The sequence below is a fragment of the Myxocyprinus asiaticus genome, chromosome 36, assembly GCF_019703515.2.
Source record: "Myxocyprinus asiaticus isolate MX2 ecotype Aquarium Trade chromosome 36, UBuf_Myxa_2, whole genome shotgun sequence".
In the NCBI taxonomy this organism is placed as follows: Eukaryota; Metazoa; Chordata; class Actinopteri; order Cypriniformes; family Catostomidae; genus Myxocyprinus; species Myxocyprinus asiaticus.
In genome coordinates, this window is record NC_059379.1 from 37,556,882 (window position 1) to 37,701,060 (window position 144,179).

At 40.4% G+C, this 144,179-nt stretch overlaps 2 protein-coding genes across 3 annotated transcripts; both read right to left on the reverse strand.

Moving 5' to 3' along the window:
* Positions 1 to 30,402: 30,402 nt before the first annotated feature.
* Positions 30,403 to 98,234, reverse strand: pgap3 (post-GPI attachment to proteins phospholipase 3). Its single transcript, XM_051674545.1, has 8 exons — positions 97,855 to 98,234; positions 83,911 to 84,008; positions 82,019 to 82,171; positions 77,469 to 77,531; positions 77,178 to 77,239; positions 76,912 to 77,048; positions 40,064 to 40,268; positions 30,403 to 35,892 (listed from the first exon to the last, which is right to left on the reverse strand). Exons 1-8 carry the CDS (start codon positions 98,033 to 98,035, stop codon positions 35,829 to 35,831), a joined length of 963 nt encoding a protein of 320 aa, XP_051530505.1. The 5' UTR covers positions 98,036 to 98,234; the 3' UTR covers positions 30,403 to 35,828.
* A 10,194-nt stretch (positions 98,235 to 108,428) lies between these two features.
* On the reverse strand, positions 108,429 to 119,090 carry si:ch211-207i20.2 (uncharacterized protein LOC568537 homolog). Of its 2 annotated transcripts, none has more exons than XM_051674500.1 (5): positions 118,783 to 119,090; positions 117,549 to 117,714; positions 117,360 to 117,418; positions 117,109 to 117,208; positions 108,429 to 110,075 (listed from the first exon to the last, which is right to left on the reverse strand). In XM_051674500.1, exons 1-5 carry the CDS (start codon positions 118,972 to 118,974, stop codon positions 109,057 to 109,059), a joined length of 1,536 nt encoding a protein of 511 aa, XP_051530460.1. In that variant the 5' UTR covers positions 118,975 to 119,090; the 3' UTR covers positions 108,429 to 109,056. The 2 variants fall into 2 exon arrangements, with proteins under 2 accessions (XP_051530460.1, XP_051530458.1); XM_051674498.1 differs by having other exon boundaries at positions 117,549 to 117,717.
* Positions 119,091 to 144,179: the final 25,089 nt, after the last annotated feature.

Below are 144,179 nucleotides of genomic sequence, written 5' to 3' on the forward strand. Positions count from 1 at the left end.
ATCCGGGGCGCCATCATGATCATCATATAAAAACTTCCAAAGAAAAACTCCCAAAAATAAGCCTTGTGCAACAGAGGGAATAATATTCTGAGTAATTTGCAGTTGGTTTGACATCTTTAAGTGAAACGGTCTTGGAGTTTAATGGATTTAAAGGGACCAAATATTCTAAATAGAAACTACCAAAGAAAAACTCCCAAAAATAAGGATGCGCAATAGAAGGAATACTATTCTGAGTAATTTGCAGTTGGTTTGACATCTTAAGGTCAAGTGTTCTTGAAGTTTAATGGGTATGAACCCGAATATCCAATGAATGTCAAATGTAAAACTAACTTTACTGCAGTCCCTACCACTCAGTCTTATTTTTGTGAAATCGGCCCACATCCTTCATCGGATCTTTCACAAATTTGTGTCAGAGCACCTTGAGACACTGATGGCCAAAAGTTATTAAAAGCTTTTTGAAAGACCAAATATGTTTCTTTATAACGCATCAACTAATTCAATGACAAAGTCGCCAAACAGGTGAGGCTTAATCTCAGCAACGCTTTGTCCTATCGAAACGAAACTTGGTAGGCTTCATTAGGACTATGATCTGAGATTATATGGCAAATTTGGGGACAGCACCACTGGTCAACACTGACATGGAACAAAGTGGTAGCTCATTCAAATAGTCAACTAATCTGCTTCAAACAGTAGCTATTCTTTAAACTTTTTAAAAATTCAATGCCATAAACTTTGCAAACTTTGGCAATTCTAATAAAGTTTTATCACTATTCTTCTGAGGTGCTCATTGTAGCAGTCCTGCACACTTGTCTCACAAGAGTCTTGAAACTTCCTTTTCTTAATGTTTAGTGTTTTATATGTATAGCAACTACAACATACAGAGTAAAATAAATTATCATTCACCTTTTAATTAAATTTGAGGAGCTTATCCCACTGCGGTGTTTCTCTGAATCTCAGAAAAATGCTGAATAGTGGGTTTTTTTAGCTCACCACTCTTAAAACTCGTCCTCTAGAAGACAAGCATCTAGTTATTAACAGACTTTCAGGGCAAAAAGAATAATTTCTAGCTTTTTACTTGATTGCCTCTCAATTTGTGGTGCTATCTTTTATGTTTTCTTTTTTGTGTGTGCGTGCAGTAGGCATAATTATGGTTTGCAGACTTTGAACACAGCTCAGAGGGAACATTACCTGGACACTGAAAATGTGTTAATGGCCATGCGCTAAAGTTTGAGAGCTTAAGATTTCACAATAGCAAAGTAGCCATAAGACTAATTGTAGGCCTAATACATTGACTCATTGTGCATGTATTTTTTTTATTGCAATGATGTTAATATTCATCATGCTTGTGGATTTTCCAATATTCGATATAATATTTCATATTTAACTGAGGGTGCTCCAAAGTTCTTTAAGGGTGCTTAGCTTCCTCAAGCACAACCGTAGAACCGGACCTTACTGTGCCCTGAACCAGGGGCATCTGGGGGGGGAAGGGGAGCAGGTAACCCCCCACCCCCCCCCCATAATCAAAACAAGCAAGTAAAACACCCCCTCCCCCCTCAATAATCAAAACAAGCAAGTACAACCCACCCCTCCCATTTATACCATGATCGATGGAAACATATAAATGCCTCACGCTGCAACCCCACAATGTTCAAGCCAAATCTATGCCACTGCTCTGAACTGACCTGTGCAGCTTAGGTACAGCATCACCTATTGTTCAAAAAAATCCTATAAAAGTCCATATCTTTAGAAATCCTTGGCATAAATGCATGACTCTGGTCTCTTTAGATTCCTTGCATCACACTAAAAACAAGGATACCCATCTTTCCAAAGTCTGTTATGTTCATGTTTGCCATTTTTACTTTTATTTTATGCTGTTTTGAACTCGTCCTACAGTTTTCATCAGATCTTTGCCAAATTTTGGTCAGATAATCTTGAGACCCAGCTGGCAAAAAGATCAAAAGATTGGTCCGAGGAGGGATAGCCTTTGTTGCGCGAGGGCAACAAAGGCTATCCTGTCTGGTCCAAACCGACAGAAGGCCTAGTGTGGCACAATGATGGGTACGGGAGGAACGTGTCACAACACACAGTGCACTGCACCCTGCTGCATATGGGGCTGCGTAGCCGCAGACCGGTCCGGGTGCCCCGATGACCCATGTCCACCTTCGAATGCACCTACAATGTGCGTGAGCATCGGAACTGGACCTTGGAGCAGTGGAAGAAGGTCGCCTGTTCCGATGAGTCCTGTTTTCTTTTACATCAAGTGGACGGCCATGTCCGTGTGTGCCATTTACCTGGGAAAGTGATGGCACCAGGATGCATTGTGGGAAAACGGAAAGCCAGTGGAGGGAGTGTGATGCTCTGGGCAATGTTCTGCTGGGAAACCCTGGGTCCAAGCATTCATGTGAATGTCAGTTTGACACATGCCACCTACCTAAACATCGTTGCAGTCCAGGTACATCCCTTCATGGCAATGGTATTCCCTAATAGCAGTGGCCTCTTTCAGCAGGATAATGCTCCATGCCACACTGCACACATTCAGGAATGGTTTGAGGAACATGATGAAGAGTTCAAGGTGTTGCCCTGGCCTCCAAATTCTACAGATCTCAATCCGATTGAGCATCTGTGGGATGTGCTGGACCAACAAGTCCAATCCACGGTGGCTCCACCTTGCAACATACAGGACTTGATTGATCTGCTGCTAATGTCTTGGTGCCAAATACTACAGGACACCTTCAGTGGTCTTGTAGAGTCCATGCCTCAGCGGGTCGGCACTGTTTTGGCAGCACATGGAGGACCAACATCATATTAGGCGGGTGGTCATAATGTTTTGGCTCATCAGTGTATATGTTTCGCTATAAAATAATAATGAGTCTGGTGTGGCTCAGAGTGTTAGTTCACTGATTTGAAATCAAAACATTCATGAAAGCAGGGGATCAAATCCAGCCATGAACAAGCTCATAAATACTTCTGTTTCTCTTGACTATGCATCTTGCTGAACACAGTAAAGGGTGATCTCTTGGGCTAAAGTTTTAAAGTAATCAAACGGATGCTTTTAAATCAGTGGTTCTCAATTTTGGTACTGAGGACCCACAGTATTGCATATTTTTGATGGCTCCCTTATGTGACTCTCAGTTCAATTTGCTTCATCTGCCAACAAGCTAATGATCTGAATCAGGTATGTCTTTACATTGTTCTTACTGCAAAATATCAGTTGCTTTATATTAACTTGGCCCCGATAACAGCTATATTATTCAGTTATTAGGCCATGTGTTTATATACAGGTGCATCTCAATAAATTAGAATGTCGTGGAAAAGTTCATTTATTTCAGTAATTCAACTCAAATTGTGAAACTTGTGTATTAAATAAATTCAGTGCACACAGACTGAAGTAGTTTAAGTCTTTGGTTCTTTTAATTGTGATGATTTTGGCTCACATTTAACAAAAACCCACCAATTCACTATCTCAAAAAATTAGAATACATCATAAGACCAATAAAAAAAAAACATTTTTAGTGAATTGTTGGCCTTCTGGAAAGTATGTTCATTTACTGGATATGTACTCAATACTTGGTAGGGGCTCCTTTTGCTTTAATTACTGCCTCAATTCGGCGTGGCATGGAGGTGATCAGTTTGTGGCACTGCTGAGGTGGTATGGAAGCCCAGGTTTCTTTGACAGTGGCCTTCAGCTCATCTGCATTTTTTGGTCTCTTGTTTCTCATTTTCCTCTTGACAATACCCCATAGATTCTCTATGGGGTTCAGGTCTGGTGAGTTTGTTGGCCAGTCAAGCACACCAACACCATGGTCATTTAACCAACTTTTGGTGCTTTTGGCAGTGTGGGCAGGTGCCAAATCCTGCTGGAAAATGAAATCAGCATCTTTAAAAAGCTGGTCAGCAGAAGGAAGCATGAAGTGCTCCAAAATTTCTTGGTAAATGGGTGCAGTGACTTTGGTTTTCAAAAAACACAATGGACCAACACCAGCAGATGACATTGCACCCCAAATCATCACAGACTGTGGAAACTTAACACTGGACTTCAAGCAACTTGGGCTATGAGCTTCTCCACCCTTCCTCCAGACTCTAGGACCTTGGTTTCCAAATGAAATACAAAACTAGCTCTCATCTGAAAAGAGGACTTTGGAACACAGGGCAACAGTCCAGTTCTTCTACTCCTTAGCCCAGGTAAGACGCCTTTGACGTTGTCTGTGGTTCAGGAGTGGCTTAACAAGAGGAATACGACAACTGTAGCCAAATTCCTTGACATGTCTGTGTGTGGTGGCTCTTGATGCCTTGACCCCAGCCTCAGTCCATTCCTTGTGAAGTTCACCCAAATTCTTGAATTGATTTTGCTTGACAATCATAAGGCTGCGGTTCTCTCGGTTGGTTGTGCATCTTTTTCTTCCACACTTTTTCCTTCCACTCAATTTTCTGTTAACATGCTTGGATACAGCACTCTGTGAACAGCCAGCTTCTTTGGCAATGAATGTTTGTGGCTTACCCTCCTTGTGAAGGGTGTCAATGATTGTCTTCTGGACAACTGACAGATCAGCAGTCTTCCCCATGATTGTGTAGCCTAGTGAACCAAACTGAGAGACCATTTTGAAGGCTTTTGAGTTGATTAGCTGATTGGCATGTCACCATATTCTAATTTTTTGAGATGGTGAATTGGTGGGTTTTTGTTAAATGTGAGCCAAAATCATCACAATTAAAAGAACCAAAGACTTAAACTACTTCAGTCTGTGTGCATTGAATTTATTTAATACACGAGTTTCACAATTTGAGTTGAATTACTGAAATAAATGAACTTTTCCACGACATTCTAATTTATTGAGATGCACCTGTATATATATATATATATATTCATTACAAGTTAGTAACTTCTATAGTATCCATTTTAGTTTTGGAAATTGTTCTATTATAAACTAGCACTCATTCATTAGAATTCACTATGGTAACACATTTTTGTAATTTAGTCAACTGGCCACTATCTACAGTCATTTTCAAATATGCTTCTAAGTAATAGGCCTCTCTATTCCACTTTTTCATAGTAACATTTTAATCTTAAATTTTAATCTTTATTTTATACTTTTATCTTACATATCTGAACCTCAAGAACTATTGGAATTACTAGTCTCTAATGTTGGGTAAATTACTCAAAAAGTAGGGATGTCCCGTTAAATTTTTTTTAAGAACTAGTACAAGTAATGATACTTCGTTTTTGGTACTCGTCGATACCGAGACAGAAACCTGTTTTTATTTTTTTTAACTCCATATCAACAGTTTATTTCAGTTTTATCATCAAAAGGGTATTTAAATTAATTAATTCATTAAAACCTTAATCAAATGAAAATATGACAATTAATTTTCAACATGACATTATATCATTTTTTATCAAATGAAGTGCTTATATACAGAACATCACAACACAATCCAAAATACAACACTGGAGTTTTATTTTGTCAAATAAAGTGCTATATAACAGAGCATCCCAGATTACAATTACTACTGATTTATTAATATTAGTAGTAGTATTACAGTGAATAGTACATTACAGTAATGATATATTTCTGTCATACTTTTTCCTATAAATGTACCTTTAATTTTGACTGAGCTTTTTTTTTCTACACCCAATTTGGAATGCCCAATTCCCAGTGCGCTTTTAAGTCCTCATGGTCGCGTAGTGATTCGGGTGGCGGAGGATGAATCCCAGTTGCCTCCGCATCTGAGACCATCAACCCGCATATCTTATCACGTGGCTTGTTGAGCGCGTTGCCACGGAGACATAGAGCGTGTGGAGGCTTCATGCCATCCACCGCGGCATCCGCGCTCAACTCACCACGTGCCCCACCGAGAACTAACCACATTATAGCGACCCATGTGACTCTACCCTCCCTAGCAACCGGGCCAATTTGGTTGCTTAGGAGACCTGGCTGGAGTCACTCAGCACGCCCTGGGATTCAAATTAGCGAGCTAGTGAACTCCAGGGGTGGTAGCCAGCATCTTTTACCACTGAGCTACCCAAGCGGGGGTTTTTTTTCTTTTTTCTTTTTTCCTGTGTTGTTTTGACCAGGGAGCTCTGATGTTATGATGGCAACTTACCCACTCTGGAAAAGCTGGTCACTACATTACACAAAGTGATTATTAAACCGCAAAAGGCTGCTATTTAATTGTACTCTGTATGTGTCTTGCGCTACAACGTGAATTTGCACTCTGTTTACTGTCATCTGCTACAAACAGAGCAAGCAGTGCTCATGATGGTGTTTTCCCTGTATGAGCCTTGGAGAAGCCTTAAAAATTATGAGCAGCTGGCGTCAGCACAACTCTGCCTCCACACATTCACAAGTGCTCACATTTGAATTACATACAAACTATATACAGTATTCATCTCAGCTTTTGCAGTTAAATAATCTCACTAGGACATAACGTGATTTTAATTTGTGGGCTGAATGTTTACATAATAACATTTGTGCATCAGATGGTATGGGAAGTATCTATTAAATCTATTACAGATTACTAATTACTTGCCTAAAATTGTAATCATAACCCTCTACTTACCAAAAAAGTAATCAAATGACTAATTACTCTACTTTTCAGTTACTTTCTACAACACTCTTCACAGAAAAGTCTGTTCTTCCACTCAATGAATTCAAAATGTCTACCTTATAATGTCTATACCTACCTTTCAGCTGTCACAGAAATGCAAACAGTAGGCAAGTAAAGCTTTTATGTAGCACCTTTTAAAACAGTGTTTACAAAGTGTTTTACAAATCTACTAAGATAGACAGGTAAATATCTAAACCTGCTGGGCATTACTGCCTGCTGCACCTCCACTGGTGCCTTCAGTTGTCCAGCAACGGGGTCATCAGCTGGGAGCCACCTATCATGGATGTTTCATCCCATTAATCCCAGAACATCTCCTGGTGGTGGGGCAGTGGTCAGGGATGTCTCCCTGCCACGCCCCACACAGCTGGACACCGGTTTCTCTCGATTGCCTCTTGTTCTTGCTCTTCCATCAAGACATTCCTCCATTCCTGTCAAGACATACCATACAACAAGGGTTCAAACCCCCCCCCCCCCACCAATTAGTAGACCTACCCTATGTCCAAGGCCTCCTTTTCTGTTATAAAAAAACACAAAATATCAAACTCTGCCTACCACACAACCACTGCCTGTCCTTAAACCAATCCTCCAACAGATTAAGTAGGAGAGCGACGTGAGAGGCGAGTCGCAAGACTGTGTCAACTGCCCCTCCAAAGCCTAGCTTGGCCTAGTTTCGCTCCCCCACTCAATCCCTCTCCAGAAACCCCTGGATAAGGACAGAGTTGGTCAGTGGAAATAGTTCCTCCCCATCCATTTCCTCTTCTACTTGCTACCTCCCCACATATAACAATTGTTCCCTATTCCTACTTTCTCACTTCTGCACACCCCACTTTTCATCCTTCCTTCTTAACCACAGCCAGAAGCTCCCTTTTCTGCTTCCTCTGCCATTTCCTTCAGAGATTGATCCAAAGATACCAATGTTTTTCAACAGGTGCTGCATTGATTTTCCAATAAACCCTCGACACCCAACCTCCACAGGGTAAGTGGCAGCCCTCCATCCATTTTCCCAGCACTCGGCAGCCAGATCAGCATATTTAAGCTTCTTCCTCTCACAGACTGCTTCCAGTCCCTCTTCCCATGGGACAGTAAGATCAATCATTATGACTTTCCTAGCTGATACCGACCACAACATTATGTCTGGCCTCAAGGAGGTGATGGCGATCTCAGAAGGAAATTTTAGCTGCTGGTCAAGGTCGACCATCATTGACCAATCACTCTCACGTGGCAGGATTGATCTTACCTCCCTTCGTGCCGTGACTTGTGCGGCACTTCCCTTTATAACAAACTCAATGTACTTCCTCTGAGGAGCATGATGGTCTTTGTTGGCCTTTATTTTACACACCTGAAAGAACTCAGCCAGCTTTCTCAGAACCTGATCATGCCGCTACCTGTACCATCCTTGTGCCAAGGCAGTCTTGCACCAAGCCAACATGTGCTGCAAATCTGCTCTTGGGGCATCGCAGAGGGGATAAATCTCCTCTTTACAATACCACAGAGACAAATTTCCAGGGCTTGGAAGAGTGTCATAGGTGGATCTTATTATAAAACTTAGCCTGGCCCGGGGTATCTTCCACAGGTCAGCCCATCCTAAAACTCTATTAGATGCACCTTCCCATACTGTCCAGTGCCCTTGCTGCTGCTGGCTGACTGCTCGAATCATATGCCTTTCCTTTCCATCTTTTGTCACTACCGTGGCTTTCTTCTGTTTTTTAGAGGCTGCTGACCACAATTTGGGAGCCATTCCCCATCCAAGTCCTGCTCTTCCTGATTGGGTTCTTCCAACCATCCCTTGTTGCTTCAGTCTTGAAACCGCCCTGTTTACAACCTCCTCTGCCTTCCAGGAGCGGCTTGTTCAGACCTGGGCTTGACAAGCCCTCACTGACTGGTCTGTTGATTCCCTTAGTTCTAAGAACAGCTTGGTTGCTTGTAACCCAGGGTGATGGACTTTATTAGCAGTTGTAAGGATTTCTTCCAAACAATGCTTCGTCTGAAAGAAAATGCGACAAGCCCAGCCACTTCCTGATGTAACTGTTGGCCTTGGTGTCCATCCTTGCCACTGCAGTGATCTCGCACATCTTTAGCGGCCACATCAGGTGATGATACAATGTAAATTGGTAACACCAGACCTTTTATTTGCTTGGGAGATGACAATTGTCTATCTTATCCAAACCTTCTTTCAGCTGCTTTACAACCAACCCTGCCATGTGTTTATCTGACAGATCTGCTGTGTATTCTTTCCCTAAACTTCGAATAGGCTGCTCTGCCAGCACCGGGGTTATTTCACCATCCACCTCAAACAATATCTTTTCACTTCTAATCCCCTTCCGAATAGAAAGGCTACGTGACTTTGCTGGCTAGAATAAAATACAGAGTAAAAATAAAAATAAAACAGTAAAATACAATTAAAAGTATAAAAAATGCATAAACACATAGAATATTACTAAAAACCATTTAAAAGAGAAGAGGATTAAATAGCTTGAGGAAAGGCTCTCTGGTGAATAACTGTGCTTTGAGATACTTTTTATGAGTGCTAATTGAGTCAGTTGGTCATAGGATATCAAGGAGAGAGTTCCACTGTAATGAAGCGGAGTTGTCACTAGATTGTGAATCCATGTACTGAGGTTTATTAGAAGATGAAGTCCAACAAACAAATCCAATTGTAGTCCTTAAATCATAGTCAAAGTCCAGGCAAGATCTATATAATCTGTGAAGGCAATGGAACAAGCAGATAAAAATGTAAGAACAGGCAAACAGGTTGAAAACCAAGGAATCAAACTGTAACAGAATGCTCAATAAGGTAGTAGGTAAAGACTGGCAATACTTTGCAGTGAATGAACAAACACACACACTCTTATACACGTGGCACAGGAAGTGGGCACAGTTCAATATTCAGGAGATGGCGCCCTCTGGCATTTGGGAGTGGGTTCAACAGACAGAGATGTGACAGAATCCCCCCTCTAGGAACGCCTCCAGGCATTATTCTCCTTTATGCTTGTCCCCGTGTTTGAGGTGCCAGATGATCAGAATGATACGGTGGAAGTCCATAATGAGTGAAGGGTCAAGAATATCACTGGCTGTAACCCACGATCTCTCCTCAGGTATGTATCCTTCAAAGTCCATGAGGTAATAGATCATATGACCTCGACATCTGGAGTCCAGGATCTCCTTATCTAGGTAAGCAGGTGAGGTGGAGGAGTAGACTCTACTGTCTCCGTGAAGGATGTCTCTTGGGCCGGTTTCAGAAGGGTTACATGGAAGGATGGAGAAATTTTGTAGTTAGCAGCAAGTTCAAGTCTATAGGTAACTGGATTCATTTGTCAAATTATTTTGAAAGGACCCACATACCTTGGACTTAACTTTCTGCTGTGTAGTCGTAGATGTAGGTCTCTTGTAAATAACCACACCATCTGGCCAGGTCGATAGTCAGGATGAGGGCATCTCCTTCAATTGGCTTGTATCCTTTGTCTTCGAATGGCATGTTGCAGCCTAATGTGAGCATTGTTCCACACTCTCTCACTCCTCCTGACACAATCGTCCACAGCAGGAACGTCAGAGGGTTTTCCAGACCATGGGAACAGTGGTGGCTGATTGCCTAGGACACACTTTAATGGCGTCAATCCTGTAGATGAGTGTATGGGGGAATTCTGTGCATACTCAGCCCATGATAAAAACCAACTCCACAGATGTTGATCTCTACTACAGTATGACTGTAGGAAATGTCCAATCTCCTGATTAAAACTTTTGTTGGGCCTCATGTATTCAGATAGAAAACAAAGGCAGGCCTAACAGTCATAAAAACATTCCTCAAGCCCCCTCCTTCTAAGTCGTAAATTTTACTGATAAAAATCGCACCAAAATCAAACAAAGGGAGTCCAAAACAGACTACAAATCCATGAAGCCTTGCTCACTAAAGGATCGAGTGCTCAACTCCTATAGGATGAGGCACACCACAGAACGTCCCTCAAACATGACATCATCAGGACTTCAAATAATTCTGAAATGCTTCCAGAGTTGCTTCCAGCGACTTAGTTCACCGAATACGGATGTAGCTTTTTGCTGCTCTCCGGTGCAGCCTCGTGGCATAAGGAAGTAATGTCCGACTTGAAACTGTAGCCATACAGTCTCCATCTCTCTGGACGAGTTGAGATTACTCTGTGTTCAACCGAACACTCTAACAGATCTGAAGGAGACCGCCGAGCAATTCGCATCTTCATCCGTTGGCCTACAGAAGTGAAGAGATTAAAGATTTCTCTTCCATCTTCAATCAAGTCGACATTTCTGAGTTCTCCGCCAGCCCGCCGAGAATCAACAGCCGTACCGCCCTCTGAGAATCAACAGCCGTACCGCCCGCCGACAGCGCGTGGAAACGGCCTCCCGTCATCACACGAGCCTCAAGGAACCGGGTCAAAGTTAAAGGACGGAGGAAAACACATTCTACCTGTGTCCTCATGTGATTCAAGTAAGAGGTTTACGTCTGGGCAGAGATAGAATATTATAGTGTGTTATTCTTGTGTTTCAAGGTTTTTGCTTGTACAGTTTACGGACCGCCATGTCCGCTAATTATTAATACTCAGGGTATTAATTATCACGAATTTGTTTTGCTGTATTGTGGTCCAACCAAATTGGATTGTTGTGCATTTTCGCCATCGCGGGTAAGACAGCAACTGAGTTCATCCATTAGAGTCAAATAACACAGGACTTTTACGAGCCCCGCTTGATTTTAAAGGATTAAAAAAAAGCTAACATTCTCATGAATGTTCTATTGATTTTAATAATTAATAATTATCTTTGATAATTATTAATTATTGCTAATAACCAAACTTGCTCCTAAACGTAGCACACTACATTTACTGGAGTCCCATATGAGGTTTTAATGAGTTAGATCCAATTAATTAATTTAAATACTGATTAATAACTACAGAAATAACTATTAATTATTTCTGATAGTAACACTGATCTAAACAACCAGTAAAGCCCTACACTTTCCATCTGACCATTCGACTGAGGATGATAACCTGATGTAAGGCTGATATTAATGTTGAGTGCAAAAGGCTCGCTATACCCTGGATGAGAATTGTGGCCCTCTATCTGACACAATGTCCTCCGGAAGTCCATAAATCCTGAACACCTGATTGAAAATTGCTTCTGCAGTCTCCACTGGAGTGGGCAATCCCTTCATGGAGATCAGTCTGCATGACTTGGAGAATCGATATATAGTTATGAGAACAACAGTGAAACTGTTAGATACTGGAAGATCTGTAATAAAGTCGATAGAGATATGAGACCATGGTCTCTGGGGTACCGGTAAAGGTTCCAAGAGTCCAGCAGGAAGTTGTCTCGGAGTTCTACATTGAGCACAAACATAACAGCCATTAACATGGTTAGTTACTGTACATCTTCATGTAAAGTAGGCCAGCAAAATGTGTTTCTTACCAACATAATTGTTCTTTGGATGCCGAGATGACCAGACCTAAGTGAGGTGTGCACCCAATGCATGACTCGATATCAAATATCTTCATGTGTCTTATCTGGAGGGCCGGATGGTGGGGAAGGTTCATGTTGTTGGGCACTCTGTATCTCCTGCATTGTGTCCCAGTGCATGGGTGTGTTTATAATGGACGATGGAAGGATGGGTTCTGGTATTGGGGGACTTTGTGAACCTTCAAACATTCGGGATAGGGCAGCCTTGGAATTTTTAATGCCTAGACTGTATGTGACTGTGAAACATATCTGGTAAAAAACAAGGCCCGTCTTGCTTGTCTGGGATTTAATCTTTTGGTTCCTTTAATACATTCTAGGTTCTTGTGATCGGTAATCACCTGAAATGGGTGAACATTACCCTCAAGCCAGTGTCTCCATTTATCAAATGCTGCCCTCATGGAGAGAAGTTGCTTGTTACCGACGTCATAGTGGCTTTCTGCAGAGCTAAGTTTGCTTGAAAATAAGGCACAGGGATACAATATACAATTCCATGATTCTGTGAGAGAACCACCCCAACTCTGCTGTTAGATGCATCAACTTCAACTATAAATGGAAGGTTAGGGTCAGGGTGTTTCAGAATTGGGGCCATGGGGAATCTTGTCTTGAGCTTGACAAATGCCTGCTGGGCACGATCGAACCGCACAAGTTTCTTAGGTTTACCTTCTAACAAAGAGGTGAGCAGGGCAGCTATGGCACTAAATCCACAAATAAAATGCAGATAGAAATTTGTGAAGCCAAGGAAGTTGAAGTTCCTTTATAATGGTAGGGGTGGGCCAACCCTGAACAGCCTGAACCTTGGACTCATCCATTTCAACACCCTCTTCACTGATTATATACCCCAGGAATGAAATGGTCTTTGCATGGAACTCACATTTTTCAGCTTTGACATGTAGTTGATGATCTATTAAATGTTGAAGTACATTTCTTACATGTTGGACATGTTCCTCCTTAGAATAAGAGTAAATTAAAATGTGATCAATGTTAAAAATTACACAGTGATCAAGTCTTTCAGCACCTTATTGATGAAAAACTGAAATACAGACAGGGCATTAGCTAGGCCGTAGGGCATGACCAAATATTCATAGTGCCCCCTTGTGGTAAGGAAGGATGTTTTTCATTCCTCCCCTTCTCTTATTCATATTAAGTTGTAACCACTGCGCAATTCTAATTTGGTAAAAATTCTGGCTTCAAGCACTTGTTCAAGCGCAGATGGGATCAATGGCAGTGGATAGCGATATTTTACCGTAATTGCATTTAGGCCTCGATAGACAATGCAGGGTCTCAAACCTCCATCTTCTTTACAAAGAAGGAATCTGTTGCAGCTGGGGAAGTGGATGGTCTGATGAATCCTAAAGACAATGCTTCTTCAGTGTATTCCTCCATGGCCTGTTTCAGGAATAGAAAGTGGGTAGACTTTACTTTTGGGAGGGGAAGTGTTCGGAAGCGGGTCAATGGAACAGTCCAAAGGTCTATGTGGGGGTAGTTGTGTGGCTTTTACCTTACTAAATGCATCAGAAAGATCAACATAGGCATCTGGGATTTTTGTCATGGACTGGAGCTCTGGACTTTCAATTCTGGTTGATCTACATGGGAGCTTAGTAGTAGGTAAGTGACAGTTAACATAACAGTGGCGTGACCAATGAATTAGCTTACCTTCCTTCCAAGACATGTGGTGGTCATGTTAAGCCAACCAGGGTTATCAGAGTATCAGAGGGTTGTGTGGAGATGAGATGACATATAACTATATTTCCTCAGTGTGGAAGAGACCAATTTGAATGATCATGGGTATGGTTTGCTCAGTAATATTTCCATCACCAATGGGTTTTTTGTCCACAGCCAATATACATAAAGGTGGTGTACAGGGAACAGTGGGTAGTTGTAGGTTTTTCACAAGTTCCTAGTCAATAAAATTAGCAACTGCTCCAGAATCTAGCAGTGCTGTTGCAATACATTTTTTTTTGCAGTGATAAAACAGGGTTACAAGTACAGTCAGGCTCCTACTGATAATAGAACAAAAGTGTTTTTCACTCACACCAGATTTCTGAGTTCCAGTGGAATTGGGCTTCTGAGGGCATGCAAGGCAGCGATGGCCAGCCTGACCACGAAGCAGATTATCAATGCAAATAGCCAGAGAGATGTATTTAGACAATTCCAGAAAGTCATCCTTACAGGCTAATTCTGATTGTAACATCGGATTTAATCTCTTCCTGAACACCGTTTTTAAAGCAGCTTCATCCCAGCCACTTTGTGCTGCAAGTGTACAAAACTGCGGCATGTACTCTGCCACTGTCTGTTTACCCTGTCTCAGGTAAAGGAGTTGAACTCCGACTTCTCTGCCACCCCCGGGGTACTCAAACACTTCCCGAATTAGCTGATGAAAGTGAGAAAATGATCTCCTAATCTCTGTGTCTCCATCCCATACAGCTGTGGCCCAGTTTAATGCATCACTGGTAAGTAATGACATGATGAACAAGACCTTGGCATCATCATTATTATAAACATGACTTGGTTGAGACAAATAAATCGAACATTGACGTAAGAATCCTCTACATTTGTCAGGGGATCCATCAAATTTGTCAGAGAGAGCAAAATTAGGTTGTTACCAATGTCGATTTGGGTTGTGGCAGCGGGAGTGACTGAATATACCATGTCAGGTATTCATTGGCCATGCATAGGGTCATAAGTTGTCCATGGAATTCCTTAAGCACTTAAATCTGGTGAGCAATAGTGGACCATAAACTTGTTACCTCATCTGGATCCGGGTGCCGCGAAGAATTCTATAATGAAGCAGAGTCGTCACTAGATTGTGAATCCATATGCAGAGGTTTCTTAGAAGATGAAGTCCAACAATCAAATCCAATTGTAGTCCTTAAATCATAGTCAAAGTCCAGGCATATTAACAAAAACATAAGAATAGGAAAACAGGACGAAAACCAAGAAATCAAACCGTAACAAAACGCAGAGTAAGGCAGTAGGTAAAGACTGGCAATACTTTGCAATGAATGAACAAACAAACACACTCTTACACACGTGGCACAGGAAGTGGGCACAGTTCAATATTCGGGAGATGGCACCCTCTGGCATTTGGGAGTGGGTCCAATAGACAGATATGACATCCACAGCTTGGGACCATAGTGACTAAAGGCTGACTCCACACTTTTTAGCTGTGTTTTAGGTACCACCAGCAAGTTGCAGTTGGATGATCTAAGGGATCTAGGTATGAATAATAATACTAAGGTATTTAGGGGCTCCATAAAGACATTTAAAGATGATTAAGAGGATCTTAAAATCAATTCTGTAAAACACAAGTAGCCAGTGTAATTAAATTTAAGTACATTTAAAGTCAGTAACTGTAATCTAATTACATGAATTTAAAATGTAATGGGTTACACTACTTTTGACTAAAGTAATTAGATTACAGCAACTAATTACTTTGTAGTGTTATTAGATTACAGCCAAGACTGCTAATGAATGAAAATTAAAAGTTTCTAATTAAGAGTCACCAGTAAAACTAAAATAGATGTGAATCCCAACCAGGGGTACAAAGCTGGTTCCAGGGGGTACTTGGATTTCAATTTTGCTTTTTTTTTTTACGTAAAAAAGTTAGGGATGTCCAAAGATTAAAATAATTAATAAACAATTAATCTTGTGATTTTTTTTTTTTTTTAATTACCAGCCTAATATTTTCAAGTCAAACTTTATTTATATAGCAAATTTAAAACAAGTTGATCCAAAGTGCTGTACAATTTACAAATAAAACATAAAAACAACCAAACGATATATAGTAAAAAAGGGGGTCATGACAAGCCTATGTAATTATTATTATTATTTTAATATATTCCTTGTGGTTCACTTAAAATATTAGTAAATTTCTTTGCACAAAAAAACAGACATATATTTGTTAAACATTTTCCACCCTCATTTTGATCCTCTTTCAGTAATGGTCTGTTTTGGTGCTGCTTTTCCTTTAAGACTTGACTACAGACCACTGTAATGATTGGCTCTCTGCTCTTGACTGACCAGCCATCTTACTGCTCACCACTGCTAGGCGGGGCTACGGAAGTGATAAGGTAAATTAGGTGTTAATATGTTGTTGTGCAGGCAGTCAGACGCAAATGTCTACCACAGTGTGATCATAATGTGGAAGTAGACGAGAACAAGGCATTTTGGCAGCTTAGTTTCAACTAATGCTCTTTTCATAGTGAGGAGGAAGTCTTACATTCTGAAACTTATAGTATGTTTATACACTACAATGACCTTGTGGGAAAGAAGGCGGCGAGAACCGGCTTGACAATATAAATAAAGGTTTAATGATAAACTTAAACCAAAAGACACAAACACACACAGGTGTCAGACAGCTGTCCGTAACACTCTCTCCGTCGCACAGCCATCTCCGGTTGGCCCTATCCCTCTCGGGCTTAATTAGCCTTATTAGGGGCCAGGTGTGCAGACAAATTAGTGCATAAGAAGACAACACACAAAGACACTTAACTATTTTTGTCCCATTTAATGTCTTAAACTGCATTAGTTTGAGATAAAGCTACTCACTTTTTTTGACAAACAACATCAATTGCTTGTATGACTGAATCATTGTAAAAATTGTCATTTTAATGGTTATGATTTTATATAAAATTTTTGATTTTAAAAGGCAAAATACAATTTTTTATTTTTATTTATTTTTATTTTTTTTCAGCAAATAACTGGTCAATATAGTCCAGACTCCAGAGTGATGGTAAGGTAGTGATAAATAGGAAAGTGATCCACCAGACTGTCTGAACAAAATGAGTTTAAGTGGAAAGATAAAATGTGCAAAGATAAAATGTCCAAAGAAGAGGTCCCTGCTGGAGTAATGAAACAAACCATGACTACCTGCAGCTCTCACGGATAAAGCTCAAAGTATACTTAGATTTTGACATGAATGCTCAGAGTCTGCGTAGTCGAACATGGGCCTGTCCAAGTTTACTCCATTTGATGGTGTGTGCATACACAGATGGTTGCCGCATAAGCGCTGTGACTGCTATGAGACACTGTACAATTTCTCTTCAGGAATTTAGACACATAAAGATGTCTTTATAGTCCTTCAGACTCGAGTTACACATATGCAGTGTACTCTGACCTCCTCACACACACGCTCTTGACGTGCATATCTACTGTTGTTGTTTTTACCTTCGTCTTCTGTTATTAACTAGTGATTACGTCTTCTAGCATTTCTTCGTGACAGCAACAGCTCAAACGTGAGTACTGCCACCTTGTGGATCCACTAATTTGCGCAAATAATTACAGGTGCATGTGCATTCTGCGCGTTCAAAGACGCGCGGTTAGAAAAATTGGACTGCATGCGCTCGGTGCTCAAGCATTCTGCTGATGACGAGATTTGCATCATGTGTCCTGTACGTGAATGCTGAGCGTTTGCGTCTGACCGAAGTGTACTTTGGGCTTAAGCGGTGCGGCCTCAATCGCCAACCGCATGCACAAGGCGGTGTTCAGCCAGGGCAGAGAGCTCGCGAGCTACGGCTTCACAGGCAACAATACACAAAAATTTGTTTGGATTGGATACAAGAATGTCCATTATAGGGATATGTGTATTATGAGATGAATAACAACATAGACTAAAAGTAACAAAACAGGAGATAAACAAACATAGTTGGTGTAAAGCGGCAGAATCTGGTAATCAAAACTTCCAGTATCCTAGACTATGGGTGTCAGAGGTTGAGCAGGAGACTTACCAAACAACAGAAGCTGCTCTTAAGCGCATTTTAAAGGATGGACTGAAAATATCTACACAAGGGTTCACAGAATTGGCAAGAAAGATCCTCAAAAAAACTGTAATTGTGTCAAATTTCCAGCTTTAAGGACCGGCAATACGTGTTTGAGAGGGGCAAGGAACTAAAGGGAACAAGCTTTTCAATGAACAAACAATTTCCATATGAAATATTAGAAAGACGACTGAAATTATATCCTATCATAAAATAAATAAAATATAGCCGCAAGCGGCAAAGCTACTTATTATAGCGCCACCTAGTGTCTGACGGATGGGTGTGTGGGTGCCTGAGTAGTGGGGGCAATTTGGAACCATCCTGCCAAGTTTGGAATCTCTACAACTTACGGTCTCTGACGCCCAGACACTTTAAGGGCAGAAAAAAAAAATATATATATATATATATATATATATATAGCTGCGAGCAGCAATTAACGGGGTTCAAGCGGTTTAAGGCCTTTAAGCATATGCATAAAAAGGTATTGTTTTATTTAGCAAGCATGTAACCACCTAGATCATAGATGGAATAGACCATTTACAGCCAATACAGGCAATTTACTAAGGAAATACATGGTTTTTAAAGCTTTTTAATGCTCATAGCGACACCAATGGTCTGATCTCCATAAAAGTCTGCATGCTTGTTTAGAATATGTTGCATGTGCTCACTTAATTTCGTGAAGTTCTGCGTTTTTGTTTAGGAATTATGGGCTTATTTGTACACTTGACCATGCCCATTTTCTAAATGACACTGTTATAGCTACCCAAAGGGTAAAGTTCAACATTTTTTTTTATAATTATTGACCTAGAGAGTCCAGAGAATTGTACTGCATTGGTTTTATTGAGGTTGAGCGAAAAACCTAGGACTAGTTCACAAAAGTAGGTTTTTTACATAATCGTGAATATTTAATGAACTATTTGATTGACAGCAGTGGTTCTTGAGGAAAAGTTTTTCAGTATGAGGAGATCTAACAAATTATATGAATTATAGCTGTGTCCCAATTCAGAGGCTGCATCCTTCGAAGGTCGCATTCGAAGGCTGATTGCGTCACTGCTGCACAACAATTCATTGCGTGCCAGTGACGACAGGATTTTTTTGAGAGAAATTGCCGAATTACACTTTTAAATGTAAATATTGGGTTTCAACTTACTCAAATATCTAATGATACAAATGTAAAAAAAAAAAATAACCTTTTAAAGTGGTTCAAATGTTAACATATCTTACTAAGATGCGATTACCTTGTGTAATAGCTGCTGAAATTTGATTGGCCGATGGTGGCCATGTTTTTTAACATACGTGAATGTCCATATAGACGATGATGGCAGCTGAGACAAAGACAATGTATGCAAATTTTGAAGTCAATAGGATTAACGGTTTCATAGTTACAGCCAATTTCATGTTTTTTGGTATTATAGCGCCACCATGTGGCAAATCCGCGCCAACTTTTATGGGCAACCAAAGATTAGCCATTTACATAAGCATGCCAAGTTTGGTGAAGATATCTCATTTCCTTCAAGAGTTATAGCCATTTACATAAAATTGGCCACTCCTACTTCCGATGTTTTCGCATACCGTAGCTAGCTCGAGTCGAAAGTTCAAACTTTTTTTTATAAATTTTGATATTGAGACTCCATAGAATCGTTTGACACTGGTTTGGTCCCGATCGGACGAAAAACCTAGGACTAGTTCGCAAAAGTAGGTTTTATGAAAAGTCCAAGATGGCGGAAAATTTTTATAGGTGGAAATGAAATCAGAGATATACGTTTTATTTGGTTTGAGCCAATGATTCCAATGGTATAAAGCACTTGAGTCTACGATAAATGGTCTAGAAGTTATGAGCAGTTTCGCGTTTTTGATCGCTGTAGCGCCCCCTATTGACCGATTTGGCTAAGTCTGAGTTTCTGAGTAGTGAGCAATACTACTACCATCTGACCAAGTTTCAAGTCTCTAGGCCTTACGGTTTGCTCTGTTTTATGGTGGAATAATAATAATAATAAATATAGCTGCAAGCAGCGATACCGGGTTCAAGCAATTATCAGCACAATGAATAGCAAAAGAAGCTTTGTGACATGTTTTTGGTTAGAGTCTGATGTACAGTGTATGAGGAGTTAGAAAAAGTAACCTTTCAATCATAAAAAACCCAATTTATTTTAAAAATAACTAAAAATAGCTAGTTCTTAGAATTTTTGCCCAATATGTGGAGCAGTTCTGAAACTGCTCAGGTAGTATCGCTGCATGATGGTTATCATGCAGGTAAGCATTCAAGAGTTATAACCCAAAATAGCAATTTTTCTATCTCCTGACCAGTACGGGGCAGTGTGCCAAAATGTTGCAGGTAACCTCAGGACCTAATGGTGATGTCACGTACCAAGTTTCGTCCCAATCCCTCAAAGCGTTGAGGAGATACAGCCTCAAGTTCAATTTTGCATGTTCTTTGTCAAATTCGCTGAAGTGCCATTTGAAAATGGTATGGTTTATCAAAATACTGTGAATAACTTTTTGTCGTGAGTGTTTCTAGATGATGCAGGCCCATTTTTGTGCAAATCGGACAAACAGTCTAAGAGTTCGAAAAAGTAGTTTTTCAAAACATTTAAAAATGGCATGACATAACTGGTATCATTGTTCTCAGCATGAACCACAGAATCTATCAAGACCAGTCTCATGACAGTAGGCAAAAAAAGTCAATAGCTATTAGCATTTTTAGAAATAGCATTATAATTTTTCACCACAAGGTGGCATGCCCACAAATTTTGAGTCCCTTCAGAGCATGGTGCCAAAGATACATACCAAGTTTCGTAACAATACACCCAGTTGTTCGTAAAATACAGCATTTTATGAATAAATTCAAAATGGCCGACATACAAAATGCCCGACATAGAAATTTTTCATATCGTTGGACTTGCTATACCCCACTGAATCTAATGAGAATTTGATGATTTTATGACAAACTGTTTAGAAGTTATAAGCAAAAATGTTCTTTTTTCATATCTCGTGACCACTAGGTGGCACCATTCTGAAACTGAGCAGACCCCCTCGAGTCATGGTGCCTATGACAAATAATAAGTTTGGTATGAATACGCTAAAGCGTTACAGAGATATACCCTCACGTCCATTTTGGCGTGCTCTTCGTCGAATTCATTGTAGTGCCATTCGAAAACATTATGGTTTATCAAAATTCTGAGAATAACGTTTTGTCGTAAGTGACTCTAGATGATGCAGGCCAATTTTCATGCAAATCGAACATTTTAAAAATTCAAAATGGCTGAAAGAATTTCAGGACTCAAGGACTCAAGATGGCGCCGAGTATGGCTGCTGCGTTGCGAGCTCCGACACAACATAGCAATGTTTTGTTTGTTTTGTTCACAATTCTTATGTTTTTTGTCTTGGATGTTGTCTGCCTTATTGTCTATGACAGACAAACACTTTTGGACATTGGTTCAGCGATCTCACACCGAAAACCGGACTTCACATTCCTCAATGCCGACCCGCTGTTTACAAACACGCAAGCAGAGCCCTTTGTCTGGGCAGCACGGCCGCGGAAACGCAGGAGGAAAAGGGGAAACAGAGCCGGCGTTCTCATCAGAGTAAGACGCCGCGCAAATCGACCCCCGCTACCCACTATTCTACTGGCAAATGTTCAGTCTCTGGATAACAAGCTCTGCGAGCTGAAAGCGCGGATCTCTTTCCAACGAGAGACGAGGGACTGCTGCATTATCTGCCAGAAACTTGGATGTCTGCGGAGATTCCAGACTCAGCCATTGAACCCGCGGGGTTCTCCGTGCACCGAGCGGACAGAGCGAAAGACCTCTTAGGTAAAACTAGAGGAGGCGGTGTATGTTTTATGATCAACAAATCCTGGTGTGATCAGAGGAACGTCTTTCTGTCTTTCTGTTCTCCTGATCTGGAATTTCTTATGCTTCTGTGTCGACCATTCTGGCTACCGAGGGAATTCACAGCGGTCATTATCACTGCTGTATACATTCCCCCACAAGCCGACACAGACCAGGCACTCAAGGAGCTGTATGGGATTATAAGTGAGCAGGAAACCGCGCACCCTGAGGCCACGTTCATTGTGACCGGGGACTTTAATAAAGCCAGTTTAAAATCAGTCGCACCAAAATATCGCCAGCACATTAGTTTCAACACACGAGGGGACCGGGTTTTGGACCATTGCTACTCTCCGTTCCGGGATGGCTACAAATCCCTCCCCCACCCACCATTTGGCAAATCGGACCACTCTTCCATTCTGCTTCTGCCCGCTTACAGGCAGAAATTGAAACAGGAAGCACCCACCCTCAGAACGATCCAGTGCTGGTCGGACCAATCAGACTCTATGCTACAAGACTGTTTTGATCACACGGACTGGGAGATGTTCCGGTCCGCCTCTGATGACGACATCGAGCTTTACACTGATAGCGTAATGTGTTTCATCAGAACGTGCGTGGAGGAAGTGATTCCGACCAGAACTGTACGAATCTATTCGAATCAGAAGCCATGGATCAATAGCGATGTTTGCGTGGCACTTAATGTGCGGACCTCCGCTTTTAATTCCGGGAAGGCGGAGGAGCATAAACAAGCCAGTTATGCCCTCTGAAAAACTATCAAAACAGCAAAACGCCAGTACAGGAGCAAGATTGAAGGACAGTTTAACACCACCAACTCTAGAAGCATGTGGCAGGGAATTAACATCATCACGGACTTTAAAGGGAATAAAAACTCTGCCATGAACACCGCTGCCTCTCTACCGGATGAGCTAAATACTTTTTATGCTCGTTTCGAGGGAAATAACACCACCCTCGCGGAGAGAGCTCTCACGGCTGAAGCTACAGAGGTTAGTTCACTCTCCGTCTCTGTAGCGGATGTAACCCGATCCTTCCGACGGGTGAATATCCGCAAAGCCGCTGGCCCAGACGGCATTCTGGGCCGCATCATCAGAGCATGCACGAACCAGCTGGCTGGTGTTTTTACGGACATTTTCAACCTTTCCCTCTCTTTGTCTGTAGTCCCCACATGCTTTAAAACATCCACCATTGTGCCTGTACCAAAACAATCAAAAATAACTTGTTTAAATGACTGGCGTCCTGTTGCTCTGACCCCCATCATCAGCAAATGTTTTGAGAGACTAATCAGAGATTACATCTGCTCTGTATTGCCACTCAATCTTGACCCGCTGCAGTTTGCTTACCGCAACAACCGCTCCACTGATGATGCCATTGCATCTACAATACACACTGCTCTCTCCCACCTGGAAAAAAAGAACACTTATGTGAGAATGCTGTTTGTAGACTACAGCTCAGCATTCAACACCATAGTGCCCTCCAAGCTAGATGAGAAACTCTGGGCTCTGGGTTTAAACAGCTCGCTGTGCAGCTGGATCCTGGACTTCCTGTCAAGCAGACGCCAGGTGGTTAGAATAGGCAGCAACATCTCCTCATCACTAAACCTCAACACTGGAGCCCCGCAGGGCTGTGTTCTCAGCCCACTACTGTATTCCTTGTACACACATGACTGTGTGGCAACACATAGCTCCAATGCCATCATTAAATTTGCTGATGACACGACGGTGGTAGGTCTGATCACTGACAATGATGAAACAGCCTACAGAGAGGAGGTGCACACTCTGACACACTGGTGTCAGGAGCACAACCTCTCCCTCAACGTCAGTAAGACAAAGGAGCTTGTGGTGGACTTCAGAAGAAAAGACAAAGAACACAGTCCCATCACCATCAATGGAGCACCAGTGGAGAGAGTCAGCAGCTTCAAGTTCCTGGGTGTCCACATCACTGAGGAACTCACATGGTCCGTCCACACTGAAGTCGTTGTGAAGAAGGCTCATCAGCGCCTCTTCTTCCTGAGACGGCTGAGGAAGTTTGGAATGAACCGCCACATCCTCACACGGTTCTACACCTGCACTGTGGAGAGCATCCTGACTGGCTGTATCTCCGCCTGGTACGGCAATAGCACCGCCCACAACCCACTGCAAAGGGTGGTGCGAACTGCCAGACACATCATCGGAGGTGAGCTTCCCTCCCTCCAGGAAATATATACAAGGCGGTGTGTGAAAAAAGCTCGGAGGATCATCAGAGACTCCAGCCACCCGAGCCATGGGCTGTTCTCACTGCTGACTCCATGATAGCTTCTTCCCCCAAGCAATCAGACTTCTGAACTCTTGATCTCCCACGATCAAAATACATCAGCACTGCACTTTATTACCCTTACTCTTATATCTCACACCGGTCTGTCATAAATTATATTATTATTATTATATTATGTTCTCTCTTAACAACTGACTATCAACCGACAGCCTGAATGTCAATACAGTACAATACTGTACATTCTAAATATATATATATATATATATATATATATATATATATATATATATATATATACACTTTTTTTATATATTTTAATTTTTAATTTTTATTGAATAATGTGTATCTATACACAGTAAAAAAAAAATAATAATAATAATAATAATAAAAACAGCGTATTGTATACTGTACAGTGTATGTTATTATTTGTATATTGTTGAGTGTAATTATGTGTATAACAGATGTTTAAATTGTGTTGTGTTAATTTGATTGTAGAGCCGAGGAGGGCGGGCCGGGCTGGAATGAGACACACCCGGTCCCCAATCAGCCTGATGGGGCGTGCGAGGGATAAAGGCGGCCGAGGACGACAGTTCGAGAGAGAGAGAACTACAGACAGCTGTACTGTGTGTTTTTGGTTGTGTGTTTTGTTTAAATTGTTTATTAAATTATTATTTAAGTTTTCAAGCAAGTTCTCGCCGCCTCCTTTCCACTAAACCCCCTTACACTGGTGCCGAAACCCGGGAAGGAGGAGGGATTCCCGTCGCAGGGTCCTCGACACTGCCGTCCACCCAGGGGAGCGCCGCTGCCGTCTGACGGGGGACGGAGTAGCCCGACCACCCGGACGCGGGGAACGGCCACCGTCCACGAGGCGAGTGGGGACGGGACTCCCCGACCACCTGGAGCGAGGGAGCCACTGCCGGGGGTGGAGGAGTGCCCTGCCGTCCCCCGGGAACACGGAGGGGTCGAGAGGAGACCGCCGTCCGCGGGGGGAGGAGGGAAGCGACTCCCCAACCGCCTGGAGTGGTAGGGCCGCTGCCAGGGGCGGAGGAGAGTCCCCACGGGACGCCGGGAACGCGGAGGGGCGTTCTGTCCGCTGGGGGTCGGAGGTCTGACTCCGGTCCGCCCGGGGAGGAGCGGCTGCAGTCCGCCTGAGAGGGTGGAGTAGTGATCGGGGACCACGCGACAGTGCATCAGAGAACCGGTGAGTTTCTTTTTTCTCTCTCTCCTCTCTCTCTCTGTCGCTCCGTGTTGGCCTTTCCCTCGCCATTTTGTGTTGTTGTTTTTTTCCCTCCTGTCTCCTCCCAGGTCGAGGAAAGCGGGAAGGACCCGAAGGCGGGAAGGATAAGGCACGCCCCCCCCCCCCCCCCCGGAGAGGAAGGGTGGGGGGGATGTACGTCATGCCGGGGGGCTCCCCGGCCTGAGGCAACGCCGGGAGGAGTGTAGAGCCGAGGAGGGCGGGGCCGGGCTGGAATGAGACACACCTGGTCCCCAGTCAGGCTGATTGGGGACCGGGTGTGTCTCATTCCAGCCCGGCCCCACCCTCCTCGGCTCTACACTGATGTTATTGTAAATTGGTATATGTCTCATCACTGTCACGACTGCTATGTTGATCGGAACTGCACCCAAGAATTTCACACACCATTGCACTTGTGTATATGGCTGTGTGACAATAAAGTGATTTGATCTTTTTGATTTTGATCTTTCTAGGACTCATGGTTCAAAAGTTATTAACATGAACGTGAGAGCAAATTTGGGCAGTTGGTGGCGCTAGAGGGTTTGAGGTAGAGATGCCAAATTTGCTGTGGTAACACATCAGACTGTCCTCTACCTGTGTGCCAAATGTTATAACTTTCTCGCAAGCGGTTCTATAGGCAGCCATAGACTCAAGAGCGGAATAATAATAAATATAGCTGCAAGCAGCGATACTGGGGTCAAGCCATTTATCGGCACCATGAGCAGCAAAAGAAGCTTTGTGACGTGTTTTTGGTTAGAGTCCGATGAACAGTGTATGAGGAGTTAGAAAAACGAAACTTTCAATCATAAAAAAACCCATTTATTTTAAAAATAACTAAAAATAGCTAGTTCTTAGAATTTTTGTCCGGTATGTGGCGCTGTTCTAAAACTGCTCAGGTAGCATCTGGGCATGATGGTTATAAAACTCGTTAGCGCCATCCATTGGCCGATTTCTTTCAAATTTCTCACAGACCTCTAGGGCCAGGAGTCGAACAGGTCCACTGAGTTTCGTGCCGATCGGCCTCTGATAACCTTGTCTAATAGGTGCTCAAACTTCATTGGCCAATGGCGGCCATGTTTTTTGAGATACGCCAATGTCCTCATAGACAGTCATGGCACCTTGGACAAAGACACTGCATGCCGATTTTCAACTCAATAAGACTAATGATTGCGTACTACGGTTTGCTCTGCTCGATCAGTTTTATGGCGGAATAATAATAATAATTATAATAAAAATCTTAACAATTACAATAGGGTTTCAGCCCTTCGGGCTTGAACCCCTAATAATAATAATAATAATAAGAAAAGGACCGAAAACAATAGGGGTCTTTCGCCCCTTTGGGGCTTGACCCCTAACAATAATAATAATAAAAATCTTAACAATTACAATAGGGTTTCAGCGCTAAGTGCTTGAACCCCTAATAATAATAATAATAAGAAAAGTAATAAGAAAATCAGAACAAATACAATAGGGTTCCTGCACCTTCGGTGCTTGGACCCCTAATAATAAGAAAATCGGAACAAATACAATAGGGTTCCTGCACCTTCGGTGCTTGGACCCCTAATAAACAGAAAATCAGTACGAATACAATAGGGTTCCTGCACCTTCGGTGCTTGGACACCTAATAACGGAACAATAAAATGTGACTGGTTATGGACATACTTTATATCAACGGCACAATCTTTCGGGACTCTGAAAATACAACGTGGTTGTGAGTAGTGTCTGTTCACTTTCTTTCTATGGACTTATAATTTACTTAATGGATACTTATTATCTCTATTATGTAAAGTGATTATTATTATTATATTATATTTTAGAGATGAGTATGCAATTTAATTATAGTCTACTTGATGTCTGTATTGTTAATAGTTTCTGTTTTTCTTTTTTCTTTTTATATACATACAGTACATACACACAGTGCATTCATCAAGTATTCAGACCCCTTCATTTTTTTGACTGAAATTAAAACTGAAATTTTATGACATAAGTATTCAGACCCTTTGCTATGACATTTGAAATTTTGCTCAGGTGCATCCAATTTCTCTGGATCATCTTTGAGATGTTTCTACACTTTGATTGGAGTCCACCTGTGGCAAATTCAATTGATTGGACATGATTTGGAAAGGCACACACCTGTCTATATAAGGTTTCACAGCTGAAAATGCATATCAGAGCAAAAACCAAGCCATGAGGTCAAAGGAAGTGCCTGTAGAGCTCAGAGACAGGATTGTGTCGATGCAAAGATTTATGAAATTTTGCATGTGACCTCAGAATGTTCCATGTTTTAAGTTTTGTTAAGTTTAAATTTTTCACTCACAAGATACAGGCTAATTAGTAATTACATGCAACATCTAAAAACTTATTCGCTTATATCTTCCAAATGATATAATTCAAAATTCTTTTGATGACTTTTTGTCAGGAGGGTCTGTAGATGGTGTATACTAAATTTTGTGTGAATCGAGGAAACGACTTTGAAAAAGTAGGTTTTAAAAAAAGGGGGTTGAAAAGGTTCATGCGGAAATCGAAATCCACGTGTCTATATGATTGGGGGTAATGAAGGATTTGGAGAAGTTAAGAAAAATTATTCTAGCCGATATGGTTCCAGAGTTATTATCAAAAACACAAATTAGGTTATTATAGTGCCACCTTGTGGCCGATTCTCACAAAAGTTTATATACAGCTTTGTGTAGAGACCCTTCTTAAGTTTCATGCCCATCGGCCTTTCCCAGTTTGAGTTTTTAGGCGCTGAAATTTGATTGGCTGTTGGAGGCCATTTTGTTTTGATTTTTCAAATCGATATGTTAAGTGTATGTTAGCATTTGAACCAAAGAAGATGCATATTTAATTTGAACTTTGTCGATCAAACGACTGTGAAGTTATTACAGATTTTTAGTTGTAGTGCCCCCTATGGGTACAACTGTACTGAAATTTGCATGCATCCTCAGCATGGTCTGCTGTGTACCGGGTTTCGTTAGGTTTGGACTTTGATTAATGAATCAAAGTGCGTTCAACTGAAGGAATTTTATCGCTAATATCTTCGGAATGATTTGACGTATCAAATTTCTTTGGATAACTTTTTGTCAGGAGGGTCTGTAGATGATGTATACCAATTTTCATGCAAATTAGGCAAACAAGCTGGGAGTTTGAAAAAGTTGTTTTTTTCAAAAAATTTAAAATGGCAGAAAATATTTATAGACAAATGAAATCAGAGATAAACATTTTGTAGGGCTTGACTCAAGTAATCAGGGGAAAAATTATTTGGATTCTAGCCCATACGGTTGAGGAGATATAACCAAAAACGTAAAATTACATTTATAGCGCCACATAGGGTCGACAGGTGTGTATGTGCGCCTGAGTAGAAGTCCATGTTTGGGACCATCCTGCCAAGTTTGGAGTGTCTACGATTTACGGTCTCTGACGCCCATACTCTTTTAGGACAGAAAAATAAAGAAGAAAATCAGAACATACACAATAGGGTTCCAGCACCTTCAGTGCTTGGCCCCCTAAAAAAATTGTCTTCCATGTCTTGTGTGACAGATCTCCGAATGAAGAGAGCAAGACATCAAGCACTAAATACCCTCTGCCAAAATAAAGTTGTTATGATCTGGCAAGTAAGATGCCGGCTTTAATATACTGTTATGAGAAAGATATTAGACCTATTTGTTGATTGTCGCAGAAATAGACACCATTCCAAAATAGAATGCTGCGTGTCGTGGCTGATTAGGACAAAAGCTCTGATTAACATGAAAAAGATACCTTTTATAGCGTGTCGTTACATCACTTCTGGTTAGGACACCGTGTTAAACATACATACTGTACAATCCCCCTTCAGCAGATTTAGACATGAGGAGCTGGGTAGGAGGAGGCATTCAATGAGAAACTCTCAAAGCACGCTGCAGTGAAACCAGCTACCTGCAAATGACTGTGCAATTTAAAGGCTACACAAAGAGTGAGTATGCAAATTGATTAGCTAACAGATTACATGCCAAAGGTCATCTCATCTTGCATAATGGATTATGCTAGCCAATTGTTTTATCAGATTACATTTCAAAGAAAATATTAGGTTGGGTCATGGGCGGCTGCAGGATTTCATGTAGACACAGAAATCTGCCTAATACAATCTTATTTCTATGGGGTTCCGGGGGCATGCTCTCCCTGGAGAATTTCTTTGCAAAAACAACACCAAAGCATTCAATTCTGGTGACTTTGAGAGAAGCATTTTTTTTATTTTCTCAAGTATGAGTAGCATTCACGTAACCATTTGCTAAAGCATTTTTTCCAGTAACCGTTCAGAAAAAACACGCTCTGGCACAAAAAATCAAAACGCATCACAATGAATAGAGCAGAATGCAGGTGTCTCGAGATGCGTTTTTACCAGTTGAAGTTCTTTTTAACTTGACATGGCATCTAAAAATGCATTGCTCCCATGAGAGATGCTAAAAACACAGTGAAACATGACACAGTTATCAAAAGAAATCCATTTAGCAAACCTTTACACGGAAAACGATAGAAAAACAACACAAGCGGACACAAAAACACGTTTCGGTTTGAACAGCCCCTTGTTCACATGAAACAGCACTAGCTGAAGTTTCTCAAAGTTACCTCTCGAAAAGACAACCTTTTGTTTCAGTTGATTGTAGGTACATTTCCACTGTATCCAGCACTGTTTGATCTCTGTGTTCATAAATAGCCCAATACTTTATTACTGTGTGAGATGAATTACTGAACTACTGAAATACGAAAAGATTCGGACCGTTTTGCAAGCCCGTTCACTGAAAAGAACAGACACAAAATAATTTTTCATTTGCAAATTTGGCATCGCTAGTTCTTTTAAACAGCCAAAAGAAAGACTGGAGACATGACATTATTGCTGAAATATTGAGAGAGTGACTGTTTCTCAGGAGCGCTCATGGTACACAGTGCGTACAGCAGTACAGCTGCAGGCGCCACTGGGTTGGGCCACAAAGTGTGCGAGCCCATTGGCTAAAAGATTACGTGTTTAAAGGACCTAATATTTTAATGAAAATGTGTCCTTAAATTTTTTTTATAATATATTAACCATTTTATAAAAGAAATATGGCACTCAAGGCAGTGCTGTATTGTAAATATTGTCACTGTTATATTCGCTGTGCATTGTGCCTACCAACACCCTTAAACTGAGATTATATTCATAATATAGCCCTGTAGTGCTTAATTACAGGTACTGTGATAAAGAAAAAACATAAGGGCCAACAAGTAAAATAATTAATAGAGAACAATTTTATTAATTTCCTTAAAGTTTCTTTATACACAACTGAAGCTGTGTACAACTGGTGAAGAAAGGTGCATTACAATACCAAGAATAAGAAATAAAGCCAGAGAGAGGGAAAGACAGAATAAGCAGAGAAAGTGAAAGTAAGGAAGAAATACTGGGCAAGTCCATATTATGGAGCCTTTGGATGGATGCAGTCAAACTGGCCAAAGGAAAGGAGGGAGAGCTTGATGGGTCCTTTGGGACAGTAACAATTAGAATACCCAGAAGTCCTGTCTGATGTTTGGCCAAATGTTACATTATATACAGGCAATAGTATCAATAAAAAATAGTAGTAGTAATAATAATAATACTAAGGAATTCTTTTCAGAATACTACAAATTACCAGAAGATCTCACTCACATTTCCTTTAGTTTCTTTCCATATCATGAGAAAAGGTCAAATTTACATTTAGCATGCAGGTTATTTTACAGCACCAAAATGAAAATGTTTAGTCAATGGATTTTAGACAGAAAACATATGATGACTATTCTGCTTTAGAAACGTTAAAAACAAAATGTGAAGGTTTCAAGGGAAAGTGAAAAGAATTATATAAATGTCAGTATTACATGTGTCAATAACAATTATAATGCTTTAAAGACCCTGTGAAATCAAATTGGGAGCTTTGTGTCCCATAATTAACCATGGTGTTCTACCACTGTTGTAGAGTTGTAGAATCTACATCATTACTTTCTATACATGATACTCTCAAAAGACAAATTAAATGTTTTGTGGAGTCTGATCATTATAGATCCCCTTAGAGGACAAGAAGGGAATTTATTTTCTGAAATAGTTTTGTATTCTCTTACAGAAATGTTTTACATTTCCTCACAGTAATTTGTTTCCTTATGAGAGTTTGCGTTCCCTCGCAATAATTTGCATTCCCTCACAATAAGTTTTGCGTTCCCTAGCAATAGTTTGCATTTCCGCACAGTACGTTTTTTTCCCCCCTCACAATTGTTCGTTTCCTCACAATAGTTTGCGTTCCCTAGTTTGCATTATATAACAATAGCAAAAACTTCTGCGTTTCCTCACAACAGTTTGCATTCCCTCTCAAAATGTTCTGCATTCCATTTCAATAATTTGTGTTCCCACACAAAATGTTTTGCATTCCCTCACAAAATTTTTGTATTTCCTCACTATAATTTGCATTCCTTCACAAAGTTTCGCATTCCCTCACAATAGTTTGTACTCCCCCATAAAATGTTGCGCTCCCTGGTAATATATTGCGTTCCCTCAAAAAAAGTTATGTTTCTTCACAACAGCTTGCATTCCCTCATAAGTTTTGCATTCCCTTGCAGTAGCTTTATCCAGCCCTTTCAAAAATTTACCTTGATTGTACTACTGTAACCATAGTTCAACTATGGTATTTGTAGTAAAACCATGGTAACCATAAAATAAACTATGGCTTTACTACAGTAACCATATTTTAACCATGAAATTCAGTGTCCAAAACATGTTCTTCAGTAAAACTATCCAAAAATCATGTAAAACAATGTACATTTACTTGAGGAGCTACACTGCACAAAATTTTAAGATTTGTTTTCAGAGAGAATTTTTCACTTAAGTACAAAAGTAAAAAAAACAAGTGAAAATAAAAAAATAAATCAGCCAGTGCAGTAAAATAAAACACTTATATTTAAGATACATTCTATCACACATCACACACTAAAACAAGTATAAAGAGCTTTTGTAATTTTATGTTATGTTCTTATTTGAATGAATTTAGATATCTCACTGGAAAATAAGACAAAACACTCATTAAGAATGCAGTGTATTTTTTTCTGAATTTAACTTCATAACTTATGAAGAATTTTACCTGTAATTCAGTGAAGTTCATTTAAAGGTATTTTTAAAAGATGCTTTCATCCCCATATCTTTATTGTTAGTAAGCACATGTTTAATACAACTAACTCAAGCTGAATAGATGGTTTAGAGATGTTTATAAATCATTGCAATAATCGCCCAAATAGCCAATGAAACATTCTAAAATCGTTAGATTAGTCGATAATCGTTATTTGCAGCCCTAGTGGACACTTTCCTGCATGGATACATGTCCAAAGATCAGTAATTCCACAAACTCTGGAAAGTGTGCGTCAGCTCCTGCTGCTGTCTCATTGGCAGGGACAGTAGTAAATAGATGTATTTCCTAAATATTGTGCAGTTCATTTGTTCAAATGACACAGGGTTTGTATGAAGCACTAGGCTTCCCTTCATTACAAGATGGATACTTTGAAAAGTGATATACACAATACTGACGGCCTGAGAGTATTGATAAATTGTAACCAATAATATTTCTATTAAGCTTAATGAAAAAGTTATGTTCACACATTAAATATCATGTTCGATATGTTATCTAAAAGGCCTTCATTATGCCATGTATGATGAAACATGAATTTGACAGGTGCTTGATATTAAATTAAAGGTGTTTAAAAAAGTCCTTGAATCTGGTGTTCATAAAAGAGTGGGAACCCTGTTTAAAAACATACTTGTACCACACATTTACTATGGTTTTACTATAGTACAACTGTAGAAACCATGTTTTTTTTTTTTTCTTTTGCAGAATGATTACGAAATTGTATTACCATAATTTTGGTTTTCCAGTATTATTATTATGTTTTTACTTCAAATGTCATGGTTAACATATAGCTACTGTAGTAAAACCATTTAAAATCTTCGTAAGGGATGAATAAAACTATTGTGAGGGAACCCAACATAAATGAGATGGAATGCAAAAATATTTCAGAAAATAAATTGGCAGCCCAACACTGCTCTGGCTACCCTTTCTGTCCCCTCCCCCAAATTCTCCCTCTCTACCACTTTTAGCATTTCTAAATGGCTATATTTAACCTCCAGGCTGGTCATGCTTACACTCTTGTTCTGCAACACACACACAGACATACATAAAGTGCACAAGTAGCAATATGGAACAAAGACATATCAGGCAGTCAAACGGCATGGTTTTGGCTCAAGTGGTAATAACTCTAGAATCTGTGAAGGTGCGTTTTCACTTTAAAGTGATTAAAAAAAAAAAGGCAGAGAAATATTCTGGCACTAGAAAGTGGGAGTTTGTGTGGATGTGAATGGTAAGAGAGATAGAAGTTGCTATGTTTCATATTAATTTGAATTCACGTCCCTGACATACTCACGTAAATACAAACAATGAACTTAAATGAGTAATAAGAAGGTTAAAAATGCAAGGCATAGAATGTAACAACTGTAGCATACAGAGAAGGCTCACCAGCATTAGAATCACTGCTAAGGATATAAGCTGTATTAGGGTATCAGGTTAATATAGTTAAGTGTATGGAGCAGGCATGGAAAAGTGTGTAAACGTATTGCACTGATGCACAACAAGCTCAAATTGCGCACACACAAACACACACACACACACACTCTCTCTCTCTCTTCTTAAGTCCTTCTTTATCCTTTTTCCATTACCTTCAATGCAAAATTATTCTGATCTTTTCATAGCAAAGGCATTCTTGGTGAAAAAACTCCCCAACAATCAAATAATCTGAAAATCTCAATTACATTTTCACCAAAATAAACAATTGATCTCATGAAAATGATGTGACTGTGGTGACATTTTTGCAGAATTATATTATGTGGTTCGTGCGGTTAGACATATTACGGCAGTTCCGAGGTGAAATGTCCACTGCTGGGTGCTAAAAGCAAGTAATATTTTCTCCCAAACAGATGAAAAACCTAACTACCTCCCTACCCTAAACCTAAACCTAACAGATAGTGTCAGAAAAAGCAAATGTAAGTGGAAAAAACTGGGTTAAGTTGAATGCTCTATTGGAGTTTAAACCAACGAAACTCTCCCCAAAATCTAACAAAAAGTGTCATAAAAAGCAAATGTAAGATGAAAATCGCAATTGCTGAAGCTTACTTTCTCTTCAGACTTGTACCCTGGACCTTTGCATTGCAATTGCAACACTCTATCAGTTGAGCTACTGCCCAATTTTAATTTTAGCGCACTCAAACAAGCTTGTAAATGTAGTAGGTTATGTAATGCAAATGCTAACATTTATTTAGATTTCATAAGATAGCACTGTGTAAGGAACAGGGCAAAACGAAGATGTTTTTTAATTTATAATCTGCCATTTTACTCATGATTTGTGTGAGGCTATAAAAGTCATTGCTGTTGTAGCATCTCTAGTGTTCATTTCACCAGAAAACCACCGTGATACAAACAAGGCACATAAAAATGATTTTGCTAAGTGTAGTAACATGATTCTAGACATGGTTGAAAATAAAGCACAAAGTGATATATGCATTAAGTCTCAGGAAATGAAACACATGCAAATTAAAGCAGCAGCAGAAAAAGAAACTATGCTACATCATCCCAGTCAAAAGGAAAAGTTAATGCTGTCTTATATCTTGTCACTCTTCCGGTCATAAATAAGGATCAAGCTAGCTTTGTATATTCAGAGGGCAACAACTTGCTCTAAAGTGAATGTATAGTATCGCCCACCACAAAGTGATTAGCAATAAATTCTGTAAAATTTCTCCTTTTGAGTTCCACAGAAGAAAGAAAGTCATATGGGTTTGGAACAGCATGAGTGTGAGTAAATGATGACAATTTTCATGTTTGCCTGAACAATGATTACATTTTTGTATTTAACTATAGAAATAGATGCAGTTTAAAGCATCTCATAAAAATGGGTCAGCTTGATATGCACTATGCTATAACAACAAAACATCCAATTTCACAAAGGTCTACTGGGGAAATCTCAAACTCATCAACACTGCTCTCTGCTGGTAGCTGCTGGTATTGCAACCTGGTGAGGTACCTGTCACTAGTCTCAGAAACGGAGCTGACAGCTTACTCATAACCCCTCCTGAGTACTGAATCAGCACCCTTATGGTGAAAGTTTAAAAGCTAACACTCCAACTACCTCTATCTTTCAAATATATACACACTTCAGGGCATTTCAATCTTTCACTTCACTTCTATATAAGGATATGAATGGAGATACTGATTACTTCTATGCAGATTTTAATCAGCACACATGGTGTTTTCATTGGACCAATTTTAGAGAGAACTATGTTGATAAAGTCCTGAAGAAAGGCTCATGTATTCTAATTAACTGATTCTATCGAAGGCAATGCTCAGTGAATGCAAACATTAATCAAGTTTCAACTACAGTATGGTGGCATTTCCTTAGAATTGGACCAAATGACAACCCTTTGTGTACAATAAAAAATAAAGTAAAAAGAATAGGTAAACACAACAAAATTGCAAACTTCAGGCCCAGGACACATGCGGAAAGCCACTGTGGTTGAGTTCTGGCTCAGTTCAGCTCTCTCGTGCCCTTAAGGGAAGAATATCAGAGGAGGGGTTGGGGTTCTGAGACTGGTTCCTCCTAGTCAAGTTTCACTCCAGGCTTCTCTGTATTGAGGAGGTGAAGGCTGTCATCTATGAGAAAACTATATAAAAAAAAAATAAAATAAATGTAGGGCAACATGGTTTACAAGCATTCCCCTTCCAGTTAAAATATAAACAAATACAGTAGGGTTCTAAAAATAATCATATTAAATATGTTGAATGTATACATTTAAAGAGATAGTTTGCCCAAAAATGAAAATTATTTGATCATTTACTCACCCTCATGCCATCCCAGATGTGTATGATTTCTTTTTTTCAGCAGAACACAAACAAAGATTTTTAGAAGAATATCTTAGCTCTGTAGGCACATACAATGCAAGTGAATGGTGATCAGACATTTGTAGCTCCAAAAATCACATAAAGGAAACATAAAAGTAATCCATGAGACTCCAGTGGTTAAATTCATATCTTTAGAAACAAGAAGGTGTGGTTGAGAAACAGAACAATATTTAAGTCCTTTTTACTCTAAATCTCCACTTTAACTTTCACTTTCAGATGTGAAAGTGAAACTAAACAGGAACCACGTGTGACTTTCAGATGTAAAAGTGAAAGTGAAAGTGGAGATTGAGTAATCTGTTTTCTGTTTCTGACCCACACTTATTATATCGCTTCTGAAGATATGGATTTAACCACTGGAGTCCTATGGATTACTTCCATATTTCCTTTATGTGATTTTTAGTGCTACAAAGGTCTGATCACCATTCACTTAAATTGTATGGACCTACAGAGCTGAGATATTCTTCTAAAAATCTTTGTTTGTGTTCTACTGAAGAAAGAAAGTCATACACATCTGGGATGTTATGAGGGCAAGTAAATGATTAGAGAATTTTAAGAAGTGTTTTAGCTTTAATTCCCTGCCTGGTTGAACTTGCCAGAAAAAAGTTCAGAACACTTCAAATTTCTAAAATAAAAAGGATCTACCAATGGCTAGTCTGTGTACTAAGGTTGCAACATTGTGGTGGAAAGGTTCTCTGAATTAGGAAGTTAAGGAAATGTTAGTGGAACAATCTTGTACAACCTAAAACAAAAATTCTGTTTTCATAAAAAAAATAAAATAAATAATAATAATAAAAAAAAAACTTTCCTGTAAAACCAAAAATGTTCCACAAAACTCTGTTCTGGAATCCAAACGTAACATTCCCAGAACATTCTGGGAACTAAAATTGTTAGTTGGGAGGCAGCGAATTATAGAAAAAAAATAAAATAAAAAATTGGTGAGCACTAAGCACTGGCCAAAAGAGCTGCAAAATTACATGATGTGTGAATGCTGCTTTTGGATTCGTTCAACTCAATGCCAAAGCAACAGGTTGACAGCAGCGTCTACCTGCTCTTAAAGTCACAGTTTTAAGTAACAAGCTATATTTTTTTCCTTTGCACTGCATTTAAGCAAGACCTAAGCAAGAGCAAAACCTCTTTAAAATACAACGATTAGCTCCCAAAAGCCAGAAAAGGTCTAATTAAGTATTTTCTAAAAAAGTTATAGTTTCTGTACCTCTGCCTTAAAAATAAAGTACTCTAAAGAACAAACAGCAGTGGTGGAAAAATATTAAGGCTGTTTCACACACCTTGAGTCTATGGCATCGAGTGTAGGAGCAGCGTAAACACATGTTGAGCTTACACAATGACAACATTTCTACTGTGCGGAACTGTGACTCTATATAGAAAAAAAAGTGATTACTGGGTTACTAGAGCCTTAAATTATAAAAAGAAAAAAAATGGGAATGGACCATTGAGAACTATTACAAAATCATTAAGTCTAATTTACAACAATTCCATGCTGCTTATGCATGCAGTGTGAATACTGTAACCTGTGAATATGGGCACTGAAATGAAAATGCATTACTCACTTGCTGCAAATGCACGATGTGTGAAACAGGCCTTACAGGGTGGACAACATTTTTGGGGAAGCTACTTTAAACTGAAGCTTGTCAGGCTACAAGCTACTCATAATTAAAGTAGTTCAACAACAATTAAGTTACCATTTCAAAAAAGTAGTTTAAAGGTGCACTCGGTAACTTTTTGCTTGTGTCATCTTGGACTTACAAGACACCTAGTGGTATGGATGCAGCATCATTCAAAAATCAATAGTTTTTAGTTACAGATGCCATTGTAGAAATTCACTATTCACAATCAGCCATGATTAATTTAATCCAAGGGTGAAAGTGTCCAATAACAAGACAGTTACTGAGATAAAGTGAGTAGTATTCAACTGATCATGTGATTCTAAAATGGCAACCCCCATGACGGGACCCTCTCCATGTAGAATAAAACATCTTTTATGAGGTTACTGATATGACTGGAGTCCTCATTTCATGCGAGTTGTCATGTTTTTATACATATGTTTCAAAATTACAATTCATTTCTTTAGGAGTAAAACTTTTTTAACGGGGAAAAAATTACTTTGTGCACCTTTAAATTACAAGCTCCTGACAAAGCTAACTGCACTGAATGTATTAAAGAGGGCAAGGTGACCTGTATAAACATTTAATTATCAGATGATTTGGTATAATTTTACACTCATATCAGTGTAAATTTATCTGGTACAAAAACAATAAGGGTCTAATATACACTGATCAGCCACAACATTAAAACCACCTGCCTAATATTGTGTGGGTCCCCCTCGTGCCACCAAAACCGCACCATTCTTCTCACCACAATTGTACAGAGCGGTTATCTGAGTTACCGTAGACTTTGTCAGTTCGAACCAGTCTGGCCATTCTCTGTTGACCACTCTCATCAACAAGGCATTTCCGTCCACAGTACTGCCGCTCACTGGATGTTTTTTGTTTTTGGCACCATTCGGAGTAAATTCTAGAGACTGTTGTACGTGAAAATCCCAGGAGATCAGCAGTTACAGATACTCAAACCAGCCCATCTGGCACCAACAATCATAACAGGGTCAAAATCACTGAGATCACATTTTTTCCCCATTCTGATGGTTGATGTGAACATTAACTGAAGCTCCTGGACCCATATCTGCATGATTTTATGCACTGCACGATTTTATGCACTGCAGCCACATGATTGGCTGATTAGATAATCGCATGGATTATTGTTGGTGCCAGATGGGCTGGTTTGAGTATTTCTGTAACTGTTGATCTCCTGGGATTTTCACACAAAACAGTCTCTAGAATTTACTCTGAATGGTGCCAAAAACAAAAAACATCCAGTGAGCGGCAGTTCTATGGACGGAAATGCCTTGTTGATGAGAGAGGTCAACAGAGAATGGCCAGACTGGTTAGAACTGACAAAGTCTACAGTAACTCAGATAACCTCTCTGTACAATTGTGGTGAGAAGAATGGCGCTGTTTTGGTGGCACGAGGGGGACCTACACAATATTAGGCAGGTGGTTTTAATGTTGTGGCTGATCAATGTTGCTGACAGCATAACCCTAAAAAGTTTTTTGTATCAGGGGATTCTAACATTTGAGAGTCTGGGGCACGAAGCAATAAGTGAGTCTGTCAAATTTTTGTGAAAGATACTGAAAAAGGGTCCCTTGCAAATACTGAGGTCATGTGACTTTGTACTGTATATAAACTCTGGCGTTAACTCGCAATCTTTATCTAAAAGTAACATGGCAGCATTTTTCTTAAAGGCAGCTCACCTAGAGGCAAATGTACCTATTTATTCAATGTTATTTTCATATCATCTAAAAGCAGTAAAATTTAATAATAAAAGCAATATCTTGAAGGAAAAGGTAAAACCAGAAAATACATAAATTTATATAACAGTATCAATTTATACTGTATGTCAAAAGCAATAATGAACAGAAGCATCTAACAAAATATTTTGTTACAAAAAAAGATGCAGGGAGTTCTGTGCACAACCTTGTTGTATCAATTGGTTCTATTTTTTTATAATTCATGTGAGAGAAAAAAAAACATTGTAAACGAAGCGATTAACTAAAATCAATCGTAATTCCCACTGCCACATAAGAGAAAAAGGACAGTTTTGGAAAGTGTTTGTGTATGATCATAGCCTCAACTCACTCAAAGCTGTGGGCACAATAAAACATGATCAAATGTAAATAAATAAAAAACAGTGTAGCGTTTTGTCAGGCTACACTGCTACTGGTTAGAAAAGTAGCTTGTTACTGGAAAAGCTACTAAATTTTCAAAATAGCTGAGCTACTGTCACACTACTGAAAAATGTTGTTAAGTTGGTAGTGTCCCTACTTTAAGCAAGTTACTCGCCAATACAAGCAGGTGTACCTGTAAAAGAGGAAGTGGACGGGTACAGTGCTGAGGTGCCAGACGGCATGAGCATCCAGAACCCAGAAGAGTGGAGGGAAATCCAACAGCTCCAGCAGAGCAAGACCATGAAGCAAGAGCACCACAATACCACACTTCCACCAGTACGGCAAGATCCTCCGGTTCTGCCAGCACCAGCACAGCCACCACAACAGGTTTATCATACCTGAAGACACAACAAGAGCAGAGGGACAAACTGAGAAGATGATGTGTGAGAAAAAACACTAAGAACGCTGTATAAAACAGTCAAAAGTTTAGACATACTTGAATGAATTTTTGTTTCTCGTTATTTTTCCAAGTCATTTTTATTAGTGCTTTTCACAATACACATAGTTTCAAAGCAGCCTTACAGAAAATTATGCTGTAATGTCTTAAAGACATTTTGTCTTAAAAAAGTTTTGATCTAAATGTATGTTTAAGCTTATGCCTTGGTTGAGAGAATGCCCAGAGCTGTAATCAAGACAAAGGGTAGCTACTTTGAAGGAGCACAAATATAAGAGAGTGCTGATTTGTTTGATGTTTTTGGTCACTAAATAATTACATTTGTGTTATTTTTTTTTGTTTTGATGATTTTAATATTGTATATAATTCCACATTTTAGCACCCTCTTTTCTTCATTTCTTCAACCGTATTTGTATGGTGCTTAGTAGATAGTTTGCTTATCAAACAAAGTATTGTTGATACAACGTGTCTTTGTAATTAACTTGTGTCTAGTGAAATTAAAATGTGTTTAAAAAGGTTTAGATGGCGATGGCAATGACAGGTTCAGAAACAGTCATTTCACACTTATACCAGGTCTAATATTTACATAACACTGAGTGTGTTTACATGTTTTACTTGAGTGTTTACACAATAAAATGTGGATAACAATAAAAACCATCTAATTGTGAAAACATTTTTTGTCAGGCAGGCAAGCAAGAGACCCAAGAGCAGAGGAACAGTTCACAGAATTTATTAATAACAGGAACTCAAAAACACAGCAGGGCTGGCAAACAGTAAGGGACCCGGCACTGACTGCAGTGGGAAGGCGATGAGTGTGTTTGTAGGCGTGTGTGCATTGTGGCAGTGTGAAAGCAGATCCGTGAGGAATCCTCAGCGAAGAGTGTGTTCGTAGGCATGTATGCTTCGTGGCAGTGTAGATCTGAGACGAATCCTCTGGTTAAGAGCATGTGGGCACAAAGGCAAGCACAACAACAGGCTGGAAGGTAACCGAACTCCAGACACACGGGCAGAGACTGGCAACACAGAAACACGAGACAGGAGAACTGCCAACTGAGGCAGAGAGAGCAGGTGATTTACTAGAACAAACAACAACAATCTAGCAAAGAACATGAAACAACGAAGGGTTTAAGTAGGCAGACAATCAACGGAGAACAGGTGCTGTCATCACACAAATTAGTGGCATGATCAGTGTTCCCATGGAAACGCTGATCACGCATGCCAGCAGCACCTGACACACGAGGGAGAGACAACCAAAACAAACAGAACAAACCGGCGAACTCACCGGGACCGTGACAGTACCCCGTCCCCCCTCGCTGTGGGTAATTTGGGGAGGGGAATGAAATGAGCCGCCTTTGAGAACTGCTCCACAACTATCAAAACGACTGTGTTGCCATGGTACGGGGGGAAGACCAGTAACAAAATTCATGGCTATGTGAAACCACGGTCTTGAAGGGACTGACAGCGGTTGGCAGACCCTGGCCGGGGGTCGACAGGAGGATTTAAGTCAAGTAATTTTTATTTGTATAGCGCTTTTCATAACACACATCATTTCAAAGCAGCTTCACAGAAAATCATGCATTAACAAAAAATGAAACTGTAATATCCGTAAAGTCTTAGAGTGATCATTGTGCAGTTTGATTAAATATGATTGTAAATTGTGTATAAAAATTAAATAATTAAATAATTATTGTATTTAGAAACCCTGTGAGCAAGCTGAAGGTGACTGTGTCAAGGAACACAAAACCCCATAAGATGTTAGTTAATGGAGAAAAATAACCTTGGGAGAAACCAGGCTCACTGTGGGGGACAATTCCCCTCTGGCTAACCAGCATGAATATAATGCCAATATTAGTTACTTATGTGCAGTGCAGGTCATGGTTTAAAATTAGTAATCTAAGTAAGTGTTAAGGAGGCGGTTGCACTAGCTGTGCGTAAGTTAAAACTTAGCCTTGTTGTGGCGTAAATGGGCACTAAGTCACAATTTACGCACTACTAAATATTTGAGTGTTGCACCATTAAACTTAGTTGGACGTAACCCTACGTATAAACTAAATATTTACGGCAGACTCCGACCAGGAGTAACGGATGGAATAAAAAAGCAGACTCACTTAATGACATCAATGAGCTCATGTTTTGACTGACAGGCATCAATCCTTCCGACATATGATGGTGTTGGCATTTACACTCATTTACATTTACAAGAGAGAAAAAAAAAAGTACTTTTAAACAGCTCTTCAGCATGAAACCGATCTAACAGTGCCGTTTTCAGGATGCATCGCCCGGTGTCAAGTTTCAACATACACGAAATATATAAGATATTAAAATAAATAAATGTCTATTTTTCCAGCCTGTTGTATTAGTATTTATTTATCACCTCTTATTTATTTTAGATACAGTTCCTATTTATTGTTATTTTTACAGGGCAAATATGCTATTTATTAAATCTACTTTTATTACGTATCGTATTTTAATGGAGATATAATTTATTACAGCTGACAGTTACCTGAACAAACAAGGTTTGAACATCAACCGTAACAAGATCAAATTGAAGCTGATGGCTTTTTAACACTCCTGTGTACAAATCTGAAGGCTGCTTATTGGATAAATACGGGTAATCATCATATTATGCGACTACGCATTACTTTACGGAGAGCTTACGACCTACTAGTTAAGTCTTGCCTTAAGAACAGGTGGTGCAACCAAATTAAGCACTGACTTAGTTACAAACTAACTAGTAGTTACTAAGCCCTTAGTGTGAACTTTACATCCCAACTTACGTAAGAACTTACGCACAGCTGGTGCAACCCTACCCTGGTCCAGTGTTTTAAAAAAGATTTTTTATGAACAGTAAGATTAATGACTAATGTCTTTGAAGTCCATCCTGGATTAACTGCAGAAGTTCACATAAATGCACTGTCCTTTGTTAGTTGGCTGATGAAGGCTTTTGTTGGCAATTAAATGATAGTCTATGTATTCCATTTCAAGAGTGTAGTCCATCAACAGACAAAGGTGATGCAGGCAGAGATCAGCGAGGTGCATCGCAGTTCAACCAGCAGGTCATTTTGGTGAGGTTCGGTGGGGTCCATCCTAAGTCCAAGGTTCAGACAGAGGCATATGAAGTATCCAATGTCTTACAGTTGGAGTTGACATCAGTTCATCCTCTGAAGTCCATCGTAAAATACTGAAGTGATGTCTGGCTTGCATCGGCTGCATTTAGTCATCATCACTCAGAGACACACAGTAGTGGAGTCCGACACCAAGCAGGAACAGAGCTGGATCTGGCCGGCTCTGGTAACCTTGGGATATGGTTGAGACATGGAAACAAATTTAATAATATTAGAATAAATGTCATTCAATTTTATGCAGAGTTATAGATCATGATAGATGTTTCTGGTTCCGGCAAACCTAACTAAAGCAGCCTAATTGTGAGTTGATGGATAAATTATGTGTATGCCTGGCTAAATAGATGAGTCTTTAGTCTAGACTTAAACTGAGTGAGTGTGTCTGCATCCTGAACAGTGTTAGGGAGACTATTCCATAGTTTAGGAGCCAAATAGGAAAAGGATCTACCTCCTTTTGTGGATTTTGATATTCTAGGAACTATTAACAAGCCAGAATTCTGTGATCGTAATGAACGTGATGGAATATAGCATGTCAGAAGGTCACTTAAGTACTGTGGAGTTGGACCATTCAAAGCTTTGTATGTAGTTAACAGAATTTTAAAATTAATACGAAATTTAACAGGTAGCCAATGTAACGATGATAAAATGGGGCTAATATGATCATATTTCTTGGTTCTAGTCAGTACTCTGGCAGCTGCATTTTGAACCAATTGAAGTTTATTTATTGAACTTGCTGGACATCCTCCCAGTAATGCATTACAATAATCTAGTCTTGAGGTCATGAATGCATTAATTAGTTTTGCAGCATCAGCAACAGAGCATGTTACTTAATTTTTCTGAGGTGGGAGAATGCTGTTCTACAAACACTGGGAATTTGATTTTCAAAGGACAGATTGGGATCAAATATAACACCCAAGTTCTTCATGGTAGAAGACAACGTAATAGTACATCCATCGAGAGTCAAATGATATTTTAGCTGCTTATTTTTAGAGGTTTTTGGTCCAATATTTAGTACTTCTGTTTTGTTGGAATTGAGTAGAAGGACATTTCTGGCCATCCAATCTTTGATACACTCTGCTAATTCTGAGAATTGTGAATTTTTGTTGGGTTTAGAAGAAATATAAAGTTGGATATCATCGACATAACAGTGGAAACTTATTCCATGATTCTGGATAATATTTCCCAGGGGAAGCATGTATAAGGAGAAAAGCAGAGGCCCTAAAACTGATCCCTGTGGCACTCCATGCTTTTGTTTGATTTAACAATTCCTTGTTTACACACAAAGTGGTAGCGGTCTGATAAATAGGACCTAAATCATGCTATTGCAAGTCCACTAATATCAACATAATTCTCCAGCCTATTCAAGAGAATGTTGTGATCTATCGTGTCGAAGGCAGCACTAAGATCTAAAAGCACTACAAGAGAAATGCAGCCATGATCAGATCATAAGAGCAAGCCATTTGTAACTCTGATAAGTGCAGTCTCTGTACTGTGATGGGGCTTAAATCCTGACTGAAATTCTTCATATATACCATTTCTCTGTAGAAATGAACATAGTTGGGAGGACACTACCTTATCTAGTATTTTCAACATAAATGGGAGATTTGAAATCGGTCTGTAATTAGCCAATTCTCCAGGACCATGCTGTGGCTACTTAATAAGCGGTTTGATAACTGCCATTATAAAGTTTCTTGGGACATGTCCTAAGGATAGCGAGGAGTTAATAATATTAAGAAGAGGTTCTGGGATTACAGGGAATACTTCTTAAGAGCTTTGTTGGTATTGGATCTAACATACATGTTGTGGCTTTTGATTTTTTGATTAGATCTGTTAGCTCTTCATGACCTATGACAGCGAAGGATTGAAGTTGCTTGTGAAGAAAATTATGAGACACTTTTCTGAGGTGCTGTGAGAGTTGATGGTGGTTATTTTCTATGAGTTTGCAAAAATATGTTGACCTGGCAGCTTTTAGTGCCTGTCTGTAGCTACAGACACTATCCTTCCATGTACCGCAAAATACCTCTAATTTTGTATTCGTCCACTTGCGCTCAATTTTCTGAGCTGCTCTCTTGAGAGTAGAGCCCGACTGATATGGGATTTTTGAGACCGATACCGATTTTAGAGAGGGAAAATTCACCGATTACCGATATGGTGGCCGATATAGTTCATTTTTGAGCTAGAATGAAAACATACCTTTTCTATGTGGATTTTTCACCGATATGACTATGCAAAGGTACTCAGAAGGCTGCTTTCTTAAATATTTTTATCAAAGAATATTTGACATTGGAGGGGGGGGGGGGTCACGTGACACCATAAGAGAAGACGACGTGTGAGCGACTGGCTCTGCGCACTTTGCTAGTCTTTAATTATTTTCATGTTTAATTCGGTGAGATTCAATACACCCAGATACTTATTTGCTCTTTGAGGTAAACATGGCAAAGAAGTCAAAATCCTCTGGCGGGCCTACGGACCGGGGACTCAATTTGGAAGGCTCGTCGGGAGATGAAATCCAGTGTCAACTGTCCAACATCTTGGTGATGCCGACGAAGGTTGTTGCTGACTTGGGAGGATCTTGCTGTAATACTTCGATCGATTACGGCGATGGAAACAAAATTCTCTGAGCTGGTCACAAGAGTCGCAGACATTGAGAAACGAATCGATTATTTGGAGTCGTCGGAAAGGGAATTATCCGCTAATCCGCCTGCATCCAAAACAGACTTGGAATATGTTTTGGAAAAATTGGAAGATCTCAAAAATAGAAATTCGAAAGAACAATATTCAAATTGTTGGAATTCCTGAGCATGAAGAGGGCAGAGATACGGTGAAATTCCTAGACGAGCTCTTCCCGAGTCTGCTCGATATAACAGGCCATAAACTGGAAATCGAGCGAGCTCACAGAGTCCCAGTTCGCAGATCTGCTGAGGGAGACAGGCCCCGATCAATTCTGGCCAAATTTCAGAGATCATCCGATAAAGATCTCGTGTTGCGCCAGGCGAGGAGCAAAGGAAAGCTTTCTTGGAAGAATCACAATATTTTCTTGTTCCCGGACTTTGCGAATGCGACAAGAGAGAAACGCGATTGGTTCAAGGAATGCAAGAAACTATTACATCATTGGAAGATCGCTTTTGCAATGATGTTTCCAGCCAAACTGAGAATAGAAACGAAGGATGGTTGCAGGGTATTTACGTGTCCAAAGCAATGTCTTTTATAAAAACAATGGGTGAGTAAGCCATTTGGGGTTTTTCCATGTTGCTCCAGAGTGGATTAACTCGCTATACTTACTCTGGCTTTTCGAGGAAGCTGGGCACCATTTTTGTTTCTGTTTGTGTCGGTTCCGCCTAGTGGCTGGAGTTTGTTTTGTGGAATATCACTCCAAGAAACTTTTGCATGGATGGAAGATCGCTTTACACTGAAGTTCCCGGCCAGATTGAGAATGGATATTAAGAAGGACTGCAAAATATCTATATGCCTACACAAAGGATGTATTTTATAAAGTTGACGGACTGAGTAAGTCATGGTGTATTTTGTTTATGCAACCTCCGAGTGATTAATACACACTTGACCATTTGAGAAACCGGGACACCTGGAATGTTTGTTCTTTGTGCTTATGCCTCCTGTTGGCTGGAGTTTATTTTTGTGGAGTATTTTTAAAGGACATTAGAATGATTTCGTCATCTGCTGAACTCATAACAGCTGGCTCACTGAACAATTGTTTGTCTGTCCGAGAAAACTGAACGGCTTTATATCAGCTGGAGTTTATTTTGTGGAGGAACACACCTTCAAGACAGTTCTGTGAATGAATCTACACGTTCTTTGAGTTTATTCTGCCTGTTGGCTGGGGTTTGTTTTACAAAATATTTCTGATATGTAATTTTGCCTCACAAAATTTGCGCAGAAGCACCGGACTTGAGCAATCCGTTGGCAAAGTTGTCGTGGGGGCTCTTGTAGGCGTACATGGACCTTTTAAGTTTAGAGGGATGGACACCGGTTGGCACTGTCGTGCACAGGGATAATGCGGATGTTTTTTTTTTCTCTGTTTGTTTTGTTCGGGGGGGGGAGTTTGTGGTTTGATTGTTGCACTTATGGGGAATGTGGTCTGTGTAATTTTGTTTTTGACACAATTTATTTTTTCTATTTTCTATCAATATGTCAAATGTTAATATGAGTGGATTGTCTCTCTCCACATGGAATGTGAATGGGTTGGGGCACCCCATAAAAAGAAGAAAGGTTATTTCTTTTCTTAAATGTAAGAAATATGATATAGTGTTTCTTCAAGAAACGCATCTTTCCCCCCAGGATGCTGAAAAATTTGGGAAGATATGGGGTGGACATGTTTTCTTTAGTGCTGGCTCAAGTAAGAGCAGGGGGGTCATTATATTGATAAATAAACATCTACAATTCAAATGTCTCAAACAGATTAAAGACAAATTAGGGAGAATTATTACTGTTTTAGGAGAAATTCAAGGGCAAAGGTTGATTTTGGCTAATATTTACGCACCTGATGCTGATGATCAGGGCTTTTTTATATGATCTCAAAGGGATGTTGCAAGCCGCTGGCACCCCTCATGATATAATATTGGGAGGAGACTTTAATCTTTTGTGGACTCAGTCCTTGATCATAGTGAAGCAAAAATGTGTAAGCCCACTAGAGCAACATTGACACTTCATAGGATGTGTAAAAATCTTGGTCTTGCTGATATCTGGCGACTTTTGAATCCATCTGGTAGGGACTATACACTTTTTTCACCAGTTCATAAGATTTTTTCTAGAATAGATTTTTTTTTTTATATACAGTGCATCCGGAAAGTATTCACAGCGCTTCACTTTTTCCACATTTTGTTATGTTACAGCCTTATTCCAAAATAGATTAAATTCATTATTTTCCTCAAAATTCTACAAACAATACCCCATAATGACAACATGAAAGAAGTTTGTTTGAAATCTTTGCAAATTTATTAAAAAGAAAAAACTAAAAAAAAAAAAAAAAAAAAAAAAAAAAAATCACATGTACATAAGTATTCACAGCCTTTGCCAAGACACTCAAAATTGAGCTCAGGTGCATCCTGTTTCCACTGATCATCCTTGAGATGTTTCTACAACTTGATTGGAGTCCACCTGTGGTAAATTCAGTTGATTGGACATGATTTGGAAAGGCACACACCTGTCTATATAAGGTCCCACAGTTAACAGTGCATGTCAGAGCACAAACCAAGCCATTAAGTCCAAGGAATTGTCTGTATACCTCCGAGACAGGATTGTATTGAGGCACAGATCTGGGGAAGTGTACAGAAAAATTTCTGCACCATTGAAGGTCCCAATGAGCACAGTGGCCTCCATCATCCGTAAATGGAGGTTTGGAACCACCAGGACTCTTCCTAGAGCTGGCCACCCGGCCAAACTGAGCGATCGGGGGAGAAGGGCCTTAGTCAGGGAGGTGACCAAGAACCCGATGGTCACTCTGACAGAGCTCCAGCGTTTCTCTGTGGAGAGATGAGAACCTTCCAGAAGAACAACCATCTCTGCAGCACTCCACCAATCAGGCCTGTATGGTAGAGTGGCCAGACGGAAGCCACTCCTCAGTAAAAGGCACATGACAGCCCGCCTGGAGTTTGCCAAAAGGCACCTGAAGGACTCTCAGACAATGAGAAACAAAATTATCTGGTCTGATGAAACAAAGATTGAACTCTTTGGCCTGAATGGCAAGGGTCATGTCTGGCACCGCTCATCACCTGGCCAATACCATCCCTACAGTGAAGCATGGTGATGGCAGCATCATGCTGTGGGGATGTTTTTCAGCAGCAGGAACTGGGAGACTAGTCAGGATTGAGGGAAAGATGAATGCAGCAAGGTACAGAGACATCCTTGATGAAAACATGCTCCAGAGTGCTCTGGACCTCAGACTGGGGCGAAGGTTCATCTTCCAACAGGACAACGACCTTAAGCACACAGCCAAGATAACAAAGGAGTGGCTACGGGACAACTCTGTGAATGTTCTTGAGTGGCCCAGCAAGAGCCCAGACTTGAACCTGACTGAACATCTCTGGAGAGATCTGAAAATGGCTGTGCACCGATGCTCCCCATTCAACCTGATGGAGCTTGAGAGGTCCTGCAAAGAAGAATGGGAGAAACTGCCCAAAAATAGGTGTGCCAGGCTTGTAGCATCATACTCAAAAAGACTTGAGGCTGTAATTGGTGCCAAAGGTGCTTCAACAAAGTACTGAGCAAAGGCTGTGAATACTTATGTACATGTGATTTTTTTTTTTCGTTTTTTATTTTTTATAAATTTGAAAAGATTTCAAACAAACTTCTTTCATGTTGTCATTATGGGGTATTGTTTGTAGAATTTTGAGGAAAATAATGAATTTAATCCATTTTGGAATAAGGCTGTAACATAACAAAATGTGGAAAAAGTGAAGTGCTGTGAATACTTTCCAGGTGCACTGTATATCTAAGTCCCTCATCTCATCTGTTGTTGATTGTTCAATTGGAAACATTTTAGTCTCAGATCACGCCCTGGTGAGTTTAGAGATATTGCCACATACAAAGAAAAAGAAATCATACAGCTGGCGCTTTAATGTATCCCTTTTGCAAAATCCTGATTTCCAACAAATGTTAAAGACTGAAATCAGTGTTCATATGGAGACCAACTGGTCCTCAGTTTCCTCCATGGGCGTAGCCTGGGAGGCACTTAAGGCAGTTCTTAGGGGTCGGATCATACAGTATGCCTCATTCACCAAAAAATCCAAAGCACGAGAACTCGTGGAGTTGGAAGAGAATATTAAAAGTGCTGAGGCAGAGCTGAAGCACCGAATGTCGTCTAATGGCCTCAGAAAATTGACTCGAACTACAGATATAATGCTATTTTGTCACGGAAAGTGGAGTTTTGGTTATTCAGGGCAAGACATATTTTAAGTCAGGGGACAAATCAGGGAAGCTTTTGGCTAGATATATAAAACAGAGTCTTTTTCTACCATTCCCTCAGTGAAATCTGCTGGTGGTGTAATATTTACCTCAGCCATCGATATTAATAATGCTTTTAAAGAATTCTATCTTGATCTCTATAGTTCCACATCTTTGTCTACTGATGAGGATATTAGAAACTTTGTGGAACCATTAAAACTCCCAAAACTGACGATGGAGCAAAAAAATTCCTTGATTCTGAGATAAACTTGGAGGAGCTTGACGAGGTAATTAAAGCCTTGCCTACAGGCAAAGCTCCGGGGCCATACGGTTTTTCCGCTGAATTTTTTAGATCTTATGCTACAGAACTGGCTCCACTTTTGTTAGAAGTTTATACAGAATCATTAAAGAATGGAAAGCTTCCTCCAACCATGACACAAGCCCGGATCAGTCTGATTCTTAAAAAAGGACAATGATCCAAGCGAGTGTAAGAGTTACCGTCCAGTTTCCCTGATCCAGCCAGATGTAAAAATTGTCAAAAATTTTGTCTAAGCAATTAAGTGAAGTTACATCTCTTATACATCTAGATCAGGTGGGGTTTATTCGCGGCCGGAGCTCTTCTGACAACATTAGTCATTTCATCAATATCATGTGGTCAGTAGCAAATGATCAGACTCCGGTCGCTGCCATCTCACTTGATGCCGAAAAGGTGTTTGATATGGTAGAATGGGATTATCTTTTTAAGATTTTGGAAATGTATGGGTTCGGGAATACTTTTATTGAATGGATTAAGTTACTTTATAGACACCCTGTAACAGCGGTACAAACAAATGGACTAATTTCAGATTATTTTACTCCGAATAGGGGCACTCGGCAGGGTTGCCCTCTTTCCCCATTATTGTTCCGTCTTGCCCTGGAACGATTAGAAGCCACAATAAGAAGGGAAGATGATTTTCCAGGGGTGGTGGTGAGAGGTATGGCGCATACATTTTGCTTTACGCTGATGATATTTTATTATTTATCTCTGACCCCACTAGATCTATGCCTTGCCTCCACAGAATTATTAATTCCTTTTCTAAGTTTTCAGGATACAGAGTCAATTGGTCTAAATCCAAAGCTTTGGCTCTGACAGCAAACTGCCCAGTAACGGCTTTCCAGCCGGCGCTTTCCAGTGGCCCAAACAAGACATTAAGTATTTGGGCATCTTATTCCCACAATAAGATGCCCAAATACTGATTTGGTTAGAGTTAATTTTGACCCCTTAATAAATAGCGATGTGGACAAGGTGGGCTTCATTACATTTATCTATGATTGGGAAAGTTAATGTTATTAAAATGAATTGTACTCAAAAATTCAATTACTTGTTGCAGCCTCTCCCTGTAGATGTCCCCCTCTCTTATTTCAAGCAATTTGACAGCATAGCGAAGTCCTTCATTTGGAATGGTAAGCATCCCAAATTACATTTCAATAAGTTACATAGGCCGATTGACAAAGGTGGGCTAGGCCTACCCAAGATTTTTTTTTATGCTTTCGGTCTCAGACATTTGGCTCATTGATCGCTTCCACCTGAGAGAGCCCCTCCCTGGTTCTGTATAGGACAGGAAGTTCCTGCTCCTATTTCGCCATTGCAGAGCCTCTCTATCAAATTAATTGGAGAAGTTAAGTTACAGCCCGTTATCTCGCACTTGAACTTGGTATGGATAAAAATGTCCAGACTGTTTAATTCGGATACTTTTTTAAATGTTGTCTCGAGCATATGGCTGAACCCCAAATTATGCATCAACAAGTCCCCTTTTTGCTGATCAGAGTGGATTGGGAGGGGGGTTACTACACTCGGTGACCTATATGAGAATGGAGTGTTGAGGTCCTTTCAAAATTTGGTTCAACTTTTTGGGATTCCTAGATCTCAGTTCTATAAGTATTTACAACTCAGCCACCTGCTCTGTACTGTTTTGGGAGTGGTTTACACCCCCCTAAACAGCAGATACTCTGGGAGTGGTGATTACTGCTTTTGGAAAAGGTCATGAGGCATCAGTGTATTACTCCCTGCTAATTCAGAGTCTGGGGGACGGAACTTCAACATCTCTTAAAGAGATTATGGGAGAAAGATCTAAACTTGGCATTGGAGGAGGGAGTGTGGGCTAAGATCTAAAAAACGTCAAATCTGCATCTAGAGATGCAAGGATTCGCCTTATGCAATTTAAGATTTTACATAGAGTCTATTGGACCCCCTTTTGATTGCATAGGCTTGGTCTTAAAGACACACCCACCTGCTGGTGATGTCAATCAGAAGATGGAGAAACAACCCATGTCTTTTGGGGATGTGTTAAAATTCAAGAATTTTGGTTGAGGGTCCAGAGTTTATGGGCGATGTATTAGGTACTCAAATTTCATTTTGCCCCAGACTCTGTATTTTAGGTGATGGGGCGGTCATTGTTGTAGGGGATAAGTGCATGAAGAATTGGATCCTGGCTGGTGTTATGATAGGCAGACAGGTTATCCTTAGAGGATGGAAGTCAGCTGGAGCCCCCACATTTCGTGAGTGGTACGAGGAGATTGGCCGGGTAGTGGCTTTGGAGGAGTTGTCATATAGAAGGCTAGGCAACATGGATATGTTCATCAGGAGTTGGGGTGGCTATTTGGCCTTTTTGGAGGGCTCTCGGGGAGGGAGGCGTGTTTAAAATGTGTGTGTTGTAGCCTTTTTGTTTTTGAATGTATACTTTCCATTATATATTTCTAAATATTTTCTACTGTTTTATTGCCTTTTTGTGTGTCTTTGTCAATTACGTTTGATCACTGGGGGATCTGTTTGTGTTGGGTGGGGGGGGGGGTTAATGTTCGGGAGGAAGGACTGTAAATAATATAATGTGATTCTATATATTTTGTTATTTTTTATTATTATTATAGTTATGTATGTTATATGGAATCAATAAAACTGTTAATAATTTTAAAAAAAGAATATTTGACATTATTATTATACATTGTCAAATTCTAGAAATGAACACTGAGAAAATAAAGAATAAATAAAAATTCAATAAATAGCTTAATAAACATCAGTACTGTATTTTTAGTATCAGTCAATTGCTGACCATTTAAATAAAGAATAAATAAAAATACAATAAATAGCTAAATAAACATCAGTACGGTATGTTTAGTGTCAATTGCTGACCATTAAAATAAATAAAAATAAAATAAATAGCTAAATAAACATCAGTACTGTTTAGTATCAGTCAAATGCTGACCATTAAAATAAAGAATAAATACAAATAAAATAAATAGCTAAATAAACCATCAGTATTACTGTTTAGTATCAGTCAAATGCTGACAAAATAAAGAATAAATAAAAATAAAAAAATAGCTAAATAAACATCAATACTGTTTAGTATCAGTCAATTGCTGACCATTAAAATAAAGAATAAATACAAATAAAATAAATAGCTAAATAAACATCAGTACTGTTGAGTATCAGTCAAATGCTGACCATTAAAATAAAGAATAAATAAACATCAGTACTGTTTAGTATCAGTCAATTGCTGACCATTAAAATAAAGAATAAATACAAATAAAATATATAGCTAAATAAACATCAGTACTGTTTAGTATCACTCAAATGCTGACCATTAAAATAAAGAATAAATAAACATCAGTATTACTGTTTAGTATCAGTCAAATGCTGACCATTAAAATAGAGAATAAATAGCTAAATAAACATCAGTACTGTTTAGTATCAGTCAAATGCTGACCATTAAAATAAAGAATAAATAAAAATAAAATAAATAGCTAAATAAACATCAGTACTGTATGTTTAGTATCAGTCAAATGCTGACCATTAAAATAAAGAATAAATAAAAATAAAATAAATAGTTAAATAAACATCAGTGTTACTGTTTAGTATCAGTCAAATGCTGACTATATTAATACTGCCGAGTCAAGATAAACAGCGACAGCCGTGTTACATCGTATTCTGCTCTACAAGTTCAGGGGAAACTTTCAACGGTGGAAAACCAGACTTTTAAATATTACATTCATTTTGTAAATGCAACGACTGGAATTGTTCGGTGGAAGGGGGTACCAAACTGTGAATCCTGAACAAAACAGTTTGGTGAATACATGTTCACTCATTAGCTTCCACTCAGCTGACAACAATGAAAGTAGCTACGTGATTAGCTAGTTAGCTATAAGCCGTTGTCACGGGGAGTAAAAGATGGACGTTGTTTATTTTACTTTCCAGCATTGTGTCTCACCAACTAGGTAACAACATAGCATGAAATCAACACTCAGCAGACACAATCCACCACTGCACCGTTGTTTGCTGAGATGCAAAAAGATGCTCTGATGTTTACCTTTCAATCTGCTACATTACTGTCTGCACTGACAAACTATAGCTGGCTAACAGCAAACAGACATGAGTGAAATGGTTGTCAGGGACAGGGTTAACGTTATATTAATAATATTGAAAAGGGAAAATGATGAGGTCATTTTTTATTAACAGTATTTATTTCACAAACTAGACAGCAACTTACAGACACAGAGCTCAACTCTGCCCTGTCTGCAGAGCCACCGTCAGCTCAGCTCTGTAAACAATGGAGTCAGAGCACGCTCTGCTGGACAAACTACACTATGACACCAATTCTAAACCATTGTTTTCTGCATTATATGCTCTGAAAAAAAGTTTTCATATTGCTGCATATCGCTAAAATATATGAAGATACCGATATATCGGTCGGGCACTACTTGAGAGTATGTGTGTGATCATTGTACCATGGTGTGGGGCTTTTTCTTGAATTTCCTTTAAAGAGCACCTATTATGGTTTTTCAAATATTATCTTTCATGTAGTGTGTTATATAGCTGTTTGTGAATGCAAAAAAAGTCTTATTGACACCCAAAAGAAAGAACCGATTCTGAACACCTGAAACGAGTCGTTAGTAATTCCAGACTTACTTCCTGTACTAACCTACGTAATTTGGTAACAAAAAACCCGCCTCTGGTCTGTTTACATGTACAGCCAGTGCATGTAAACCTCCTCTGCTAACCGGCTAACTCACGTTCTTGTCAAACTACATATAAACTTACCACTGAGAAACGTCCCGTTCTCGTCGTGTTTGTGATGGTGGTTCGGGTTGATTTTCCGATGTATCACTATTGGACTCAGTTTCAAATTGGTAAGGTAAAACAGACATTTTTTCAGAAGGAGCTGAAACTCGGATATGGTAGTGGGCGTTTCCTTTCCGACACGCGCTGTAAGCGGTAGACCAATCACAACAGACTGGGACATCTGACCAATCAGAGCAGAGTAGTCTCTCTGAAAGGAGGAGTTTAGAATGAATCCTTTAGAACGGATAATTGAGGAGTCGTTTTTGACACGGGGAAAAAAGGTAATGCTGCAATTAAAATTTTGAGCAAATTAAAGTGTTTTTGATCTTGGATGCGTGTAAATCTATTGTATGACACCTTTAAAACAAAATTAGGCACTTTTAAAAACCATATGTGGCAGCGGGGGCGTGGTCAAGCGTCTCTCCGGAGAGAGAGAAACGGGTTAAGGGCACTTGTACCTGAGCTAGATTATGTCTAACACCTGTCTTTAATTACAGTGAGCATGGTGAGAGCAGCATAAAAGAGCCACACCGCCAGCAGACATAGAGAGAGAGAGACTGGGTCCCTAGAGTTATGTTTGTGAAGTTAAGAGTTTATTATAGTTAAGTTGCAGAGACTGTTATTTTATCACGGAAAAAGTTATTGTTGTAAAGTTGAGAGCCTATTAAAGAAACCTAACCTGTGAGTAGAGCAACTTGCCTCCCGCCTCCTCCTTTCCACGGAACATTCACACCATAATAGGTGCACTTTAATCGAAGTGGGGCGACACTATCAAGAGTTCTAGAGAAGACTATTTATATTTTCTGTTATTGCATCAAGTTCTTCTAGACTTTTTGCCTTACTAGTATGTGAGACAATTCTGGAAGATTATTAGTGAAGCTATCTTTAGTGGTCGAAAGAATAGTTCTACCTGAATGTTAGCATGGTGTAGATTGAGTGACATTAGCTGATCACAACAAACAAGAGACGAGGTAATTATCTGTGATGTCATCGCTCTGCGGTAGAATTTCTGTAGTAATCAACATTAATTCCATATGACAGGATTAAATCTAGCATATGATTATGGCGATGAGTTGGTCCTGTCACATTTTGTCTGACTCCAAGAGAGTTGAGAATATTGATAAATGCTAATCCCAATGTGTCACTTTCATTATCTACAGGTATGTGAATGCTTTAGTCACCAATTATTAAAGCTCTATCTACATTAACTACTAGATCTGATAGAAAATTTGCAAATTCACCAAGGAAATCTGAGTACGGCCCGGATGATCTATATACTGTAGCAAGGGCAAATTACGAAAGAGATTTTCTATTTATATCGGATGGTGTCACATTAAGCATTATTAGTTCAAAAGACTTAAACTTATATCCTGTCTTCTGAGTAACACCAAAAGCTTCACTGTAAATTGTAGCAACACCTCCTCCAACTACACCCTTCAGACGCGGCTCATGTTTATAACAATAACCAAAGGGAGTAGATTAATTTAAACTAATATATTCATCTGGTTTAAGCCAGGTTTCAGTTAAACAGAGCACATCCAAACTATGATCTGTAATAATTTCATTTACAATTAGTGTTTTGGTAGAACGAGATCTAATGTTTTGTAGCCCTACCTTTATATGATGCTTATCTTATTTATTTATTTTTTTCAAGTTTGACCTTAATCATATTTTTTCAAAATGATTTAGTGAGGGGTTTGTGTTTGGTAGTTCAGGGAACAGACACAGTCTCTATATGATATCTAAGTGATACAGTCTCTATGTGTTGTAGTTTATGTGACCTGTGTGACGTCTCAAGGCAGCTATCAGACGTTCGGATTAACCAGGTTGTCTGCTTCCTGACCTGGGCCCCAATTAGTCAAAACATATCACTATTAAGACTATGAGCCAAATTACTAGAGAGGAAAGTGGCACCTTCCCTGGAGGGATGGAGTCCGTCTCTCTATAGCAGGTCAGGTCTACCCCAAAAACTCTTCCAATTGTCTATAAATTCTATGCTATTCTCTGGACACCACTCAGACATCCAGTCATTCAGTGACACTAATCTACTATAAACCTCATCAACACGACGAGCAGGGAGGTGGCCAGAGCATATTACACTGTCTGGCATCATTTTTGCAAGTTCACACACCTCTTTAACATTATCTTTAGTGATCTCCGACTGGTGAAGCCAGACATCGTTAGTGCCGACATGAATAACAATTTTAGAAAATCTACATTTAGCATTTGCTAGCACTTGTAAATTTGATCTGATATCAGATGCTCAAGCCCCAGAAATGCATTTAACATTGGTGGCTGGAGTCTATTTCCACCTTCCTTACAACAGAATCACCAATTATTAAGGCTCTTTCAACATGATTCTCAGTGGGTGCATCACTGAGTGGGGAGAATTGATTGGAAGCCCTAACAGGAATGGGAGAGTGGTGTCGCTTTACTGAGCAAGTATGCTGCTGAGACGTGACCCAAACGCCCTGCTGTGGGGGCTCTACAGCCAGAACCAAAGTGTATGTGTTGCTCACTGTACTACCCGCATCAGAAACAGTATCTACCGGCTTCTCTTTCTCACTGACCTACACTAGTGTGTAAATGCGTGTCTCTAACTTATTAACCTGCTCCGTCAGCCTGACTAATTCCTTACATTTATCACATGTGAATCTCTCACTGCTGACGGAAGAAGCTATAATAAACATGTTGCATGCAATGCAGGAAGAAATAACATGAGCGGAAGCCATGACTTACCGCAATTCTTTGTTGTTGTTGTTATTGTTGTTCTTGAACGGCAAGGGTTTGAGATCGATGTGGTTCGATGTGGTTCCTTATCAGTAGATGTCTGAGATTGATGTAATAATCCGTGTAAAACACAGTGGAGAAAATGAATGCATGCAGTCGAGATGCGAGATGTAGACAAGAGGGAAAGAAAAAAAAGAGAGAAAATGGGTGCGCACGGTGAAACGCAGTTGAAACAGTAGAAAAGAAGAAAAACCTGAAGTACACTGTAAAATGGCAAAGGATAAAATGAGGAATATATAAGAATAAGAATAAGCAATGCTAAGCAGGCTAACAAGCTACAAACACTCATGCAGTGTGCTGGCAGCAACCGGGACAGGAAGTCAACAGCAAATGGAGCAAGCAGCAACAAACTGACGTGCGTCCTTCGCTTGCGATGGCCACCAAATTCTCTGTCTAATGAGCGCCTTGGTGTGAGCCACCCCTGTATGACAAGCTACGTTGGATGAGTGACCCCACTGTAGGACATACATCCAGACTGATCGCAGAATGAATAACAGGCTCGCTGGTCATCCGGAGGGAGGGGCTTTGTTTGTAGTGCAGCATGGACTTTGACCTCCACATCCCAGGATACCATGCCCACCACCCAAATGGCAGGTAGAATGGTATCCAGTGGGATGGTGGAGGTATCAACTTCGAAACATTGAGATAACGAATTGGGCTTTACGTTCCTTGAGCCCAGACGATACGAGAGAACAAAGTCGAATGTTGTGAAAAATAGAGGCCAGCGAGCCTGTCTGGAATTAAGACGCTTAGCGCTGCGGATGTATTCTAGATTCTTATGATCAGTCCAGACCACGAAAGGTACCCCCGAACCCTCTAACCAATGATGCCACTAGCCCAAAGCCAGCCTGACAGCCAGCAATTCTCTGTTTCTGACATCGTAATTCCGTTCAGCTGGGGTTAGGCGATGCGAGAAAAAAGCGCATGGATGCACCTTTCTGTCCAAGGAAGAGAGCTGTGATAAAACCGCTCTGACACCAACCTCCGACGCATCCACCTCCACCAAGAACTGAAAGGAAGAATTGGGGCGGTTGTAAACCTTTTCTTCAATTTAGAAAGCACGGCTTCAGCACGCGGAGACCAACAAAACTCAGTGCGGGTGGAGGTGAGATCCATCAAAGGTGCGGCGAGTTGGCTGTAATTCTGAATAAACTGGTGATAAAAGTTAGCAAACCCCAGAAACCTCTGCAAAGCTTTGCGGGAATCCAGGGTTGGCCAATCGGAGATGGCCCTGACCTTGGCAGAGTCCATGCGCACTCCCTCGGACAAAACGATGAACCCCAGGAACAGAACCGACTACACATGAAAAGCACACTTCTCCACCTTAACGAACAGCCGGTTATCTAGCAGTCACTGAAGCACCTTCCTGACATGATGGACATGGTCCTGGATATTCTGGGAGAAGATCAGAATATCATCTAAATAAACAAACACAAAACGATCGACCATGTCTCTGAGCACATCATTCACAAGCCCCTGGAAGACGGCTGGGACGTTGACCAATCCAAAAGGCATAACCAAATATTCAAAGTGCCCCTTATGGGTGTTAAAAGCCATCTTCCACTCATCCCCCTCCCTGATCCAGACAAGATGATAAGCATTGTGTAAGTCCAACTTTGTAAAGACGGATGCTCCCTGCAAGAGTTCGAAAGCTGAAGACATCAATGGCAAAGGATAACCATTCTTTATCGTGATGTCAATCAGCCCCTGATAATCTATGCATGGTCTAAGCGAGCTGTCCTTCTCCACAAAGAAGAACCTGCCCCTGCTGGAGGAGGAGGAGGATGGATGAGACCAGCTGCCAGAGAATCATTGATGTACCTGTTCATGGCCTCCCTCTCGGGAGCAGAGAGTGAAAAAAGCCAACCTCGTGGAGAAGTGCCAGGAAGCAAATCAATAGCGCAATCGTACAGGCAATGAGAAGGGAGGGTCGTGGCGCGGGACCGGCTGAACACTGCCCTACAGTCATGGTATGCACCGGTAGTCCGGATAAATCCACCGATTCATCCTGAAACGAAACACAAGACTGGACAGGGGAGACAGCAGAGTTAAGACAATGAGACAGACAGTACGGACTCCAAGCAAGAACAGTATTGGTTGACCAGTCTATGTGTGGGTTATGCGTTACCAACCAAGGATGTCCCAATACTACCGGCGCCGAGGGAGACTGGACCAGGTAGAAGGACAGCTGTTCCGAGTGGTTGCCGGAGACGAAGGTCACAGGCTTAGTGGAATGGGTGACGATGGTCAGGGGCGTGCCGCTGATGGTATGGGCTGTGATAGGTTCATCCAATTGGATCACCGGAACCTGTCACTTGGAAGCAACATCAATGTCCAGAAAGTTCCCTTCGGCTCTGGAGTCCACCAACGTGGAAACAGCGTGACTGGTTGACCTATACTGCAGTTGGGCCAGGAGAAGAGTCCACAGTCCGGGGGTTTTGCTCAGGGGTGTTGCGCTCGCCAGCAACCCCCTGCCTACTGACAAATGGTGGCTTTTACTGGGCAGGAGGTGGAGACATGGCCGGAATGGACAGAAAACAGGCAGAGCCCTTGGGTGAAGCATCGCTGCTTCTCCTCTGGAGATACCTGAGTCCTCCTGACCCGCATGGGTTCTGCCTTGGACCGTGGTTCGACGGCCCGGCCAGAAAAGTCGACTGGGTACAGTGGTCCACCGCCCGGGCAGGTGGAGAACGGCGGTGGCGGTGATGCAGGGCCAGGTTTTAGTCTACTCTGATGGCCAGGTCCACCAGATCGTCGAAACGGGAGGACAGGTCCAAGGCATAGATCTCATCCTGAATGTTGTTAGATAACCCATATAGAAACCGGTCCAACTGCGCACGATCATTCCATTCACAAGATGCGGCAAGGATGTGGAACTCGATGGCATAATCCACGACCGTTTACCTGAGACAATCCAGACAAAACCCTTGCTGCCTCACGACCTTGAGCCAAGTGATCGAACACTCGGCAGAGTTCCTCAGAGAATGCTTGGAATTCCGCGCAACAGGGATGTCCGTTGTCCCACATGGCGGTTCCCCACTCACCGGCCCTCCCGGTGAGGAGCGTGATGACGCATGCCACCTTCCTCATCTCTGATGGAAAAACGGAGGGCTGCAATGAGAAGTACAGGAAACATTGTGAGAGGAATGTGCGGCAAGACCCCGCCTCACCTGAGAAAGGGGCTGGAAAATTGAGACAAGGCTCCGAGCGTCCAGAAGCGTGGGGAACCGCCAGGGCCGGTGTGGGTGCTTCCAAGGTGGGACCAGTATCGGGAGGCTGGTGGAGTTGTTGGACGACAGAGGTGAGCTCAGTGAGCTGCAACGCCATTATCTCCAGAGCCCTGTTGGAAGTGGAGATCTGATCTCGCTGACATCCCAGTAAGGCCCCCTGCTGAAAAAGAGCAGACCAAATACTGGATTCCTCCACTGGGTCCATCCTGGCTAGATTGTTCTGTCACGCAGGCAAGCAAGAGACCCAAGAGCAGAGGAACAGTTCACAGAATTTATTAATAACAGGAACTCAAAAACACAGCAGGGCTGGCAAACAGTAAGGGACCCAGCACCGACTGCAGTGGGAAGGCGATGAGTGTGTTTGTAGGCGGGTATGCGTCGTGGCAGTGTAGATCCGAGAGGAATCCTCTGGTTAAGAGCATGTGGGCACAAAGGCAAGTGCAGCAGCAGGCTGGAAGGTAACTGCACTCCAGACACACGAGCAGAGACTGGCAACCAACACAGAAACACGAGACAGGACCAACTGAGGCAGAGAGAGCAGGTGAGTTACTAGAACACACAACAACAATCTAGCAAAGAACATGAAACAACAAAGGGTTTAAGTAGGCAGAAAATCAACGGAGAACAGGTGCTGTCAGTACGCAAATTAGTGGCATGATCTGTGTTCCCATGGGAACAATCAGTGTTCCCATGGAAATGCCAATCACGCATGCCGGCAACACCTGACACACACAAGGAAGAGACAACCAAAACAAACCAGCAAGGGGGCCTGAGTAGCTCAGCAAGTAAAGATGCTGACTACCACCCTTGGAGTCGCGAGTTCGGATCCAGGGCGTGCTGAGTGACTCCAGCCAGGTCTCCTAAGCAACCAAATTGGCCCGGTTGCTAGGGAGGGTAGCATCACATGGGGTAACCTCCTCGTGGTCGCTATAATGTGGTTCGCTCTCGGTGGGGCACGTGGTGAGTTATGCGTGGATGCCGCGGAGAATGGTGTGAAGCCTCCACACGCGCTATGTCTCCGCGGTAACGTGCTCAACAAGCCACGTAATAAGATACACGGATTGATGGTCTCAGAAGCGGAGGCAACTGATATTCTTCCTCCACCACCCAGATTGAGGTGAGTCACAACGCCACCACGAGGACTTAGAGCACATTGGGAATTGGGCATTCCAAATTGGGGAGAAAAAGGGGAGAACATTTTTTTTTAAATACCCAGCAAACTCACTGGGACAGTGACAGTTTTAAGAGTTTAAATGCAAATCAATAAATCAACATTGCAAGAAACCAGCATTTACATGATATTTTGAAATGATCAGGTTCATTATCCAATAGCCTACAAAGCCTACAGTTGTGCTCAAAAGTTTGCATACCCTGGCAGGAATTTTGAAATTTTGGCATTGATTTTGAAAATATGACTGATCATGCAAAAAAACATTATTTAAGGATAGTGATCATATGAAGCCATTTATTATCACACAGTTGTTTGGCTCCTTTTTAAATCATACTGATAACAGAAATCACCCAAATGGCCCTGATCAAAAGTTTACATACCCTTGAATGTTTGGCCTTGTTACAGACACACAAGGTGACACACACAAGGTGACACACACAGGTTTAAATGGCAAAAAAGGTTAATTTCCCACACCTGTGGCTTTTTAAATTGCAATTAGTGTCTGTGTATAAATAGTCAATGAGTTTGTTAGCTCTCACGTGGATGCACTGAGCAGGCTAGATACTGAGCCATAGGGAGCAGGAAAGAACTGTCAAAAGACCTGCGTAACAAGGTATTGGAACTTTATAAAGATGGAAAAGGATATAAAATGATATCCAAAGCCTTGAAAATGCCAGTCAGCACTGTTCAATCACTTATTAAGAAGTGGAAAATTCAGGGATTTTCTTGATACCAAGCCAAGGTCAGGTAGACCAAGAAAGATTTCAGCCACAACTGCCAGAAGAATTGTTTGGGATACAAAGAAAAATCCACAGGTAACCTCAGGAGAAATACAGGCTGCTCTGGAAGACGGTGTGGTTGTTTCAAGGAGTATAATACGACGATACTTGAACAAAAATGAGCTGCATGGTCGAGTTGCCAGAAAGAAGCCTTTACTGCGCCAATGCCACAAAAAAGCCCAGTTACAATATGCCCGACAACACCTCGACACGCCTCACAGCTTCTGGCACACTGTAATTTGGAGTGACGAGACCAAAATAGAGCTTTATGGTCACAACCATAAGCACTATGTTTGGAGAGGGGTCAACAAGGCCTATAGTGAAAAGAATACCATCCCCACTGTGAAGCATGGTGGTGGCTCACTGATGCTTTGGGGGTGTGTGAGCTCTAAAGGCACGGGGAATCTTGTGAAAATTGATGGCAAGATGAATGCAGCATGTTATCAGAAAATACTGGCAGACAATTTGCTTTCTTCTGCACAAAAGCTGTGCATGGGACGCTCTTGGACTTTCCAGCATGACAATGACCTAAGCACAAGGCTAAGTTGACCCTCCAGTGGTTACAGCAGAAAAAGGTGAAGGTTCTGGAGTGACCATCACAGTCTCCTGACCTTAATAAAATTGAGCCACTCTGGGGAGATGTGCGGTTCATGCGAGACGACCAAAGACTTTGCATGACCTGGAGGCATTTTGCCAAGACTGCACGCTGTAATTTATGCTAAAGGGGACAATACACAGTATTAAGAACTAAGGGTATGCAGACTTTTGAACAGGGGTCATTTCATTTTTTTCTTTGTTGCCATGTTTTGTTTTATGATTGTGCCATTCTGTTATAACCTACAGTTGAATATGAATCCCATAAGAAATAAAAGAAATGTGTTTTGCCTGCTCACTCATATTTTCTTTAAAAATGGTACATATATAACCAATTCTCCAAGGGTATGCAAACTTTTGAGCACAACTGTAGGTAACGTCAGTCAGGGAAAAAATAAAAATAAATAGTTTGAGGCAGTTTAATTTATTACATTTTGATGAAGGATTTTGAAGACTTAATCTGGAAGAACATGTACTGACGAATTGTGCACAATAACACCAGAAATGTGTATTAAAGTAAATTGATAAGAATAGACAATGTTAGATAATGCTTGTAAACACAATATTTTTTACACAGTATGTGGGTAGCTGACAAATGACGTGTCCATGAATCAAGATTTCAGGTTAAACTGAATATGAACGTATAACGGAAAGTGTACTGTATATTTTAGGTGCTGTGACTGGTCATAATTTCTCTTTAGCTTTACACCATAGTTTATAGTCCTGCTGTGTGACAAATTAACTTTTAGAAGTTCAAATATTCCATGTAGTCTCTCCATTAATATGGTCATAAAAATGGAGGGTTACACAGGTAACCCAGGTTCTGTGAATAAGGTCATCAAACCACAGTATGGTTCAGCCTCACCGAAGGTGAACTGTCAAGAGACCTATAGCAAATTAATCACGCCCATGTGTGCAATCAACCTCTCCAAATACAGATGCAAGCCAGCCATTTTTTCGTTTTCTGACTGGCACCACGCTTTTCCCTGAGTGACAACACTGTGTGGCATGTTGACCTTATTCACAGAACCTAGGTTACCTGCGTAACCCTCCGTTCTATTTCACCTCGGTCAACACGCCACGGTATGGGTCAGCAGTGTAGCAGATAAGGTCAGGAGGGAAAAAAATAGTGGTGCAATAAGACCAGTATCACAATTCTCTGGATAAACAATTTTATTATATTCCATTTTAAGTGCACAAATAAACCACGAGGAGTCAGACACCTTGAAACAAATTAAGAAAACATAGCAGGGCCTGAAATTTAAATCCCCACTTACACAGCTCTTATGCCCCTGATTTACACACTTTAGGGGGAGGGGGGGATAAAACTGGTAACACTAAAACATCTGAAATGTTACAAGAAACTAACAGGGGTGCTACTTTTATCAGTTCTTGTATAGGTCAGATGGAACCAGGATCAGAAATCAACTTTTCCATTAAGGGGCAATATTTACCCCCTAGAATTTATTTAGCCCCCGTTAATTTCTGACCCTGGATTGAACTCTATAGAGAGATGGGAGATGTAACAGGTGTTTAAGTGTCTCTCTTCTCTTCTATTTCTGCCTTTCTTGCAAATGTGCTGCATTATGACTAATGTGGGAGCGCCAAGATATGAATGCAGCAAAACAATAGATCGCTCAAACATCACGCACTTGCAATGTTAACAGCTTTGTTGATTATAAACAGGAACGATTAGTTTTATAGCGTCACTCGCTTACGGAGATGTGGTATAACGGCATTTGCATGTCAAATTAACAGGTTTAAAAGAGGTTTATACATCTGTACCATCAGGGATAGGGATCGTTCACCCAAAAAAGACAATTCTCTCATAATTTACTCTCCCTCTTAGCATCCCAGATGTGTATGACTTTCTTCTGCAGAACACAAAGATTTTTAATAGAATATTTCAGCTCTGTAGGTCCTCACAATGTAAGTGAATGGGTGCCAAAATTTTGAAGCTCCAAAATCCACATAAAGGGAGCATAAATCTCCAGTGGTTAAAGCCATGTGTTTAGACACGATATGACAGGTGTGGGTGAGAAACGGATCTTTAAGTCATTTTTATCATAAATTCTCTTTACCTAGTAGGGGGCGATATGCATTAAGACTGTGAATCACCAAAAACAGAAGAAGATTGGTAAAGTGAAACTGAAGTGCAGATTGACTGAGCAGGGAGGAGAATTTATAGTAAACAAGGAATTAAATATTGATCTGTGTCTCACCCATATGTATCATATCACTTCAGAAGACATTGATTTAAACACCAGGGTCGTCTAGAGTACTTTTATGTTGCCCTTATGTGAATTTTGGAGCTTAAAATTTTTGGCACCCATTCACTTGCATTGTATGGAACAACAGAGCTGAGATATTCTTCTAAAAATCTTCATTTGTGTTCAGCAGATGAAAGAAAGTCATACATATCTGGGATGACATGAGAGTGAGTAAATGATGAGAGAATTTTCATTTTTGGGTTGACTATTTCTTTAAGTTCAGTAACTATGCGACAAAACACTTCCTCACTGGGCGCACTTACACTAAATTCAACAAGCGCTCAACACGCTATTGACAGTTGCACATGAGAGAAACTGAGAGATAGAGCGGATTTACTCGTGCAGCTTCTGGAATTACAGTTTGATACAAAAAAAAAAAAGTTTATTGATTTGATTTGTCAATATGTATCTATTGGTTTACTAATTCGCAGCTGCACTGTAAAGTGAATAAAAGCGTGCTGGAATATCCCGCATTACGAATGTGGAACTTGTGGAAATTATTAAAATTGTGTGCAATACCCACAATCCCGTGCCGAATTTCAGGCCCTTCATGGCAAGGACTGCTTATGTGTGCTCCACTGCTTGTAAGACATTAGATGCCACTGTTGATGCGACGTCCAGGCGATAGAACCTGGCAAACATCAAAGAGAAAGACCAACCAGCTGCTGTACACACTTCCTCCGGTGAAGAACCCCTCAATAGTGCCCAAGAGGCACCTATTCCTTTAGTAGAGTGGGCCACCACCCCCTTGGGAGGAGGCACCCCCATATTGCGGTAGGTTAACTCTATCATCCTTGGCCAGTCGCTGTTTGGACACAGACTGGCTTTGCACTGATTCGCAATAGCAGATAAACAGTTGATCCATTTTCCATATAGGTTGCATGCAAGCAGTGTACCTCCTCAGTGCTCTGACTGGGCAGATTAGATGCAATCAGGCTGATTCCACAGTCATGAAGAGGGGGATGAAAATAATATAGGACCAAGGGCCTGGATACATACGAGCAGGGCAGTACCTTTGGAATGCCAGGTTTGGAAGAAGAGAAATGGATGAGCCCTATTCTCCTAATCTTAAGCATGTCCGGTTGTAAAAGTCTTGGCCTGTCACTGTATTTTTTATATATAATGCTACTACCTGACACTATGGGGAGTATTACTCTGTTGGCTCCAGTATATAAGCAAGGGAGTAACAGAAGAAGTTAGATGTGTTTGGTGCTAACAGTATGGTGCATGGTGTTTGCCTTCCACTCTCAGAGTCCAGATTGGGAATCGTGGTGATTTGTGCTCAATCAATGTTTCTTTTCTTTGTTTCATGGGTGTTTGTTTATTGCTTATGTTTATTCTTATGTATACTGATGTTAGGTTATGTTTTTTTTTTTTGTAGAAGGACTCTTTTTTTGTTCTTACTATTAATGCCAAAGAGGGTGATTCTCAAGAAGAGTTATTTAATCTAAGGACCCGTTGAAGACATACTACTTTGTGACCTTCAGGTACCAACACAAGGATTTAGGAATCAATGTTTGTGGGATATTGGTTGGAGTATTTCACCCTGCTTCAGTTTACCCCATCTAAGGATTTATCTTCATTCATCTACAGTTACCAGGATTTTATATCTCCACTGTGAACTAAACCAGATAAGACATTTTATACTCATTTCAATGAGCTATGATTATTTTCTGTGGTATATTTGAACCTTCCATCTCATCTCATCTTTTTTTTTTTTTGGCAATTCATTGACTCTGGTGTTTGTATATATTTATGGTGTTTTGAAATTCACCTCATGAATTAATGTAAATAGTCTTTATATTTCTTTTGTCTAAATTATACTAACCACCTGCATACATTTTGTCCTACTGATTATTTTGTTTGCACACATTTCAGTTACAAATTAGCCAGTGGTTCCCTCCCTAATATAGATTGTGGCATGTGATCTGGTTTTAAACACTAGGCACTGTTACATGGTGTACAGACAGAGCATGCAACTCACTCACCCTTCTTGCTGAGGTAATAGCCAGAAGAAAATCTATCTTAAATGAGATAAGATCGATCTCTAAATTGTCCAAGGGCTCGAAAGGGGTTCTGTCAGAGCATCCAAGACAATGCGCAAATCCCATGAAGGGATAATCTAAGCTTGTGATGGGCACAATCTACAGGCCCCTTTTAAAAAGTGTCTAATGAGAGGCTGGGAACCAATTGAAGAGCCATCAAAACATGCATGGCAATCAGATATGGCTGCTGCATACCCCCTCAAGGTTGACTCTACCAGACCACCCTCCAACAGGGACTGAATAAAAGACAAGTTTGACTCTTCACAGGCTGGGTCAGTCCCCCTAGACTGACACCACTGAAAAAACTTTTCCAAACGGCTAGCATAGAGCACTCTCATGGACAGAAATCTATATGCCTGTAAGGTTGTTAGAACTTCTTGTCCAAGACCTCTGAATGGCTCCTGTCCATCGGCCAAACATGCAGTCTGTACTGCCCTGGATTTGGGTACCAGAGTTGGCCCAGAGTCTGCGACAGCATGTCTTGCCTGACTGGGAGACACCACGGTGACCCCACTAGCAAAGTGACCAGATCTGGCATCCATGGCTGCTGGGGCCAGTCCGGTGTAACAAACAGAACCAGGATATGAAATCAGCACTGCCATGTGCCAAATGTGGGTGTTTCATGTGCAGTGGCAGGTAATTTTGCTCATATACCCGCCACTATGGCAGACGGCCTGTAAGATGTCTTGAAGTGACAAATGACAATAAATGCCGTTAGACACAAAGACGCGTGTTTGAAGAAGCTGTCACGGTCCTGTCACCTTGTGTCAGTATCGGCCTGCCTCATGTTTTGTGTACCCTTTTTGTGTAAGCACAAGTGTCCGGTTGTTTGGGACTGCAGTGTGCGAGTTACCGTTGTGCGCACTCCGGTGATGTCAATGTCCTGTCACCCTGTCAGGTTGGGTTTTGTCTGACGAGGACCATGAGGAGGTCCCCTGTCTGTCTTGTGTTTTGTGTACATTCTTTGTGTGGGCGCATGGGTTACCGCCATGCGTGAGTTTCCACAGTGCACCCTCCGGTGATGTCACAGTCTTTTTACCTTGCCAGGTTTAGCGTTTTGTCTGACAAGGACCGTAACATCATCGTACCCTGTCTGTTTGGTCAAAGCGTGTTTACTTTTGCCCTTATGTGTTTCAGGTGCCGCTGGTACACGGAATCAGTGTTTCCATGGGAACCCTGATTGTTTCCAAGGGAACACTGATCATTACTACTTTCAGCTGCGAGTGGCACCTGCCCCTTGTTTGTTTCCCGCTTATTTAAATCCCCTCGTATGTCATGTCCGGGGTTTGATCACTGTTGTTATATGTGGTCAATATTCTGTTTGCCCTGTCAAGCGTTAACCGTACTCTCTTGTCTAGTAGGAGATCTCTCGTGTGTCTGTTGGTTGCCTGTCTCTGCCCACGTATCGGGAAGTGTGGTTACCTTCCAGTTCGCCTTCGCCGGTCTTCACTGCCCAGTATCCTTGGAGGATTCCTCGTCTCTGCCCACATGTTGGGAGACACTGGTGTCTGGGCTTTACTCAGTTTGAAGAAGCATTTTGTTGTTAATAAATCCTTTTGAACTGTTCACCTCTGCTTCTTGGGTCTCTCACGTTCCTGACAAAAGCACACTTGATTATATTTTAAAGAACAGACAAAAGAAAATCTGTCGACGCGCATGTGGAATTTCCTGTGTGTTCAGAGGTTTATTTTGGTGCTCACACGCACAGTGCGAATGTGTCTTGCAGAACACGCATATATGACGAGTTCTCACTATTTCAGTCAGTCATCTGGGAACATTTTGCAAGAATAGTGTTGTCCATGAGAACGCTGCATATAATATTTGACCTTCACAGGATGCAACAAAATTGGGGCTACAGGTGAATTGTCATGTATCATAATTTAGCACAACCTCAGAAATAGTTTCTTCTGTGCTTATCTACCCTTTAGCCTTCATTTGAATGTTGCAAAATTATCATTATGATATGGTATCATACTGTTATATTTTATTATAAAATAACATTGAAGTAAATATTAAATCAAACACACACACACACACACACACACACACACACACACACACACAGTTGAAGTCAGAAGTTTACATAAACCTTCGCCAAATACATTTACACTCAGTTTTTCACAATTCCTGACATTTAATTGTAGAAAACATTCCCTGTCTTAGGTCAGTTAGGATCACTACTTTATTTTAAGACTGTGAAATGTCATGGGGGCCTGGGTAGCTCAGCGAGTATTGACTTCCACCCTTGGAGTTGCGAGTTCGAATCCATGGTGTGCTGAGTGACTATAGCCAGGTCACTAAGCAACCAAATTGGCCCGGTTGCTAGGGATGGTAAACTCACATGGGGTAACCTCCTCGTGGTTGCGATTAGGAGTTCTCGCTCTCAATGGGGCATGTGGCAAGTTGTGCGTGGATTGCAGAGAGTAGCATGAAGCCTCTACATGCTGTGAGTCTCCACGGTGTCATGCACAGCGAGCAACATGATGAGATGCGCGGATTGACTGTCTCAGAAGCGGAGGCAACTGAGACTTGTCCTCCGCCACCCAGATTGAGGTGAGTAACCGTGCCACCACAAGGACCTAGTAATTAGTGGGAATTGGGCATTTCAAATTGAGAGAAATGGGGATAAAATGTAAAAAAAATAAATAAAAAAAAATAAAATAAAAAAAATAATGTGAAATGACAGAATAATAGTGATTTATTTCAGCTTTTATTTCTTTCATCACATTCCCAGTGGGTCAGAAGTTTACATACACCGTGTTAGTATTTGGTAGCATTGCCTTTAAATTGTTTAACTTGGGTCAAACATTTTGGGTAGCCTTCCACAAGCTTCTCACAATAAGTTGCTGGAATTTTGGCCCATTCCTCCAGACAGAACTGGTGTAATGGAGTCAGGTTTGTAGGCTTCCTTGCTCGCACAGACATTTTCAGTTCTGCCCGGATTGAGGTCAGGGCTTTGTGATGGCCACACCAATACCTTGACTTTGTTGTCCTTAAGCCATTTTGCCACAACTTTGGAGGTATGTTTGGGGTCATTGTCCATTTGGAAGACCCATTTGCGACCAAGCTTTAACTTCCTGGCTGATTTCTTGAGATTTTGCTTCAATATATCCACATAATTTCCTTCCACATGATGCCATCTATTTTGTTTAGTGCACCAGTCCCTCCTGCAGCAAAGCATCCCCACAACATAATGTTGCCACCCCCATTCTTCACGGTTGGGATGGTGTTCTTCGGCTTGCAAGCCTCACCCTTGCTTTGAAGCTTTGGCTCTGACAGCATACTGCCCAGTAACGGCTTTTCAGCCGGGTGCCTTCCCAATGGCCCAAACAGGGCATTAAGGATTTGGGCATTTTATTCCCAGCAAATTTGTGTGATTTAGTTAGTTAATTTTTACCCTTTATTAAAACGTTTTTTGAGCGATGTGGGCAGGTGGGCTTCATTACATTTATCTATGATTGGGAAGGTTAATGTTATTAAAATTAATTGTATTCCAAAATTCAACTACCTGCTACAATCTCTCCCTGTAGATGTCCCCCTCTCTTATTTCAAGAAATTTGATAGCATAGCGAAGTCCTTCATTTGGAATGGTAAACGTCCCAGATTACATTTCAGCAAATTACATAGGCCAATTGACAAAGGTGGGCTAGGCCTACCTAAGATTTTGTTTTATTATTATGCATTCGGTCTCAGACATTTGGCCCCTCCCTGGTTTTGTAATGAACAGGAAGTTCTTGCCCATATTTCGCCATCGCAAAGCCTTTCTATTAAACTAACCGGAGAAGTTAAGTGACACCCCGTTATCTCGCATTTGCACTCGGTATGGAAAAAAGTGTCCAGAGTGTTTAATTCGGACATTTATTTAAATGTTGCCTCCAGCATATGGCGGAACCCAAAATTCTGTATTAATAAGTCCCCTTTCTGCTGGTCAGAGTGGATTGTAAGGGAAGTTAATACACTCGGTGACCTATATGAGAGTGGAGTGTTGAGATCCTTTGAAAATATGGTTCAACATTTTAGGATTCCCAGATCTCAGTTCTTTCGGTATTTACAGCTACGCCACCTGCTCTGTACTATTTTTGGGAGTAGCATACACCCCCCTAAAGTGGCAGACACTCTGGGAGTGGTGATTACTGCTTTTGGAAAAGGTCATGAGGCATCAGTGTATTACTCCCTGTTAATTCAGTGACTGGGGGATGGAGCTTCAACTTGTCAAGAGATTATGGGAGAAAGATTTAAAATTGGTATTGGAGGAGGGAGTGTGGGCTAGGATTCTAAAAAAATTTCAAGTCTACATCTAGAGATGCAAGGGTGCACCTGATGCAACTTAAGATTTTACATAGATTCTGTTGGACCCCCTCTAGATTGTATAAGCTTGGTCTTAAAGACACACCCACCTGCTGACGATTTCAATCAGAAGATGGTAGCGCAACCCATGTTTTTTGGTGGTGTATTAAGATCCAAGAATTTTGGTTGAGGGTTCAGAGCTTTATGTTTGACGTATTGGACACTCAATTTTCATTTTGCCCCAGACTCTGTATCTTAGGCGATGGGGCAGTCATTAATATAGGTGATAGACATATAAAAAGTTGGGTCCTAGCCGGAGTTATGATCGGCAGACGGATCATTCTCAGGGGATGGAAGACGGCTGGAGCAGCCTCATTTCAGGAGTGGTGCAATGAGATGGGCGGGGTGCCGGCATTCGAAGAGGTAATATTTAGAAGGCTGGGAAAATGGGATTTGTTTAACAGGAATTGGGGTAGATATTTGGCTTTTTTGGAGGGTTCTCGGGGAGGAGTTGTGGAGAGGGATTTGTAGTTTTAAATGTGTATGTGCATTCTTATAATTTTTTGAAAGTATACTTTTTTAAATGTTTTTTTAATGTTCTAATTATTTATGACCACTGTAGTGCACGTTTATGTCGGGGGGGGGGTGTTCGGGGGGAGGGGCTTAATGTATATAATTTGATTCTGTATTTTATGTTATGTTTATTTATTTTGTGAATGGAATCAATAAAAAAAATTAAAATAAAAAAAAAACACCAGCCTAATATTGTGTAGGTCCCCCTCGTGCCGCCAAAACAGCGCCAACCCACATCTCAGAATAGCATTCTGAGATGCTATTCTTCTCACTACAGTTGTACAGAGCGGTTATCTGAGTTACCGTAGACTTTGTCAGTTTGAACCAGTCTGGCTATTCTCTGTTGACCTCTCTCATCAACAAAGCATTTCCATCCACAGAACTGCCACTCACCTGATGTTTTTTGTTTTTGGCACCATTCTAAGTAAATTCTAGAGACTGTTGTGCGTGAAAATCCCAGGAGATCAGCAGTTACAGAAATACTCAAACCAGCCCAGAGACTCTGATGTACTTATCCTCTTGTTTAGTTGTACATCTGGCCTTCCACATCTCTTGCTGTCCTTGTTAGAGCCAGTTGTCCTTTGTTTTTGAAGACTGTAGTGTACACCTTTGTATGAAATCTTTAGTTTTTTGGAAATTTCAAGCATTGTATAGCTTTCATTCCTCAAAACAATGATTGACTGATGTGTTTCTAGAGAAAGCCGTTTCTTTTTTGCCATTTTTGACCAAATATTGACTTTAAGACATGCCAGTCTATTGCATTCTCAATGACAAACACAAAGACAATGTTAAGCTTCATTTAACGAACCAAACAGCTTTCAGCAGTGTTTGATAATAATGACAAGTGATTTTCTAGTACCAAATTAGCAATTTTGCATGATTACTCAAGGATAAGGTGTTGGAGTGATGGCTGCTGGAAATGGGGCCTGTCTAGATTTGATCAAATATGACTTTTTTCAAATAGTGATGTTGTTTTTTACATCAGTATTGTCCTGACTATACTTTGTGATCAGTTGATTGTGTTGGGCCTCATGTATTCAGATAGAAGACAAAGGCAGGCCTAACATAGTCGTAAAACCTAACTCAGGCCCCCACATACCAAGTCGTAAATCTTACTGATAAAAATTGCACCAAAATCAAACAAAGGGAGTCCAAAACAGACTACAAATCCCATGAAGCCTTGCTCACTAAAGGATCGAACTCTCAACTCCTATTGGATGAGGCACACAACAGAACGCACCACAACCATGATATCATCAGGAGTAGAAATACCTCTGAAATGCTTCTGGGATTTGCTTCCAGCAACTTTGTTCGTCCTGTATAGACGCAGCTCATCGCTGCTCTCAGGTGCAGCCTTGTGGCACAAGGAAGTAACGTCCGACTTGAAACTATGGCCATACAATCTCCATCTCGCTGGACAAGTTGAGATTACTCTGTGTTCAACCGAACACTCTAACGGATCCGAAAGAGACCGCCGAGCAATCCGCATCTTCATCCGTTTGCCTGCAGAAGTGAAGAGATTAAAGATTTCTCTTCCATCTTCAATCAAGTCGACATTTCTGATTTCGCCGCCAGCCCGCCGAGAATCAGCAGCCGTACCGCCCACCGACAGAGCGAGGAAACGGCCTCCCGTCATCACCCGAGCCTCAAGGAACCGGGTCAGAGTTAAAGGACAGATGAACACACATTCTGCATCCTCATGCGATTCAAGTAAGAGGTTTACGTCTGGGCAGAGATAGAACATTATAGTGTGTTATTCTTGTGTTTCAAGGTTTTTTGCTTGTACAGTTTACGGACCGCCATGTCCGCTCATTATTAATACTCAGGGTATTAATTATCACAAATTTGATTGCTGTATTGTGGTCCAACCTCATTGGACTGTTGTGCATTTCCGCCATTAAAGAATCAAAGAACGCGGGACTGTTTACGAGCCGTCCACCACGTCTCTGAGTGATAAACTAACAGCTGCTTTCTCTCCCACGATCGCGAAATCGGCTTTGGGGCCGTCACTTTATTCTCTTTCTCTCTCTCGTACTAACCACACACACGCGACCCCTCACAAACATTCTGGCACACATTTTTGGCTAGTAGATAGTTTTGTGATAAAGTTCAGCTTTGTCCCTAAGCTACTATTGACTGGTTTCTCTCCGCCCACATTCGCGGTCATATTCCCTGTCCGGAAGTCTCACGTAACATACTCTCCACGAGAGTCACGTCCACCATTTTGTGCGCGTCCCTCCTCTCTCACTCACTCACACACACACACGCACACACACACACACACACACACACACCCTCATGTGTTATAGGATTATTTTGATTTCCATATCTAATCATATCACTGTTTAGTTTGTAGTTGTAAGTCGGAAGTTTATTGACTGCACTGTATTAATTATTAATTGATATTACTGCATAAATAAACTTTGTTTATATTACAAAGAGAAGTGTTTTGCTTTGTTTTGCATATGCCTGTGTCATGCTGACGGGATGTCAGTGCGGATTCAAGCCTTCATTCATTGTTTTTTTCCCGAAAATCGATATTCTTCGGATGTCGATTTTCCTAAGAAAACAATCTAATATTGAGACTGTTATACTATCTGGTTATTAGTCCCTGATTCCAGAGTGGTGCCCCGTCAATGTTAATCCTTATTAATATTCTATTGATTTTTTTTTAATTGATAATTATCTTTGATGATTGTTGAATTTGAATTATCAATAAGCTAGTGTTAATTTTAATTAATGTTTCATCGATTGTTAACAATTAACGATTATCTTTGATAATTGTTGATTTAAAGGATTAGAAAAAGCTAACATTGATTCTCATCAATGTTCTATTGATTTTAATAATTAATAATTATCTTTGATAATTATTAATTATTGCTGATAACCAAACCTTCTCCTAAACGTAGCACACTACATTTACTGGAGCCCCATATGAGGTTTTAATGAGTTAGATTCAATTAATTAATTTAAATATTAATTAATAACTAAAGAAACAATTATTAATTATTTCTGATAGTAACACTGATCTAAACAACCAGTAAAGCCCTACAAATGCCACTTTGGCAAATTGAAGTACCAATTTCCTTCCGAAACAGCTAAATCTGTACATTATTCCAAACAAACCACACACACATTAACATTTCCAGCTCAGAAAAGCAACAAGCCTACGATAGAAGGCAATAACTAAATTAAATAATGATGGTTAAATGCTCACTTAGCGATGCAAATTCCAACAGCCAATACCAACGTGGTAGCATTCACCAACGTGGTAGCATTCACCCTCGTGGGCGAAGAGTCTCTGCTCAGCACACAAAGAATGAATGAACTTCCACACTCATGGTTTCATCTTTGTTCACTTCTACTTTTAGTTTGCTTTCGTCAGATATGTTTTAACCCCCAATGACAACGACTCAAAGTTCCAAGCAGCTCGTTCCTCAGAAGACAATAAGAGAAAGTGCCTGTAGTGCACCTGTAGTTGTAGAGGTTGATTGCACGCAGGGGTGTGATTAATTTGCTATAAGTTTCCTGACAGTTCACCCTCGGCGAGGCTGACACATACTGTGGTGTGTTTACCGAGGTGAAATAAACTGCATGCACAATAATTATAAAAGAATTAGCAAAATTCTGTTTAAAACACTTTAGGTGGAATATCACATATTATAGTCCAGGATATATCAACTTCGAAAAGTATTTCACGTCAACTACAATATGCATTTAATATGCCTTACCTATGGTGGCATTGGCAGTCATGTTGTAGCCATAGTCAAAACTGACAAAGGTCAGATAGGAGACATGAGACGTGAAGGCCAAAATGAGCAGAACTCCCACCATACTGGAGATCACAGGCCTTCGCAAGCCCAACGTCCTAAAACACAAATATAACCCTCAAATAATAAATTGGCAATAAAGATCATTCTGATTCTAATTCTGAAATACCCTACATCAACACAGTTCAAAAGTTTTATAATGAACTGTTAACAGGTATTTCACAAACCTGACACAGCACAAGTAGATAGAGTAGAGAATAACCGCTGATGCACAGAAGTAGTCCATCTTCTATAAAATAAAGACAGAAAATCTCTATCAACTCTATAGTTATACATCAGTTAGTTCCAGTCCTCTAATATGAGTGGACAAGTGGCATTCCATTAAAATATGATATTTAGTAGAACAGCACTGGAATGCTTAACTGTTCGTTTCACTCCACTTGTCTTATTTGTCTGTTTTTTTATTTTTTAAAGTTGAATAATTTTCCTTCAATCATCTGTGGTTAAGTTCTTGTTACCTCTGTTAGATAGGTATCCCTTGTGTGGAACACTGTTGACCAGAACCATGCGTTCAGTGAAACCTACAGAGACAAAAACATGGTTGCTTATACAGCGGCCCATAAACAGTATTTAGACACTTCAGCATGCTTAAAAATGTATGAATAGCATTAGTTAACAAAATGTCAAACCAAGTGCCATCAGTAAAGAAATAATGATTAACTTTTGCAATTGATAATGGATAAGTTTTTTTTAAAAGAGCAATTTCTTATTAAATATTTTTAAAGCTGAGCAGAACTAGAATATTTTATACTCACTACAGAATGCATGTCCATGCTTTTCAGGATTGTTTTTTTACAATTTCTATGACTTCACCAGGCCTGGAAATCACAATTTTAAAATTCCCTGATATTTCCAGGTTTTCGTCGACTGTGGGAACCATGTAAAATGGCGAGAGTTCTCAACCACACTAAACATCTGAATATACTGTATGCCTGGCTTTAATGCTTTTCTGAATCATTTGATTATCATTTAATAAAATTACTGCTGCCATGACCAACAGAACATGTAAAAGGTGGCATAACATTAATTGCACCAAGCACAGAGGACTGTGAAAGGTGCAATATATAATAAGCCTAGTTGTTAGAAAGGAGGTGTGTTTGCGCTGAAAAGAATATCCGCTTTTCCACCATTGGACCGAACAGTTCTCGTTGCAAAACCGTGTCAGATCGTACCAATCCAGGCCAGTTGGTGCTGTTATGGTTTCTTTTTCCACTGTGGTGCTATGAAATCAGGATTAGAATGTATGTACTGTTACAAATATGCCAGTTGGTGATGGCGTGAGAGGTGAAAATTGGAGCGAGTGCACTATGGGGGATGATCACATATTGCAGTTTTCAGGACAGTTTTATTTCCTTGGTTTTTACTCTGCTAAAGGACAGGAAAGATATGGCATATATCACAAAAGGAAAGAAAAGAGGAAAAGGCAAAAGATTTACCATTATATGCTGAGGGGTTGTGTATAGCTCTGAACATAAACACACAGAAAGATAAAGGTTCCCAGAGTAGCTAAAAGGACATTTATTGAAAAAAAAAAAAAAAAAAACTTAAATGAGTAACATTATGATATATTATATTATTTTAATGAGCTAGCTAGGGCTGTTCGATTCCAGAAATATTTGAATCGCCTCAAATTCCGATTCCTGGTTACAGAATTGATGGAATCAAATGCAAGAGTCTAGGGGTAACCATCGACAACAGACTAAATATCACAGACCACATCTCAAAGACCGCAAGCTCATGTAGATTTACACTCTACAATATATTCCTCTCTGAACATGCCACACAACTGCTTGTTCAGTCACTTGTCATAACTAGACTGGACTACTGTAACGCTCTCATTGCAGGCCTCCCTGCATGTGCAGTTAGACCCCTGCAAATGATCCAGAATGCAGCAGCACGTCTGGCCTTTAATGAACCAAAGAGAGCGCATGTTACACCACTCCTCATCTCTCTCCACTGGCTGCCGGTTGATGCACGTATCAAATTCAAGGCTCTGATGCTGGCATACAGAACAGTCACTGGGTCTGCTCCAGCATACCTAAAATCATTTATGCAGAGCTACGCACCCACTAGAAGCCTGCGGTCGGCTAAGAAAAGTCGCCTTGTTGTACCAACACAAAGAGGCACCAAAACACTTTCCCGGACTTTCAGCTTCATCGTACCACGTTGGTGGAACAACCTTCCCAACTCCATCCGTGAAGCTGACTCACTCTCTGTCTTCAAAAAACAACTAAAAACACATCTTTTCCATGAGCACTTAACCAGTCATTAAAAAAAAAAAATAAAAAAATAAAAACATTCCTGTTGCACTTTATTCTGTTTTGAATACTATTATGATGCTAGTGAAACTTTGTAATACGGCACTTTTCATACCACTGTCTCCTTAAGATGATTCGCTTATGTTTTCCTCTTTTGTAAGTCGCTTTGGATAAAAGCGTCTGCCAAATGAATAAATGTAAAATGTAAGAGTCAATTCCAGGCTCATTTTCTCGATTCTTTTATGATTCCCAAACAACGGGAGGTAAAGTTAAATCTCATAATGAAAAGCACAATATTAAACATTCTTTGCACTATTTATGATAGCATGAATGACAAAAAATCTTGGCATTTTCTATGAATAGGTCTATTATAAACATAAATGTGTGTCTTTATGCACATCCCAATGCACGACACTTCAATCACAGAGGATGAATTTGAGGGAAGTTTAGCTGAGCAGATGCATCTGTATTAGAAGAACTTCCGCAAATAATGTTATAAGCACAATTTCACCTACAGTGAAATTGCCTGTTATCACTTATCAGTTGTTCTTGTTTAGAAAGATGTTTATATAAGTATTTAGTTGCCCACTACCTTTTGTTTCTGTAAATGCGCAACTACTGTCGTCTGAACCAGTGTGTGTGAAACCGCCCTAGTGAGACTCAGCTTGTGCGCAATAGAAACTGAGAAGGACCCGGCTATTCAGCAAGCTGCAGCCAGTTATACTTGTAGTTACTGAATGGCAGCCAGAGAAAATAAAAGTTGAGATTTTAAACTTTAGAGATTTTAAAGCAAATTAAACTTCAGCATTCAATGTGTTTTATATCTGTATGTATACTGTCTAATAATGCATTGGCTATGTACACTTAAGTTTCTCTTGCCAATAAAGTCTGATTTGTATTGAATCTGCCCATTTGATCCTATTAAATAAAGTCCACTGGAAAATGCCAGAAGATTTTGTCCAAATTGCAATTACAATACGACCACCGAATTTATGGCACGTATACTTATTCTTGTGTCAAAGATTAATACATGTAAAAACGTATCTAATTAACTTTACTAAAAAAACATGTACATTTTAATATTTAAATAATTAAAATAAATTATGACTAACCAATTTCTTGCAAGTTATTTGAGACAAAGTATAAAGTAAATATATTTACTTTAATTTTTTTAATGTTTGTTGTAATGTACCATGACCATAATTTGATCGAGATTAATCACAGTTAACTGTGTAATTAATTCATAAAAAAAATTAATCAATTCACAGCACTAATTTTAACACTGAAAAAGTTCCATACTTCAGCTTTAAATGATTGTGGCATCATCTCTCACTTAGTTTAATGGGAGTTGTAGTCCATTTGTGTCGATATATTGCATTCACACACTAGGGGGAGTTGTAGTTAATCGGTCCACATATTATTCTCTTTTTTCGTCTTTCATTTTTCTTTTTTTTTCTTTCTTTCCTTTATTTCTTTCTTTCAATCCTCTATTTTATCTAGCTATAATTCTCTCTATTTTTCTTTCTTTCTTTTTCCTTTTTACTTCCTTTTTCGTTCTTGTCCAAAGACATTTGAATACACACAGAGATGCTTGGAAATGAATGCTTAAAGAGAAGAAAGAAAGAAAGGATTCTCTTTAAGGGTTCATCTTCAAGCGTTTCTCTGGGTTTGCATATGTCTTTGGATGGCAAGGTTTTGGAAAGAAGGGAAGTGTCTTATTCACCAGCTAAGTCTGTTGAAAGTTCCAGAACAGCTAAAAATCACTTACAGCATCTTTAAGCAGGGCTGAACAATTAACCAAAATAAAACAGAAATCGCAATATGACCCAGTGCGATTTTCAAAATTCAAGGGCTATGATTTAATTAAATAAATAGTCTCAGAGCGCTGCCCGCTGACTGTGCCTTTGCACAGCTGTTTTGTCTGTACTGTGTAGTGCTTTCTTAAATACATGTAAACGGGATCAGTGTATTACACCTGTTGTTTCACCTCTATGTTTGGCCACTACAAATTATTATACACATTTAAAATAACACACTAAGAGAGGGTTTTTGTTTACAGCAAGGCAGATGAGAGCATTTCACTGAATTAAAAGGCTGTTGTCAACTCAACTACAAACAGTAGAAATTGTATTTTAACAAAATAAAAGCTTCCGCCGAAAAAAGTAAAACAATTATTAAATAAATAAATTACTATTGAATAATAATAATAAATGATTATAGTAATAATGATACTTATTATTATACAATAATATATTTCTATAATAATTTCTTAACATTATTACTATTGCAATAAAATAATATTCAAGTTGACTGGGTTTAAAGAAAAACAAATATAAATGATGAAAAGTGAACTAACCCTTTCACAAATTGGAAATGTTTTATTTATTTTTACAAAGCAGACAGATGCAATGTCATTTCTGTTTCGCTGTTTTATTTATTTTTTTATTTTGGTTCTCAAGGACTCAAGTATGAACACTCTTTCAAGAACAGTATTTCTGGTCAGCAGCAAAGCATGGGCAAAACATGGTTAATTTTGGTTAAAAGGAATCACACGTTTTTTGTTTTATTTTTATCATATTCCAATTCAAATCGCAACGGCTATTTTAAAAAAAATAAAAATTCAAAATTATCGCAATTACATTTTTTGTCCAAATTATTCAGCCCTACCTTTAAGTGTCTAAATACTTTTTGTAGTCACTGTATGCCCTCCTTTTATAAGTTAACAGAGGTACAGATAGTCATAGTCTCACCAGTGAGAAGGCGGTGATGGTGTGGTACATGGGGCTCTGGCGAGGGACGGTGCTGCGGTATCTCAGCAGCATCAGCAGACATGCCAGACCGTTAAGCAGAGATGCCAGAGCAGACGCAGGCTCCTCAAAACACAGGAAACGTGCAAATGGCCACTAGAAAAAGTCACAGACAGAAAAAAATGGTGTAAGGGCCACCCCACTGAGCCGAGGAAGGAATCCAGTAGAAGGGTGAAAGTTTCTGCACGTTCGTCTTTTTTTGGCACGTGTTGGTGTAATGTCTTAAACTAATCGCTTTCATTTTGACTGAATCTGAATCCATTTTTAATTTTCATCTGACTCAAATTGTAAAAGACCATGAATTTAGGTTGAGATTCCAAATATTATTAATCATTATTGTTAGAATTAATCTCAATCTTAGACACTCAATTATTTTAGTTAATTCTATACTTTAATTTGGGCTTGTTCATTCAGAATCCTGTCACTTAGAGTCTTGTGCCGGCCATGAATACGGATCTTACGTCACAAACTCATCAGTCAATCATTTCTATAATATTGTAAATTATTTTCAATGACAGGGGGGTTGCTCCTTATCTACATTCAGGTTGGATGAAAGACCAGGGGAAGAGGCACGCCCCCAGCAGCAGGCAGAATTTCTTCGTTATGATTTATGATTGTTATGAAGTCTACTGCTGTGGAAATGAGACCACCAATTGCACTGAGACCTTTTAAATTATACTAAACATGAACAGTCAAATCCTTCGTTTACATTGTAGGGTTGTCACGATACCAACAGTTCAGTAGTCACTCCAGATACTAGTGAAATTTTATGGTTTTTGATACCAATTTGACAGCAAAAATATGCTAATATGGTAATGTGCAATTGAACACACTCCTTTATCCTTTTCAAAAGTTACATTTCAATGTAAATACCAAAATAAAAATAATGTATATTTCCTTCAAGTGTTTCTCAATTAAGCATGCATTGCTTAAGGGCCCTACAGTTTTATTTTTTAGCCCAAATCCTGTGTTTTCTATTTTAATTTATTTTTCAGAATTCTATAATTTCTTCATTCTAAGTTTAATTTCATTTCATTAACAAATTGGTGTCTAATCAAAAGGAATTCCTAAAACTTTGAACAAATGAAAATAAAACACTACTTTTCAACATACCATTGCATTTTTTACTACACTTTTATTCAGTACAACAGCACTCTTGCTTGTGATATATTAATTTTTATTATTATTGTTGTTATTATTATTAATCATTTTTATTTATTATCAGTAACAATGAATATTATATTTTACTACAGTATACAGTTGTAATATATTTCTGTCGCAATTTCTAGCTTTATTTTGAAACAATCTGTTTTGTGTGTTTTGATGGAAGCTTCACACCTCCATGCAGTTTGCTACAGTTTAGCCCATTTTGATCATTAAAGTGCAAATGCTGCGATTTCACAGTGGATGAGTGCTCTGCTCTGTCATCTCATACAACACACACAGCATGGATGATTCTTAATGTCTGCGGGGTGTCCATTTTATGAGTATGAGCGGTCGGCTTCACACATTCACTTTAAAGCACGCAGCTCGTGCAGACTAAGATTGCAACCTTTTGTGGTTTATTAATCACCCTAGGACATATCACGATTTTAATTTAATTAATTGTGCCTTAAATTTTTTCCCTAAATATTTCACATTTATGTATGAGCATTTGAAAGTAGTTGTGTGACAGTCAGACAGCACGTGGGTATCGAAGTTAGTGCTCGGTACTAAAGGTACTGCAGAAACACTGGTATCATGACAACTTTTTTATTTTATTTTAAACAAAGCAAGTTCTTGAATGAACGCATGATCAAAATTTGTCTCCTTTCACTTTGAATTGCACCACTAACCTTCCCGTGAAACTGTGGTACACTGTAGCCCTCTGCTTGGTACAGGCCTACTGTCGTCCACATGCACTGATACCTGCAGTCATCACGACATGTCCAGCCTGTAGAATCAGACACTTCAAATGAGCAAATACAAAAGGACAGGCAGTTATTCTGCAACATTTGCTTATAGTTGCCAAGTATCATATCTGAAGAACATGACAAACTTAATATCGGACAATACATTCAGTAGAGTGTAGGCAATGTGCTATTGGATTAAAGACAGTTTTTCTGACATTTAAAAAAAAAAAAAAAACTTTTTTACAATACTAACCAAATCTCATCAAAGCTTTTTCTTATCATATATCATAATATTATAGACAGGGGCGCCATACTCGGGGATGGAGTTTGGGGTGATCCCTGGACAGCCAAGGGGGCCAGCAGAACCCTCCGACTCTTTTCCTGCATGATTTTGTGATGAATGGCCACTTTGCACAGGTAAGCTATAAAAAAAAACAACTCTTACTTAAAAATAAAAGATGATCTAGTGTGTGGGCTCCCCCAGAAGATGTTTAGTGGTTTATCCCAAAAGCGGTTTTTTTTTTTTTAAATAAAAAAGTGCTATATCTGTTTCCCATTTGTACACACCACAAAACCTGTGAGACTCATTAGAATTAACCCAAGAATTTTCTACTTTGAAGCACTATGGACAATTTCAAACATCTCATAAGGCCATACAACCACAGCGTTCTAAACAGCGCTGACTAGGAAAAGATAGAAAATAATAGCAACAACAACTGTTGTAACTGGACAGAAATTTTGACAGAAATATTCAAGTTTCATATTAAAACTATATAAGGGGTCTACTCCATTTGTATTATAAAGAAGGCAGTTTTAGTTATAAATTCTAAATGTGTTTAGGCTACTGTTTATATATATATATATATATATATATATATATATATATATATATATATATATACACACACACACACACACACACACACACACACATAACCGGTCAAAAGTTTTGAAACACTTGACTGAAATGTTTCCCATGATCTTAAATATCTTTTGATCTGAAGGCATATGCTTAAATGTTTGAAATTGGTTTTGTAGACAAAAATATAATTGTGCCACCATATTAATTTATTTCATTATAAGACAAATTTAATAAAAAAAAAAAACAAAGTTTTTGAAATTGATGACTTGGACCAAATAATAAAGAAAAGCAGCCAATAAGTGCCCAACATAGATGGGAACTCCTTCAATACTGTTTAAAAAGCATCCCAGGGTGATACCTCAAGAAGTTGGTTGTTTGTTTATTTTTAACACCATGCCAGCTTCTATGGATATTTCCATGGCGAGAAATGTGTAAGGAATTATATAAAATATTTTTAAAATATATTTTTCCTAAAAACTCTAAAATTACATTCGGTTTGACTTTGTTAAAAATTTCTTCCAGAGTGCTGACTGAATAAAAAAGGTTTCTCATGGGGTTAAGACCAGTACAGTCTATTAAAACTTGTTTCAGGGATAATGGACTCTGGCAGAAGGTACATGTTAGTGAATCTTCTCCTAATATTAAAAACTTGTGTCATCCTGGAGTGACCTATTCGACAGCGGGTGTAGACGACCTGGTCCCAGTGATTTGAAAACAGAGAGGAACTTCTTTTGCCAACAATAGGGCTGATTTCATGATGTTCATGGTGCATCGATCCCACTCAGTTTGCTATTTGTTTTTAATATATTAATTAATTATGGGTTTTAGGTCAGTGGGAGGTATTGGACACTTTTTGAAATCTGCTGATAATGCCTATTTTGCAGCAGTGTCTGCTTCCTCATTTCCTGGGACTCCACAGTGTCCAGGTACCCAGGAGAAGCAGATATTGGAATTTTGGGCCTCCAAATCCAGCAGTTTGCATAGAATCTTTACAAGCACTGGGTGATCTTTTTTTTTTAAAGATGACATTGCTTGAAGACATGCTTTTGAATCTGTAATTATCAGAAAGTTTCTCTGTTGCATAGTCAGTGCTAAGATGATAGCGTTTGCCACTGCTGTAAAAACTGGGCTGTGATTGGGGATGGACATTCCTTTTTTTTTGATGGTTGATCCTGACATGATCCTCAGATTTTGATCCATCTGTATATATAGGGATATGTGATGGAAATATTTCTCTAACAAGAAGTTGGTTGAGAAAATGTCAAGAGTACATGTCTGCAAATTCTAGGCAAAGGGTGACTACTTTGAAGATGCTAAAATATAACACAGTTTTGATTTATTTTGAATTTTGTTTAGTCACAACATAATTCCCATAGTTCCATTTATGTTATAGTCCCATAGTTTTGATGACTTTACTATTATTCTAAAATGTGAAGAAAAAAAAATTATAATAAAGAATGAGTGTGTTTCAAAACTTTTGACCAGTAGTGTGTATAATATATATATATCTCCCTGGTATATCACCATCCCTGGTCTAACCTGTGGTAATTCTTACAAGTGAAAAAAGTAAAATCAAGGGCATTAAACCTGGACCTCCATGAATTATGGACCAAGCTATCAGTTTCCTCCTGTGTAAAATCTGTTCCATGCTAATGCTCTTTGATTGTAGGGCAAAATCTGTATTTGTGTGCCATCAGGTATTTCAAGAGATTACTTAAAGCAACATGAAGCATAAAAAGCCAACATTTCAGACGGCACGCTGCAGGAGTCTGTTTGTTTGTAGCTTGCTAGCCTGCTTAGCACTGCTTATTCCTCTACGCTCATATTTTATCCTTTGCCATTTTACCGCGTGCTTAAATTTTTTCCACTCTTCTACTGTTTCAACAGCGTGTATATTACTGCATGCACCTTTTTCTTTTCTTTTTTCCACTTGTCTACATCTCGCATTTCGTCTGCTTGCATTCGTTTTCTTCTCTGTGTTTTACACAGATTACTGCATCAATCTCATACATCTGCAGATCAGGAACCAACACAACAACAGCAAACAATTGCGTGAGGAATTCACATCGATCTCAAACCCTCGCCGCTCAAGAACAACCATAACAACAACAACAACAACAAACAATTGCGGTAAGTCATGGCATAAGCTCATGTTATTTCTTTCTGCATTGCATGCCACATGTTTACTATAGCTTCTTCCGTCAGCAGTGAGGGATTTACATGTGATAAATGTAAGAAATTAATCTGGCTGACGGAGAAGATTAATGAGTTAGAGGCATGCATCCAAACACTAGTGGAGGTCAGTGAGAAAGAGAAGCCGGTAGATACTGTTTCGGATGCGGGTAGAACAGCGAGCAACACACATACTTTGGTTTCGGCTGTAGAGCCCCCACAGCAGGGCGTTTGGGTGACGTCTCGCTCAAAGCAACACCACTCTCCCGTTCCTGTTAGGGTTTCCAATCGATTCTCCCCACTCAGTGATGCACCCACTGAGAATCATACTGAAAGCACCCTTGTTATAGGAGATACTATTGTAAGGAAATAGAGACTCCAGCAACTATTGTTAAATGCATTTCAGGGGCTTGGCCGTCTGACATCAGATAAAATTTACAAGTGCTGACTAATGCTAAACGTAGATTTTCTAAAATCAATATTCATGTTGGCACTAATGATGTCCAGCTTCGCCAGTCGGAGATCACTAGAGATAATGTTAAAGAGGTGTGTGAACTTGCAAAAACAATGTCAGACACTATAATATGCTCTGGCCCCCTCCCTGCTCGTCATGTTGACGAGATTTACAGTAGATTAGTGTCACTGAATGGCTGGATGTCTGAGTGGTGTCTGGAGATCAGCACAGGATTTATAGACAATTGGAAGAGTTTTTGGGGTAGACCTGACCTGCTAAAGAGAGATGGACTCCATCCCTCCAGGGAAGGTGCCGCTCTCCTCTCTAGTAATTTGGCTCATAGTCTTAATAGTGATAGTATTTAGGGGCCTAGGTAGCTCAGTGGTAAAGATGCTGGTTACCACCCCTGGAGTTCGCTACTTCGAATCCCAGCGCGTGCTGAGTGACTCCAGCTGGGTCTCCTAAGTGATCTCCTAAGTAACCTCCTCGTGATCACTATAATGTGGGGCGCTTGGTGAGTTGTGCGTGGATGCCGCGGTGGATGGCGTGAAGCCTCCACATGCGCTATATCTCTGCGGTAATGCGCTCAAGCCACGTGATGAGCGAGTTGACGTCTCAGACGCGGAGGCAGCTGAGATTCATCCTCCGCCACCCGGATTGAGTCACTATGCCACCACGAGGACTTAGAGCACATTGGGAATTGGGCATTCCAAATTGGGAGAAAAAGGGGAGAAAAAATTTAAAAAAATCAAATAACAGTGATAGTATTTGACTAACTGGGGCCCAGGTCAGGAAGCAGACAAACTGGCTAATCTGAACGTCTGCTAGCTGCCTTGAGATGTCACATAGGTCACATAAATTACAACACATAGAGACTGCATCACCTAGATATCACATAGAGACTGTGTCTGTTCCCCGAACTACCAAACACAAACCTCTCACTAAATCATTTAGAAAAAAATTTGATTACGGTAAAACTTGAAAAAAAAATTTTTTGAATATAAACATCAAATAAAGGTAGGGCACTAAACATTAGATCTCTTTCAACCCAAGCACTAATTGTAAATGTAATGATTACAGATCATAGTTTGGATGCGCTCTGTTTGACTGAAACCTGGCTTAAACCGGATGAATATATTAGTTTAAATGAATCTACTACCCCAGGTTATTGTTAGAAACATGATCCTCATCTAGAGGGTCAAGGAGGAGGTGTTGCTGCAATTTACAGTGAAGTTTTTGGTGTTACTCAGAGGACAGGATATAAGTTTAAGTCTTTTGAACTAATAATGCTTAATGTGACCGTCAGATATAAATAAAAAACCTCTGTCATCTTTTGACCTTGCTACAGTATACAGATCACCCGGGCTGTATTCTGATTTCCTTGGTGAATTTGCAAATTTCAATTTCAAAAATCAGATCTAGTAGTTACTGTGGATACAGCTTTAATTGTTGGTGACTTCAACATTCACATAGATAATGAAAATGACACATTGGGATTAGCATTTATCGATCCGTGGTTGTGAGAGACAGACACAAATTATTGACTCGAGTGCATGCCACCAAGATGGCATAAGCACAATGCACTCACGCCAATAAAAGACAAGACATGGAGCATGAATATCCATACCCTGACACCAAAATCGAAACAGAACCAGAACGGGAAGTCAGGATCCAGACACCATGCTCTGGACACAAAATAAGGCCGACCGAAGAGCACACGGCAGGGAAACCACAACCAAAGCCGTGTGCTCACACAAAGACAGAAGACAAAACACAAGACAGACACAGAACAAAGGTGTCATGATCCTGTCACACAAAAACCCAGACTGACAGAGTGACAGGACTTTTACAGAACCTTGGACTTAGGATAGACCTCACCGAAATGACCTGCCGGCTGAACTGCAATGCACCTCACTTGATCTCTGCCTGCATCACCTTGGTCTAATGATGGACTACACTCTTAAAATGAAATACACAAACTATCAATTAATTGCCAACAAAAGCCTTCATCAGCCAACTAACAAAGGACAATGCATCCATGTGACTTCTGCAGTTAATCCAGGATGAACTTCAAAGACATTAGTCATTAATCTTACAGTTCACACGATCTTTGTTTAAACACTGGCTCTTAACACTTACTTAGTTTGCTAATTTTAAACCATGACTTGCACTGCACACAAATAACTAATATTGGCATTATATTCATGCTGTTTATACAGAGGGGAACTGTTAATGCATGATTTTCTGTAAAGCTGCTTTGAAACGATGCGAGTTGTGAAAAGCATAAAACAAATAAAAATGACTTGACTAGAAGCACAGCTCCAACTTGCTAAACTTGATCAAACATTTGAATATTTATATGTTCATTTATTATATTGTAGTTATTTTTATTAAATACATAATTTAGGAGTCGCATGGCGTGATGCGAGGTTCGGACGTGTGAACGGCGAGCTCTGCGCACTTTGCTAGTTTTAATATTTTATGTGTCATAAACCGGTGAGATTCGATACACCCTGATTCTTAGGAAGACAAGATGTCAAAGAATTCAAAATCCTCGGGGCCTAGGTAGCTTAGTGAGTAAAGACGCTGACTACCACCCCTGCAGTTCGCGAGTTTGAATCCCAGGGCATGCTGAGTGACTCCAGCCAGGTCTCCTAAGCAACCAAATTGGCCTAGATGGTAGGGAGGGTAGAGTCACATGGGGTAACCTCCTCGTGGTCGCTATAATGTGGTCCACTCTCGGTGGGGCGGTGCTGAGTTGTGCGTGGATGTCACAGTGAATGGCGTGAAGCCTCCACATGCATCTCCTCGGTAACGCGCTCAACAAGCCATGTGATAAGATGCATGGATTGACAATCTCAGACGTGGAGGCTGAGGTTCGTCCTCCACCACCCAGATTGAAACAAGTCATTACGCCACCACGAGGACTTAGAGCATAATGGGAATTGGGCATTCCAAATTGGGGAGAGAGAAAAAAATAAATCCTTAGGCTCTGCAGACATTAAAAAACACTTATGTGCTCAAGCTGAAACCCCCGAGCAGCAGGCCACAAGCCCGGGAGTCGATTTGGCCGGTGAGGTGAAAGAATTTTGGCGACAATTGATGAACACGTCGGCAATGCTGAAGAAGGTCGTTGCTGATTTGGAAGAGCTTGCTGTAATACGTCGATCGATCACTGCCATGGAGACAAAATTCACTGAGATGGTTACAAGAGTGGCGGATGTCGAGAAACGGATCGATTATCTGGAGTCATCGGAGAGGGAATTAGCTGCTAATCCGCCAGCGACCAATGCGGATTTGAAGCGCGTCTGGGAAAAGTTGGAAGACTTGGAGAATTGTAACCGGCGGAATAACGTCCGAATTGTTGGAATTCCTGAGGGAGCAGAGGGTCCAAATATAGTGGAATTCCCAGACGGGCTTTTTCTGAGTCTGCTCGACATAACACGCCATAAGCTGGAAATCAAGCCAGCTCACAGAGATCTGGCTCTGCGATCCGCTGAGGGAGACAGGCCCCGATCAATTCTGGCCAAATTTCTGAGATCATCCGATAAAGATCTCGTGTTACGTGAGGCGAGGAGTAAAGGAAGGCTTTCTTGGAAGAACCACAGAGAAACAAGGAATGCAAGAAACTCTTACATCAATGGAAGGTCGCTTTTGCACTGATGTTCACGGCCAAATTGAGAATAGATGCTAAGAATGGCCGTAAAACATTCACATGCCCACAGCAAGCATTGTCCTTAATAAAGTCAGTGGAGTGAGTACGTTATTTTGTGTTGGTTCTCACATTGCAGCCAAGTGAGACTGACTCAGTCACTTGCCCATCCGAGGAACTAAGCGCCTTTTTTTGTTTCTTTTTGGGCTGGTTCTGCCTAGCGGCTGGAGTTTGTTTTAGGGATGCACCGATCCGATACCTGGATCGGTATGGGCTCCGATACTGATGTTTTTAAATGGATCGGGTATCGGTCCGACGAGCCCGATCCAAATCCGATACTGTGTGTTAGTCATGTTCGTTACTGTCAAAAAAATTACATAAAAGCCATTAAAACACAATTAAAGCAGTTCATATGACTCGTGCATTTTATTTAAAGCCACTTGAAGACATGCGATAGCTCTGTGAATCACAAAAGTCTGTGTTTTATAAGTAAATATATAAAATGCACGCGCAGCTCCAGCGCGTTATTGAACGGCGCTGCTCTGTTTACACACACGCGCGTGCCTATTTTTAGCCTTCACGCGGTGCACAATATGAGCGCTACTCACAAACAACATCTCAGATGTATATGCTCAATAGTTTGGTTCACTTATATGCATTTAGAATGGCACCGGAGGTGCATTTTTACCAGAATTTGATTAAGAAGCGAATTAAACTACTGTAAACTTTCCTACAAACAGACACATACAAGACTTCCTGGAGAGTTCAGAATGTCAAAATAAAAGCGTGAGGGTTTAATAGTTAAAGGTGTCACGGAGAGACTCACAGAGGCAGAGATATGAACTCAGTAGCAGGGTTTATTGAACAGATGATTGAAACAGTGATGTAAACACTGAGTAAATCCAGTTGAGCAGAGTGGCAAACAGCAGGTGAGTAATATTCAGACAGGGTATAGACAAGATGAACAGATAACTCACAACAGTCTTATGATACTTGCAGGCAGTAATGAAGACACAGGTATGTTTGACATAGTAGAAAAGTCTGGAGTCTCAGAGATACTATCTATGAGAACAGACAAAGAGCGTATGTGTGAAAGCGGGGTATATATGCAATCCTTGTTTAGCCACTAATGATATGCAGGTGCATGTAATCAGAACTCAGGGGAGAGTGAGCACTGACAGCAGTGAGGAAAAAAAGAGAGAGAGAGAGACCGGTGGATCCGTGACAAAAGGTGCACGATTGATATATTACTATATATTACTATTATAATATATTATTATTATTATTTGTTTACAAATTATAATATTATTTATGTTGAATGGGCTCCAAAAAATAACTGTGTGAATGAAGATTGAGCTGGTTTCTTACAACAAAACATTTTTGCAAAAATGTGCAACATGGTCCTTATTATCGTTCATGGCGGCAGCTTCTCAGTCTCCGCCGGGCATAGGCATCTCGGTAGTGATGCGAGTTACAAGATGTGGTGTAATTCAAACATCTTTATTAAATATCTCCTGATTAAATGGCAGTCAGCAAAAAATCTCGGTCTTACAGATATTTGGAGACTTTTGAACCCATCTGGTAGGGACTATACATTTTTTTCATCAGTCCATTTTTATTCTAAAAATTTATTTCTAGGATAGATTTTTTTTTTTTTTTATATCCAAGTCCCTCATTCCATCTGTTGTTGGTTGCTCAATTGGAAACATCTTAGTCTCAGATCATGCCCTGGTGAGTTTAGAGGTGCTGCTACATACAGAGAAAAATAAATCATATACACTACTGGTCAAAAGTTTTGAAACACTTACTCATTCTTTATTATAATGTTTTTCCTTCACATTTTAGAATAATAGTAAAGTCATCAAAACTATGGAATAACATAAATGGAACTATGGGAATTATGTTGTGACTAAACAAAATCCAAAATAAATCAAAACTGTGTTATATTTTAGCATCTTCAAAGTAGTCACCCTTTGCCTAGAATTTGCAGACATGTACTCTTGACATTTTCTCAACCAACACAGGGATCAACGCTAAGGATATTTTCTACTGGCCCGGTAGGGTTGCCCTCTTTCCCCATTATTATTGTTCTGTCTTGCCCTGGAACCATTAGCAGCCGTGATAAGAAATAAGATGATTTTCCAGGGGTGGTGGAGGGAGGTGTGGCGCATAAGCTTTTGCTCTACGCAGATGATATGCCTGGCCTCCACAGAATTATTCATTCCTTTTCTAAATTCTCAAGATACAGAGTCAATTGGTCTAAACCCAAAGCTTTGGCTCTGACAGTGTACTGCCCAGCGACGGCTTTTCAGCCGGCGCTTTCCAGTGGCCCAAACAAGGCATCAAGTATTTGGGCATCTTATTCCCAACAAATTTGTGTGATTTATTTAAGGTTCATTTTGACCCCTTAATAAAAAGGTTTTCGAGCGATGTGGGCAGGTGGGCTTCATTACATTTATCTATGATTGGGAAGATTAATGTTATTAAAGTGAATTGTATTCCAAAATTAATTACAATCTCTCCCTGTAGATGTCCCTCTCTCTTATTTCAAGCAATCTGATAGCATAGCGAAGTCCTTCATTTGGAATGGTAAGTATCCCAGATTACATTTCAATAAGTTACATAGGCCGATTGACAAAGGTGGGCTAGGCCTACCCAAGATTGTGTTTTATTATTATGCATTCAGTCTCAGACATTTGGCTGATTGGTCGCTTCCTCCTGAGAGAGCCCCTCCCTGGTTTTGTAATGAACAGGAAGTTCTTGCCCCTATTTTGCCATTGCAAAGCCTTTCTATTTAACTAACCGGAGAAGTTAAGTGACACCCCGTTATCTCGCATTTGCATGCGGTATGGACAAAAGTGTCCAGAGTGTTTAATTCAGACATTTATTTAAATGTAGCCTCGAGCATATGGCTGAACACAAAATGATGTATTAATAAGTCCCCTTTCTGCTGGTCAGAGTGGATTGTGAGGTAGGTTAATACACTCGGTGACCTATATGAGAGTGGAGTGTTGAGATCCTTTGAAAATATGGTTCAACATTTTAGGATTCCCAGATCTCAGTTCTTTAAGTATTTACAGCTGCGCCATCTGCTCTGTACTATTTTTGGAAGTAGCATACAACCCCCTAAAGTGGCAGATACTCTGGAAGTGGTGAATACTGCTTTTGGAAAAGGTCATGAGGATGTTCGGGGGAAGGAGTTTAAAGATATAATTAATTCCGTATTTTATGTTGTGTTTGTCTTATGAATGGAATCAATAAAAAATTAACAAAAAAATACATCATTTAGGTTGTGATATTAAGAAATTATTCACACTTAAATTTGTTTTTAGCGTTTCTTATTGAACGTGCATTGCGCAATCATTCTTATGTTTACATCTGAAGTCAGAAGTTTACATACACCTTAGCCAAATACATTTAAACTACATTTTCACAATTCCTGACATTTAATCGTAGAAAACATTCCCTGTCTTAGGTCAGTTAGGATCACTACTTTATTTTAAGAATGTGAAATGTCAGAATAATAGTAGAGAGAATTATTTATTTCAGCTTTTATTTCTTTCATCACATTCCCAGTGGGTCAGACGTTTACATACACTTTGTTAGTATTGGCAGTATTGCCTTGAGGGCTGAAATGATTAGTTGACGTTATCAACAACATTGACAATCAAACATTTTCAAATGTCGAATAGTCGTTTGATCTCATTTAACGTAACATAAGATCATATTAAACTCTAATGATGATGCACGAGAGCAGCACTGCAGTTCACACCTGACTGAGGAGAGAAAGAATTACTCAGCTCACAGTCCAGATGCCCTCTAAACTTTCCAAACAGCTTCAGGTGAAGTAGATCGCAAAATATGAGGGAATTATAATGCAAAAATACAAAATAAGTAAATACAGAATCACTCTCATTGTGGAGCTGGAGCTGCCGCTCCACTGAATGAAAACTTGTCGAGTGTCTTTAAATGGACCACCCTGGCGATACATCTTAAGTTATATTTAATGCATTATAGCTTCATTAAAGTTCAAATAATACGGAAGCAGGTCATGTAAATAACTACAAACTCTGAAACTGGCATTTCTCTGTGCAGTCAGCACCTCAGTCAGCAAAATTGGCAATACGCAGCTTTATTAATAAGAGAGAGTTTGCTTTTTTTGTGAGTTAAAGATGGATTGAAGTGAACAGAAAGGTGAGAGAGGGTAGTCTTCGCCCATTCACTGCAACAAAATACGTTTTTGATTTGTTTTTGTTTTGGCTTGTTTTCCAACATAAATATCTAAAACTCCTTTAAAACAACGTACATTTTCTTTAGCAGCTATACTGCAGAAGAAAAAAATTGTTATCTGAGAATGTTGAATATAATATTAAAAATACAAATATTTTAAAATATCTAAAAATCCTTTAAAAATAGATGCATTCACCTGAGAAGCAGCATATATGATATTTAGACTTGCTTTTAAAGAATAGATCTTGAATATAAGTATATTTTGTCTTTACTGCAATTGCAGAAGTATAACAAAGTTACAAAATACACTTATATTTAAGATACATTCCCTTAAAGCAAGTCTAAATATCTTATACGTTGCTTCTTAAGTAAATGTATCTTGTTTTAAGGATTTTTAGACAATTTTAAATGGAAAACAAGATTGATAAGAATGATAACAATAGGATTTTTTGCAGTGAATTTCTTTACTGAATTAAAACTTAATAAAAAGTATTTTTTTCCCTTTATTTCAGTGAATGTCATTTAGAGGTATTTTTTTTTTTTAAATGATTTTGTCCTCTGTTGTTCGTAAGCATGTTTAATACAACCATTTAAGTTGGGGCACAAGCTGAATAATTGGTTAAGAGCTAATGATTAATTGTTGCATTAATCACCAAATAGTCGAAGAATCGTTCTAATAATAGATAGATTAGTTGCAGCTCTAATTGTTTAGCCTTCCACAAGCTTCTCACAATAAGTTGCTGGAATTTTGGCCTATTTATCCAGACAGAACCTGTGTAACTGGTGAGTCAGGTTTGAAGGCCTCCTTACTCGCACTCGCTTTTTCAGTTCTGCCCACAAATTTTATATCGTATTGAGGTCAGGGCTTTGTGATGGCCACTCCGATACTTTGACTTTGTTGTCCTTAAGCCATTTTGCCACAACTTTGGAGGTATGCTTGGGGTCATTGTCCATTTGGAAGACCCATTTGCGACCGAGCTTTAACTTCCTGGCTGATGTCTTGAGATATTGCTTCAATATATCCACATAATTTTCCTTCTTCATGATGCCATCTATTTTGTGAAGTGCACCAGTCTCTCCTGCAGCAAAGCACCTCCACAACATGATCCTGCCACCCCCATGCTTCACGGTTGGGATGGTGTTCTTTGGCTTGCAAGCCTCACCCTTTTTCCTCCAAACATAACGATGGTCTTTATGGCCAAACAGTTAAATTTTTGTTTCATCAGACCAGAGGACATTTCTACAAAAAGTAAGATCTCTGTCCCCATGTGCACTTGCAAACTGTAGTCTGGCTTTTTTATGGTGGTTTTGGAGCAGTGGCTTCTTCCATGCTGAGCAGCCTTTCAGGTTTTATTGATATAGGACTCATTTTACTGTGGATATAGATACTTGTCTACCTGTTTCCTCCAGCATCTTCACAAGGTCCTTTGCTGTTGTTCTGGGATTGATTTGCACTTTTCACACTAAACTACGTTCATCTCTAGGAGACAAAAAGCGTCTCCTTCCTGAGCGGTATGATAGCTGTGAGGTCCCATGGTGTTTATACTTGGTACTATTATTTGTACAGATGAATGTGGTACCTTCAGGCATTTGGAAATTACTCCCAAGGATGAACCAGACTTGTGGAGGTCCACAATTTGTTTTTCTGAGGTCTTGGCTGATTTCTTTGGATTTTCCCACAATGTCAAGCAAAAAGGCACTGAGTTTGAAGGTAGGCCTTAAAATACATCCACAGGTACACCTCCAATTGACTCCGATTAGCCAATCAGAAGCTAAATTAGGCTTGACATAATTTTCTGGAATTTTCCAAGCTGCTTAAAGGCACAGTTAACTTAGTGTATGTAAACTTCTGACCCACTGGAATTGGGATATAGTCAGTTAAAAGTGAAACAATCTGTCTGTAAACAATTGTTGGAAAAATTACTCATGTCATGCACAAAGTAGACGTCCTAAACGACATGCCAAAACTAAGGTTTGTTAATATGAAATCTGTGGAGTGGTTAAAAAATTTAGTTTTAATGACTTCAACCTAAGTGCATGTAAACTTCTGACATCAACTGTACATTTATTAATACTGATAATGTTTAGGCTATAAAAAAAAATAGTTACGGGTTGCAATTAGTTGGAGGCCTAGAGAATAACTTTGTCAGGGGCCCCAAAAATACTAACAGCGCACCTGATTTTAAATATAGTGTCACATCATGCAGGTGACAAGCCATAGGCTGTTCTTTCAGGACACTGCTAATGACAACATTACTTCAACATAGATATCATGAAAAGAGTGGTGATGCGCCAAGTACCTCTGGAATATTTATTACTACTTTCTGTTGCAGTGGACAGCTATGTGACTCTCAAAATACATCATTTATTCAAAAAAAAAAAAAAAAAAAAGACTAAGCATATTTCTTATTTTTAACCAAGAGGGTTAAATATTTCCGTTGAATTACCATATTTTCTATGGTTTCATTGACAGCTGTGAAATAAGAGTTGGCAATTGGCAGTATATTAGGTTAGTACCTGTGAGAGCCATGTATGGAGGTTGAGCTGACTGGAATCCGCGCAGTCGGGCCCCTGTGCAGTTCGTCCGGACACATTGTTTGACGCAGTCGCGGTAGACTGGCTCTTTATCCCCCTGAGAGGCGCTCGTTGGAGCGGACATGAGAAACGCCGCGGCAACTAAAAGCATCAGGCGCGTCATGCCGTCAAGATCATAAGGCACAACACAGCGAGTCCAGTGAATATCTCATTGACGTGACATGACAGTATTCACCGCCATTGTGTTATCTGTCATCAACAAATTATGTCACTTTAATTGTAATTATGCCGACCTACTTTGTTCGCTGCCCGGGCAGCAAGTTTCAAAGACACTTCACCTGGGAAATGTTTCGTTTCACTCAAAAGTCAAACCCGGAAGTGTTAATGAAGTGCGCGTGCGCATCTCTCTCACACACTCTCTCTCTCTCTCTCTCTTTCTTTCAAACACATACATTCTATTACATGCCTAAATAAGTGCTACATTTTTAACAAATTAATAAGCCAAACCGACAGAAAATTATTTCATTATTTTAAGTGTTAAATACTTCTTTTAACAAGTGTAAAACGTGATACAAGAGCCTTTTTGTCATTAAAATACTGTACATTGCCTGTACAATGAAATAGCCTATCAATATTGCAAATATGTTCAAATTAATTAAAACATTGTAATTATTGCATAATATAATAACATTACTGTAGCCTATCTTCTAGCAGGACAGATGCTCATGAGGGGCATTTCTTAAGTTAAGGGTTGTGGCCCAAACAATTGTTCATACAATGTAAACAATATTTGAGGTGTTTAGAGAGCTATAATTGGCTGAGGTTGAACCATACTGATAAAAAAAAAAAAAATTAAAAATAAAAAAAAAAAAATTAGGTATAAAATGTATGCTGTAGAAATGGATTTGTTTGTGGTCATAGGTGGTTAATCTGTGATGAACTTGGATGTCTTCTAGATAGTAATTCAACAGAGCTCCATTGTTGAACTAACAGTGAACAACTGTATTTTTGTAGGTGAATATTAACCAAGATTAATAAATGCTGCTAAAAAAAAAAAAAAATGTCATTGTTAGTTTATGATATCTAATGCATTAAAGGGATAGTTCACCCAAAAATGTGAATTCTCTCATCATTTACTCATCCTCATTCCATCCCACATTTGTATGACTTTCTTTCTTCTGCAGAACACAAGATTTTTAGAAGAATATCTCAGCTCAGTTCAATGCAAGTGAATGGTGTCCAGGTCTTTGAAGCTCCAAAAAAGAAATAAAGGCATAAAAGTAATCAATACGACTCCAGTGGTTTAATCAACATCGGCTGAACAATCCAGTTGATTTTGGGTGAAAAAACAGACCAAACTACAAATCCTTTTTCATTTTAAACCTTGCCATTGCAGTCTTGGGGCACCAGGGTGTTGCACCAGCTGTGCGGAAGTTCTCACGTAAGTTAGGATGTAAAGTTCACACTAAGGGCTTAGTAACTACTAGTTAGTTTGTAACTAAGTCAGTGCTTAAGTTGGTTGCTGTTCTTAAGGCAAGACTTAACTAGTAGGTCGTAAGCTCTCCGTAAAATAATGCATAGTTACATAATGTGACGTTTACATTAATTGATCCAATAAGCAGCCTTCAAATTTGTACACAGAAGTATTAAAAAGCCGTGCATTTCAGTTTTATCTTGTTACAGTTGATGTTCAAACCTTGTTTGCTCACGTAACCGTCAGCTGTAATAAATTATATCCCCATTAAAATATGGTACCTAATAAAACAAGATTTCATTAATGGTATATTTAGCCTATATAAATAACAATATTTAATAACTATCTAAAACTAATATGGGACAATAAATAAAAAATTACTTATACAACAGGCTGGAAAAATAGACATTTATTCATTTTAATATCTTATATATATCGTATATGTTGAAACTTGACACCGTACACAGGAAAGTGCACCGTTAGATCGGTTTCATGCTGAAGTAGAACGTTTTTTACATAATGTTTTCTCCCGTAAATGTAAACGAGTGTAAATGCCAAAACCATCATTTACATGTCGAGAGGACAGAAGCCTGTCAACCAAAATGCAGTCGCTGTTCTTTTCTGCATATTGCTACCCCCTTCGGCATGTTTTGTGGCCTGTTCTGCATAACGCAGCGGCCCATTTCAGCTTATCGCGGCCCATTCGGCCCCGTTTCACGGCCGGCCCTTCGGGAAAAGTCCCGGTTCTCCCGATGACCAGTCCGCCCCTGCATTCAGCTAGTAGTATCTGTTCTCGCTGGATCTTCCGTGATTCTTCCCCCGCTGTCAAGTGAAACGGCTGTGATGGCGCAACAGCCAGTGTTTCGTCTAGCACTGCCCACGCTCTTATTTGTTTGGGTGCGAGACGATAAAATACGGTAGAGACAACATTCGCTATAATACGGAACACAATTCTTAACCCTTCAATACCGGATGACACGGACGGTCGGCAACTGTTATGCGACACACGATGAAAGATTAATAATAAACATGCGGACCAATTTTTGACCAATTTTTTCAGGTTAAACCCATAACACAACATAACATATAAAAAAGTAGGCATATATAACAATATATGATATAAAAAAATAAATATAAATAAATAAATAAAAACGGGCATACAGGCATATGAAATAACTTTTTAACTTAGGCAACACTGTAAAAAAGTATGAAATACTTATTTAATATTTTTTATGTTCATAAAAACACTATTAATAAATCAAGTCAAATCAAAGACTCATCAAGTTTATACATTGTATTATAAGTATTATTTTTTTACATTGGTTCAAAAACGATACCTACAAGAATACATCCATCCATCCATCCATTTTCTATAGTCGCTTGTCCTATGTAGGGTTGCGGAGAATACTGAAGCCTATCCCAGCTGTCTTGGGCCGAAGGAAGGGAAACATCCTGGACAGGTGGCCAGTCAAGAATACAGCAACAAGCATATGTCATGTTTATTTGATCTGTTCGCCTACTATTTTTATAGTCATCTTATTTTTGGATCATTTGTCATCCACTCCTTGGTAAACACTGCAGGTTTCATGAAGGCACGAGCTGCCACATTTAAGAGCAAGCGCTCAGGCGGTTCACTTGCACACTATTTCAATAGACACCAATAGACATTTAATCTCTTACCACCAGGGCTGGAAATAGGGCGGAATTCGGGGGAACAGAGTTCCCGGAGTGAAGTTTCCGTTCAAACTGGCTTTGTTAGGGGAATAAAGGGTAGGCTCTATTTCTATCATTTCTCCACTAAATAGCCTACAAAAACTTTTTGGTTCCACACATAAATGCGTGAGATCTTCTGCGTCTGTGGTTGCGCAATGTTTACTATGTGAGTGTCCAGAACACATTCACGCAACAGATTGACAGATGCACACGGGAATCCACGGGCAACCGATCCACACATGCGCTCAATTCACAAATCCACGAACCAGAAGAATGCAGAAATATACGGGTTTCTTTGCTCACAATACCATGCACAAGTACATACGTGTATGTGTAATTGAACGCACAAATAAATACTGAGCCGTTTGTATTCGTATTCTTCGAGAACGTCTGTTCTGCAGTCTTGACATACACACAGGCGCCACGCTGGGGGCCGTGGTTTAGCGTGGCTGACAGCAAATGCCCATTCATTAAAATTAAGGGAAATATCTAGTAGATTTTTTGTTTGTTTTGTTTTGTTTTTTTAAGAAAAAAAAAAAAAAAATGTGCAGAATGTCCAGTGTATTAAAGTGAGGACCGGTTGAATATGTTTGTACTACCATCTAGTGGCAATGTAACAGTTTAACATCCTAATTAGGATTTTCGATTACCTATAACTACACTGTAACAAATTGCTGTAAATTTACGGCCAAATTCCTACAGCAATCTACTGTGATTCTTAAATACAGTAGTTTGCTGTTAAAAATGTTGCATTCTGGGAGATCAAGAGCAGGCTCACTGTGAAGTGACTAGTTTTACGGTAAATAGCTGTTCTGTGCAAGGCATTAGGGGAAAATGAACATTTAAAATCATGATATCATTTTGGTGAAAGCTATAGTGACATTTTGAAACGTATATTTTAACCCCCCCCATGAAAACTGTAGTTTGTGGCACATGGTTAGTGTTCATGATGTTTCTGACCAGCTCCTCTGTTTTTATCATCTCACATCAGCCTTCACTTGTCTGTCTAATGAGAAGTCAAATAATAAAAAAAAAAATCAACCTTAGAAGCAATGTACATATTAAATGTACAATTTTGCCAGGATTGAACAGTGTATTTTTTATGAAAAAAACAAAACAACAACAATCTGTACACAGTAAAATAACAGTATAGCACTGCATTGTGGGTTATAATGGTGAAATACCCATAAGCCTTTGCACTTGAATAAGTATGTATGCTTTGGCAAATGCATTGGAGCTACAAAAATTGTTAAAAAAAACAAAAAAAAAACAAAAACATGTACAAAATTATTTGTTCAGACTTAGAAGTCTTAGTTTAATTAGTGTTGTTGTTTTATTATCAATAGTTGTGTTTTGATTGAAGTCACCATTATGGTGATTAGTGATCTCTGGAGCTGGCACCTTGGACCTTCTGTGCTATTATATTATGTTCTTCCAGCCAGTCAATTTATGTTTAAGTAAAAGACAAGTTGTTGCACTGTGCTACTTGGAAGACAAAACTTAAGGGTAGCCTGAATGTCTGATCCTACCTTGTAAAAGGCACTATATGTGGCAATAGTGATGCATTACACATAAAAGCAAAAACAATAAAGGATATTTCAGCAAATTTATATCAGCAAATTGAGTGTTTGCTGCCAGTTCTTTACTATTTTTTGACGGGAAAATCTTTAAGAATGTAGGACCCCATCATATGCTAAGGACCCAGTAGTGATGATGCAATTCTGTTGTACCTCATGTGCCATTGCTCTTGATACTGTGGATAATCTCAGTTCATCAAAGATGTTCTTTGCAAATATTGTTAATTGGTATCATGTGTGCGTGCATCAAATAGTAAGTTACATTTTCTCTTTGATATTTGTTACATTAATAGCCTTTATACATTTATAATTAAGATTTGTCTTAAGCTGTACTCATTGCACATGCTACAGCACATGTTATGTATATGTTGCTATCGGCTAGCTAATTCTATATAGTTATAGAAATATATTTCAAGTATTGTTATACTAAATATTGTTTGTGTATTAAGACTTTAATGACAGTACAGCATTTCCTATTTTCTTCTTAGTAATATATCACATGTGTATATACTCATACAGTATTGTTGTTTCTTTATATAGAACCACACACCTACATACCTTGAAACTACTCCACTGAATATCTACATTTATCCATCAAGATGTGAAGAATATACAAGGTTCATTTTTCTATAAAGAGTGGTCTATGAGTGGTGCACTAATATATCTCCTCTTCAATCGGACATAAATAATTTGTTCTAACCGGACATTCTCTGATGGTGGCAAACTGATAGAAATCAGCACCTAAGTGCCTTTATAGTATAGCTCAAACGCTACACACTTTCACATTCAGTTTCAACCAAAATTGTTCATTTCTCAAGGGTAATGTTGTTATAGATTACAGCGATATAATCTCTAATCTGAAATAAGTGTTTTATGTTTTTTTCCATGATGGTAAAGCCCCACTTTCAGATGCCATTACTCTAGTCTACTTAGAAAATAATGTCACATAATCCTTAATAAATAATTGAATATGTGAATTTAGTACTAATGTAAAAAAAATTTTTTTTTTTGTTAGAATGGTTAAAATGGTTGTGCTACTTAATGAAGTGTGGAAATCGCAATATAGAGGTATTGAGTACACTTGCATTCTTTTATAAGTTACTTTACATGTGCAAGTCAAATTTCAGTTTTAAAAACTGAAAAACATATTTCTCCTCAGATTCATCAATCTGTTGTTCTTTTGAGAGATGAAGGCTATTTCATGCACTTCTGTTTTGAAAGAACAAAACAAACTTGATCTAACCAGGACAGAGAGAGAAGTGGACAACCCAGATCCACAACAACAAGAATACAAGTACATCAGAGTTTCTAATTTGAGAAACAGATCCTCACACATCCTAAACTAGCAGCTTTAATAAACATTATACGCCGAACACTTGCATTACTGCATGTATAGGATTCTTGGATGAACAGAAAGTTTGCAGAAAAAAAATAATTTTAAAAGAAATAGTCAATTGTAACACAATAAATGCCTTTAATGTAAATGTTCAATTATTTTCAATCAATTTAATGCATCCTCGGTGAAAAACAAAACACAGCTAGAGTCCCCCCAGTGAATCTCGGCCATTTCCACCACCTCTTGTTGAACATGGGACAGATTCTATTCTAGTCACTCAAAGGGAGCTATAACTGCAATAGATAGCTTCCTTGTAAAGTTTTGCCTTTGGATATATTAAATTGGAAGTACAAACGGCATATTAGTGTTCGGCCACTCTCATTTTGATATTCCTTTTGTTCGACCCATGTAAAAATAGCCACATTCACAATCCAATTTGCAGACAACATGAACTACAAATGATGAAACACTTGATCTGGTATAAATTGTTTGAAAAAACATAGGTAAAAGTATTTGTTTTAACCATATTAATGCAGTGTTTCCAATCCTCAAACATGTTCTCTTTTCGGAATCAGGAGCTACGAACAACCTTATCCCTAATAGTAGATGCATGTCTGTAGCTGAGAGATGGCATTTCCTGAAAACAGCACGAACAGCACTATCACTACTGATTAATTAGATTTAATAATTTGTTTTATTTGTGCTGCTTCACGACTGTAGGCTGTCACTAAGTGCACATGATTATTTGAGTGCTGTTGTTTTTTCTTCAGTAGTTACTCTGTTAATAGATCTGACCCTTTCAGAGAATTTAAATGAACTACATTTACACAAAATAACTGAATTTTATATATATATATATATATATATATATATATTTATACAGTGCCTTGCAAAAGTATTCAGACCCCTGACCAATTCTCTTATATTACCGAATTACAAATGGTACGTTGAAATTTCATTCTGATTGATATTTTATTTTAAAACACTGAAACTCAAAATCAATTATTGTAAGGTGACTTTTTTGGGGGGGAAGGGGGGGGGGGGTAGTATTTTTATGAAAAATAAAAACTGAAATATCTTGCATAAGTATTCAACCCCAACACAATATTTGGTCGAGCCCCCTTTTGCTGCAATAACTGCTTTAAGTCTTTTGGGGTACATATACCAGCTTTGCACACAGTGACTAAGTGATTTTGGCCCATTCTTCTTGGCAGATTTGCTCCAGGTTGTTCAGGTTGGCTGGGTGACGCTTGTGGACTGAAATTTTCAAATAGTGCCACAGATTCTCAATAGGATTGAGATCAGGACTCTGACTGGGCCACTGTAGGACATTTATCTTTTTGTTCTTGAGCTACTCCAATGTTGCTTTGGCCTTGTGCTTGGGATCATTGTCATGCTGAAAAGTGAATTTCCTCCCAAGCTTCAGTTTTTTAACGGACTAAAGCAGGTTCTCTTGCAGTATTTCCCTATATTTTGCTCCATCCATTCTTCCAGGAGGCCCAATCCGTGCTGATGAGAAGCATCCCCACAGCATGATGCTGCCACCACCATACTTCACTGTAGGGATGGTGTGTCTTGAGGCATAGGAAGTGTTAGGTTTGCGCCACACATAGCGCTTTGAGTTTTGGCCAAAAAGCTCTATCATGGTCTCATCTGACCACAAAACCTTCTCGCACATCACAGCTGGGTCACTCACATGCTTTCTGGCAAACTCCAGAACTGCTTTCAAATGGTACTTTTTGAGTAACGGCTTCTTTCTTGCCACCCTCCCATACAGGACAGCGTTATGCAGTGCTCTTTATATGGTTGACTGGTGCACCATTACTCCACTCCCAACCACTGAACTCTGTAGCTCCTTCAAATTGATTGTTGGCCTCTCTGTGGCTTCTCTCACAAGTCTCCTTTTTGTTAGTGCGCTGAGTTTTGAGGGACGGCCTTTTCTTGGCAGTGCCTGGGTGGTGTGGTGCAGCTTCCACTTCCTGGTTATTGATCATGACTTGTGTTCACTGGGATATCCAAACATTTGGATATTATTTTGTACCCTTTTCCTAATCTACAGTGCATCCGGAATGTATTCACAGCGCTTCACTTTTTCCACATTTTGTTATGTTACAGCCTTATTCCAAAATTGATTAAATTCATTATTTTCCTCAAAATTCTACAAACAATACCCCATAATGACAACATGAAAGAATTTTGTTTGAAATCTTTGCAAATTTATTAAAAATAAAAAATGGAAAAAAAAAAAAAATCACATGTACATAAGTATTCACAGCCTTTGCCATGACACTCAAAATTGAGCTCAGGTGCATCCTGTTTCCACTGATCATCCTTGAGATGTTTCTATAACTTGATTGGAGTCCACCTGTGGTAAATTCAGTTGATTGGACATGATTTGGAAAGGCACACACCTGTCTATATAAGGTCCCACAGTTAACAGTGCATGTCAGAGCACAAACCAAGCCATGAAGTCCAAGGAATTGTCTGTAGACCTCCGAGACAGGATTGTATTGAGGCACAGATCTGGGGAAGGGTACAGAAAAAGTTCTGCAGCATTGAAGGTCCAAATGAGCACAGTGGCCTCCATCATCCGTAAATGGAAGAAGTTTGGAACCACCAGGACTCTTCCTAGAGCTGGCCATCTGGCCAAACTGAGCGATTGGGGGAGAAGGGCCTTAGTCAGGGAGGTGACCAAGAACCCGATGGTCACTCTGACAGAGCTCCAGCATTTCTCTGTGGAGAGAGGAGAACCTTCCAAAAGAACAACCATCTCTGCAGCACTCCACCAATCAGGCCTGTATGGTAGAGTGGCCAGATGGAAGCCACTCCTCAGTAAAAGGCACATGACAGCCCGCCTGGAGTTTGCCAAAAGGCACCTGAAGGACTCCAGACCACGAGAAACAAAATTCTCTGGTCTGATGAAACAAAGATTGAACTCTTTGGCCTGAATGGCAAGCGTCATGTCTGGAGGAAACCAGGCACCGCTCATCACCTGGCCAATACCATCCCTACACTGAAGCATGGTGGTGGCAGCATCATGCTGTGGGGATGTTTTTCAGCGGCAGGAACTGGGAGACTAGTCAGGATCAGGGGAAAGATGAATGCAGCAATGTACAGAGACATCCTTGATGAAAACCTGCTCCAGAGCGCTCCGGACCTCAGACTGGGGCGAAGGTTCACCTTCCAACAGAACAACGACCCTAAGCACACAGCCAAGATAACAAAGGTGTGGCTACGGGACAACTCTGTGAATGTCCTTGAGTGGCCCAGCCAGAGCCCAGACTTGAACCCGATTGAACATCTCAGGAGAGATCTGAAAATGGCTGTGCACCGACGCTCCCCATCCAACCTGATGGAGCTTGAGAGGTCCTGCAAAGAAGAATGGGAGAAACTGCCCAAAAATAGGTGTGCCAAGCTTGTAGCATCATACTCAAAAAGACTTGAGGCTGTAATTGGTGCCAAAGGTGCTTCAACAAAGTATTGAGCAAAGGCTGTGAATACTTATGTACATGTGATTTTTTTTTTTTTTTTCGTTTTTTATTTTTAATAAATTTGTAAAGATTTCAAACAAACTACTTTCAAGTTGTCATTATGGGGTATTGTTTGTAGAATTTTGAGGAAAATAATGAATTTAATCCATTTTGGAATAAGGCTGTAACATAACAAAATGTGGAAAAAGTGAAGCGCTGTGAATACTTTCTGGATGCACTGTATGCATTTTTATTACTTTATCTGTAACTTCTGTAGAATGCTCTTTGGTCTTCATTTTCCTTCAGATTCACAGCCTGACCAATGATCCTTCAACAATGGGTTTTTTAATGATTCACAGGTGGATGCCAATGGTAAAGCAATTGTGTCCTCGTTAGGATAATTTCTTTCATTGGTGTAACCTGGAATCTTACACAGCACAGGGGTTGAATACTTATGCAAACAAGATATTTACTTATATATATTTCCCAACATAAAACCAATGTCACCTAACAATAATTGATTTTGAGTTCCAGTGTTTTAAAATAAAATATCAAACAGAATGAAATTTATTTGCACCATTTGTAATTCAGTAACATGAGATAATTGGTCAGGGGTCTGAATACTTCAAGGCACTGTGTGTGTGTGTGTGTGTGTGTGTGTGTGTGTTATATATATATATATAAATAATCAGTTAATAGCAGTAATAGTTTTTAGTACATACCACATTTTTACATGGCCTTACCACGATGCATGTTTAATTATCCCAGTTATTTCAGAAATACAGAATTTTAAATTCAACTTTGTGCAAAAATGTCTTTTATCATACCGATCAACAAGTGAAAAAATAAATAATGGCTGAGATCACTTTCATTTCATTCCTCAATGGAAAGTTGAGTCAAACACATTGTGTGGAATAAAATACCCAGGGCAGTGTGCTCTGTTGTATAATGTATTACATTAAGAAAAAGCATATTGAGATACCAGCAGAAGTTAAGCAATGTTTTATTGAAAAAAGATTTACTGTATTTTGCAACATTTTCATGAAATGAAAGAGAAATATTTTGACAAAAAATAGGGCAAAAACAATAATAATATATTCAACCATATGGAAACCTTCATGTAAGCCAAATGTTGCTTGAAGTCTTCAGTTTAAAGGATGTTTTAAACCTCATATTCATTATAAAATATGTATGAAGTGTTTTATTTTCCATTAGACATCATTGTAATTTTAGACATCAAAACCAGTTCTGTTTCTTTTCTTGGTTGTAATTTTCAAACAAGTATCAAACATTAATACAACTGGCATACAAACTTTATTAATTATAATCTGAAAAATAAATTTGTCTTAGTTGTCATTTCATTAGCAAAGAAAGGTACAGAATATATCTTCATTCAAAATAAATTGCAACTATTAACCCATGATATAAACTGTAATAAGAATTAGAAAATGAGGCTTGTGACAACTATGAAATGTAATTTTATTGTGTAAAATATCAGCTTGCTCCACAGTCCACAACCTTGTAATGAAATCTCTAATTGCACAGCTCAAAACTATTGTTACACTTGATTGCAACTATCATCATAAATGTGGCCTACATGCCTCATGTTCACGTTTATGCATAAACGCATTTGTGCACCTTCAGATTGCGTGGATCTGCATATCTCTTTCCGCATTTATCACAGATGTACTGCTTCCCCCCGCCATGCACGTGTCGTTTGTGAGTGCGAAGGTGACTACCTTGACTAAAACACTTGCCACAATACTCACAATTGTACGGCTTTTCACCAGTATGGATCCTCTGGTGCAGCTTTAGACTGTTGGTATTGTTAAACCACTTATCGCAGAAATTGCAACCAAAGGGTTTTTCTCCAGAATGAGTACGGCCATGTGAAATCAGACTACTCTGTTGACTAAAGCTCTTCCCACACTCCTTGCAGCTAAAAGGTTTCTCTCCGGTGTGGATCCGTTTGTGGATCTTCAAATTTACAGCCTGGCGGAAAGTCTTGCCACACAAGTCACAACTAAATGGCCGCTGGTCTGTGTGAATGCGTTCATGGTTTTTCAGGTTGACGGCATGCCGAAACGCCTTCCCACATGACACGCAAGAGTACGGTTTCTGACCCGTGTGGATCAGTTGATGTGTTTTTAAAGTTATAGCCCGTGTGAAACTTTTCTGACAGATTGAACATCTAAACTCCTTTTCGCCGGTGTGCGTGAGTTGGTGCCTGGCAAGATTTTGAGCTATGTTGAATCGTTTTCCACAGACGTTGCAGCTGAACGGTTTTTCGCCGGTGTGGATTATTTCATGGGTTTTGAGATGTGCCATTTTCCCAAAGCACTTACCGCAGACCTTACAAACAAAGGGCTTCTCCCCTGAGTGCACTCGTTGGTGGTCAGACAAACTCTGTTTGTGAGCAAAAGCCTTGCCACAAAGAACGCAGCCAAAGGGCTTCTCTCCAGTGTGAATGCGCTGGTGTGATCTGAGGTTACTTAGAGAAGAGAAACTCTTGCCACACTCTGAACAAATAAAGGACCTCTTTCCATGGAGAGCAGTGACATTTTGAGGATCTTCACTGCCCTCTTCTTGTAAAATAGAAGTTACTCCATCTTCTGAAACAGCATTTAGGTGACCTGAAAGGAAAGCAATTAATAAGCAGTTTTTTAAATATTCATTTTTCAGTGTTGGGAGTACTACTATGTAACACATTATGTAATTTTATTACTTTTTCCAAGTAACTGATAAGTAAGGTGTTTGTGACGAGGAGGGGGGGTGTGGCCAGGCCGTGATGGAGTGCGGTTGGCGCTGAATCAGCTGATCAGCGGGAGAGCGAGATAAGGGGTAGCCGGAGACGCCGGTTCGAGAGAGAGAGAGAGAGAGACGCACGTGGCCACGTTGCATGTGTGTCTGTGTTTGTTTGTTTGTTTTAAGTTCATTTATATCATTCAAGTTTATGTTGACTGTTCAGCCGGTTCCTGCCTCCTCCTTGCCCATATCTGTTACATTGTTACTTATCAATTTACTGATAAATTTACACCATAATTTCAGTTACTTTTTCAAATAAGTAACAAATTATACTTTTCTATTTGTTTAATTTACTAGCTGACAAATGCAATTGAAAACTTCTTATATATAGGGATATATTTAAGATGTGTAAGCATTATGAGAGTTGTTGTAGTGTGTGTAGGCATTATAGGCATTGCAGTTCTAGAGATTGTGTCATGTTTATCAGTGACATACACAGTGTAACAAGGTTTTTTTTTTTTTTTTTTTTTTTTTTTTTTGCAGTCCACCCAAAGATTAATGTTTTAAAAACGTAAAATACAAAAATCAAACTTAAATCGTTTTTTTTTTTTTTAAACAGTTCCCTCAAATCCCTCCCTTTATGACCAATCAATTTTTATGACTTTTCCATGATTAGTAAAACAAAAATTTCCCAATCAGTTTTACCAGGGGTGAACTGCTGCTGATCATTCTGCAGCACACACCAGACAATCTCTTCCTGTTTTTCGACTTTCAGTATGAGGGGCAGCGCCGCTGCTCAAGTGCGCTAAGAGACGCAAACAAGGGAAGCGAGCCAGCGTGCTTGTCAAGCTCAGAGTATTTCGAAACCCACTGCCAAGCATCCATCTAGCGAATCTCCACTCCCTTTCTAACAAAAGAGATGAACTTCTTCTCCTCAACCATACTAACAAGGACTTTTCAAACTCTGCTGCCTTGTGCTTCACAGAAACCTTGCTGAGTGAAGCCATTCTGGTAAGCGCGTTACATCTGCCAGGCTTCCAGCTTTTCAGAGTGGATCGTATCTGGAGTTATCAGAGAAAACGAGAGGTGGTGGAACATGCTTTTACATCAACAAATGTTGGTGTACAGATGTAACAATATTGAAGATGTGCTGTCCTAATTTAGAAGCACTTTTTATCAACTGTAAGCCTTTCTACCCACTGTGGGAGTTTTCCTAATATATTCTGATGCGTGTTTACATCCCTCTACAAGCGTGTGTGAGCATATTGCTGCAACAGCCAGCTGATCAGATCACAGACATGGAGCAACAACACCTGGACTCACTTATTATTATTCTCAGGGATTTTAAAGCCCCGTGCACAACACTAGCGACATTGTCAATTGATGATGCTAGTCTCTGTGCTATGAAGTTGCTCGTGGGCATTCCCATTTCTGTCGCTTTAATGTTACTGGTGGACTGCACAACTGGCCATATCTTTCGAAAACCTGATCACAGATGAGATGTACTGCCGGTAAAACAGATATAATTCTAATTTGACAGGGAATTATTTCTCTTGCCTCTAAAAGTTAACATTATGCAGGGGAGAGCCTCAATGCATCATATCATTAACAAGACAAAAGATCTATCAATATATGAATCAAACTCACTCAGAATGTAGACAGTTTCTGACATGGTTTTCCACTCATCGTTGTTTTATTATATCCATGCATGTGGTTACAGACAAATGATACTGAACAATAAAATCCCTCATTATATACAGTTGAAGTCAGAAGTATACATACACTTAGGTTGAAGTCATTAAAACTAATTTTTTAACCACTCCACAGATTTCATATTTGCAAACTATAGTTTTGGCAAGTCGTTTAGGACATCTACTTTGTGCATGACATGAGTAATTTTTTCAACAATTGTTTACAGACAGAGTGTTTCACTTTTAATTGACTATATCACAATTCCAGTGGGTCAGTTAACTGTGCCTTTAAGCAGCATGGAAAATTCCAAAAAATTATGTCAAGCTTTTAGGCAATTAGCCAATTAGCTTCTGATAGGCTAACTGGCGTCAACTGGAGGTGTATCTGTGGAGGTATTTTAAGGCCTACCTTCAAACTCAGTGTCTTTTTGCTTGACATCATGGGAAAATCAAAAGAAATCAGCCAAGATCTCAGAAAAAAAATTGTGGACCTCCACAAATCTGGTTCATCCTTGGGAGTAATTTCCAAATGCCTGAAGGTACCACATTCATCTGTACAAACAATAGTACGCAAGTATAAACACCATGGGACCACGCAGCCATCATACCACTCAGGAAGGAGATGCATTCTGTCTCCTAGAGATGAACATAGTTTTGTGTGAAAAGTGCAAATCAATCCCAGAACAACAGCAAAGGACCTTGTGAAGATGCTGGAGGAAACAGGTAGACAAGTATCTATATCCACAGTAAAACAAGTCCTATATTGACATAACCTGAAAGGCTGCTCAGCAAGGAAGAAGCCACTGCTCCAAAACCACCATAAAAAACTAGACTACAGTTTGCAAGTGTACATGGGGACAAAGATCTTACTTTTTGGAGAAATGTCCTCTGGTCTGATTAAACAAAAATGTAACTGCTTGGCCATAATGACCATTGTTATGTTTGGAGGAAAAAGGGTGAGGTTTACAAGCCGAAGGACTCCATCCCAACCGTGAAGCATGGGGGTGGCAGCATCATGTTGTGGAGGTGCTTTGCTGCAGGAGAGACTGGTGCACTTCACAAAATAGATGGCATCATGAGGAAGGAAAATTATGTGGATATACTGAAGCAACATCTCAAGACATCAGCCAGGAAGTTAAAGTTCAGTCACAAATGGACAATGACGCCAAGCATAACTCCAAAGTTGTGTCAAAATGGCTTAAGGACAACAAAGTCAAGGTATTGGAGTGGCCATTACAAAGCCCTGACCTCAATCTGGCAGAACTGAAAAAGTGTGTGCGAACAAAGAGGCCTACAAACCTGACTCAAGTTACACCAGTTTTGTCTGGAGGAATTGATCAAAATGCAACCAAATACTAACAGTGTATGTAAACTTCTGACCCACTGGGAATGTGATGAAAGAAATAAAAGCTGAAATAAATAATTCTCTCTACTATTATTCTGACATTTCACATTCTTAATATAAAGTAGTGAACCTAACTGACCTAAGACAGGGAATGTTTCCTATGATTAAATGTCAGGAATTGTGAAAAAACAAGTTTAACCCTTGTGCGTCAATAAAAAAAAAAGTAACTCAGAGGTCCTTCAAGGACAAAAATGTCCATGTCAAAATACTGCCATAATATTATATATTAATATTATTTTCCACTTTCAATTAGTTAATTTTTTTTAACCAACATCAGTCCTGATCATAACTACCATCAGGATTTTAACCCTTTAAATGCCAGTTTGTTTATATAATGCCACTGTTGTTTTTTGTTTTACACACACACATTTCTCAATACACACTCTGACATTCATACCAACACACCCGCTAAATTTTAGCTGCATCATTTATTCAATTGGCCTGCAGTGCTCTATAATACAGCAAACAGGAAAAAAGCATGTATTTGCTCCTTAGGCTAAACATGAGAAAAAATTCCATCTTGTGGAAAATATATAAAAAAATTAAAATATTGAAGCCAGGCCTCTGGAATGAAAGCATAACATCATAGAATTCATGATTTTATGCGTTAAAGGCACTGGGATCAAATACTGCAGTTTTAATTGGTTTCAATGGAGACATTTTTGTCCTGAAGGCCCCGAGCGTAACAATTTTGTAAACACACTGTATTATAGATGTATTTCAGGAACTGAGGTTGAAATATCAAAATTCCCCCAAAAACACACACCTTTGGCTAAATTTATGCCGTTGGCATTAACACAACAAAAAACACAAAAAATAAAAATGAAAGAGAGCAAAATGTCCCGAAGGTCGCACAAGGGTTAAATGTATTTGGCTAAGGTGTGTGTAAACATCTGACTTCAACTGTAACATTATAACTTCTCTGTTTTGCCTGCACTCAACACCAGAATGTCACAGGAGACAGATCCCAAATGTCACTCATTTGCATTAGGGATGTGCAAGAATGGTCGACTAGTCCTTCAACAACTGACTAGTCGATTAGTGATGTCGACTAGCAATTTTTAAACAATAAAAAATTATTAAAAGGTTTTTAATAATTAAGACTGTGTTAATGTTGTTAATTTTTTACATCACAAATACCATTACAATTAGTATAAATAAGTATAGTATAAACATTATTTTCATAAATCTGACAGTAGCCACATCACTTTATTTGCTGCAGGCACTAAAATTTTAGCGCAAGTCACGTCACGGAAAACAAGCGCTGCGTGCACAAGTTTCACAAAAGTGGGAACTAATGCAGTATTTGCACATAAAAAAAAGTCAAGATAATGTCAATAATGCTCAGAATGTTAAGGATGTAAGCTCAGAGTCAGGGGCAGAATCTTCATCTGGTGTTTATTTTTTGGTGATAAATACTACTCAAACACGCTTAGCCAACATACAGAGCTGGAAATATATGACAAAGATCACTGAATGGACCTGGACCAGAACCCTCTCCAATGGTGGAAGATGAATGAGAGTCGATATTTAATCTCTCATGCTTAGCTGTCCCTTCCACGTCTGTCCCAACCGAGAGTGTTTTCTGCGGCAAGTGTCAACACGCTTCCCTCAAGTCTCCTTCCTAAACATGTAGCTTTTGTTTCTGAATAGAATATGTAGACGCATGAATGATTAAGCCGTTTTTGTCTGTGAAATGTCAAGACTATTTTTATTACTGATTGCGTTTTTTTGGGGATGGAACCCTTTTTTCTTCTTGATTCTCTCATGAATAAAAAAAAATTGTTTCTCAGCGGATAGCAAGTTGGCATTTGAAACACATTTCAATTAAACGTTTCTCTTATTTCTCGTATTGTGCTCAGCGTATACACCCAACGCTATCATAGATATTCATGTAATGTATACTGGACCACTGCTACACCACATTAAAGGACGCATATCACTCTGGCCCTCGAGCAGCTTTGGGTCTCTCTGATCACTGTCTGGTTCATCTTCTCCCAAACTACAAGCAGAAACTTAAATAAGCTAAGCCTGTAGTAAGGATTGTAAAGAGATGGACCAACAAAGCAGAGCTTGAACTACAAGCCTGCTTTGACTGCACAGATTGGAGTGTTTTTGAAGCTGCAGCCATCGATCTGGATGAGTTCACATATACTGTAACATCATACATCAGTGTCTGTGAGGATATGTGCATCCATACAAGGACTTACAGTATTTAAGTATTTAATAATTTATGATTTACAGCAAAACTCAGGCAGTTTCTTCAGGCCAAAGAGGATGCTTACAGAAGTGGGGATAAAATCTTATAATCAGGCCAAAAACACACTGACCAAGTAGATTAGAGTGGCTAAAATAAGCTACTCTGAAAAGCTGGAAAACAAGTTTTCAGCTAACGATCCTGCATCAGTGACCCCGTTTCCACCTGGTATCAAGATGCGTATTTGGTGATCGGATCACATATGGTCAGTGCTAAATACAAGTCTAAACAGGGTGTAAAACATTTTGTGATAGGACCACAAAAACCACATGCGTGTGTGGTCAAAAACGCATGTAACCGCATCACATTTGATGTGTAGAAGCTAATCAATCCTGTATGCGTCCGGGCAGCAGCGAAGCACCACCCCTTACCTGTCAATCAACCGGTGCGCTAATACAACAGTTTAAACTTTGCTGGTCATGAACGGTTTAAAAGGAAATAACCGTCCAATCTGAAAAATTCAAAAAACAGATATATACACAAGCGTGAGAACTTCACAGATCTTCTTCAGTGTCTGATATCAACATGCAGGGACACTTATGAAAAGCAAGAACATCTGCAGCTCAGGTTAATACAACTAATCCACTAAAATAACAGACAATTCTGCTCGAAATGCTGCTTTTGTGCTTAATTAAATTTCAGCTGCATTAGGGAGAACTAGCGCAACTTTTTTTTTTTTTTTTCACGCTTTCTTTGTCTTTTCTGACAAACACCACAAAAAAAACTTGTGTGCACCTTTACGAAAATGTTTGCTAAAAAGGTAACATTTGGGTGTGTGAAAACGATGTATATATTAAAAAAAATAATAATAAAAAAAAAAAACTTTATGGCATATTGAAAAATCAGGATATGTAAGTTTTATGGTATAGCCTATGTATGCAAACTATACCTCAAGAGAAAAAGCAACGCAAAAGTAACTTAATGTATTACTTTTAAAGTTACTTTTTATAATGAAATACTGTAACAAGTTACAGTACTGTGCAAAAGTTTTAGGCACTTGTGAAAAATGTTGCATAGTGAGAATATCTTCAAAAATAATGACATAAACAGTTTTCATTTATCACTTAATGTCATACAAAGTCCAGTAAATATAAAAGAGCTAAATCAATATTTGGTGTGACCACCTTTGCCTTTAAAACAGCCCCAATTCTCCTGGGTACACCTGGACACAGTTTTTCTTGGTTGTTGGCAGATAGGATGTTCCAAGCTTCTTGGAGAATTCGCCACAGTTCTTCTGTCTTTTTCGGCTGTCTCAATTGCTTCTGTCTCTTTATGTAATCTCAGACTGACACGATGTTCAGTGGGGGGCTTTGTGGGGGCCATGACATCTGTTGCAGGGCTCCCTGTTCTTCTATTCTAATCTTTTCTATTTGCAAAAGTAATGTTTGGGAGTCTAACATTTATATTCCTATTGACACACTAAAGCTGAAGATATAAATAACCATCTTAAGACAAATGCTTTTGTGAAACATCTTATGTGCCTAAAATTTTGCACAGTACTGTACTTTTAAAAGTAACATTCCATAAAACTGATCATGTTGGCAACAAATAACAATTAAACAACATACCAGTCGTGATGGAATTCATGTCAGTCTTTCCAAATTCATTTTTGATCGTCACAGCCAATATCATTGGGGATTCTGGACGGTCCTCTGCTGCCTCATTAGACTGCAGACATAAAAAGTAGATTTATTCCACAGTTATTAATCATACATTAACTGAGATTCCTTTATCATCAGTGAATCAAGATGACTTATAATGACGGTTTCTGTTTTTTTTTAAACTATAACATTAGGTCACAGACAGTGTACGTGTGTACCTCATTTCTTGTTCTGGTCTCCATGCTTCTGGCACTTCCATCATAAGAATGTTCCTCTTCTAAAATGAAAATAGGTTTATAAAAAGCAATTCTATCTTCTATTAAACATTTATACCTTTGGACAAAAGTGGAAAGAGCAAGTATGATTATATCGCCAGAATTAAAAAAAAACTTTTTGAAAGCACCCACCCAGTCCTCCAACAGATAGGATGTTCAGGATACTGCCTGGCCGCTTCACCCTCTTGCCTGAAAATGTTTTGCACTCTAAGTTCAACAGAAATTTAGCTTCATCAAAGAGTTTGATTATTTTCCCAAGAGCTTCGTTGCCCAAAACTTCCATGACTGATGCAAACTGCTTCTGAAAGAAGAAGTTACAAATTACTTATGACAGACAGATATATTGGCCAAGCTCTTTAATCGCACAATATCTGGCCATTTGAGGTTATGGCATTGGCCGATTACTGTGCCAACTTGGCTTGTTAACAGAAGTGGTCATTCTACCTAGTTACAGTAATTCTGAAATCAACAAACAGTCATTTCAATGGACAGCATACATTATCTGTTTGCAGTTACCTTTTATTAAACTGAGTTTTAATAAATGTATTTACATTTTATAACAAATATTGAGTTCATTTAAATAAAGCACTTCATTATATTTGCCATCATTAAATTATATTATCTATTATCTGCATTATATCTACCACCCTGCTCTCTAGATATTAATAGACCACTTCAAATTACATTAAGAAAACAAATTATACCCCTTAAAAAGTACTGTTGCCATACGATGGTGCAGTGGAATCAGAAGGATTGCTATCAGGGCATGTTGTCACAAAACGTGAATGTGTTCTATGAACTAAATCTTTTTCCTTGAGCATTAATGGTGAACATGTGTAATAAGCTTCTTTTTTGTTGTTGTTTGACTATAAGGTATGTGAATATACAGAAACTGAGTGAGAAATAGTGACAAAAAAAAAATAAAAAATTTTACTACTAGACCTGGTCTCCCCTATACTATGGTTCAAAATGTTTACCATATATTAATGATTATTTGTGTTTACATGGTACTCCAAGATATATATATATATATATATATATATATATATATATATATATATATATATATGTGATGCCATGGTTATTTTTAAAGTGACTAAAACCACAGGCCTATATGCACTCAACATAAAGCAACAACTTATTAACGAAACACGGATATCAAGTTTTAATACTACACTGATGAAGAATAAACAGCTGTTCAAACAGTATGTCAAAGCAGATGCGCTCATATGAGCTCAGACCTGCGCACTGATCTTTAGAATATATGCACACATGCGCTTATGCTTTGAACGCATTAAAAAGCGCGTCGCATGTTTGAGGTTCCAGGTCGCAGATTTCTATATATCATATCAGTTAAAAAGCTCACCATCCTCTGCTGTTTTTCTGCCGCCAATCTTGACTTTAACTCCTTGTTTTCACATTGTTCCATAGAAATATCACGAGTTATAAAAGACAGTGTATCTTCTTCCATAATTTTGCTCATTTCAACGATCGCAGCGTGAATTAACGCTTCTATGACGGTAGCCACATGTGACTGTAACGCCACACTACTCGACATTCTGCTTGAAAATACAGCTCACACACCTCTGCTTACTTAAAAACTAAATGCTAATCATGATTCTGCGAACATGAGTTGGGATACTTTAAGACACCGTAGGCAGCAGTAAGCGGAAGTACCCAGCATTAGATTCCGTGTAATAAAATACATAATAAAGGCTCTTTGTTATTTTTCTTTGTTTGGCTGAGCTAAAAGCTTTTGTGGAAAACATTTAAATGTGAATTTAATGTTATACATACCATTTAAATTTAAGACAATCCGTTATTTATCGTAAACGTTTTATACAGCAAGAGCACAGTAGAAATCACAAAAGGGTGACAGTGGGGACAAGATTTATCGTTTTCACAGCTTCTCTATTAGAAGAAGAAAGCAAACCCTTTTTTTATTATTATTTTACATCCACAATAAAGGTAAAAACAAGGTTTTACTATGTATAAAATATTAAACCAAAGCAAAAGAAGATTAATAATAATTAATAAAAAAGAAATCACGAAATTTGTCCATATGAATAAAATATTTACACTGTAAAACAAAAAATAACAAACTTTACAAGGTGATCATAGACCTACCTTTCAATGATAATATCAGCACACAGTTTACAAAGAGAGACATAAGAACTGAAATCATCCCAAAAGGATTGTACTTGTTTGCACTTGTTAAATAAATTATACTATAATATTGGATTTCTTTCTCCATTTTACAGAATACAAGTAGCAATTAGACAATTTGCTGGATAGATATTATGCAATATCTTAAAATGTACTTCTCTGTAACATTAAAAAAGAAGAAGAAAAGAATTGGAAAATAATTCCAATAAAACTTGCATCTAAGAGCATGTTGTTTAGCAATTAGCCTTTTTTCTTCTTCTTTTATTTTTTCTTCTTCTTCTTCTTTAAACAGGAAGGCAAACTCTCTATCCAGTATGAGTTTGGGCATAATTCTTTTTCTCTCACCAAAGCTAAAATGTGTTTTACAACTACAGAATTAAAAGTCCTTGCCAGCACAGGGAAATTATACAATGTTATAAATTCTTCAGACTCAAGTACACTACCGTCCTGTTTATCCAAGAACAGAGATTTGTTTCCACAGTATCTCTTTGTTGGAAGAAAAGTGATGCACAAAGCACAGTTTCCAAGTAAGCAAAGCTTGGAGAGAAAAAAAGAAAGGAAAGAAAAAATAAAAACACAATCATACTTTTTTAATTTTATTTTAATTTTATTTTTTTACTTTGCTACCTAATATTTATTCAATGCCATAAGAACAATAGGTATTTTTACATAGTCACATAAATACATTAACATCGCCAGAAAAAATAATCTTACATAAACTGTAGTTCTTTTATAACTATACATGCTTTTAGTGCTTATTTCTTTTTTCCAAAAGGTTTACATACGACTCAGTCATTAATACATTTTAAAATGAAATTTAGTTGTCAAAGAGCCTATTTTTTCTTGTGTACATGGTACTTTCCCAATAAAATAATTAACTGTAATTTATACTGTTCTTTATATCCCAAAATATAATCACATCAAATACACAACGCTGCAAAACAATAAACATAAATAAACAGCTAAAATAATCCTAAACTGTTGTCCATTTCAATTCACTCGACATTGCGAGATATACGTATTAATATGTTAATGTATACATAAAGAGACTCTTGTGTGCAACGCGTCTTTTTCAAGATGTCGGTCCGCAAGTGTTCCGCATGCGAGCGGCACATCTCACCATCAGATAAATATGAGTGCTGCTTTCGCTGCCTGGGCCGTACACATGCCGAAGTGGCTCTCATAGAGACAGACTGTCCTCACTGTGAGGGCATGAGTCTCCGAAAGCTCGAGGAGGTGGTCGAGGAGCTCGGTTTGCAGTGGTACCCTCCAGTCGAGCCGGAAATATCACGCCTGGATAAGTGGTCCTGCATTCCAGCCGCTGTCAAAAGACTGTGTCTCAAAGGGCATGCTGCTCATTCTTGCCGGATATGCTGGGATGATAGACAACTGTGTTTGTGTGTTTTGTTATCACAAAAAACAGAAATGCGCTTGCTGTTGAGACACACACAATCACACGTTACTCATCCCCGCCGAGCAAGCCGGGATGGTAGACAAATGTGTTCCTTTGTGCTGTGTTCACATAACAATGTTTTCACACAATAGAGAAAACGCTCTTGCGTCTGCTCACGCTGCATGCTCGACACACACGCACATTTCACGCTGTTTGCTTCCCCTCCTCACCAGAGTTGACTGGGAGATTCCATATGTGTTGTTTCTGTGTGATGATTTTCTCATACAGTGGAGAAAGCACTGGCTGTGTCAGCTTGCACTGCATATGCTCGACACGCACGCATTTACCTGCTGTTCACTTCCCCTCCTTGCTGGAGTTCGCTGGGAGACTGCATGTGTGTTGTTTCTGTGTGCTGATTTTCTTACACGATAGAGAAAGCGCTGTTTGCATCTGCTCGCGCTGCACATGCTCAACACACGTACATTTAAATGCTGTTCACTTCCCCTTCTCGCTGGGAGATTGCATGTGTGTTATTTCTGTGTGATGATTTTCACATAAACAGTCTTCTCACACAGTAGAGAAAGTGCTTGTTGCATCTGCTTGCGCTGCACCTGCTCGAGATGCACACACATTTAAACACAGTTCACTTCCCCTCCTTGCGGGAGTTCACATGGAGATTGCATATGTGTTGTTTCTTGTGAGAGAATTTGACCTGTAAGCACCTCTCAGTTGACCTTTTAGTCGATATATTTAAGCAAGCTGACATCTCACAGCTAGTACTCAGTTTCTATTTTCATTGTGTGTGTGTGTGTGTGTGTGTGTGTGTGTGTGTGTGTGTGTCAGTAACGGAAATCATGTGGAAAGGGTTCCTTTTTTACCGTTTTACTCCGACGAGTGTCTCAGGTCAAAAGTTGAACACCGTCTAGTTAAACTCGTCTATTCTAGAATATTTTTGTTTCAATTACATAATTAATGCAGAATCTGTATGTATGTCTTTTTCAAATAAGGTAATGACTGATCTCATCGGATAATGTAGTTAATGTACTGCTTTTCCTGTTCCTACAAAAGGTATATAATGCTGTGCTGAACAATAAAGTATGAGAAAACGCTGATCTCTGCATACTTAAATGTCTGTGTCAATTATTTCTCCCCTCAAGGATCCGGATCGAGACAGCGACTGCAGACCTGACTTGATACTTAGGGGCCAATCCTAAAAATTCTTAACAGCCTTGGTGTCAGCGAGTGGGATATTTCCAGACAGGTAGGACAAAATTATATATATAATTTTAAGAACTCCTGTCTGCTGAAATATTACACGCAAAATTTGGTAGAGAATTTGACGGTCACGCCTATAGTCGGGAGTCCTCTTTTTGTAGAGTCGTCGATTGCCTTATTTAGAAAGATAAATAGGAAGGAGATTCTAATCTGTCACGACTATAGGCAGGAGTCCTCTTTTGTAGAGTTGACGATTGCCTTATTTTGAAAGATAAGGAGAATATTAATCTCAGTTTCACGACTATAGTCGGGTTTTCCTGATTTTGAAAGACAAATAAGGAGGAGATTCTTAATCTCAACTTCATGACTATAATCGGGCTTTCCGTGTTTTGAAAGATAAATAGGAAGGAGATCAATCTCAAGGTCAAATTTCTCTGGGTGTCGAATTTTTTTATTTTTTAAAAACATAATAGACATTGGTCTGCCGTCCTGTTCTCCGTCCGGATAGCATTTTAACTAACTTGCTTCATTCTTCTTGTATAACCATTATATACCTGAATACTCATACTGTGGTGACATTATGGGACAGGATATAAGCCGTCCTTTACCAGAGGAAACACCAAAACAATGGATGTTTCGTAATAATCAAGCCGTATATCAGTAATTTGGCTGGATGGTCAGAGGGAAAAATACAATTAGATCCGTACCTAGAGACGGCTCATTTGACAATCAATATAGGCTAAATAGATGGTTAAAAGTGGGTGGGGAGATCCACAATGGGATTATAAATATAGGAAGGAATTGTATGATGTATGGAAGAAAATGAAACCTTTTTGCTACAAAGGTCCTGAGTGCACCGCCTTTGCAGGTCAATCCGTGGAACCTCCAAAATATGACACCGTCGTTAAAACCGCAGCTGTACCTGAATTTACCGATATGAGTAGTTCACCACCCTTGTGTGCTCCATTGTATCCAGATCTATCAAAATTCGAGTCCCAGACAATAACGCGTGAGAAAACTGCGTGCTGTTACGTGCCTGCTAAAGCCTATGTAGCCGCGCCCTCAGCCCAGCTGGGGTCTGAGGAGGGCACTTCGGCATCGGCTGCTTTTCCATTTATTCAGTGTCCAGATGGGTATAAAATTATCCCGCTGTCTATGGCGGAAGCGCTGGCCATTTGTAAGGAATTGCCAGATCCGATTAAATCACCCATATAATATGTAAACATCTTAAAGAAACTTACTGCATATAGCCAGTTAACGGGACGTGTCTATCGTTTCATTCTGTCGAAAACCCTACCAGCTGACATAATTGAAAAGGATTTGCACGATGAAGTTCCTATGTTGAAAATGGAATACGACCAACTTAGGTGCGTCGAGAGTACCACACTTAGAGACGGAAAAGAGACTAAAGCTCCAACTATGACTTGAGCTTGGGCGAGTGAGAATGCCATGACCGTATTTACAAAACATCTGTTAAAATTCTTAAAAAAACTTAGCAGCCTCAAGGAGAGAAATTACTCATTGCGGCTAATATGAATCAAATAAAAGGGGAAAGCCCGGTAGCTGTCTTTACCCATTTCAAAGCATCATGGACCGATGAATCATCCTTGTCGACAGATGACGATCAGTCAATTCTGTTTATCAATAAGTTTCTTAACAATATGGATCTAGAGACCGCCAGATTGATACGGATCACAACCTCAAATCTGACCACTGATCAGTTAGGGAAGTGACTCCGCAAATTGTCCACCACGGGCGCTTTCGATGTTTCAAACAAACCAAAAACCACCCCGGTTATGGTGCAAATTGCGCAGGATAAGAACGACAAAAATTGCCATTACTGTGGTAAGCCAGGACACTTCAAGTCTGGTTGTCGAAAGAGACAATATGATTTACAACAGTGTAAAAGCAGGCACAATCGCCGACAGGATAACCGTGGAAATCGTAATGACAACCGAAATGACCAAAATGCCCTGCGTAATCGACCCTCAGAGCGCTCTGCGCCTGCTTACTCCACAGAGTGGACCCTGCGCTAGGGATGCCCACAGAGTACCGAGCCCTCATCATATATTCTACCTTCTGTTTTGCGTTTTGATGATTCTACCTTGCCCTTTCTTGAGCTGTATGTTGATCATAAACCCTATACGTACTTGGTAGATACTGGCGCTTCTAAAAGTTCCCTGGTGGGGCATTGTTATGAGGGCTCGATTACGGGACGTACCATAAACTCTGTGGGAATTAATGGCGTCCCTGTGAAATGTCAAATGACACCCAAATTGCCCGTTACCTCCCCAGACAACCAAACTCTGTTCAAAATGCATGATTTTGTCATTCTACCTGATTCTCCATTCTGCTTACTGGGGCGTGATCTGATGCACAAAATTGGTGCCAAGATATCATTTGACTCTAATTCCCTGCAACTTTTATTTCCTTAAGTGTATTTTCAGTCTGTGTGTGCAGGAACTTGTGGTGAAGTGCTCAGCTCAATGTCTGTGATGTCTTCTGATGTGAAACAGGAACTACTCAATGTCAACCCAGCATTGTGGGCCACCCACAATGATGAGGCTGGCCTAATTGACGTTAGGCCATACGTGGCTAAACTTCGGTCTAACATACCAGTGTACTGCAAACAGTACCCACTCTCGAAAAAAAAAGGAAGAAGGTATTGGTCCAATAATACAACGGTTGCTGTCACAGGTATATTGGAACCAACCCATTCACCATATAACACACCGATTAATCCTGTCAAAAAGGCTAATGGTACGTGGTGACTAACACAAGATTTGAGGAAAATTAATTATTTAATTGTTCCATTGTCTCCTGTGGTGCCAGATGTGTACACAACTATAAATTCTGTTCCAGCAGAACACACTTATTTTACTGTTATTGATCTGTGTTCTGCCTTTTTCTGTGTGCCAGTCACGCAGCCCCTGTTCGTGTTCACGTATGGAGGCCAACAGTACACGTGGACAAGAATGCCCCGGGGATTTAGAGACTCGCCTGCTTTGTTCGCTGCTGTAGTGCATGCTACTTTGAAAGACACCAAGCCACCACCACAGACCTGTCTGCTGTAATACACTGACGACATCCTTTTTCCAGCCCGGATGGTGAATCATGCACTGCTGCCTCAACAGTTGTATGCAATGTACTAGCGTGGGCTGGTTTCAAGGTGTCAAAAGACAAGCTGCAATGGGTGAAACCGAGAGTTGACTATCTGGGTCATGAGCTGCAGAAAGGAACAGTTCGTCTTTCCATAGATAGAGTCAAGACAATAACCACCTTTCAGCGTCTGACAACAAAGACCCAAATGCAAAGTTTTCTGGGCTTAGTTAATTATTATCGAGCCTGGGTCCCAAACTGCTCATTGTATGACAAGATATTGAGAGAGTATGACAAGATATTCTCAGGGGCCAAAGAACCCATAAAATGGACTGCTGAAATGGACATGGCTTTCAAGCACTTGCGTAACAGTCTAAGTTCCCCACCAGCTCTAGGTCTGCCAAACTACAGTGAACCTTTCCATCTGTATGTGCATGAGGCTGGAGGCACAGCAGCAGCGATCCTCAGCCAGTCCCATGGTGGAACATATAGACCGGTGGCGTACTTGTCGAAGACATTAGATGCATCGCCAAATGCCTCCCTGCGTGTCTGCGGGCGGTTGCTGCTGCAGCATTGATGGTACAAGATGCAGAACGCATAGTTTTTTCACACCCTATGACTGTGCACACCTCGCATCAGGTAGGAGCAATTATGCATAATATTATTACACAACACATGACAGCACAACGTCGATCGGGGTATGAGGCTACTTTGTTGGCTACTGTTAATCTGACTATTAAACCAACCTCCGTTGTGCATGGTCCAACTTTGTCATTGCATATGTTGTTAACCAATGGCCAGTTTTCTGATGACTCACATGATTGCTTTGATCATCTGCACGCATCCACCTCTTGCAGGCCGGACGTTTCTTCATCCACCCTGGAGGAGGGGGATCACTGGTATATAGATGGGTCATGTTCAAGACCGATTGATGCTGTATACTGGTGTGGTTATGCCATAACTGAACTTCTAAATCATATTATCGAAGCATATTCGCTTCCATACAAATCCACACAAGCAGCTGAGCAGTTTGCATTGATCAGAGCATGCCAATAGGCTAAAGATAAATCAATCAATAGATACACACTCAAAATACACATATGGGGTGGTGCACGATTTTAAGACTGCCGAGGGCAAGCCGATATCCCATCATAACCAAGTAGCAGAGCTCCTGAGAGCAGCATAGTTGCCTGCTAAACTGGCTGTAATTAAAGTAGCAGGACACATGACAGGAGAGTTGAAGGAGGCAAGGGGAAACAGATTAGCTGATGAGGTTGCGAAATGGGCAGCGAAGGAATTTGTGGTAAGCCCTGATCTAAATCAAGCTGATGAAACTGTTTCAATGATGCAGTCTACTTTAGTTAGAGATATTGACATCAAATTGTTGCAGGCAAATCCATCTGAATCTGATCTCCAACTTTGGGCCTCTAATGAAGTAAAAATCGGATCAAAATAATTTGTTACGAGACAAACAATGGCACCTAGCTTTACCAAAAACAGCCATAGTGGTACTTTGTCGACATTATCATGGTATTTCTCATGTGTCAAAAAAAAAGGTAATCCAGTCAATTAATCAAATTTATTGCATAAACCGGATGCGGAACGTGGTAAATTTGATTTTGGATTCATGTTTAACATGTGCACAGCATAACAGACATAAGCCTATAAAACATGACTTGTTACCGCATCCGGAACTACCATACCAACATCTGCAAATTGATTTTACCCACATGCCGCCGTGTTGAAACAAACTATTATCAGTCATTGTGGACCGCTTGTCCAAGTGGATGGAAGCCTTCCCGTGTGTGAGGGAAAATGCTAAAACTGTGGTTAAAATTTTAGCCAAAGAAATAATACAGAGTTTCAGTATCCCGTCGGTCATTGAAAATGATAATGGCCCACTGTTTGCTTCAAAGGTAACACAGCTCTTAGCAAAAGAACTAAACCGTGGGTGTGGTGGAGAAGACTAACCGCACTCTGAAAGAACATCTACACAAGGCCTGTACTGAAACAGGAAGAACATGGGATGATGTATTGCCGGCTGTGTTGACTGAGCTCAGAATGTCACCATCTGCTGTCGTTAAGCTCTCTCCATTTGAAATACTAATGGGTAGGCCTTTCCCGACCCCATGGGGCAAAGGCTGCGCTGGCTTTCTCTCCACAGGTGACACGGAGGTAGTGATTGCAGAATATGTGGATTTCCTCATTAAGACATTAAATGGTATAAATGATGATGTTTCTCTCTCTCCCTCTGCCTGCAGAAAGCCCTACACACCCATTTGTTCCGGGTCAACAGGTCCTGATCAGGTGTCTAAAACCTACTAAGTTGGGGGAGCCAAAGTAACTGGGCCCAGCTGCTGTCCTGGTGCTGACCAGAACCGGAGTGCTAACGGATCTGCAACCACAGTGGATATACACAAGCCATGTGAAACCTGCACCTGAGGAGAGTCAGACTATTTCAAAAGCGAACGGTGAAAGTACTGGAGGATCTGAACACGCAGCGTCAGTGCCTAACCAGGAACTTGAGAATTAGGAGGGCCAGAGGAGGGATGAAAAACTTTGGAAGGATGCACGGAGTAATAGCACTTGTCCTTCTTTTGCAAACAGCCACTTCTGCTAATGCTTTGCCATGGACGTCAGATTCCAACTCGGATGCTCAACCACTTGTGAAGGCTGTCATTCCAATCCCTAAGAATAACCTGTGGTGGTTGCTGATGAACTATACTGCGGACGGGGAATGATGCATTGCTTGCTCCAGGTCCCCCGCAGCAATCTGATATGTAATCCCTCTGCCAATTAATACCACCACTTGCAGAAAGCATGAAACAAAATTGATGAATCTTAGGCCAGATTGTCAACGTTATACTTATATCAATACTTCAAGTGGAGGACGTGATGCCATGCAAGAAGCAGATGTGTGAACGACAAGCTCTGCGCACTTTGCTAAATTTTTAAATATTCTCATGTTATAATCTGGTGAAATACGATACAACTAGTTACACATTTGCTCTTTGAGGTAAGACATGGCAAAGAAATCAAAATCATCGGGCTCTGGAGACATTAAAATACACATACGTGTTCAGGATGAAAGCCCCGACAGGCCTACAGACCGGAGACTCGATTTGGATGGCGCGGCGGGAGAAGAGATCCAGCGTCAGTTGTCCAACATATCGGTGATGCTGACGAAGGTTCTTGCTGACTTGGAGGATCTCGCTGTAATACGTTGATCGAGTTAGTTACAAGAGTGTCAGATGCTGAGAAACGAATCGATTATTTGGAGTCTTCGGAGAGGGAATTATCTGCTAATCCACCCGTGACCAAAGTTTATCTGGAACGTGTTCTTGAAAAGCTTGAAGATCTTGAGAATAGAAGCTGCAGGAATAACGTCAGTATTGTTGGAATTCCTGGGCATGAGGAGGACAGACATCCGAGTCTGCTCGACATAATCCAAAAGCTGGAAATCGAGCGAGCTCACAGAGTCCCTGCTTGGAGATCTGCTGAGGGAGACAGGCCCCGATCGATCCTGGACAAATTTCTGAGGTCATCCGATAAAGATCTCGTGTTGTGCCAGGCGAGGAGCAAAGGAAAGCTTTCTTGGAGGAATCATAATATTTATTTTCTTGTTCCCGGACTTTGCGAGTTCGACAAGAGAGAAATGTGATTGGTTCAGGGAATGCAAGAAACTCTTGCATCAGTGTAAGATCACTTTTGCATTGATGTTCCCGGCCAAACTGAGAATAGAAACGAAGGACGGTCGCAAAGTATTTACATGTCCCAATCAGGCAATGTCTTTTATAGAATCAATGGGTGAGTAAACCATTGGATGTTTCTCATGTGAGTGGGTCGACTCGCTGTACTTACTCTGGCTTTTGAGGAAGCTGGGCCTCATTTTGGTTTCTTTTTGCATTGGCTCCGCCTAGCGGCTGGAGTTTGTTTTGTGAATAACACTTTCCTTAAAGAAGCTTTTGCATTGATGGAGGATTATTTTTGCATGGAAGTTCCCGCCCAGTTTGAGAGTGGACACTACGGATGACCACAAAATATCTACATGCTCACACAAAGGATGTCTTTTATAATGTTGATGGATTGAGTAAGTCATGGGATATACTTTTATGCGGCCTCCGAGTGAATTGACTTGACTATCCGGGGAACCGGGATGTCAGTTTTGTTTCTTTTTGTGTTGGCTCCGCCTAGTGGCTGGAGCTTGTTCTGTTGAATAATACTACCTTGGAACAGCTGGGGATTAATCTGTTCGTTCTTCGTGCTTATGCCTCCTGCTGGCTGGAGTTTGTTTTGTTGAGGATTTTTACAGGACACTGGAATGATTACGTCATCTGCTGAACTCATAATGGCTGGCTCACTGAACATTCTTTTGTCTATCCGTGAAACTGAACGGTTTTATACCAGCTGAAATTTGTTTTGTGGAGGATCACACCTTTAACCTTAACAGTTCTGTGAATTAATCTACATGTTCTTTGTGGTCATTCTTCCTTTTGGCTGGGGTTCATTTTACAAAGTATTTTCTGTTATGTAATTTTGCTTCACAAATTTGTGAGGCAAAATTGTGCAATCCAATGGCAAAGTTGTCGTGGGGGCTCGTGGGTGTTCATGGACCTTTTGAGTTTAGAGGGATTGTCGCCGGTTGGCGCTGTCGTGCGTGGGGTTAATGCGCACGTTTTTCTTTTTTCTGTTTGTTATGTTTGGGGGGGGGGAGTTCTAGGTTTAATTGTTTCAGGAATGGGGAATGTGGTCTGTTTAATCTTATTTTTGACACACAGTTTATTTTTTTATTATTAAATATGTCAGTTGTTAATATGAGTGTACTATCTCTCTCCACATGGAATGTGAATGGGTTGGGGCACCCCATAAAAAGGAGGAAGGTTATTTCTTTTCTTAAACGTAAGAAATATGATATAGTGTTTCTTTAAGAAACACACCTTTCTCCGCAGGAAGCGGAAAAATTTGGGAAGATATGGGGTGGACATGTTTTTTTTAGTGCTGGCTCAAGTAAGAGCAAGGGAGTCATTATATTGGTAAATAAACATCTACAATTCAAACGTCTCAAACAGATTAAAGATAAATTAGGAAGAGTAATTATTGTTTTAGCTGAAATTCAGGGGCAAAGGTTGATTTTGGCTATTATTTACGCACCTAATGCTGATGATCAGGGCTTTTTTTTTTATAGATATTGAAGGGGTCCTTGATCATAGTGAAGCAAAAGTGTGTAAGCCCTCTAGAGCAACACTGACGCTTCACAGGATGTGTAAAAATCTTGGTCTTACAGATATTTGGAGACTTTTGAACCTATCTGGTAGGGACTATACATTTTTTCATCAGTCCATAAGATTTATTCTAGAATATATTTTTTTTTATATCCAAATCATTTCATCTGTTGTGGATTGCTCAATTGGAAACATTTGTCTCAGATCACGCCCTGGTGAGTTTAGAGGTGGTGCCACATACGGAGAAAAATAAATCATATAGTTAGCATCTTAATGTGTCCCTTTTGCAAAATCCTGAATTCCAACAAATGTTAAAGACTGAAATCAATGTTTATATGGAGACCAACTGGTCCTCAGTATCCACTGTGGGCGTGGCTTGGGAGGCACTTAAGGCGGTTCTTAGGGGCCAGATCAAACAGTATGCCTCATTCACCAAAAAATCCGAACTTGTGGAGTTGGAAGGAAATATTAAAAAGGCAGAGCTGAAGTGCCGTTTGTCATCTGATGGCCTCAGAGAATTGACTCAATTGAAATACAGATGCAGAAAGTGGAGTTTTGGCTATTCAGGGCAAGACAGTCATACTTTGAGTCGGGGGACAAAGCAGGAAAACTTTTGGATATATATATAAAACAGAGAGTGTCTTTTTCTACCATTCCCTCAGTGAAATCTGCTGGTGGTGAAATATTTACCTCAGCCTTTGATATTAATAATGCTTTTAAAGTATTCTACTTTGATTTCTACAGTTCCACGTCTTCGTCTACTGATGAAGATATTAGAAACTTTGTGGAACCATTAGATCTCCCTAAACTGACGACTGAGCAAAAAAATTCTCATGATTCTGAGATAACCTTGGAGGAGCTTGGCGAGGTTATTAAGGCCTTACTTAGCTCCGGGGCCTGACGGCTTTGCCGCTGAGTTTTTCAAATCTTATGCTACAGAACTGGCTCCACTTTTGCTAGAAGTCATTAAAGAATGGAAAGCTCCTGCCAACCATGACACAAGCCCGGATCAGTCTGATTCTTAAAAAGGACAAAGATCCGAGCGAGTGTAAAAGTTACCTTCCAATTTCCCTGATCCAGTTAGATGTAAAAATTTGGTCACAAATTCTGGCTAATCGATTAAGTAAAGTTATGACATCTCTTATATATATAGATCAGGTGGGGTTTATTCGAGGCCGTAGCTCTTCTGATAACATTAGGCGTCTCATCAATATCGTGTGGTCAGTAGCGAATGAACAATCTCCGGTCACTGCCATCTCACTTGACGCCGAAAAGGCATTTGATATGATAGAGTGGGATTATCTTTTTAAGGTTTTGGAAATATACGGGTTCGGGAGTACGTTTATTGGATGGATTAAGTTACTTTATAGACACCCAGTAGTGGCGGTACAAACAAATGGATTAATTTCAGATTATTTTACTCTGGATAGGGGCACACGGCAGGGTTGCCCTCTTTCCCCATTATTGTTCTGTCTTGCCCTGGAACCATTAGCAACCACGATAAGAAAGGAGGATGATTTTCCAGGGGTGGTGGCGGGAGGCATGGCGCATAAACTCTTGCTTTACGCAGATTATATTTTATTATTTGTCTCTGACCCCAGTAGATCTATGCCTTGCCTCCACAGAATTATAAATTCCTTTTCTAAGTTTTCAGGATATAGAGTCAATTGGTATATATCCGAAGCTTTGGCTCTGACAGCGTACTGCCCAGAAACAGCTTTCCAGCCGGGTGATTTCCAGTGGCCCAAACATTTGGGTATTTTATTTCCAGCAAATTTGTGTGATTTAGTTAGAGTTAATTTTGACCCCTTAATAAAACGGTTTGAGCAATGTGGGCAGGTGAGCTTCATTACATTTATCTATGATTGGGAAGGTAATGTTATTAAAATGAATTGTATTCCTAAATTCAATTACTTACTGCAGTCTCTCCCTGTAGATGTCCCCCTCTCTTATTTCAAGCAATTTGATAGCATAGCAAAGTCCTTCATTTGGAATGGTAAGCATCCCAAATTACATTTCAATAAGTTATATAGGCTGATTGACAAAGGTGGGCTAGGCCCACCCAAGATTTTATTTTATTATTATGCATTCAGTCTCAGACATTTGGCTCATTGGTTGCTTCCACCTGAGAGAGCCCCTCCCTGGTTCTGTATAAAACAGGAAGTTCTTGCCCCTATTTCGCCACTGCAGAGCCTATCAAATTAATCGGAGAAGCTAAGTTACATCCCGTTATCTTGCACTTGAACTCGGTATGCGCAAAAGTGTCCAGACTGTTTAATTCTGAAAAGTATATGGCTGAACCCCAAATTATTCATCAACAAGTCCCCTTTTTGCTGGTCAGAGTGGATTGGGAGCAGGGTTACAACACTCGGTGACCTATATGAGAATGGAGTGTTGAGATCCTTTCAAAATTTGGTTAAACTTTTTGGGATTCCTAGATCTCAAATATCTGGATATTGATTCTGTATATGTGTGTTCTGCTATTTATATTTAATGATTGAATCAATAAAAAATGTTAATCGCAAAAAAAAAATAAAATACTTCAAGTGGACAATCGATGAAGCTCTGCCAAGACAAACCACCGACGAATAATGGACCACTATGCCCTTGGAAATGTCTTCTCTATCGGTCCAATATCGCATATGATGATTCTTCAACTTTGAGCAAGTGGAACTGCACGAACTGGCCAGTCCCAGTAAAGCTCCACCGGGGACGTTTCTTGGAGAAAATGTAATAAAACAGAATGTTATTACTTTACCAGCACCAGTAACAACCTAGTCAATGTAACCGAATTCCATAATAAATTTTGTAAGAAAGCAAGCCACTCCAGTGGCTCCCCGCCTCGGTCCTTCTACCTACGGGTTTGAGGCCAGCGTGGCTAGCAGTGGGGGCGATTTGGGGACCCCAATGGGACCGCCTCCGCCGGGTATCCCCCGCGGACCACCCATTCCCCAGCACGCTCGTCTGCCCCGATCCGGCTTGTCTCACAGCGAGTTCGACCTCTTGCTCGGAGCCCGCGAAGCTGATGAGTTCTCGAGCGCAGCATCGGAGAGCGGGCTTGTCCAGTCGGACACAGAAGCCTCAGCTGGGCTCCCCCCTTCGGGGACGACTGCCCAGTCACAGGCTGACGCAGAGATGACAGACATGCTTTCCCGGGTGGCCGCCAGCGTGGAACCCTCCGCTCTCCCCTGAACCCTCGCGGCTCGAAGATTGGTTCCTGGGCTCGCGGCGCTGCTCAAAGCAGCTGCGCCCCGCTCCAGTGCCTTTCTTCCCGGAAGTGCAAGAGGTGCTGACAAAATCGTGGGAGGCACCTTTTACTACCCGTTCCCGATTTCTCAGTTCCCCCGCCCTCACTACCCTCGATGGCGGGGCAGCCAGGGGCTATACGGTGATTCCCCTGGTGGATAAGGTGCTCGTGGTGTACCTATGCCCACAGAGCGACGCCACCTGGCGTGGACGCCCAAAGCTCCTGTCCAAGCCCTGTAGGTTTACGTCATCCCTGACGGCCAAAGCCTATAGCACTGCTGGACAAGCCGCCTCTGCCCTGCACGCCATGGCTCTCCTGCAGGTCCACCAAGCCAAGGCGCTAAAAGAACTGCATGAGGGTAGTTCCGCCCCAGATCTGATGCAGGAACTGCACTCGGCGACTGACCTCGCCATGACTCGACGAAGGTCACGGCGCAGTCTCTCGGGAGGACGATGCCCACATTAGTGGTCCAGGAGCGCCACCTTTGGTTCAGCCTGGTCGAGATGGGTGAGGCCGACAAGACACGGTTCCTTGCTGCCCCCATCTCCCAGGTTGGCCTATTCGGCGACACCGTCGAGGATTTTGCCTAGCAGTTCTCGACGGTGAAGCAGCAGACGGAGGCTGTCCAGCACATCCTGCCCCGGCACGGCTCAAGATCCCGCACCCCGCCTGCTCGTCACCAAGGGCGTCCCCCTGTGGTGACTGCACCGGCTCCACCACAGCCCACCCCTTCGGCCCGGCCCCGGCGTGGAGCCCACCACAGGAAGCAGACGCCACCCGTCTCACGGCCAGCCACCAAGAACTCACGAAGGTCGTCAAAGCGCCCCTGAGACGGGCGACCCAGGGTCGATGGAACCCACTGCACTGGAGCTGGTAGTAAGACCACTCCATCCCCTGGTGGAGAGCCGGGTGGAGAATCTTTTGTTGCCTTTTCATTTGATTTCGCTGCATGTCCAAGTGGCTGCGGCACCCAACAGCTCAGCAAAAGAGCGGTTTCCTCCTTCCCTGGGTCACATACCCGGTGTGCACAGTTTCCCCGCCCCTGCGTGCCCAGCTGTGGCACACATCCGCCCCCGATGTGACAGTCTCCACGGGTTGCGAGGACAGGCCTCTTCCTCCCCCGTCCCAAGCTGTTCCGGGGGTGGTCACAAGGAGCCAGGTAAGTGCTTTGATGTCCCTAGACTCAGCACGGCCACGACATGGGGTGGCACCTCGAGCTTCGCCCCGATGCGAGGCCCCACCTGCCAGTACATCCGACAACGTTGTCCCCCTCGCGTGGAACTTGGATGCGCGGCTTGTGCTTTCCAATCCATCGCGATGGCTGGTCCGGACCATCCGACTCGACTATGCGATTCAGTTCACCAGGCATCCACCCAAGTTCAGCGGTATCCACTTCACCTTGGTGAAGGACGAAAACACTACTACTTTGCGCGCAGAGATCGCCACCCTCCTACGGAAGGGTGCAATAGAACCTGTCCCTGCAGCTGAGGTGAAGAAGGGGTTTTACAGCCCCTACTTCATTGTACCGAATAAAGGCGGTGGGTTGCAGCCAATCTTGGACCTGTGAGTACTGAACTGGGCTTTACACAGACTCCCGTTCAAAATGCTGATGCAAAAACGCATTCTGGCAGTGTCCGGCTTCAAAATTCGTTCGCAGCAGTAGACCTGAAGGACACGTAGTTTCACGTCTCGATTCTACCTTGACACAGACCCTTCCTGCAGTTTGCATTCGAGGGTCAGGCATATCAGTACAAGGTCCTCCCTTTCGGCCTGTCCTTGTCCCCTCGCTTCTTCACGAAGGTCGCAGAGGCAGCTCTTGCCCCGTTAAGGGAAGTGGGCATTCGCATTCTCAACTATCTCGATGACTGGCTAATCCAAGCTCACTCTCGGGACATGTTGTGTACATACAGGGACTTGGTGCTCTCGCACCTCAGCCGATTAGGGCTTCGGGTCAACTGGGAAAAGAACAAGCTCCTCCCGGTTCAGAGCATCTCTTTTCTCAGTTTGGAGTTGGACTCAGTCTCATTGACAGCGTGTCTCATGAACGAGTGTGCACAGTCGGTGCTGACCTGTTTGAAAGCATCCAAACAGAAAACAGCGGTTCCACTGAAACTCTTTCAGAGGCTCCTGGGGCATATGGCATCCTCAGTGGTGGCCACCCCACTCGGGTTGATGCATATGAGACCGCTTCAGCACTGGCTTCAGACTCAAGTCCCAAGATGGGCATGGTGCCGCGGGACACATCACGTGGCTATCACGCCAGTCTGTCACCGTCTCTTCAGCCCTTGGACCGACCTCTCGTTTCTACGGGCAGGTGATCCCCTAGAGCAGGTCTCCAGGCACGTCGTGGTCATGACAGAAGCCTCCAAAATGGGCTGGGGCGCTGTTTGCAATGGGCACGCAGCCGCCGGCTTATGGACAGGCCCGCGGCTGCATTGGCACATCAACTGCCTCGAGTTGCTGGCAATTCTTCTTGCCCTGTGGAGGTTCCGGACATTGATCCAGGGCAAGCACGTGTTAGTTCGGACAGACAACACGGCAATGGTAGCATATATCAACCGCCAAGGTTGTCTGCGCTCTCATTGAATGTCACAACTTGCCCGCCGTCTTCTCTGGAGTCAGTCGCTGCGAGCCACTCACATCCCGGACGACCTCAACACTGCAGCGGACGCGCTTTCATGGCGGGTTACCCTCAGGGGAGAGTGGAGACTCCACCCTCAGATGGTCCAGCTGATTTGGAGTCGATTCGGACAGGCACAGGTAGACCTGTTCTCCTCCCAAGAATCCTCCCACTGCCCACTCTGTTACGCCCTGACCGAGGCACCTCTCGGCATAGACGCGCTGGCACACAGCTGGCATCCTGGCCTACGCAAATATACGTTTCCCTCAGTGAGCCTACTTGCACAGACTCTGTGCAAGGTCAGGGAGGATGAGGAGCAGGTCATCCTTGTAGCACCCTACTGGCCCACCCAGACGTGGTTCTCGGACCTCACGCTCCTTGCGACAGCCCCCCCCCGGCGAATTCCCCTGAGGAAGGACCTTCTTTCTCAGGGACAGGGCACCATGTGGCACCCGCGACCAGACCTCTGGAATCTCCATGTCTGGCCCCTGGAAGGGACGCGGAAGACCTAAGCAGTCTACCACCCGCGGTGGTAGACACGATCACTCAGGCTAGGGCCCCCTCTACGAGTTGCCTGTATGCCTTTAAGTGGCGTCTGTTCACTAAGTGGTGATCTTCCCAACAGGAAGACTCCCAGAGATGCGCAATCAGATTGGTGCTTTCCTTCCTGCAGGAGAGGTTGGAAGGGCAGCTGTTCCCTTCCACCTTGAAGGTGTACATTGGTGCTATAGCAGCACACCATGACACAGTGGACGGTAAGTCCTTAGGGAAGCACGACCTGATCATCAGGTTCCTGAGAGGCGCTAGGAGGCTGAACCCCTCCAGACCACGCCTCGTTCCCTCATGGCCCTTTGCAGTCAGCTGAGCTTAAGGCACTCTCCTTGAAGACTACCCTCCTGACTGCGTTCACTTCCATCAAGAGGGTAGGAGACCTGCAAACGTTCTCTGTCAGTGAAACGTGCCTGGAGTTCGGTCCGGGCTACTCTCACGTGATCTTGAGACCCCGACCGGGCTATGTGCCCAAGGTTCCCACAACCCCTTTTAGGGACCAGGTGGTGAACCTGCGAGCGCTGCCCCAGGAGGAGGCAGACCCAGCCCTGTCATTGCTATGTCTGGTGCACGCTTCATGCATCTATTTAGATCACACACAGAGCTTTAGGATCTCTGAGCAGCTCTTTGTCTGCTTTGGTGCACAGCAGAAAGGAAGCGCTGTCTCCTCGGTAGGGCTAGGAGCCCATTCTACCAGGGGTGTAGCGGCCTCCTGGGGCCTGGCCAGGGGTATCTCTCTAACAGACATTTGCAGAGCAGCGGGCTTTGCAAGGTTCTACAACCTCTGGGTGGAACTGGTTTCATCCCAGGTAGTGGCATAGCCGGGATAGCCGGCCGTGTGTATAGCTTGCTCATAGCACCTTTCACCTCCTCTGAGCTGAAGACGTGCACCATTAATTCCCAGTAGTGTTCACAAATTATGACTCGCTGCCGGCCCAGTACACGTGCTAACTAAGAGCCCTGTTCTGGGGTAGGTGCTCCGCATGTGGTGGTTCCCTGTAAGGTAACCCATTGCGATGTATATCTTCCGCTAATTCGTTTCCCTGTTGGCAAACTGTGTCTTCCTTGGGCAGAGCCCCCTCTGCCACAGTCTCCATGTTTGTAGTAACTCCTCCCTCGTTGGGTAGGATCTACCATGAGACTTCTCCACATGGTCGGCAAGACCATGTGACGGATTTTCCACTTAAATATCCCCCCCTCTCTCTGGGCGAGGTGTGGTCTCCGCGGTGTCCTCCCCTTGGGAGGGACACCCCCGACTAGACCTGGCGGCCCAGTCGGATAATCCCCCTTGTTTCTTAGGGAGTGGAAAAAAAGAAGGGGAAAAGAGGCCACGACTGGGTTAGTCTGTCTCTATCTTTTGGGTAGTCGACTTGTCCCCAAAGGGCCGTTTGACACTCATAACTATGTTGGGGGAGGTTACATGTCAGCCTGGTGTGCTGGCTATGAGGCACACAGTTGTCTGCCCGTCACACACCACCAGTTCACGTAACACAGTTCAGCCAGTTGCGGCATTTTGTATAGGGACTCCTAGTGTCACTACATCGACACAACGTCAAGTGAGTGACAGATAGGGAACGTCCTGGTTACTTGTGTAACCTCCATTCCCTGATGGAGGGTATGAGACGTTGTGTCCCTCCTGCCACAATGCTGAACTACCCGCTGAAATGGCCAGACCTTGTCTCGGCTCCTCAGCATAAAACCTGAATGAGTGGTTGCATACCAGCTCCTTTTATACCTGTATGTCCAGGGGAGTGGCATGCAAATACCACTTGCCAATTTTCATTGGCCTTTTATCAAAGACCAGAGGTGTCTCAGGCTCCCAAGAGTGACCCCTAGTGTCACTACATCCCTCCATCGGGGAACGGAGGTTACGCAAGTAACCAGGATGTTCTAAGGTGGTCTATACAAATGACACATATTCGTATAAAGGGACTGGGGTCAATAAATCGGTGTTTCGCAATATGAGGGGGGAGCAGATATCTGGTGGGTCTGTTCTGATAGCCCTTCGTTGAGAGGTGCCCCGCCAGGGTTATTTAACGGCCTATGTTTTATGGTCTTGTTAGAAAATGAAGCTGTTATTATAAGGCCCCAGTTCACAGTTTGGAAGCGAAGATACTTGGATGATGATGCAGCTTGTGATCCTGAAGTTTATATAGATAGCATTGGACAGCCAAGAGGTATCCCTGACCAATTCTAGGCTAGACATGAGATTGCCTCTGGGTTTGAGTCTATTTTTATATGGATAACCCCAAATAAGAATTTGGAGTGGATTAATTATCTGTATTATAATCAAAAGCGTTTTTTCAATAAGAAAAAGGAAGCCTTCGAATTGGTCAGGGAACAATTGCATGCCGCAAGTGAGATGACTAAACAGAATAGAATAGCTCTAGACTATCTCTTGGCTAAGGAAGGAGGGGTGTGTAAAATATTTGGTGACAAATGCTGTACTTATATTCCTGGGCATACTGCTGATGATGGGGAATTCACCAAGGTTCTGAAGGAAATGGATAAGTTGAATAAAGAGTAAACGCCGGCCACAAAGGGATATGGGGAATTTTTTTAAATATGTTTGGTTGGTTTGCACCTTGAATGTCGAATATTATCCCAATAATTGTATGCATTTTAATATTGTTATTATTTGGCCTGTGCTTGTTACAATGTATTATTCAAAGGGTCACTGCTATGTTAAACAGACATAATATTGTTATGCTTCATTATGTATGCGTACCCGCTGTCGAAGTCAACGGAGATTCTGAGTGATCCTTCCAGGATCAAAGTGGGCATTGTGAGAGAAATTGACCTCTAAGCACCTCTCAGTTGACCTTTTAGTCGATATATTTTAGCAAGCTGACATCTCACAACTAGTACTCAGTTCCAATTTTCATAGTGTGTCAGTAACGGAAATCATGTGGAAAGGGTTCCTTGTTTTACTCAGAGTGTCTCAGGTCAAATGTCGAATACCATCTAGTTGAACTCGACTATTCTAGAATATTTTTGTTTCAGTTACATAATTAATGCAGAATCTGTATGTATGTCTTTTTCAAATAACATAATGACTGATCCCATTGGATAATGTAGTTAATGTACTGCTTTTCCTGTTCTTACAAAGGTATATAATGCTGTGCTGAACAATAAAGTATGAGAAATCTCTGATGAATATTTAAGTGTGTGTCAGTTATTTCTCCCCTCGAGGATCTGGATTGAGACAGTGACTGTAGACCTGACTTGATACTTAGGGGCCAATCCTAAAAATTCTTAACATTTCTGTGTGGTGATTTTCACATAAACAATCTTCTCACACAGTAGAGAAAGTGCTTGTTGTGTCTGCTCACCCTGCACGTGCTCGACACATGCACATCTACACGATGTTCACTTCCCCTCCCCGCTGGTATTCACCGGGAGGCTTCACACAGGCTGTTTCTTCTACAAGGACTTCAACTAAGTCATCGGGAAGGAATCCCCCATACCGATTCTCGCAATGTCTCGTTCCCTTCATCTCAGGGAACCGAGGTTACATGTGTAACCAGAGACATTTTAGCTGGTCAGTTGGCTGGTTTTAGAGGGGTTTTGAACACTGGGACCTGACCAGCTAAGACCAGCCTGACAAGCAAAGGCCAGATTGGGTGACTAGCTAAAACCAGCCAAGAGGCTTAGGCTGGTTTTTGCTGTTTTTTTCAGCAGGGACATTATCATCACACATCCCAATTTTCTCTCAATATACATATCAAATTCCTTCCAAAACAATCTTGCATAAATACAATGATGAAACAAATGAAAAATTGTTTCTTAAGCAGAGCCCTTCTAGCAAGAGGGGCCTACAAGCTTAGCATAAAATAGCATAATGCAGTTGTCCCATAGACATTTTATGGTGGTACACTGGCAAGAAGACAAGGGGCTGTTTTTTTTTCTATGGAGATGCTTGAGTGTTTATCACTTAATTGTCCACCTGTCCGCTAATCTTCAACATGTCTTAGACTAAACAATCCATTTGATATGAACTGTGTGGAGTTTACTATGACATTTTTGGCCATGATCCAAATGGCACCCTAGGCCCTTGCTGTCTTCCTCGGAGTCCAGACTCTGGTGATGTAAGCGAGTGCAGACCAGAGGGGCAGGAACTGACCCTTCGCTAAGCCCCGCCTTAAAAGCATTTCTGACCAATCCTTTCTTAGCAAATGTTGCCTTGCCGCCATTACTCTAAGCGTTTACCTTTTTACAATGAGAGCCCATGGGAGTGATGTGTGTTTGAGTCATTTTAATTGGGATTTTATCGAAATTATCAAAAAAATAAATAAAAACTTTGTTGCTGTAGCAAGGACACCAAGGCAGGAGTGTTAAGATTCATATGCAGTTTTAATAACCGTATAAATAATAACAAAGTAACAAAACAACAGAGAAAACAAAAGGCAGGCAGTGGATCGGTACACAGGCAGACAGTCCAGGAAGGCTAACCAAGTAAATCCGATAGGCAGAAGGGTAATCCAGTAAACAGGCAATAGTTCGATACATAGGTAAACAGTCCAGAAAGGCAAACCAAGTAAATCCGATAGGCAGAAGGGTAATCCAGTAAACAGGCAATAAATCCACAAAACTCACAAGCAAGCTGGGAAATACGAGAAACAGGCAGGAGTCAAAATACAGGGAAACAGGATGAGTAAATAACGCTCAGAAATGTTGACAAGGCAAACAAGACTTTGCACTGAATGCAAGAAAACAGGGAACTTGAATAACCAGAGTTAATGTGAAACAAGTGTGTGAGTAATCAGTCAGAGGAGGATTATGCTTGGACCGAACCCGAGTTCGTTTCCTCCCCTCTTCCCCTGCCTCTGCCCCTGCCCCTGCCCCTGCCCCCGCTGGTCTCTGTTCACATCATATTTTTGGGATCCGAACTGCAGACCGATCACGTCTACAACGTGAGTACAAGCGGCAGCTGTTTACCACTGTAACTAGGTAACAACTCGAGAAGATATCACTGTGTTAAGTGAAGTATTAAAGTTTGAGCCCGCGGATGCGTTGCAAGAGATGTGAATAATGTGAGCTGCTCACTGAAGGCAGTGTATTTGGCCACAAGCAGGTAGGAGAAATGCATAATACCATAATAATTGCGATTGGGAGCCTGCAAAGACGCAAATTATACGTCATCACAAGCGGTTCACTTCCGCAATTTGGTATTCAGCGAACCGTACTGGAGTTCACATGAACCGTACCCCAGACCACCTTTTCAAGTGGTGCGCACCCAAGTTCGGAAAACAGCGTTCACATTATCCAAACGAACCGAACTTTGATGTCATTCAACCCCGGGTGCATACCAAAAGGGCTTTCACACTGGGCACGTTTGCTGCGGTCCGATTCCGAGTGCGATTGTGCCCGGTGCCCCCCGCAGCGTTGGTCTGGTTTCAAACTCACTTGATTCTATCGAACCCTGGTCCATTTGCGTTCATCTTACGTCATCACAAACACGCATGGTGAACACAACGCGACTCATCATACTTTTGTTTTTTTGTTATTTTGGTGACATTATGCACAGCGTAGCTCATCTGATGTCCAGGAGAAGGTGGCTTGCTGCTGCTCGCAAACAGCGTTTGAGGAGACAGCTGATTGCAAGGAATTCATTTGCATCTTTGTTTACACTGCACTACACTGCAAGTTATTGCCACTGTCATCTATTATACCCTATATTTATAACCTATAATAGTATTTATATATAGTATTTATAAGGTGTATAGATAGACAGACAGTATTTATAGTGTTTATTGTTCTTGTATGTCATTGTGGTGTCATTACTTTTTTGGGACTTTCAGGAATGTGTGGATCCTCGTGTGCTGTCGAAACTAATGATGTCGTCATCGGTTAAAACGCATGCGCACGTTACTTTACTTCCTGAACAAGTGCGAACCTGAGTCAGAGTTGCTTTCACATTCACACGAATTGCGCTACAGGTCCATTGCAACCGAACCCAGACCACCTCCTAAAGGTGGTCTCGTGTTCGGTACTGCGGTGCGCTCCCCGGTCCGCATGACAGCTTTCACATTACCAATTTTTCATGTGAACTGTGCTCTGTTTTGAACTAAATTGCCAATATTAGCACCCTTAGAGCATGTCTTAGTTTGGAATAGCATACTACCTAACATACAGAGTTGGGAGGGTTATTTTTTAAATGTATTCCACTACAGATTACAGAATACATGCTGTAAAATGTAATTTGTAACTTATTCCGTTAGATTACTCAAGGTCAGTAACTATCAGTCTAAATACTTTGGATTACTTCAGCACTGGTAGATTTTTTCACTATAAAAGTTTTGACTGAACTCTGCCAGTACAGTAATACAAAATACACATGTTAAAAATACATTCTCTTAAAAAAGTAATATCTTTAGTTTTCTAAATAAGCTCCGTTTCTAAAACAAGATAAATCAAATTGATCTTTTAAGGATTTTTAGATATTTTTACAGGAAAACAACACAAAAATTATCATCAAGAATATGATTTTTGCCCTAATATCAAAGGTCTTACTAGAAAAAAAGAAATTATGATCCAACGTGAATTTTGATAAAAAATATGATCGTGCCTGGTAACGTGCATGTAAAATAACATTTTAGCTTAGCGTAAAGCTGACAATTTACACAAGGTTTATTTCTGTTTCTTCTGCTCCAAACTTACTTCAGACTTACTTCTCTGTCTGCTCGTATGAATGTAACACATCATAAGAAAGTGTTTCACCGCTGTTCAAATGCACTTTGGATCGTATCATTTATATGTATAAATGTTTTCCATCTGAAAGGACTAAATATTAAATGAAACAAATGACAATAAAATGCAAAGTAATCTCTTCAGTAATGAAAATACTTTTTGAATGTAACTATTCTAATTACCAATGATTTAAATTGTAACTGTAGTGGAAGACAGTTACTTATATTTTGTATTTTAAATATCTAATCCCGTTACATGTATTTCGTTACTCCCCAACCCTGCTACCATACAGAAATGACAGAAATAGTATGAGTGGTATGGGTAGTTTGCAATTCTGAACTCAGCCCATTTCGCCATTGACAGCCATACAAATACAACCATGTATTCTGACAAAATACTTTTTTTACAAGAAACATTTTGATCATAAACATTTCATTACATTGCACTAAAACTTTTTCCAGCAGTGACTGATTTTTTTGGTGGGCTGCTAAAAGCATAACATTTATTTGTTTTTCCCTGTCTCATATAGCAAGGTCACGTAGACACGTAATTTCACGTTGAC

Excerpts from the sequence above, each read along its gene's own strand:
- si:ch211-207i20.2 (XM_051674498.1), bottom strand. The coding sequence starts at position 118,974 with ATGTCGAGTAGTGTGGCGTTACAGTCACATGTGGCTACCGTCATAGAA. Across the intron at positions 117,718-118,782 it reads CAGAAAAACAGCAGAGGATG|AAGCAGTTTGCATCAGTCAT; the intron begins GTGAGCTTTTTA and ends TTCTTCTTTCAG. Across the intron at positions 117,419-117,548 it reads CCTATCTGTTGGAGGACTGG|AAGAGGAACATTCTTATGAT; the intron begins GTGGGTGCTTTC and ends TTTTCATTTTAG.
- pgap3 (XM_051674545.1), bottom strand. The coding sequence starts at position 98,035 with ATGACGCGCCTGATGCTTTTAGTTGCCGCGGCGTTTCTCATGTCCGCT. Across the intron at positions 40,269-76,911 it reads GACTGCCAATGCCACCATAG|GTATGATAAACCTGTTGTGG; the intron begins GTAAGGCATATT and ends TTGTGTCTTCAG. Across the intron at positions 35,893-40,063 it reads GTCCACTTCCTCTTTTACAG|TTTTCTCATAGATGACAGCC; the intron begins GTACACCTGCTT and ends TTTTTTATATAG.